Here is a 141,438-nt window from a genome sequence, read left to right on the forward strand (position 1 = left end):
AACCCATTTTATTGGTTTGATTAATTTAAATTTGAAGAATTCCTTCAGTAAAAAACAACAATACCTTTCTATTAATTATTCTATGCACTTTCTTTTGCTTTTAATCAATTCATTTAAAGATATTGAATCTAATTCAGTAGTAAACGTATAATATTCCCCTTTGAAATGTAGTGAATAGTTCATAAAATAAAACGATGATCAGCAGGAACTACAAGCAGAAGGTTTTTCCTCTATTTTTTTTAATTTTGATTTATTTTGTCTAAAATCGATCATTTCGAAGATATTGAATCTAATATAGTAGTTAAAGTATAATATTCATCTCTGAAATGTTGTGAAGGGCAAAATGTGTCAAAAAATGGCAAAATATTAATTAAACAAATGAAGTCTGAATAAAGTGTAAACATGTTTTAATGTGTGTATTTGTGTGTTCAGCTCTGCTTGTAGTTCCTGCTGATCTCCACCTGATGGCGCCATGACACCAGACACCAGCCGCTGACAGCTGGAACTCACTCACTGAACCTTCAAAGGGTTTTAACCTTTTATTTTGTGAATTATTTAAATATTTTGTCCTTAACAACATTTCAGAGAGGAATATTATACTTTTACTACTTTATTAGAGTCAACATTTTTAAATTGATCGATTATATCGATATATTAACATAATTAAACTGTCATCAGCAGGAACTACAAGCAGAGCTGCAGACATCTTTCCAGTTTTTTTCTCTAATTTTATTATTTATTTTGCCTATAATTGATCTAATTTAAATTTCATTTCGATAGATTTAAAGATATTAAAAATAATTTAGTAGTAAAAGTATAACATTCCTCTCTGAGATGTAGTGAAGGACAAAATGTAATAATTTATAAAATAAAATGTTAAAATTATGTAAAGCTTTTTCAATGAACAGTCCAATAGAAAATGACTATCAGTCAGTTGAGATGGTCTGTGGTGAGATCTGTGGAATAATATCCAGAGTTACTAGCTGTTGAGTTCATCTCCAGTTTTATTAGTGAGATGTATAAAGTTATTGAAGTGAACTGAAGCTTTAAGACATTAAGGTGGAGCTCATAAAAACAAAAACAGCACAGATTAACATGTAACTATGAGACTAAGAACACAGACACCAGCAGAGCTTTTAGATCACACGTGTCAAACTCGAGGCCCGCGGACCAAATCCGGCCCCTCACACATTCTGATCCGGCCCGCATATCAATTTAGGTTCACAATAAATGTTTGGCCCACCTAGTTGTGCGCCAAACCAAAAACATGGGAAACTGTTTTTCAACTTGCAATTACTCGACACTCAAAGTAGAATTTGGCAAATTTGACGACTTTGAGAGTCAGAAATTCCCCCAGAAGCAGAAGCAGAGAGTTTAATATTCAGGCTGTGAATGAGGTTGTTGTGAGTCAGCTGTGTGGTAGCATACTTAGAAATCATGTAATCATAGTTTTGCTCCATTTGCTAAACTCTAGGATGACTTTGGAACATTTTTGCTGACTTTTTCAGAGCTTTATAAACTGTAAGTGAGAAGACTATATGGGACATGCAATAATTGAGTTAAAGATATTTAACTTTTTCGATGAAATAAAAGCATGTTAATAAACTCTACATGTCTGGCCCTTGGTGTGATTCTCTTTTTCCAGTGTGGCCCTTAGTGAAATTGTACCCTGTTTTTGACGGTTTATTTTATTTCCCCAAAATAAAGACCTGGAGTTTGTTCCCCTTACAGTAAGCTGAGCTCGTGTTAAACTCTCCACCTGCTGGTTTCAGTGGTCCAACAGAACCATCAGGGCTTTAAACTGCTTTGGAAATGTTTGTCTTTACAGAAGTTGGCCTCAAATCATCCTACTCTTGTATTACTCATGAGTCAGCAGTGCTGAGGGGGCTGCTGCTGCAGGACATCCTGGCAGGCTGATCTCTGAAGGGTTCAGCAGCATTTCATTCACACTTTACCATCTCCGCCCTCCAAGGTCCTGGTCCAAAAACTGTGGAGGAACTAAAGTGTGCTCCTCCATGTTCCCAGAGGAACCGGTCCTAAACAGAGCTCCGTACGTTTGCTTACAGGTCAGATGTGGACAAGAAGAGTAAAGACACATTTTATTTAAGTTCAAACTCAGTTTTTATCACTTTAAACGTTTCATTCTCAACAGATACAGACTTCTAAATGTGCCATAAATCAGATTATTTCCAAACACAACTTTACTGAAATGCTTCAAATATAAACCAGTAGGTTATAAAAGATGAATACTCTCTAACATGATTGTAATAACTGTAAATCAAACACATATTACAAAATACAGCATTATATTTAATGTTAAAGATGTTTGGTTGGTCTGTAAATGTGAGAGAAGTGAACGCTACAAAAAGAAAAAGCAACAACAAAACAATAAAATAACAATAGGAAAACAGTGAGAATGAAATGAAATAAAAGAAACTGTAGCACCAAGAGGACTTCATGCTTCTGTACAAGCTTATTTTTTGTAGCATTTAAACATTTAGATTAAGGATTCCGTATACATGCAAAAATTACATAATATGTCATATCAAATCCTAAAAAAAGAGATTTGGATATTTCTTCCAATCATTTCGGGAATAAAGTCTCAATATTTTGAGAAAAACGAGAAGAAGCCATAATATCAATACGACATATTATCTTGTAAAATTATAACTTTATCCATAAACAGGATGTCTTTTCTTGTAAATTTAACGTTAAATATTAAAAATGTACAAATATTTCCTGTAATTCTCAAAAAGACTTTTAAATTTTGTTTTTAATTAATTTATTCTATTTTTTTCCTCTAAAATCAATTTAACAATTAACCAACACAAATATTAAAAGTCAATGTGCACCTGACGGCTAATCTACCCAATCCAAAACAACTTTTTTCTCTTAATACTACGAGTTAAATCATGATATCTTATTTTAAAATGTTTCTTTTCCACATAACCTTCTCCTTGAAATCAAGGACCAACGTGGCCCTCCGGGGGCCGAGAGGAGAGCTGAACGTGAAGCTGTTTTCACAGTTTTTTCTCAGCAAACAGCTTCTTCCAGGCGGGCATGATGTGTTCATAAATCCTCTCAATCTGTAACACACAAACACACAAACATCAGTTCTACGTAACGGCACGAGGTGCTCCCACACTCTGACACACACGTTACAGACTGGAGATCCCTCCACAGACACGCTGAGGCTTCAGCAGCTTCCTTATTCATTCATCGATATTTCAATTGAATTAAACGATTAAGAAAACAACATATTTACTTTCTTAAGAAGATGACAGCGATAGCATCTAATCAACTTCCTAATCATAACTTTTATTACACTATTAAAGATCATTTTAAGAGGCTTTTGTTGACAATAACTGAATAATTGTAACTTCAAACTGTCTGCAGCATGGAAAGATAGACAGGCTTTGATGAGACTAATTGTAGCTCATTTAGCTTTTGGTCCCTCCTTAAAGCAGAGATGGAAATAATACACAGTAGAGAGATATTTACATCTGATATCTGTTCAATTCACTATTCGTTCCCCTTTAAATTAAACTTCTGATGAGTTTGTTATGTTGCTGCTGTAGACTGAAAGTACGTTCTTCGTGTTCATTTTTTCCGACTCTTTGCTTGCCGCTCGGTTTGCAGCATGAAAGCAAACGTTGTTACATGCCGTACATCAGAGAGCTAGCTGCTGACCCATTAAAAACATGCAACATGTTTGGAGAAAAATCTAAGTTAACTGAATGATTTGGCTCATAAAAGTGTTAAACTCTAAATGTGCCTACCTGACTTACCCCCTGGTGGAAACATCTTTACACACACACACATCAGATGTGACAACTGGAGTTATTCTATTAAAGATTGTTGTCCATATTTCACGGTGAAAGACCCTAAACTGTGTCTTGTAGCTCAGACCACATAGTAGACGTTATGAGTAAATGAATAAAAGCCGATAAAAGAGATCGTCGGGCGTCCACTGACCTGTTCAGACTTCTTGACTCCGTATCTGAAGAGCGTCGCCTGGTGCTCGCTGTTGTGAAACAGGATGTCAAACGTCACCTCGCGCCCCATCAGGTCGTCGATGGCCGGCTTCACCACGTTGTGGAAGTCTCTGGCCGGGAACGAGTCGTCCAACATGTTGTTGACCTGCCAAATACACAACAACCTTGTCATTATTATTGTCTGTTACGATGATTCACGGTATATTAGATTATTGTGTTTTCTATGAGAGCTACCTTGTATTTTTTCCCCAGCAGCTCCACTGGATCCAGTTTGACCTCTGACCTCAGAGCTCGGCCAAAGAGCGGCAGCTTGGAGTCTGAATCTGACAAATAATCACATTACAAGGGTTTTAGAAATCTGGTATTTTAATAATAAAAAGTCTTGGAGAGTCTAACATTTTTACCAAACCACCCTGAGGGGGATCAGATGTGGAGAACAAGACTAAAATGTCCATCTGCATATCAGCGCGTATTTTCTAGAAATGAGTGTCTCTGTATCTGGAAACAGGCAAGATTAGAGCAGGTTGCTGCATTACTATAAAGAAAATAAACCTGAGTGGAAAAGATATTAACCTTAAAAATATGAAATATTTTACTGTAATGGCAGATTTTGTCACTTTGTTACAGGAAATTAGACTTAGAAATTAGAAAGATGTATTGCTTTGTAGGCTCATACCTGATCAACAATACAATCATTATTATAAACCATAATCATTACTTCCTTCCTGTCACAATTAAATTAAATAAAAACCTACATCTTTACAAAAGTTTCCTGTTTCTAATTTTTTATCCCAGAGGATGCTATATCTTTATTTTACAGATCAAAACCCTTCCAACAAACTTCATATCTTAAATCTCATTATTAAACAGGGGCGATTCCAGCATGTTTTAGTCCCTGATTGTTAAGTAAATTCACTTCATTGTTGGGTCTTATTTTCTTCACAACATAAAAATACTTTACACATTTATTACACATGAGACAGGAACATACGAGAGGGATGATTAGGTCAAAAGTTGCAGAAGAAACTCTGTCCAACTTGCAAAGATACATTTCATTACAACAAGGTTTTAGCTGGATAAAGGTCTATAAGGTACTTTGCAGGTTAGACCGTGTTGGAGGTTCTCTGCAAACTTTTGACTCTTATTTTCTTAAGTCAAGAAATGGACCACTGCATTGAGATCAAACTTAATTTGTTTTCCAATATACTGAATTACCAGGAAATAAGTTCCATTCTCTTGATTATAGAGCAGCATCCTGCCTTATTTCCACATCATCTTTATTGACAAAAGTTAGAAAAGTTCTACTTGGGTTAACTTCATCTCCTTCTCCTGACCAATTATAACATTAATGAATACATGAGTCAAGAGAAATATACATCAAAACAAAGAAGAAACTTTTAAAGAGAACATATATATATATATATATATATATATATATATATATATATATATATACACTTCAGGACACATGTAATGTGTGTTTTAAAGGAAATCCGACTCTAATACAAAGTAAGTACAGCAGGGAAACACCGACCTCGACATGTCAGGTGAGCAACATAGGGAACTCCGTCTCTCTCTCCGTAGTACACCGCGAAATGAGAGAAGTATTTGTTCCTGGGATACTCCACGATGTCCCCCGGGAACAACTGGGGGTGGGAATGTTTCTGCAGAGAAACATCTGGTCAACTACAGCACAGACTGATGTGAAACCTTTTGATGAGAGTCTCTGATTACAGGAGATCTGACATACTGGATGTTTTCCCACCAGGGGGAACCAGGCTGCTGAAACCTCTAAAACATCAAGTTCACGACCTCAATGTCAATATTTGATGTTTTTTTTTATTTATTTAACCACAAGAAAAACAGAAGTCAGCTGAGCCGGAAGCCACCAAATGAGAAGCATTTTCATAAACTCCATCTGCGTTATGCATTATATCATTATGTATATTTTCTTCTGTTTAAAATGTATATCTGTCATGATTTCTGTCATAATGCTGCAAAACATGATGCAACTTTCTAATAAAGCAACTTTAATAGAGAGAGGGTTGCCATTGTGTAAAATAAAAACTTTTATTAATGAAGTGAATATCTGTGAAGGGTACAAGAGAATCCCAACAGTGTGATGTAAAAGCTCCTAAATGTCTTTGATTTTAGTGAAATTGAACAGATTTTGTGAGATTTGTGAGATTTGTTCTTTTAAATGTCTCCTTCGAGTTCAGCACCCAAAGATTTTAGAATTTGCACATAATGTATTTAGACTTCATAATGTGAACTTCTGCACAAAACTTCTCATAAAGCTGTTCAGCTTTCATTTCATTTCATTTTACCGATACAATTTACAGTTTCTTAGAGCATTTTTTTATTCTATATTTATGTTTCTTGACTTTTGCGGTCATTGATTTTATTTTTTATCAACACCAAAGCAAATCCCTTGTATGTGAAAACCTACTTAGCAATAAACCAGATTCGGAAATCTTGTTTCTGAGCGTTAAAATTGATAAAGTCATTGTAACTACAAAGTGGTACAAAAACATGGACATTTAAAATTCAAAGAAAGATTTCTGCACTAATGTCGGTGACAAAAATGCAGATTAACATTCAAATAAAAGATGAAATAACTTAAAAACTGTAAGCTGTACTCACCAGGCCCATGGGTTTAGGTATTTACTGTCGCCTTCTTTAGTCCCTTCTGAAATTAAATCCACAACACACACACACACACAGGAACCCCATCTGCTTTACATACAGGCTGTACTGATAACAGTGTGTCACAGTAGACTGACCTCGCTCTGATCTCTATTAATCACACCTACACATTATCAACTCATTTGTTTGTGGTATATGTGTCATATTGTGTCTTAGCTTCACTTCAGGTGTCTTTTTGTGGGTCTGGGTGATTTTTGGGGGGCATTTGTGCGTTGTATTTGTACTTTTACATGAGATGTTTCATCGGTGAGCCCCACGAGTCCCTCAGCGTCCTCGTTCTGCCACTCCTGGGCGTGTGAAGCAGGTGTTTCCTAAACAGAGAGCACGAAAAGAGGAAGCAGCTCCAATCACACTTGTTTTATTAAGAGATATGAAGGCACTGTGAACAACAAACCTGGCAACCCCACGGTGAAGACAAGACATTTTCATACCTGTTTGTGTGCAGGTGGAACAAGCAAACAGAAAGTGTTCATTAGAGAGCTTCAGAGGTGTTGGCAGTGCTGCGTTTCATTTAAACTTCGGACAGTCAGGCCAGCCGATTCTACTTGCTAAACTAGGCTAATCTCAGGATTTCAGACTCTCTTCTAACTTTTGGGAAAGAAAGCAAATTAGCCCATTTCCATAAGTGTTTCTGTTCATGCGGGTTCTTTAGCTTTCATATTTTGTGCTGAAATCTTTTGCACTGAAGTGCCATAATTCATTATTTTCAAGGCAACTACTTTTTGAACACCAACCATCATTAATAAAAGCCAAAGGCCAACTAGTTAAGTAACTGTAAGCATTTAAACGTTCACATATTCACCAGCCAGCTTTGTTTCTTCCATTATATTTATGATAAATTCAGTTTTAACATTGTGATTTGATTTTAACTCAAATTTACAGATCGACTGAAATAAATACCAGGTTTTTTAATGTTTGATGAAGTTGAAAGCCCTTTCATGACAAAATTCTTTCTATTCTTCCCTGAATTGTTGATGTCCGAGAGGCTGATTTGAACTAAACCTGGGCCGAAACGACTAATAATATCCTCTGAGTTACTAAAGAGAACGTCGAGGATATTTCAGGATCTAGATTTAAAAAAACAGCAGCACCTGTTGGTTCAAACTCTCCTCATTCAGTACTCCTTATACTGTGATTTTCCATTTTAAAATCGCTCATCTTCCACACTGAAATGTCTTTAAATAATATGATTTAATGGCATTTTCACCAAGTTTTGTTTCACTTTGAAAACGTTAATTCTGGTTTGAATTACGAGGACTTGTTGAGTAATGTCAGAGTGTTGAATACACAGTATTAAGGCCACTGGTAATAAACAAAATGAGATTTTGCAAATAAAATTAATACTTAGAGAAAAAAATGCCATGATGTTATGAGAATAAAGTCATAATTTCTAAGACAAAGTATTGTGACTTTTTTTCTCTCAATATAACAGACTTGTGGCCCTAAAAAAACATTTCACTTCCAGCAGGAGTTAGCAACTCAAAAGTACATTTTCCAACAAGAAACATGAGTTTTTTTTTGCAATTTTCAAACAGACAACCCCTAAATTAACCTTTTCAATCCCTTTTTTTTTTTTTTTAAAACTTCCAAAGCAGGACTAGCTTGATAATCAGACTGAATTCCCATGTTTTCATTCTGTTACTCAGTCTGTCATGTTTAGGTTTGATTTATTGTTGGCAAGGGGTGATTATTTAGTTTTTTTTGGTATAGAACATCTTTAATGAGTGACGTTTCCATCCGGTCAACATCGTTTTTAGTTGACACAGAAGTTGTGGTAGCGGTTGCTAGAAGTCGTCATGAAATGTGTTGATTTTAGATTCTCTCTTCTTTCTTGCTGTCCTTTTTGAGTCATACTCTTTCATAAATAAAGCTAGGTAGCTAGTTAGCTATGTAGTAAAACAATCACAATGATTCAGAGGTCTGGAAACAAGCTAAAGCTGCGCAGGAACCCCACTGAAAGTCCAATCTTTCCTGGATTTAAAAAAATAAAAAAAAAACACACCCAGATTTACTCAAGCTTGTAAGATACCCTGCTATTATGAAAAAAACAATTCACCCACATTTACAAAATATAGATTATCTGTAGAGGAAAAAAATAAACATTTAAATTCAGCAGATTCAGAGTGGCTTCATGACACACGTTAGAAAAAGTCACATTCTGATGGATCAGAAGTCTGTGGACTGCATTTACCGTATTTAACTGTGTCTGTGACTATATGCAGCACACACACACACGAATGCCCCTTTATAAAGTCAGTGCAGCTACATAGTCTGTCAAAAGGCACCTGAGTTAAGCTCCAACCTGAGCTGGAGGTTCACCAGTGTATCACTCACTCAGACACACAGACACACAGACACACAGACACACAAACACACACACACACACACTAACATTGTTCCTGTCCCTGACTCTGGCTCTCCTGAGTGTCTTTGCCCCAGCTGAGGCCGTTGATGGGTGCGTGTTTGTCCCAGCTGTCCGTGTTGTGCCCGTGTTTCCTCTGGTGGCGTTTGTAGTTGTCCCAGTGGCCCGTGGTGTAGTCGCACTCGGCGCAGGCGTACGGCTTCTCTCCCGTGTGCCGCAGCATGTGCCTCTTCAGGTTCATGCTCTGGTTGCAGGAGTAGCCGCAGACGCTGCAGTGGAACGGCTTGGCGCCCGAGTGGATGCGCTCGTGTCGCCGCAGGTTGGCAAGGTTTCCGCAGGCGTAGCTGCACGACGGGCACTGGTAGGGCTTCTCCCCCGTGTGCACGCGCAGGTGGCGTTTGAGGTTGTCGAGGTGCGAGGAGGTGTAGGGGCAGTGCGGGCAGCGGTGTGGTTTCTCCTCTGAGTGGGTGTGGGCGTGGCGGGCCAGGTGGTTTGGGTAGTGGGACAGGAAGGGGCAGTGAGGGCAGCGGTACAGCTTGGTACCATGCTGACCCCGCCGGGGTCCCCGAGACACGGCCGGGCTGCAGGGAGACCCCGACCGATCTTTGGACAGCAGGTCCAACGAGCAACGACGACACACCTAGAAAATAAATACAGAGCACACGGTCAAATGGGTCATTTCTGCTGAGGATCGTCAAAACTGGCCCATAATGATGGTCGAATAATCCTAAACAAAAGGTTTGTTTTATATAAGTAACAGGGCCGAGGGGCAGGGCGACGGAGGGCAGGTATTTAAATTATGTCCCCTGTAGGGCTGTCAAAGAATTTTATAAATATTCGTATTGTAAAAAAAACAAAAAACAATCTAACATTCAATTATGAAAATTCATATTGTGAGAGAGAGTAGAGAGTGTCATAAACACGAGTCTCTTGCAGTTTCTTGAATTTGTCTGATGACAGAAGTTCCCGAATCTAGTCGCCTACACGCGAGGTGAGAACCAGGAGGTGGACAGCCGCTGTAGTGCAGCTACTCTCTCTCACAATATACATTTTTATAATTGAATGTTTGTTTGATTTTTTTTTTTTTACAATACGAATATTTATTTTAATATATAAAATTCTTTGACAGCCCTACTGGGGACATATTTTAAATCCTGTTACTGCTCCCCCACTTTCAGAGCAGAGAGAAGAGTTGGTTTCTTACTGTGCGTTCAGAGCAAGAAGCTTCCCACTCTGAGGGCAGACGGCAGTTTTCACACAACAAAATCAGTCAAATAGAAGTTGAAAAACTTTATTATTATATTATATTATCGTATTATAAAAAGGGGGGGGCAACCATGACTTGCTACTAAAAAAAGACGCGAGGTATATTGGATATTCACTTTGCAGACGCTATCGCCAAAAGGCCTTAATGATGAATTTAATCTCAACATTATGTTGTGCTAATTTGATATTTTTTTCCTTACTAGTTTTTTGTTTATAATAACTGTTATTGTACATGTGAATATGGACTGCTACAATGTAAGTTAACCAATGTGATGATCCACTTTTGAATGGACTGTGTCCTCTTTGACTAAGTGTGGAATAATATCGGGCTAATGACAATGCACTAATTATCCATTGTTTTTAAATGTATTGAGTGGCCTTTTCCTGTTCACAGTCCGTGATGGGAGCGCCACTTTTGTGAATGAATGACGTCATTCAAGAGCTGGACCTGATTGGTCCTGATTAGTCAACCAAACTATTTAAGGCTGTGGTTGAGGTGAATGTGTGAATTTACCTGATGAAGGTCTGAGACCGAAACGTTGTATTTTTCTAAATAAATTATTGCTTGTGTAATGGTCAGTGTGCAGGATTTTCTCTAAAAAACTGGGATTATCATAAATTGGAAATGCAACGGCTGTAATGTGGAAGTTTGTGGTGGTCAGAGTTTCGGTTTGCTTGTCGCTATGGAAACAAACAAACACATTGCACAACCTATTTTTTTCAGCATTAACTTCACATGAAGAAATCCTTTTTCTACAAGCGATGAGAAAAAAAAACACAGAACCAAATCCAAGTTTTAGCAATCGTACCTGCCCTCCGTCGCCCTCCACCTCCCCCTCGGCCTTGTCCCCCTCCAGGTCGGCCTCCTCCAGCGTGAGGCCACACACCCGGCAGCACAGGGGGAAGAGGAGGACAGGGAGCGGGGCGGAGGGAGAGCCGAGGCCCCCCAACGTCTGGAGGTACCCTGAGTCCTGGGACACTCGCAGGGTCAGGTCTGACACTACTGCATGGGGAAGAGAGAAAATAAAAAATAAAAATATCAATGGAGTCTGGTCTGGTCTTACTCTCAAATTCTACTTTGCATATTCTTTCATTTAACCATAAAGAACATTAGAAAACCTCACTAAGAATAACCCTAAGGGACACCTGGATAGCTCAGTTGGTAGAGCGGGCACACACAGAGGTTTACTCCTCGACGCAGCGGCCATTGGTTCAACTCCAACCTGCAGCCCTTTGCTGCATGTTATTTCCCCCCCCCCTCCCCCCCTCTCTCTCTCTCCCCTTTCATGTCTTCTGCTGTCCTGTCAATAAAGGCCTACAAATGCCCAAGAAAATAATCTTAAAAAAAAAGGAATAACCCTAAGGTTTTTACTGATAATAACTAACTAATCTTCCATCTAAAGCTTCCTCATTTTACTTCATATACTCATCTTTAAATATAAAAAAGAAATTCCCTTCTGGTTCTCATTTCCTGGAATGGTTTGACTTCCTTACTGACACCCTCTTTGAAGTACTGTTTCTCCGGATAATTATCAGCTAAACTTTAAATATTAAATGTAAGAAATGGTCTCTGATGCAGCTCAAGTCAGCAGAGGCCGATGAGCACTCAACCAGGGAGAACTTCTCTTCCTCATTTTTTAAACTCTTTCAGTTTTGACTAGTTGGTTCCTCTTTTATGCTCAGTGCTTCCAAAATTAAAATGTCCCCATGTAGGCGCAAAGAACCTAAAGTGTTGAGTGCAGGGACACCCAACATTTACATACCACAGTTCAGGACAGTTTCTGTCCCCTTATGAGTCTTCAAATCTTTATCATCTGCCCAAACTTGCCTGAAAGAAATTCTTTTCTGGCAAACATTTTTAAAATAAAACAAACCTGTAAATAGCTCTTGGTGAGCAAAAGTAAATAACTTTACCACTGTTAATCAGTGAAATCATCCATAGCTTCACACAACCAACAAGACATTTTAATTTATTTTCTACTGTGGTAATTACTTAATTAACAATTTGATGCCTAATTAATTGTTTAGGTCATTTATGAAGCAAAAATGTGAAACATTCTCTGGTTGCAGCTTCTCTACTGTTGAGAATGTGCTGCTTTTCTCTGTCTTGTATCATTATAAATAGAGCTGCAAAGATTAATCTGCCAACTATTTAATTAATCTGCAACTATTTTGATAACCAATTAAATCGATTTGAGTAATTTTTTATATAAACAACAAGTAAAACTGTGATTTGTAATGTGAACAGTTTTGTGTTTGTTACCTTCTTCAGTTTCAGCGTTTGCCTTTTTCCTCCTCCCTCGTCGTTTCTCCTTCTCCCTCCTCTGTGGTCTCTCCTGCGTGTGCATGCGCTGGTGCCTCCGCAGGTTGCCGAGGGAGCTGCAGGCGTAGCTGCAGTGGTGGCAGCGGTACGGCTTCTCCCCGGTGTGGGTGCGGGCGTGGCGCTGCAGGTTGACCAGCTGGGCCGAGGCGTAGGGGCAGACGGGGCAGCGGTATGGCTTCTCTCCGTCGTGGGTCCTCATGTGGCGCTTCAGGTGGTTGGAGTAGCGCGATGTGAAGGGGCACAGCGAGCACGAGAACAGCTTAGAAGGGATGTCACCTGCCCCGTCTGTCTTACCTGCGCTTCTCCTCTTCCTGTCGGAGTCGCCGCTGATGGTTCGGTCGGCCTCCTCCACCTGAGACGAGTCGACTGACGCTTCATGCTGGAGGCCTTCCTCACAGGTCAGACAATACAGCTCCGCCCCCAGGTCCAGGCCCACACCTGCAACAAACACACATCACAGAGACAAAGACAGATTTATCTCCTACATTGTTCAATTGCAGAGAATGTTAAATCTTTGTAGAGATCTCAAAATTAACATTGAATACAACTAATTAACTGACAGAGGCCGAGATGTCTGAGGACATTTTGACAAAACTTCCCCCTCTACATTTTTGTCTTGGTGGTTTTCTTTTATACATTTTCTAAAGAAAAACAAAGTGAGTTACCTAGATCTAAACCTGCTCCCAGAGGAGAGTCTCCCAGAAGTTGACCACATCCTTTACAGGAGAGGAAAGCTGGGAAGGTGGAGTCTGTTGGTGCTGAAGGGTCGTCCTCCACACTCAGAGAGAAGACCGTCATACCTGAAGAACACAAGAAATAAAAAACATTGTTCATATATGGAAAAGGAGCTTTGCTGACGCAAATTCAGCAATTTTTCTCATCCAAACTGACATAACATATTGCTAATGTAGACGTATGAAAATTGAAGACAAACATGGTTAACATTTCGAATAAAACACTTACAGAGCAGGTGTGACAGAAGCCTGGGAGGGATATGAACAGTTTGCTCTTCTTTATTTGTTTAACAAGACATGTCAGCTTTGGCAAGACTCTACTGTTTGCTCACACCTACAGCTTGAATTCACAATGACTTGGAGGAATATTGTTATCAAACTATTCTTTTAAAGTCAGGTGTTTTTAGTTGTAAGTCTTAAAACCGTACAGAAAGGTATCTTTCAACCCCTACACCAAGCTTTTGTATTGACATTTCCAGCAGGCAAACACTGCCAAAATGTCTCACAACGTTCCAGTATTTGTTATCTGCTACCTTGGCATTTTAAACTCTGGTCGATAAATGAGGACTATGGTTAACTGCTCCTCAGATCTCTGCAGGGTAAATCCAGACAGCTAGCTAGACTATCTATCCAATCGGAGTTTTCTGTTGCACGACTAAAACTACTTTTGAACGTACACATGTTCCACCAAAACAAGTTCCTTCCGAGCCTATTTTGCAGCGGCACCGTGGCTTTTCTCCGGTGCTTAGCACTGCCCACGACGATTATTATTGGTTTAAAGAAATGCCAATAAACCAGAGCACATTTTCCTCCCATCCCTGAATGCTGTGTGGGGTAGCCAGACCCACAGCACCTCCAGCGATCTTTGGAGGAGGATCTGGCAAAGCGAGACTATCTGCTACCTAATGTACGATCCAATGTGTGTGTGACTGACCGGACTCTCTATCCAGCCCCATGATCTCGGAGTCTCCAAACTCCAGCTCTCCGCTCAGCAGGAAGTCGCTCTCCAGAACCAGGCAGCCCGGCTCACACACCACCGCCCCATCCTCCGACTCCACTGAACACAAATCACAAATATTTCTCATGATTACTCGTTTAAAAACATACTTCCAAACACTAACTAAGCAGTAAATACAAATATCGAGCACGTTGAGAGGTTTTGGTGTCTGCTTTACTATTTAACGCCCTAAAACATATTTAATCACAGTTTCTGTTCAAATTGTTTATATTAGCACCAGATACATTTTTATTTCACCTTTATTTTTACAGGCAAGTCATTAAATTAAGGTTCTTATTTACAATGATGGCCTGACAAGTGGCATAGCCACTTAGGGAAAGGGAAGGAGGGCTAGATAATAAAGACACTGAACATGCCGCCTACTTTAAATGCACATGCAACTGCTTTACAAAACACATTTTTATTTCCTGTAAACTGAAAGGAGCTTTATATATACACTGCATGTATTGCACAGCAAGATGTTCAGATTCCCTACAAATGTTTTAACCAAAGCAAAAATGTATGTTATTTTAATATTTCATGCCCTCTTTGTAACCAAGTAAAACAACCCGGACAGAAGGCAGACTGATAATTAAATTTGTGCTCAGAAAGAAAATGTGAAAAGAAGAAGATGGACAAGAGTAAAAGATAGAGACAAAGCGAGAGAGTAAAGTGGGTGAGAAAACAGACAAGTAGAGGAAATCAGTGAGGATGAGATAAATGCAGAGGAGGAAGAGTTGGAGGGTGAGGAATGAGGCAGAGGGAGCCAGGAAAAGGAAGAGGAAGAAGGGATAAGATACCGAACAAAGTTTATGGTTTAGACACTTTTTGCCCATTAGTTTTGTTGATACTAGTGATATTGTAGTAATGAATTAGTTAAAATAATGAAAACATCAACAACAAACATGGCTAAAGCAGGAGTCTAAAAAACCTTCAACCTTGGGGCTGCATCTGACAAAGTTTGTAACTTTCTGAAGCCCATCATGCCCACTTTATGGAGTGATTGGTCAGGTGTTTAGAGACAAACGTCTCTCTCAAGCGCTTGTTTTCTATTATGCGCACAACTACTTCGGTCACTTTTTGCATGTATAAACTTTTGCAACACCATGACTTAGTTTGAAAAAAAGACTGCATCGTTATCCCCATTTATAGGATTCATCATGTCTCCCTCCTCTCCATGATGGCAGTGAAAAATAATACTTTGTTTTGTTTGTTTCAAGGCCAACATTTACTCATTTCAACTGAGGGTTACAAGATGCTGCTTCTTGAATTATTTTGTGTCCAAACTATTGATATAGTCCAGTGTTTAACTGTGAAAACTTTACGTATTCTGACAACGCTACTTAGTATTACTTTTAGTCAGACTTTGAATAAAACTACTCACGATCACTGTCTGAAGTCTTTTTTATTTAGAAGCCTGGTTAGACGTATACATGGTCAAGAAATTGCCATTCAGGAAAAATAAATAAATGGGGAAAGCAAGTTTCTCTAATCCTCATCTCCGATTTTCATACACCTGATGTTTTAAAACTTCTTACTGAAGAAAGCTGCCTGAGCTGGTTAGTTAAGTGTTATGTTAACACACAGGTGATTTATGGGAAAGGCGTTGCTGAGACACCATGACATGAAACCCTGAGCTCAGACAATGGAGCCCAAATTCAAAGAGAAAAACTAGATTATCCAGCCAGAGTAGCATTTTTCTAGACAAACCAGGTGATGTGGGGGTGCACATGTAAAAAATGAAGGGAATGATAGAGAGAAGTCAAACAGGAAGTGATGAAAGAAAGGAAGGAAGAGGAAAGGAGGGAGAACAGAGAGGTCAGGTACGGGCCTGCAAAGAGGAAGTGGAGACAGGAAGCAGAGAAGAGGAAGCCCAACTGAGCCAAAACATTCAGGATGAGATAACACACACAAACATATCTACTTAAAAAAAACTTTTAACAACATTTTATGCAAAAGCATTTAGAGCAATGGGAGCCGGACCCTCTTGTGGGCATCAGGAGTCCACCACCGACACTGCTCTGAACTCTCGTAGTGACAAACGGCGTGCGTATCTGGGTACCGTGCTGGCTAAAACTCTTGGGCTGTGCAGGATCCTCCATCTGGAGAAGCTTTGAGTCAAGAATGCAGGATTGTATTTTGATCGCGATTTCGGCTCCAAACGATCACAAAAACAATGTAAATTGAAAAAAGAAAATTATAAATTATTCTTAACATTTAAAGTAAACTCTTATTTTGTCTTGTGTTCTGAAAGACACGCACACTTTCACCCCTCACGAACGCTAAACTCACTCAGCCAACATTTGAATATATATATATATATATATTTTGTGTTATTGATTTTAAGGGGAAAAGTATTAAAGGGGATTTTCACGGTTCAAGGTGTTTTCACTGTTGATTTGTTTAACTTAACTGCTTTGTGCTCTTGTTTCCAACACTGATCCTTGCTTTGCAGCTACCTCACCATAGATGTGTATAGAATATGCCAATTATAAATGCATGTTCTTTCTGCACTCTCTTTTATGCCACTTTAATGATGTTGAAAGAAAAGGGAATAGATCAAAATATATAGAATAAAAGGACAACATATTTGTCATATAGTCTTCTTCTCTGTCAATGTTTATATGTTCGACCAGTTAGGCAAGGCTTACTCTTTCCTGGGCTACACTTTGAAGAACAAAAAGCATAGGAATATAAAAGTTGATTTTACATGGACAAAGAACACCAAAGAGCCACTTCCTTAAAATGTGGTTGGTTATAAAGAGAAAGGCAGCTCATTAGACAGGAGACTCAAACAGCTGGAGGACAGCAGTTAAAACTCACACTTCACCGGCTGGGGGTTGGATTGTTTCCTCCGCGGCATCTTCGCCTCTTGTTGTCCCGGATCCTGCTCTGGTTGTGGGGCGACACCACACACACAGTGGGCTCAAGTCCGTCCGTCCGTCAGCCAGCCAAGCAGCCAGCTAACTGCATATCATCATCATCATCATCACCTCCTTCCTCTTCCTCCAACGGACAGTAACGTTAGCAGCGGCGGTGTCATCACTACCAACTAACGTTACTGCCTGAAACGACACCAGCACCGATTAGAAAACGGCTTCTTAAATCCAAAACATTTCAAAATACATGTATTTCCTGCTGCAATGTAATGCTAAAGTAACATTAAACACACGCCTGCCACTTCAAACCTAACATTGTGACCCAGTATTTGTTATTGTTGTGCAGTAAATAGACGGAGCCATTTTGTTAGCCAACTAGCTAGCTATTCAAAATAAAACCGTTTAAACTACAAACTTAGAATAAAAAGTACACTTGTAAATACCACTGCGCTGATAAACACACCTGTGATAAAGTCCACAAATATACTGTCGTCGACAAAATGTCGCTAACTGGTTAAAAAAAATTGTCTTTTGTTGCCAAACAAACGCACACGCCACTGCTGACATACGCCGGGTGCGAGCTCCAGATGACGTCAGTGAAAGGAGCAGAGGATTGTGGGTTTTGTAGTCCTTATATTGAGTCGCTTGTCTTAAACAAGACATGTCAAACACTGCTTCTGGAGCGATTTGAGTAAAATACCTTTTACAATTTATTTAATGTAAAATGCGTATAATGAATATGTTTATAAACTGTTGGGATTTTAATTTATAAAAAAATATTACATTTGATAAACTCTTCATATGTTTTGTGTGCACAAATCTTAATTTGTAAAGTAACTAAAGCTGTCAGATAAACGTGGAGTAGAGAAAGTGACATGTAAAGAAAATACTACCTCTTTCTCCACTTCCCCCTTTCTCTCTCTCTTTGCTTCATCCTTTTCCTCCACATTTTCTTTTTCTATCTTTGCCTCTTCTTGCTTTTTCTCTACCTCTTCTTCTAACACCTGCTCTTCCCCTCTTCTATCATCTTTTCTCTTAACTTCTCTATATTTCCCCTCACTTTCTCGTCCTTTACCTCCTTTCCTTTCTCCATCATTTCTGCCCTAATCCTCCTAATTAATTACAGCCTTAATCTTCGTTTTCTCTCTCACAAACCTCTTCTTCTTCTTCTTTTCAATTTTAATATCTTTCTCTATATCTCAAAATGAACACAGACCAACGTGTTTTAGCTCATATTAGTGTGCAAAATAACATACACAAAACCAAAATCTGTATATGGCTTAAATTCATTTAATATCATTAAATTCCATAATAAATATAATACAATAGTGATTATTAGACTGTGAAGTTTACATTAACTATAAAACATATCAGTCAACTATATTTATCAGTTGTATCAGTTTCTTCCCCAAAATATGTTCCTAAGAGTATCACTTTGTTAATTTTCTAGGACTTAACAGATTTAATTATATTATTCCTCTTTAATCAAATGATCTCTGTTATGATTTTTTTCTAAATATATAAAGACTCATCATCTACATATCATCAGATGTGTCTGGTTCTATGTCTGTTAATGAAAATACCACCAGTGAAGAAAAATAAAATATAAAATTGATTTGAGACCAGTTTTAAACATTTTTATTGTCCGGTATCACATCCTCAAATAGGGTCTGCCTGGTAGACTTAACTCTGTAAAAATGCCACTTAACTTATAGGCTCTGGAAAATGGTGTACCCAAAATATGGTGTGCTGTGAACAAACAGCTACAAAAATAGAAGTGATTTGATTCTGCTGGACGACACTTTGATGACAAACATTTTCATTAACTGAGAGCTCAAACCTGTGGCCTTTAGGTGCTATACAAACAAATAATATATATATATATATATATGTATTTAGCGCCTTTCATTCACAAAATCGGAAAAGTTCCATTTCAATATTGCGTGCCACACGGCTCTATCCTGACCCACTACTTTTCTCTTTGTGTTACCACAAGTTGTTCTCATAAACCATTCGTACATATCACTACGAAAAAGTAATGCACTGTAATTCTTATGTTTTCCACATATGTTGTCAGCACCATAGTGACTTGTGAGTGAGTGAGGATGTTGGGGAGGATGGGTGGGTCCTAAAACCTGAGGGTTCAACCCCCATGTCCTGCACGAGTACTACTAAACACAATCTTTTTCCTAAACTTAACTAGTCATTTTGGTGCCTAGAGACTTAACTGTCGTCGCTGCATAACGCTCACTTTTTGTCGGCTAAACTCAACTGCCACGGTCCCTGTAATGACCGACAGCTTGTGGTGCTCTCTACCCGACTTAAAGTCACTTTTTGTCAACTAAACTCAACTGCATCGGGTCCTGAAACGACACCGGGCTCCCTGTAACCTTTTCTTGGCTAAATGTAACTGTGAAGACCGCCTACTGAACTTAACTTTCCTGTGATTGGTTGTCACGTGACCAGCCGGCATGGAGGCGCCTATTTTGTAAGATGTCATAGGAATTATTGTAGGCCTACGTAACTTTTTGTTCGATATCAACGAACCCGTTCATGAGAATGCGTTGGTTACCACTAGGTGTCGTCATCCTCAAGCACAAGAACACAAAAAGCCATCAGAACTAAACCCTTTGACAATATTTAGGGTTGGTTTGATCACGAGTCCATCATGGCCTCAAACTCATCAATCCTCTGCCGGGTGTTTCCTCTACGGATCCTTCTGTAGGACACAGTTTTGTACAATGACGTCTGGCCGCTGCCTTTCTTCTTGTCCTCCGCTGCGTCCGCCTCGCCGTTCACATTGTTTTTACCTTCTTCCTCTTTGTCTCCTTTGTCCTCCTTCACGTCCATCGCAGGGCTTCCTGTGCTGGATGAGTTTGGGGACGGACTGAGCTTTTTGCTTTCTCGTCAGCCGTTAACGATGACTCAGCAGCTGCATCCATCAACGACACTTGTTTCTGCTCCAGCCTGCAACCTGATACAGTGGAAAATATTATCTGTCTATTTTGTTTAATTAAAATACTCTTTAAAGGTTAAAGCATGATTTAATTGGCTCGGTGGAGCTTTTTTCATTATCATTTGCTTTTGGCAATAGAGTGAGTGTCATCTTTGTGGAATTTTAATTGGATTTTAATGAATGAATTAACTCTCTGACCTGAATCTCCACTGTGAATAATTGTGTTTCCAGCCAATCATAGCTGCAGTTATGTAAGACCCTTTGTATACTGCAAACTGTATTTCAAAATGAACAATTTTCAGCTAGATATTTAAACACTTACAGCCACTAATAACTTAAAGTTTAGGAGTTAAAAAGAAGTGAAAGCAGAGGGGGAAATAGTGTTATTGCTCTTTTAAATTACTTTTGTTGGCTATTCTGCCTATTTGCATCGCCTTTTATACACTTAATTTGGTTTCATCTTGTACTTTTCAACCAAAGAAAACTGATCTAATATATTTTTCACAGATAATTTCAATGTAATTGAATCAACTCATCTTTCTCATTAACTCAATCTAAATAGTTTGTCAGTTTCAAGTCAGATCAACTCAAGTTTATCACGTTTATATTCATTAAATTTGTGGTAAAAACATTTCATCCTAACTTTCATTTGGCTTAAATGTGTTTAACTTGTTGATTTAATTCTAAATTGACTTTATTTACATTAGAAAGAACTATTAAGGACAAGTTAAGCTGAGGCCTATACTCAAAATATTAAGGCAGCCTGTTGAATTTAATTTAATTTAAAGTTAAAACCCTATGCTAAGATTATTATAAAACCAAACCCCATCCAGAGACCACTTTAAGAGTCTAGATTACCTGTCCGTAGTTCAGGTGTAATATCTCGGATGTCGTCAGCTGCTGTTTCCGCTCGATGTCCTCCAGAAGAGGAAGTCAGCGATGGCGTTTCAAGTCGCTCTGGCTCCTCCGACCTCGGTGTTTCCTCCTCGCTCAGACTCAGACTCGAGTCGGTCACGGAGGCGGTTTGTGTGAGAGAAGCTCCCTCCGTCTGCGGCTCTTTGTCGTGGCTCGGCCATGTGGGATAAATGTCCCCGTTTGGTTGGCTGGCAGCGGCCGAGCCTTTCTCTTCTTCTGTCAGGTCTCTGGGAGCTTCATTTCCTGTTTCTGCACCAGCATGACTCAGCGTTTCAGCACATTGTAGAGCTGATGAAGCTGATGGAGCTGATGGAGGAAATGGTTGATAGGCATCTGATCCATCGAGCTGGTTGGCTGGCTCATTCTCTCCTTCTTCTTCCATCTCTTCTTCTTTTCCACCAACCTTTTCTTGTTTCTCTGCCTCTCCTTCTCCCTCCATCTCTTTTTCTTTTCCAACAATCTGTTGTTCTTCTTTTTCTTTCTCTGCCTCTCTTTCTCCCTCCATCTCTTTTCCAACAGTCTGTTGTTCTTCTTTTTCTTTCTCTGCCTCTCTTTCTCCCTCCATCTCTTTTCCAACAATCTGTTGTTCTTCTTCTTTCTCTGCCTCTCTTTCTCCCTCCATCTCTTTTTCTTTTTCAACAATCTGTTGTTCTTGTTCTTCTTTCTCTGTCTCTCTTTCTCCCTCCATCTCTTTTTCTTTTCCAAGAATCAGTTGTTCTTTTTCTACTTTCCCTACTTCTCTTTCTCCGTTTTCCTCTATCTTGTTTTCTTTTCCAACAATCTGTTGTTCTCGTTTTTCTTTCTCCATTTCTTCTTTTCCATCAACCTGTTCTTTTTTTTTTCTCTATCTTGTTTTCTCCTTTTCCTCCAATCTTCTTCTTTCTCTACCTCCTTTTTCCTTATCCTTCCATTTCTTCTTTTCCATCAACCTGTTCTTTTTCTTTCTCTACCTCCTTTTCTCCTGTATCCTCCATCTCTTCTTCTTTCTCTACCTCCTTTTCTCCTTTATCCTCCATCTCTTCTTCTTTCTCTATCTCCTTTTCTCCTGTATCCTCCATCTCTTTTTCTTCCTCTATCTCCTTTTCTCCTGTATCCTCCATCTCTTCTTCTTTCTCTACCTCCTTTTCTCCTGTATCCTCCATCTCTTCTTCTTTCTCTACCTCCTTTTCTCCTGTATCCTCCATCTTCTTTTCTTCCCTCCTGTATCTCCATTTTCTTTCCTGTATCCCTCCATCCTCCACCTCTTCTTCTTTCTCTACCTCCTTTTCTCCTGTATCCTCCATCTCTTCTTCTTTCTCTACCTCCTTTTCTCCTGTATCCTCCATCTCTTCTTTCTCTACATCCTTTTCTCCTGTATCCTCCATCTCTTCTTTCTCTACCTCCTTTTCTCCTGTATCCTCCACCTCTTCTTCTTTCTCTACCTCCTTTTCTCCTGTATCCTCCATCTCTTCTTCTTTCTCTACCTCCTTTTCTCCTGTATCCTCCATCTCTTCTTCTTTTCCAACATCTTGTCCTTCATGTCCTTTTATCTCTGTCATGCTGTCTTGTTCTTTTCTTTCATCCTCTACCTCTTCTTTCTCCTTCTCTTTCTCTGCTCTGTCATCCTCTCTTCCCTCCTCCGTAACCTCCTTTACTTCTTTTTCCTCCATCTCTTCCTCCCTCTGTTCTTCAACCTTGTCTTCATCATGACTCTCCCTCTCCTTTTCTGCTCTTCCATCCTCCATAACCAACTTTTCTTCTTCCTTCATCCTTAACTTTTTCTCTCCATCTTTTGCTTCCTCATACTCCTCTCCTTTCTTTATCTCCCTTTGTTCTTTTCTTTTATCCTTTACCTCTTCTTTCTCTGTTCGGTAATCCTCTCTTCCCTCCTCTGTAACCTTCTTATCTTCTTTTTCTTTTGCTTGCTCCTCTTCTTCGTCTACCTTTTCTTCCTCCTTTTCTTTCTCTTCTCCGTCTTTTATAAGTTCATTTTCTTCTTCTCCCACTACGTTTCTGTGTTCTCTATCCTCTTCTTCATCCAGTCTTTCTGTCTCTTCATCTACCTCCTTCTCCCTTTGTTCTTCCTCTTGCTCTCTTTGAGTCTTTGCTTCATCCTTTTCCTCCACATTTTCTTTTTCTATTTTTGCCTCTTTGTGCTCGTCCTCTACCTCTTTTTCTAACACCTGCTCTTCCCCTCTTCCATCTATCTTTTCTTCTTGCTTCTCTACATTGTCCTCCCCTTTCTCGTCCTCTACCTCCTTTACTTTCTCCGTCATTTCTGCCGTTTCATCTTTGTTTTCTCTCTCACAAACCTCTCCTTCCTTCTTCTTTTCAGTCTTAATATCTTGCTCTACACCTCCTCCACGTACCTCTTTTTCTTCCCCCTCTTCCTCCCCCACCTTTTCTGTCCCTTCATCCTCCTCTTCTCTTACTTCTACCTGCTTTTCTTTCTCTACTTCAACATTTCCATCATCTTTGGCACCTTTATCGTCTTCTTTCTCTTTTTCTCCTCGTTGAAAATATTCTTCCTCTTTGCTCTCATTTGTATCTTTCCGGTCTTCAACCTGTTGCTCTCCTCCATCCTTCTGCTTCTCCTCTCTGTCTTCCTCCATCGTCACTTCATCCTCTACCGTTCTGTCTCCTGCTTGTCGAGCACCCTCCTCCTCCCCTGAAGCAGTCCCGTCAGTGTTGTCCTCCTCTCTGTTGTCTTCAGACAGCATCGTGTCCTCTAAAGACAGAATATCTCCAAACAGGCCGACTGCCTGAATGAGCCGAGACACTATGGAGTTTTCCTCCAGCTCCAGGCTGTCTGCAGACGTCCACCAGCTCGCCATGATGCAGGACAGCAGGGGAAACCAGCTGCTCAGTTTGAGGAAACAGAGTGAGAGAAATAAACCTGCATTTGTCCCACAGCACTTGTTATGAAAGCATTCACACTCACAAAGGATTTCATTAACGCTGAATGGCAGAAACACATCATTTCTCAATCTGGTGACGTGAAGGCCACGTATTAGGCCCCGGGTTTGTAATACTTTAATCTTTAAGGTATGATCTCTCTTTCTCTTGCTGCTTTACTTCTTAAAATAACTACCATGCAAACATTTCATATTGTACTGGTGGAAGAAATACTTATTTAAAGTAAAAGCACCAACATCACAATGTTAAGTACTCAGTTGCAACTGAAAGTCCTGCATTTCAATTTTAGCAAAAGTACAGATATATAAAAAGAAAAGAATAAAAGATCAACATTCCCAGTGATTTATCCGACTGTGGCATGTAAAGCTTCGCAATAATCTGTAATGAGTGTTACAGTCTCATGTGTGTTTGCATTATGTCACCATTTCTTCCCATCTTTACTGCAGCACACAGCTAAACTCTTCTCAAATAATCCCATTTTCCAGAAAGAAATACAAAAGGAAAAAGGTTTACAAAAATCCTTAATCATTTGAATATTCCTCTAAATGACAAAGAGTTATTAGAGTGTTGTTTAGTCAATAAATATCAGTCAATCACCTGAAATCTCTCCAAATATATCAAAAGCACTTCCCCCAAAGTCCCGTAGATGGTGGTCTAATGTTTATTACAGCTCGTAGACTTGATTTCAGCATCATGCAGAGTCACGAGCATGTTCAGCAGGCCACAAATCTTTCATAATAACCAACAGTTAGTAGAATTAGGAGTCATCTTTCCAGGTAATGATCCATCTGTTTTCTTAAGAAAGAAGGCAAGAAAGAAAGAAAAAAGGCAAGAAAGAATGAAAGAAAGAAATAAGGCAAGAAAGAAAGAAAGAAAGAAAAAGAAACCGAAATTGGAGTCAAATTGTCCAAAAAGGACACAAATATAAAAGGGTCTTCCCTACAGAGCTGTTTGTTGAATGTAGAAATATTTTACAGTTTGTTAAAAAGTAAGAATACCACTAGTGCATTTGCTGCAGAAAACAATGAAAAATATATAAACGTTAAGCGTAAGCAGCATAAGCAGCATTTCCTGCTCATCTACGTCCTTATTCCATAATCTAATATGGATATCATCCTAAATTGTTGTAAAACTGTTATTTTTTTTATTATTTTGTGTGTTTTTGTCCGCTGTGATTTAGTGTTATCACGGTGAGTTGTTTGGTAATGTGGAGCCTAATAAATTAAATGTATAAAAATCACGAGTCATCATTTGTCGAAACATTTATTTCAATAATAAAATAACATGACAGTACAAACAGGATTTGATTTGTTTTTCAAGAGGTTCACATCATCGTCAATGAAAATATCAGTTTTACATTCAGCGGTGGTGCAAACAAAACCTTAATTTTGGAGTTAAATAGTTTTATTAGTAACAAGGCTCTAAATATTCATCCTTATAAAGTTGTGATGCATAAAAGTGCTCATTTTCTCTAGAACAGTATACTGCACTTGTTTTCAATAGATTTTTAGGTGTTTTGCAAGATAAATGTTTTAACCTAAATTCTTCAGATTTAAAGTCCACGATGAGTTTGAACTAGCAGCACACTTTACTCTTATTTCCTAAAACTGCATCAGTAGTTTCCTCTAAGGTTCACCTCTGCTCTGTGATTTGGCTTCTTGCTGCACCCTCCAAGCGGCGAGCACCTCGTCGTCGTCGTCGTCTTTGGCCTCGGCGGCGGCCCGAGCTCTGGCCCTCTGCCTGGTCTGGGCGATGAAGGTAGCGATGTCGTCCTCCTCCTCCTCCTCGTTGTTGGCTTCCTCCCTCCTGCTCCTCGTCACTTCCGTCTCGCTGCCTTCGTGTCGCGAGCGGTGAGCGAACTTCCTCTTAGTGTTGAGGTCGTGGTAGCTCTCCGTGCCCTCGGCGGCCTCGCCGTACGCCCGGCTGTAGCTGTGCGACTGCGGGAAGCCGTTGCTCGAGTCCTCGCTGGACACATCCTCGTGTAACCTCGACCTGTATCTGGAGGCGACGCCGTACGTTTCCTCCTCTTCGTCCTCGACAGCGTAGGACGCCCTGCGGCTCGAGAAGTCAAATTCGGAGGCGGAGGCATCGAGGTCGTCGTAGGGATCCTCCGGCGGCCCGGCGACGGTTGCCGAGGCCTGCTTCCTCGGGGGAGGCCGGACGCTCGTCAGCCAGTCGTCGATGCTGGTGTTCTTATCCTTCTCCAGCGCAGGGTTGAGATTCAGGCACCCAGAGAGGCCGAAAGTCCTCGCAGGTTTCGACTTTTTCTTTGTTTCCTCAAGAAACTCCTCCTCCTTCTTCCTCCTCTCCTCCTCCTCGTCTTCGTCCTCCTTTGGTTTCTTTTTCTTGTAGAGCGTGCTGCGCTTGTTGTCCTCCAGGATCTTCTTCTTTTCGTAGGAGGCCATCTTGCCCCTCATCTCGGATTTCATCTCCTTGTCCATGGCGTCCAGTTTTCCCATGTCCACCTGGTCCTGGAAGAGGCTGAACAGAGGAACGCTGGTGGTGGTGATCTTGTTTTTCTTGGAGCCCAGAGTGGAGCCGAGCGTGGATCCCAGAGCGGAGCTTCTTCCAGTGAGACCAGAGAGGACTGAGGCGGCCCTGCCTCGCCCCTGTGACAGAGCGCTGGAATAGGAAGCACCGCTCAACAAGGACGCTTTGTCATCGTCCAGGCCTCGGCCCGACACCAGGCTCGTCGCACCGCCATAGCTGAGCTCCGATCCAGCGCGTGACGGAAGAGGCAGGCTCATCTCGCTTTGCTTCTGCTTGATGGTTTCAGAGACGACATTAGCGATCCAGTTTTGAATGCTGGCCAGGTTGACCATGGGTTCCCCCCCGGGGCCCTGCACAGGGGCAGCTGGGAGGATCGGAGGAGCCGGAGTCACGGGGTTCACACGCTGCGCTGATCTCAAGCTGCGAGCCTGAGAAACTGAGGATATAACAGACGACCTGCCGCTCAGCACGGACATGTTGTCGTCGCTGGCGACGCTTGGCGGGCCCGTGACGCCGGCGCCGGCCCAGAAGGCGGAGAGAGGGATCGTACCGCCACTGACGCAGCTCTCGTTCTCCCAGCCACATATGGACTGACTCTCTTCTAAGTTCTTCTTCGAGCGCTCCAGGATCTCCTCGCGTCTTTGCCTCCGCTTGACCGTGGCAGAGTCCTCGCCCCGACTCATCTCCAAGATCTCGTCCGTGTTCTCCTCGCCGAGGCGCTTCTGCTGCCTCAGCTTCCACGCCTGGTAGGCCGTCAGGTTGACATCTTGGAAGGAGGGCGTCTTGGCTTCTCCCTCTCCGTCCCCTTTGTCTCCATCTCCTACGGAGCTCTTCTCGCCGTCCTCTCGATCTTTCTTGTTCCAGCCAAAGTGGATCCTCTTGACGCGCCAGCGCTCCAGGGCCGTCATCTTCTCCTTGTTCTTCTGGCAGAAGTTGTACATGGAGCTGGTGTCGGAGAGGATGCTCTCCACCTCCTCATCGATCTTCTTCTTCCCGCCTTCGGTGGCGGTGCTCTCGCTGCTTTCGTCGTCCTCCTTCTTGCGGTAGCGAGCGGCGGCTTGTTCCTCGATTTCCCTCAGCCGCTGCTTCCAGAGGTCGGAGTAACTTGTGCAGCTGGAGGTGGACATGGCGTCTGACTGTGGACGTCTGACGCGACGCTTCAACCGCTCTTTCACAGCTCGTACGTCCTCGCTGGTCACGCTCTCCACGTCGGCGTCTACGCCTTCCTTCGTCTGCTTTGCTCGGCCCTCCGCGAGAGGCTCCTCATCCTCGGCGTCGCTGTTCAGCTGCGCCTCCCACCAGTCGTCGTTCTTGTATTTCTCGTTCCTCCTCTGCCACTCGCGGATCATGCTGTCGAGGCCGTCCTCGTCGTCGCTGTCCTCTCCGGCCGCCTGCTCGGGGAGTACGATCTCCTCCTGAACGCGGCTCGGGCCCGGGCCGTCCTGCCCGTGCTGCTGCACTCCCGTCACTCCGCTCCGGAGCGCCGCAGCCGCCGCAGAGGAGGCGACGCTGCTCATCACGCTTTCTCCATCCTCCTCCTCCTCCATCATGATGGAGTGCGCTTTCACCCCGATCATGCTCTGCTCTTCCTCTTTGTCGGTATCCTCATCCTCGTCGCACGCGTCCTCGCCGAAGATGCGAGCGCGTGCGTGTGCATCGATGACGGAGCACTGGCTGAGCGTTTCGTCGTCATCGTCGCGCTCCTCCATCAGGTTCTCGTTGAGATTTCTCAGCTGCTTCAGGAAGCCCTCGTTGGGGTTGATGGCGCGCTTCTTCCTCATGGACGTGAGCGCCTCCATTATGCTCATGTGCTGGAAGATCATCAGGTAGGACGCCACCAGGACAGCGGCGCGGCTGACGCCCATCATGGAAACCACCAGAACCTTTCCTGCAAGAACACAAAACTGTTGATTACAACCTGACCAATTTATATTAGATTTTTAAATGAACACATGTGCAGGTATTTAGCACGAAGAAGTCAGAGCACACAGTTATTAATACAGTTTTTTTTAAAACAACAAAAGTGTGCTTATTACATAAAACTTTAGCATAACATGTATTAAATGTTTAAACATAACTTATACATGCTAAATATGGGGGTTTAAATGAAGTCTTACCCTTTTTGTAGCTGTGTGAGATTTATTGTCCTCATTTTGTAATGCCAAAGAAACTAAACTAAAATAGAAACTACACTAAAATAAGTTTAAATACGGATTTATTCAGACTCTTATTGTGAAAAGCAAAACTCTCAACATAAGTTGAAAATCATCATATCATCAGTGCATCCATGTAGGATGAATTAAATATGAACATCTTCTGTAAAAGTCAAGATTGTGGCATTACAGTTGAAAGCGTTCAAAGAATTTGATTCCACAGGGAAGCAACGTCTTCAGGCAGCGGCCATGAATAAGAGACAATCAACACTGTGACTGTTACATGATCGTCTTCACAGAGTCACAGATGTTCTCTGTGTGCTCCTAAAAAAACTCTTCTCAGAAACACTGATGCTGGCAAGTCGTTCGGGGTTATCTTTTAAGAAATTAGCTTTCAGCCCTATCTGCTGAAAGGAATGTGTTGTGTTTTGTCCCTGTTGAGATACCATCAAATAAATCCAGGAATAAAAACCCATGTGAACTGCAGCTCCACAGCAATGATGACGAAAGTCAACAGAGTCTCCTTTATTCTGCACCCTAATCTGAAGTCAACAACTACCTAGAATCTGGAGACGAACGCATTTCTTAGTAGGAATAATATGTGTTCAAAACCTCCTTTTTTGTCACACGTCTCACCCTTGTGTGTCAGCAGGGCATCGTCCAGGAACTCGGCGGTGGGCCTGAAGTGCAGCGAGATGTCGGCGTCGGGGAAGTCGTCCACCTCGATGCCCATGTACTGGATGTTCATGCCGGCGTAGAAAGTCTCGCCCGTGTAGACCCCCGTGCCGTGGGCCGCGTTGAGGATGTGGGTGATGCCCATTCGCTTCAGACGAGCCTTGTTGACCGCAACGGATCTGAAAAAAACAATCCAGTCCTGTCTTATTAGATGTGATTTACACATCAAAACATAATAGGCCTAATGAATGAATAAAAAACTACTTCACAGAATTAAATTACAATCAAACAAAAATGTTAAGACCATGGTGCTCTGGCTCTTGTTGATGTTTTTCCTGCATAAAAAGGAAATGTGAAAACCAAGCATAGACATTCATTTTTGAGCATGCACACAGTAGTCAAGGTCCACTTAACTAGCTTGTTCTGAAGCTTTCGACCCAAAAACACGGTCTTCATCAGCTACTAGAGTTTGATGCATTGTGTGGAAGTGTAGACGTCCAAACTTTCCATTTCACGTCTTTCAAGAGAGCAAAACAAGTGAGCAAACTCCATCCACTGATGGCTGAAAGCTGCAGAACAAGCCAGTAAGTGGACATTTAGTTGTTATAAGGCAAGATGCTGTTTGCCTCCTCTGAACATCTGTTGGACTCACTTCTCGGCTATGAAGATGTTGGGCCACACCTCGTCCACGGGGTTGCTGGCAGCTTCCAGGCGGTCCTGCACCATGGCCCTCTGGATGTCCAGCACACATGGGGTGTTGTAGGGGCTGCGGTCGTCTATCATGTCTTTTACCCGGTTGTAGAGGTCTTCCACCATCAGCTGCTCGGCGGATTCCAGCATGGACTCTGAGACGGACTCGGCCCGCACGCTGCGAGGCGGCAGCTCTGAGGAGGAAAGACAAGAGCAACGGGGAAGGATGTATGTGTTGCTATGGCATCGAATAAATAAAGGGTTAAAACTCAGGAATAAAAGCACATTAAGAATCAGGTGCTCAACTGATTGCTGAGCCCGTAGAAGACTTAATATTCACTTGCAAATTCTTAAACATGAAAACAGTTGATTGACAAGAAAAATATAATAACTAAAGGTCCAATAAGTAGCTCTGAGATCAGCAGCAGATCTCACCACTTTTCTGAGCAGCTGTAGAACTTCACGACAAAACCCTCTTAAACCTGCTCAGAGCAACCATGCACCGAGCTATTTGAAACATGTTTCTCTGTTCCTATGCATGAATACTTCATAAAGATGTGGAGGTTCAGCTCCCTGTGGCCGGGGAATGAACCCCATCATGTGCTGCACTCTCACTGTCGTCCTACAGGACAAACTGCATGATGGTATGAATAGATACAGGGTGCATTTTAAAACGCACATGTTCCTGATCTCTCTGAATGCTGTAAAGCTACACAAAAACAAAATCCTGATTAAAGCATCAGCATCCTCCCTGCAGATGAAACATGCATCGTCCATTAAAGCTGCCACTAGAGTAACGCAGCTGCTCTGAGATGTGTCATATGAGCTAATTTCCTCAATCAGCGCGACTCCCGCTCCGTCAAGAACGCTTCCACTCGGTAATGAGCGGAGGGGATGTAAAGTGGATTCACTGTAATTGAAGAGTGCTTGACCAAATTAGAGTCGTTGAATGTGGACTCAGAAATCATGAATGCTTCCCCTCTCCTGCACATTTTCTCACACAAAGACCTGCATATTGTGATTTAAACCACTTCATGTAGAAAGATAAAAACACATGAGCACAAAACAAACTGAAATAAAAAATCTTTGAATTAGATTTTGAGACAGTGAAGCTCTATAAAACAAGGCCATAACATAAAGTTATATTGCAGGACAGTAAACTGAATATCTTTGAGTTCTGGCCCAAACCAGACATTTGAGGACATCATCTTGGGCTTTTGGGAAACACTGATCCACATTTTACCCCATTTACGGACTTTTTAGAGAATGCAGAAAATAATTAAACAACTATTTGGACGGAGCAACAAGGCAGGCCTGCTTGGTTGTTTCAGGGAATGACTGTAAAGATTTACAGAGAATATGTTTAGGGCATTTCCTCTCTAACTGGGACGTTTTGGGACTGAAGTAAACATATGCAAACAACCCAGAACGTTTCTTTCCTCCTATCCCAGAATGCATCTGTGGTGAGATTAAAACTCTGCAGGCTGTGGGTCTCACCCTCATTGATGATCTTCTTGGCGGCGATGGCGGAGGAGAGGTGGATGGGCTCCATGAAGATGCTGGCAGCGTCGGAGCCCGAGATCATGGAGAACCTGGACTCTGATGCCAATGAGAAGCTTTCAACAGAAAAAAAGGAACTTTATATAACAGTTATATCACAAATTAAACCTCACAGGGAACAAACAGGCTGAATGAAGACTTTCATTTGAAAAATCTTCTAATCTGCCTTTTTTTACATTAACAATAACATGTATTTATTACCTGACGATGTCATACATGTGTTGTGTTTAAAGGTTCAGGTCTCGTACCTGGGCGACGGGCAGCGCAGGTAATGAGACTGCACTCCTCGGACGCTCCTCTCCTCTTCCTCCTCCTCCTCCTCTCCATCAGGAACCTTCTGATCACTCTGCTCCCCGGTCGGACTGGGCGACGCCATGGCAAACAAGAGCCCTCCTTCCATTAATAAGAAAACACTTTCATTTATTAAGTTACAATTACCAGTATTTATTTAATTAAAAGAACAAAAGGGCACTTTAGGCACTGAGATAGGACAGCCAAAGACAGGAAAGGGGGAGAGAGAGAGAGAGTGAGAGAGAGAGAGAGAGAGAGAGAGAGAGAGAGAGAGAGAGAGAGAGAGAGAGAGATGGGGAATTACATGCAGCAAAGGGTCGCAGGTCAGAATCAAACTTGCAGCCGTTGCAGCAGGGACCAAGCCTCTGTAGATGGGGCGCACTCCCCACCAGGTGAGCCATCCAGGCACCCCATCATCAAATGTTTTTACATGAAGAATAACTTCAACATGAAATTAAAGGAATATTTAGTTGACTAAAACTAAGATTTTGAGTTATATTGAGAATAGTTAATCGACAGATCTGTAAAACTGAGTTTCTCCACAAAGAATCATGCAAAAGCACCACTTTAAATCTTGTGTTTCCCAAAGATGTGCTCAGACAAACAAATCATTCAGCATTAAAAATGACTAATGGACTAAAGGCATTTCAGGGTGCGTTCACACCTGTAGTTTGGTAGACTCGGTGCAACCTTAGTCGACTAGGACCAAATATCTGATTAGTTGACTAATCCACTAAGTGGAAGCAGCCCTACTAAACACTTTCACATTTATCTTCTGTCAATCGGTTAATTGATTAGTTTACTAAAAAAGAGAAAGAGGAAGGAGAGAGGAGGAAAAGAAGAAAAATGAGAAAAGCTAAAAGTACGAGGAGAGAAAGAAAAGGATGAAATATTAAAAGAAGGGAAAAAAGGAAAAGGAGGGAGTTAAGAAACAGAAATACAAAGTCAGAAGTGTGTGTGTGTGTGTGTGTGTGTGTGTGTGTGTGTGAGATATGAGGCAGGTCTATTTTGAGCAGCAGAGCGACAGCTGCCTGAGAGCCTGTCAGGCCTCAGAGCTCTGAAAGGCCACACAGCTCCGAGCTTTAAACGAAATAACAACACAAACATCACAAGTGAGAAAACTCCCCGACACAGAAAATCTCCTGATATCAAACACCACGCCCCTCTCTGTGTGTGTGTGTGTGTGTGTGTGTGTGTGTGTCAGTGAGAGTGTGTGTGTGTGTGTGTGTGTGTTCCTCCTACCTTGGCTGGTCACAGTGGTGGTCGGCAGCCAGCGGCCGTCAGACTGACACGAGAGAGAGAGAGAGAGAGAGAGAGAGAGAGAGAGAGAGAGAGAGAGAGAGAGAGAGAGCAGGGGCGGATCTACCGGGGTGGCATAGGGTGGCAAATGCCACCCTAAAAGAAAGCCTTGCCACCCCTGCTGCCACCCCAGTTGGCAGCAACAAATTAAAAGTTGTGGCCAGTTTGACCATTTACAAGCTTGAATCTCCAAAGTCCGACAACAGTCAGTCAAAACCTGTTTGCTTCCCTCTCACACATCTGCCACTCCTCACCTGGGTCTCACCTTAATGCCTGTCCTGTGATAAAGCCCCTTACTTCTATCTTACTTCTATCTCCTGGTAAGTGAGATCACATATGGTCGCCTCAAATGCAGGACACTGATTGCCTGAGATGAAGTGTGTCTGTATGAGTTTGTGAATGGCAGCCTGTGCCCTCTTGCAGTCTCTACATACTATTTCTCAAAATTAATTAAATCAATTACATTCAGTAAATACACATCTGCCATATGTTGCCAACCCTCAAAAATTCCTGCCCCCCTCTCGCCACCCCATAAATATTTTCTAGATCTGCCCCTGAGAGAGAGAAAGAGAGAGAGAGAGAGAGAGAGAGAGAGAGAGAGAGAGAGAGAGAGAGAGAGAGAGAGAGAGAGAGACCCCCCTCCACCAAGCCTGTACAGACACCCGACTTTACTTCCTTCTTTCCCACTGTCCTGTCTCCATCCTCCAATCTTTTCTTCTTTCTGACTTCCTTTTGCTTTTTTCTGTCCTTCAAGTTACTTTTATCCTTCTCTTCCTTCCTCCAATCTGTCACTTTCTTCATTTCCTTATACGTTTTCTTTCCTTCTTTGGTTTTTCTTCTGTCCTTTCCTACTTTCTTTTTTACTTTCTTCCTCTATTTCCTTTGTCCTACATTTTTCCTTTCTTCTGTTTTTCTTTCCATCCTCCATTCTGTCTTTTTCTAAGTTACTTCTCTTCTTTCTTCTTCTGTCATTAATTCCGTCCTTCATCTATCTTTCCTTTTCTAACTTGTTCTTCTGTACTTCTTTCATTCCTCCAACCTGTCCATGTCAAACTTTCCTTTCTTTCTTCTCTTCTTCCATCCTACAATCTATCCTTTTCTAACTTTCTTTCTTGTTTTTGTTGGTCCTTTTTTATATCTTCATCTTTTTCCTTCTTTCTCACACTTGTTTTTTCTTTTAATTTCTTTTTTGTCTTTCTTGGTGTTCAGTAGCAGAATGTTTTATTTGATTTATTTCATTTGGTATGCAGCGCACAGGTTTAGGTCTTTGTACTACAGCGTTGATCTCTTCTTCTGTCTGTATATTTGACTTGTGGTGTTTGTGATTTGGTGGACTGACACTTTCAGGGAATGATTAGAGTTTCATTTACTGTAAAATAAAGTGCTAAACATTGTATTTATTATTTAAAGTTGGCTTCACTTGTTGCTTTGTGTCTGTCCTCTGCAGAGCTGTTGCTCTCGACAGGAAGAACTTTATCTCATGAGTTTGAACACTGCTCTGTTTATCTCAAGTCATCTGACAATCGGCTCTATTTATAACCTCAGAACACACACACACACACACACACACAATTGAGCAATTAACCACATGAAACCCTGCCTCAGTGCATGTTTTTCTTTTTTTCTTCATTGGAGCAGATAATTACACTATTTACAATAATGGAAAAGAGCTTTTAGCTGCAACACATCTTCTGAATCAAACAGAGAAAAAATAAATATCCAGTTGAAAGTTAATTGTCCGAATAGGAGCGTAATAAGGCGTTAAGTGATTTCGGTTTGTGATCGCCTGACAAATGTAATGCAGTTAAAGTTCAATATTTCCCTCTGAGATGTAGAAGAGTACGAGTAAAAATGAGCAGAGTGTTTCCCTCTCTAAGATAAAAGGTCTAACTTCTCCTACCTGCCAACCTTACTGTGCTTCTCAGTATTTTAATCTGACGTTATAAAACCTGTTGGTTAGGGTGAGAGAAAAACGCAAAACAATCATTTCTTTAAGCAGTTATGAAAGATGAGCCGTGCACACGTTTGAGCTGCGTTTTCATTTTTTATTGCATGGTTATTATAGTGGTTCTGTCACAATAAAAGGTGAAAAAACGGACACTGAGCAGGTTTTTAATACATGCTCAACACAGCACACGTTTATATATTAGGGCTGCTTCCTCTCAGACAATTAGTCGACCAATCGGTCGCTTTAGTCCATGAAGATTTTTGTCTTTTTATGCCGTTTCATGCTGAATGATTTATTTCCAAGAAACCTCTGAGCACATCTCTGGTAAACATAAGATTTAAAGTGGTGCTTTAACATGATTCTTTGTGGAGATCAGTGGATTAAATCAATTAATCCATTAGTCAACACAAAATCGTTTTGTTTGTTAGTCGACTAAGAAGATCTTTAGTCGAGGACAGCCCTTATATATATGTATATGTGTACGTATATATACAAAGAGTTATATAACCATTTTCCTCACATGAAAGCATTTCCAGGCGGTGAGGAGTGAAACAAATACTGCTCTGTGAAAAAAAAGGCACATACAGGCACAAGAAGATACAGCACGACATCTAACGGCAACAGCAGTGAGAGAAATACAGTGAGCGACTCTCTTTCTTTCTTTCTGGACCATCTGGGTCAATATAATTTACCACTGATCCCAGATTAGCACCTCAATCTGCCTCAGAGCAACTCCTTCAACACGGTACCTATAGAATGAATACTTTGAGAATGAATACACACACTGACGGTACCACTGTGGTTAAAGTATCCAGCTGCTGACGTTTAAAACTACATCACGTTTTGGACTTTTTAAGCTGGAAAGGTTCATGTTTGTTTTACTCTCTAACATCCTTCTTATCCTGCCTCCACCTCCTCCTCTTCTCCTACCCTTCATTGGGTAAATTTAATCTAAAATAGAAAACACTACCTGAGGTTGGTTATTCAGCATCTCTATGATATAATATAAAAAATACATTTTGTAATAGTGTAAATTTAAATGTGCTCACAAAGAAACAATTTGCACATCCAACAAGTCGATGCACTTGCGTTGGATTATATCTCAGACTTGAAGGAGGAAAGAAGAAGAAGAAAGGAAAATACTCTTGACAAAGGTGCAGAGGAACTGAACTTGTATAATACAACAGAAAAAGATTTTCCTTCTTCAAGTCAAAAGTGTTAAAATGACCCATTATAAAAAATAAATGTTGCTTTTTTTAATCAGAGAGGCTGCTACTTCCAAACTCGTCCAGTTTGAAGAGTTCAGAAAAAACAGTGACCGACTTATGGAATATATTTATATGAAAACCTACGGTGGCCGAGAAGGGTCAGAACACATACAAAAGCTACAACACAAATACAAAAGCTACAACACAAATACAAAAGCTACAACACAAATACAAAAGCTACAACACAAATACAAAAGCTACAACACAAATACAAAAGCCACAACACAAATACAAAAGCTACAACACAAATACAAAAGCCACAACACAAATACAAAAGCCACAACACAAACGCAAAAGCGACAACACAAACGCAAAAGCCACAACACAAATACATAAGCCACAACACAAATACATAAGCGACAACGGAAGTAGCTAGCTATGTGACAACGGAAGTAGCTAAGTGACAACGGAAGTGAACGTGTTGTTGATAAACGGAGCCGGAGGATGAGCAGAAGGAGAAGTTCTTGTATGAGAAGTAAGTGAAACTTACTTCCCTTGCTAATTATGATTACTGTTGCTATGTGATTGTCACAAATAAGCAATGTTGTTCGATATATTTGTATTTTCACATGTATGTACTCTGCCATTTAGGCTACGAAGCTTCGTAGTGTCTTTTAACGCGCAAATGCTATGTTTAAAGTCTATAGTTTGTCACGTTTAGTGAAGCTGTTAAGCTAAATCACACAAATACTATATTATTGTAACTTGTTAAGCGTATCTCGGCCATTTAGGCTACGAAGCTACAGCTAGCATTTAACTAACGTTAACTAAATGGCGCCCCGCGTCTTTTAACGCGCGAGTCCTACGTTTAACTATCAACTAGCATTACTTGTTAATATATCCATCCTGCGTGTGTGTGCGCACACTCACTTCACTTGGAAGGTTAACATTGTTCAATGTTCTGCACTTGCTTATGGTTATGTGGTACATGAAGCATAGCACTTAAACAAATACAATATAACGTTAATGTTTAGTAAATTGTTTATTTATTTAATGTTTACATTCCTAATGCTCACCTAATGACACTATTTGTTTTATTACAGATAACTACAGTATGTATTGTCCTTTTGTGGGTTCAACCTACATGTAGAAACAGCATTCTGCAGTTCATGTGGCAAGAACATCACATTTCTGCATGATGCTGCTAAGCCTGGCACAAGTGAAGGTAACTATTCAAAGATTCCATCATTTTTATTAATCTTCTATACTCAATGAGTGAAAGGCTGCCACTAACAGTTTTTTTCATTATTGATTAATGTGTGAGTTATTGTCTGGATTAATGGATTAGTAGTTTGGTTTGTAAAATGTGGATCAGTGTTTCCCAAAGCCAAAGAGAATGTTCTCAAATGTCTTTTGTCCCCAACTCAAAGCTATTCAGTTTACTGTCACATAGGAGAGAAGAAACTAGAACTTTTATAAAAATAAAAAATTACTCCAACTGATTGGATTCGGTTTGAAGCAGGAACTGGAAGCACAGGAAATAGTGCACTGGCTACATTCCTGAATTTTCGAAGTTTGAAAGAGAAAGAGAGACAATCATGTCAAAAAAAAAAAAAAGAACCACTGAAAGACAGCAGTGTGAAGGTAACTTCAGTTCAGCTGGTAGTCCATTATGTCATATATTTGCTATGTGTCAATGAACCTACTTCTATGTTTCTCTGTAGATTTCAGTTGGTATTATGCGCATAAAGGATGGAGTGCTGAAACCTGTCAGAGGAATGGTACTACCCTTGTAGTGCAACCAGGGTCGGATGCAGAGCAATTGCGCAAAGCAGCCGTACAGAAAATGAAAGATTTTAACAAAAATTTAGAGGCTGGTCCCTACCTTCTGCTCTACCCTGATGGTACAAAGGTAATAAATATTCCCGGGACAGAAACAGCCTTCTCTCTGAAACTCTACAAGGATGCTGTTGGGAAGGCTTGGCAACGCCTCACATTGTACATTTGTACGGTGGAAGATTTCCTTACTAATTGTAAGTAATTCTGATATCAATAACCAAAGAAAAAAGCTCTCTTAAATTGATTAGTATAAGTAAATTGTCCCATTGTTCATTGTCTAATCTTGTATTTCACAGCTGAGCAATTCAACTCAGACTCGTCTGATTCAGAGGTGATCATTACAAGCAGAAGTGCTGCTGAATTCAATTCAGCTGATACAGTAGTAAGTGTAACATTTGCCATGTTGTACCTGCTTTCATGACTCACGTGCAGGTCAAAGATGGTATGCCCTTTAACAATGTGGTGTGGGTCAGGATGTTCATCAAATGAGAGATACTCTTATTGCTTATATTTCAGGCTATTTCCGTCAAATCTGAAGTGCAGCTGTGATTTGTTTTTACTTTCAGCTATTTAAACCAATCTTGACCAGTACCAGTATTGGTGTTGAAGAAACTCCACACCGTGATCCAGAAACTATGGTAATATGTGGCTCCTATATGTGTAGAGATATTAAAAACTAGAAACTACTATTTAGTTCCCTTAGTGTTTTTATTAAAGTGGCAGAGATGTATGTGTTTGTAGCTTTGTCTTTTAAATATTCTGTAGCTAACTAAATTACATAAAGTAATATGTGACACTGACTTAGAGACCCAAAGTGATAATTGAAAGAGTAGTGCCTTTCTTTATAAATAGGACATCTGATACCCCTATCTTTTATATTCAAGCCCTTCTACTCACAAGTCCAATAACTTGTTTGTCATGCAGATCTTACTTTCCCAAGCAGAAGACTGCCCAGGAACATCAGGAAGTGCATTGGAAACTACATGTTATAGGTATGATGCTTTCCTCTCTAAATTTGGAGATTGATTGATTCATTTGGAGACAAGAACAATGTAAATGTTTCTTAATTTTTCAGAAAATACACAGAACTGTATGCACCCATTATAGTAGAGGATTCAGAGACCTCCGGAGACAGTGATGCTGTCACTCATGATATTTCAGAGGATCCAGAGTAAGAAATCAAGTCACCCTTACTACAACTGTTGTTTTTTCTGGTTAAATGTGTCTTCCACCAAGTATCATCATCATCATCATTACATTCATCATCATCTATTTGTTGGTAGGATAGAACAGAGACCCATTTCAGAAGTGATTGCAAACCTGGCACTCCAGATTGATCGCCACGCAGTCAGCAGATTTCACATTTGCCGCTCTGACATCTGGGATGGTGCCGTCAGAGGATTCAAAAGAGGAACATTCTCTGAAAAGAAGGACCTCCTAGTAAAGTTTTCTGATGATGCAGGCATGTTTGAGGAAGGTATTGATACAGGTGGCCCAAAAAGAGAATTCCTCTCACTCCTGATGAAAAGCCTGAACAAACGACCCATATTTGATGGACCTGCAGAGAGCCGCTACCTTGTCTACAACTCAACAGGTACTGTTTTGTGTGGAGTGTTTTAAAGGAACTACATCATTAACCATGCAATTCTTGTTTAACATAAAAACTGATTTAATATGATTACTATGTATTTTCATAAGCAGCAATCAGAGAGGATGAATATAGTTTGGCAGGAAAGATGATTGCTGTATCCATAGTACATGGAGGACCTGGTCCAAATTTCCTCTCAAAGGATCTGGTCAGCTACATCTCAGGGCAGTCCAGTTTCAACTCATCTATAGGAGACATTACAGATGAGGAAATAGGGAAAGTGTTACGAAAGGTATGAGGGTGTAAAATTCTAGCAAAGGTTGTTGGTTAGTGAAGGGTGCAGTTTTGTCAACTTATTAAAGGTTAAAGGTAGTTTTCTGATATGACTATTATATTGTTTATATATATCAAATGAGTTAAGTTCATCATATATTTTTTAGATACACAATGCATCCTCATTGGAGACCCTGCGAGACCTAATGGTACAGAACAGCACTATGTTGCAGACAGCAGGGTGCTTCAAACATGTAAGGTCAGTTGAGGAAAGGAAGTCGATTGTAAAGGAGTACCTCAGGTGGTACATCATTGACAGAAACCACAGTGCAATTGAAAGGTATTTTTTTGTTACTGTTTTAAAAAATATATTGTTTGCGTTAAAACCTGGTGTTGCTGTCTTGCTGCTATGTAGTGCACATTCCAATTTTCTGGTAACCTGTTGTTGTATTTCAGATTCAAGGATGGGCTTTCCAGCTTGCAGGTGTTAACAGTGCTGCAGCAGCATCCTGAAGTCCTGACACCTGTTCTCTGCCTGTCAGATAAAAAAGTTATCTGCTACGGACATTGAGAATATCTTCCGACCAGAGCTAAGTCTGCGTGGAAGCAACAAGAGGCTACAGGAGAAAAAAAACACTATCTTTCTGGGCAGACTACCTTCTTGATTGTGAAGGTTGGTGAATTTTCTTTTAATTGTGTTATTTTATCCACAGAAATTATAATAAACAGTTCCAGAGTTGTTGTGGATGTTGTTTAATTGCTTTCTACTTTTAGAAAGTCAAAGTGAAGTAACCCTGGAGGAGGTCTTCATGTTTGCCACAGGTGTGCCATGCATACCTCCTGCTGGTATGGAACCTCAGCCACGCCTTCACTTCCTGGCCAGTTCAACGCTCCCTATGGCAAATACATGTGCCAATACTTTAATGTTGCCACTCCTGGAAAACTACAACACCTTTAAGGCAAAAATGAGCTTTGGGATTAAGAATTCCCCTGGCTTTGGATGCATTTAGACAGTTATCAACTGTCAGCCCCTTGAACCATTGTCATTGAATTACCTATGTGGTAAAAGTTGCAGATAAATTAAAAGCTTTTTGTTTGCATTAATAGTAGTGGCCAAATGTTTGTGCCAGTTTTTCAAATTGTTATGTTTGTTGTGTAGTTTGGTTAAATAACACATCACCACTTAAATGTCAGAAGTAGTGTCATTTATGAAACATGGCTGTTAGGGCTGGAAAATATATCAATATTATATTGACATACTTTAGATATACAAGACTAGATATTGTCTTAAATTTTGGGTGTTTATCGCGATATGACACAAGTTTAGTCTTTTCCTTGTTTTTAAAGGCTGCATTATTTGCATTTGCCCACATTACTGTTGATTATTTATCAAAACTGTCATGGTCTTATTTGTGAAAGCACCAATTGTCAACCCTAGAATATTGCTGAAAAATAGACATCGATGTATTAGGTCACAAACATTGTGATAATTGATTTTTTCTCTGTGTAACTAAGCTGTATTTCTTGCATGTTATGTACATTTAGCCGCTTTGATGATAAACATTGTTTCTATTAAAAATAAAATAAGTAAATAAATAGAAATTAGATTGTGGACTCTTGTTTACACTGTATTTAAAGCCATTTAAAAAGGGTTTGTTTATAGACTGTATATTGCCATTTGTATATTACCATTTGTACAAATAAAAAAATAATTTTTGTGAATCAACTAATGCCATTTATTCCCAGATACTTCATGAACGCATCATTTCCCAGATCCACTTTAGCCAATCTGACAGACTGCAGGCCAGATAGCATATGTTGGAGAGAAGCATGAAGAACGGATTGCAATATGTAAAACTTAATTTTAAAATTACAGAAGTAGAGGCAATTTAATTTAGTCTTTTTATTTTGAAAATCTGTACAGTGTTAAGGTTAGTAGCACGAGGTAAAACTTTTTTTAAAAGACATTCATGATTTGTGCAAATTCAATTTATTATGTATTGATATGTTTTCTACATTTGAAGATTTCAATATTAATGACTCAAAATACAAAAGTATGATTTTGGATTTGCCTGTCTGGACAAGGGACTTAACGGCAAAGACTTAAGACTTACTTGCATTTTACAAAACTGACTTGGTCCCACCTTTGGAAATAAGCTACAGTTGTGCTTACACATTTATGAAACCATGCTGAAGTTGAATATATATATATGAATAAATACGAATAAAAAATCTTGTAAATTTCTTTATTTCTTAATTTAAAAAAAAAAAATGGGAAAAATCCAACCTTTAAGGACACCAATTTTCTTTCTGCATGAATAATGTATTACAAATAAATTAAAGTTCTTCCTTAAAATACAGTAGTATACACACCCTGTACTTTACCCCAGTGTACTTATGACCCCTGCATTTTAAGGAAGAACATTTCTTTACAATACATATCCATTCACAAAGAAAATTGGTGTCCTTAAAGGTTGGATTTTTCCCAATTTTTTTTAATTAAGATAAATTTCAAAAGATTATTTTTTATTCCTCTTTTTAGTCAACTTTAGCATGGGTTCATAAACGTTTACCGCAACTGTACATTAAAGATCAGCCATGTTCTTCAGGGTGATGTAGTTCTCTACAGCAGATTCCCATTGTAGAGGAGATGTCAAACCACTTTGTCTCTGCAGTTCTTCAAAGCGAGTTTGCTGTTCATCCTCTCCACCAGGAGTTGCTGGCGCTGGCATGAGGCTGTCAAACTGGCTCAGGGTTTGTGTAGATGCTGGGAATCCACAATTCCTTCCGTTAAATCTAGGAGCATGTAAAAAAAAAAAAAAAATCCAGAATCACTCACTAACAGTTTTCTTTCAAATTTATTTGAGTTATGTTCATTATTTTAGTCACGTACTTCTCATAGGACAATGATGCAGAGACACAAAAAGATACTAAGTCAACATGATCATGAGTTAAAATAAGTCACAACTACATATTTGACCAAAATGCTTGAAGCATGTGTGTATTTTTGTGACAGCTAGATGTTTGATGTGCAATGTTATTGTACTATCTATCCATGAATCCACCATGAACTATAGTTCAAATAAAGTGTTACCTGATTAGGTTTATTTTTTAACATGGTGATGCAATACTCACCTGTGAGGCACATTGTACATAGCCTCTGGTTTACCAGATGGGCATTGAGATTGGCGAACTGGACGAATAGTGTGAGTGTTCCACAATTGCTTGTATTCATCCAGTTCATTCTGCAGGACACCCAAGAAGCAGTATCGCACCAAACTTATGTGTTGATAGCTGCCATTGAAGAGATGCCTCTCCCTCAAGTCACTGAACAGATCCATCCAAAATTGACTCCTAGTTAAGAATACACACATTAACACACTATAATGTCGTAGATATTAGAAAAATGTAGAAAGAAAATAGTCTCAAGCTGACACTAAGGAAATACAACAGCCAACATGAGGCACCCACCAAGCAGGAGTGAGTATTGCCTAGATCAGTAAAACATACAGTAAATACACAAATGTAGTAGAGCATAAATCAATGAAGAATTTAATGTATGAGACAAAAACCTTTGTTTCGAAAGTAGGACCACCAGCTTTCAATGCGCTGGTTGGATGTTGAAGTGCCGTACATGTGGCTTTTGGCTCCTGCAAACTCATCTGCATGCTCTGATCTCAGGGAACAGTGAAGTGATGCCATCAGTCCATTTTCTGTGCCGCAGTCTGTGCGGAGACGCATTGGAATAATTCCAAACTCAGCTACACACTGCATGTAATTTTGAGCAATTATGCCAGGGTCATTGTTAGACTTTCCACATTTCAGCCACATGATTTTTCTAGAAAATCCATCGATACAGCCACTAATTGCAATCCCAAAAGGTTTCATTTTATCATAGCCATCAACATGCCAGACGTCATTGGGTCCCATTGAGTGGTATGCTCTCCGGACGAATCTGCGTCTAGAGCGATTTTCTTTTCCGGACGGATCCAGTTCTCCCATTAGGCGCATCACATCATCTCTTCTGACTATAAGAGAGTACTTCTGTCTCAGAGTCTGACACATTGCTCGGTATCCTAAGAGCTGGCCTGATCCCTTAAGTTCCTCAGATATAGCTGCCTGCACAGTTGCAAACGGAGTGTAGTTTGTCCTCGGGTCAGGCGTGCATCCTGTAGTCTTCTTTTTAAAGTGCTAAGACTCAATGAAATGTTGTGCTTGGTTGCCAGTAAGTCCATTATTACTTCATAACTATGGCCTTCTGTGAAATACTTCTGAATAAGTTCATCTGCCATTGTAGCTTCAGGACCTGATGGGTAGGAATGAGGACATTATATTTAAGATTATTAGATGCACTGCATTAATGTACCGTGTTTTAACTTTTACTTAGCATTGAAGAAACAGTACAGAGTAAAAGATACTCAAAGTCAATTACATTAATTACAATTTGAATTACATTTAATTACAAAAAGTGGTTAACTTCATGTTCATTTGTCAAATAACAAAGCAATCCAGTATCTAATTACACTACATGTCAGAACTAAACATAGCATACCTTCATCTTGAAGACTCCATAAAAACTGAACGTTTCTGCCACATTTCCCACAATATGACAGAACATGTTGAAGGTTCACTCCACAAAATGGACAAAACATAACCTGTTAAAAGACCAAGGAAAGCAAAGTTTTAGACTACAACCAAGGCACATGTTCTCAAACTTGTGGGATGGTAATCTAAATACTCTTCTACACAAAGTTGATCCCTTAATACATTTGTACTGGTGCATACACGGACTCATATAGTTAGTGATTCATTATCTCCCTCCAGGAGTAAACACGAAGCAAGGTCATGGTGAAAATTCTGGGTTTATTTCATTCACACCAACCGTGTATGTATGACAGATTACGCTACTAATACTGTAATAGGCAGCATATTAAAAGGTAACACAATTAGCATTCACTTTAAACATCTGTTTACCGCAACCATTACCACATATGTTATGTATATGTGTTTAAACAGCTTCACTAAACGTGACAAACTATAGCTAGACTTTAAACATAGCGTTAAAAGACGTTACGAAGTTATAGCTATCTAGCTAAATGTTAGCTAGCTAACGTTAGATAGCTGTAGCTTCGTAGCCTAAAATGGCAGAGTACATACATGTGAAAATACAAATATATCGAACAACATTGCTTATTTGTGACAATCACATAGCAACAGTAATCATAATTAGCAAGGGAAGTAAGTTTCACTTACTTCTCAAACATACAAGAACTTCTCCTTCTGCTCATCCTCCGGCTCCGTTTATCAACAACACGTTCACTTCCGTTGTCACTTAGCTACTTCCGTTGTCACATAGCTAGCTACTTCCGTTGTCGCTTATGTATTTGTGTTGTGGCTTATGTATTTGTGTTGTGGCTTATGTATTTGTGTTGTGGCTTTTGCGTTTGTGTTGTCGCTTTTGCGTTTGTGTTGTGGCTTTTGTATTTGTGTTGTAGCTTATGTATTTGTGTTGTGGCTTTTGCGTTTGTGTTGTCGCTTTTGTATTTGTGTTGTCGCTTTTGTATTTGTGTTGTAGCTTTTGTATTTGTGTTGTAGCTTTTGTATTTGTTCTGACCCTTCTCGGCCACCGTAAAAACCAGCGTGATGAACAGAAATCCAGCTTAAATTCACAGCTTGCGTTTTCCTGAGGATGTGTAACTTTTTCGGTGTTCCTGACCTGACTGAGTTGTGTTTTTTTGGATTGAACATGTGCAGGACTCTAAAGCTCCCAAAGAGAGAACATGAGGCAGAGTGAGACATTCATATTCCTTTCATGTTCAGGATAATCAAACTAATGAGTTGGCACATGGACGTGCCTTCGTGTGCATATTAACGAAACAAGCCCATATGTCCTGAACGTGAAAATGGTGTGGAAGCTAGCTGGAATATGATATTTGAGTTAGTTGAACACAGCAGGGAAAGTAAAGAATGTGCAAAGACGCTGATACAGAACTATATGATGAGGTAAGGCTAATATCTGGAATATTAAAGCATGTAAACACAAACGGAGACAAAAGACAGCTGAATAAAATACTAATGTAATCTCGGTCTTCCTGACCTTCCAAATGCTGAATGTGACGGTTTGGAATTGAATGTATGTCACTCTTTCTTCTTTTTTAAAGTGTACAAACTTCATTACCCATAAATCATTTCATGTGAAGGTGTTAAACTCGCTTCTAATCCTATTATTCTTATCCTGCAGGACCACTTCCTGTTTTTAAAGACCCCCGGGTGCTCTTCTCTCTCTGCGACCACGGCAACAGGTTTCACAGTATTAGCGGTTTTGTGGCTCAGCTTTTGTTATCGACGGCGACGGGCAGCAGAGGGACCGCGGCCTCGGCCCTCTCAGCCTCGCCTCCGTCTTTCATCACGTCTGTCCTGGCTTGGCTGTCGGCCAGCTGCTTCTTCTTCTTGGCCTCCTTCTCCCGTGCGTCTGATTTGGACCTGGGGAGAGGCGGGAACTCGCGGCAGTACACCGGCGGCGTCAGGCAGGGCACCAGGTGCACCTCGCCGCTTTCATTCATCAGCTGCACGCAGGTGTAGAAGCTCTGCGGCGAGCGGCTGGTGGCGTCGGGAGCAGCGTCGGGAGCAGCGTCGGGAGCAGGGAGGCGTGGGTGTCCCATCACGCTGTACTCCGTCCCCGGAGACACGATCTCCGGCCGCGGCGAGGAGCAGTAGGGCGGCAGGCTATGAACGTAAAACTTCAGCTGTTGGGCTGTGAGCTGGCAATGGGCCGCCACGGGCGTGACGCTGCCGCGCAGCGCCAACCGGGCGTCCCTCTGTCGGTCCGTGGCCGGGACGCCACAGTCCTTCGGCACGGCCAGATAGACGTCGCTGGCGCTGACGTGTTCCCAGACCTCCTCCGAGTAGCTCGGGGGTCTGTAGCTGTGGAAGTTACTGAAGTGACGGTTCACTTCATCCAAGTTCCCCTTCTGGCGGCGGAAGAGAGGGAGAGAGGAGAAAAGATAAATGAAGGACAGAGCAATAAAAAGGCAAAGGAAGGAAAGACAGATGAAAAAGGGGGAGAAAGAAGGACCGAAAGAGGGAGGAAAAAGACAACAGTAAAAGATATTGAGAGAAAGAAGGCAAAGGAAGTAAATAAAGGTGGAGAAAAGGAAAGATTGAAGAAGGAAAGCGTTATCAAACAGGGAGAGAAGTGAGGGAGAGAGAAGAACAAAGCAAATAAAAAGGCAAAGAAAGGAAAGAGTTGAAAAAGGAGGCGAAAGAAGGACCGAAGGACGGAACAGACTGAAAACAGTGAAAGGTATGGAGAGAAATGAAGAGATGGGAAAGGAAGTAAAAAAAACATGAACAAAAGCAGGATACAAAGAAGGGAAAATACAAAATATAAGAAAAAAAGTGTAAGCAAAAAGGGAGAGAAAAGAGCAATCACACAGTAAACAAAGTAGGAATAAAAGGCGAGAAAGAGAAAGCAGAAGGGGGTGATAGCTACGAGGAGAAAGGAGGGGAAAGGAGAGGAGTTGAAGAAAATAAAACAAAAGAAAATGAAGAAAATGTAGGAGAAGAAAGAGGGAAGAGGAGGAGGGAAAGAAGAAAAGAGAGAAAGCTAAATGTATGGGGGAGAAGAGAAAGAAAAGGATGTATTATACAAGAAAAGATGGAGAGAAATTAAAGGGAGTGAAGAATGGAAATGAGACAAAGGAATAAAATAAGTGTGTGTGTGTGTGTGTGTGTCTGTGTGTGTGTGACCTTCAGGAGCAGTGGGTCGATGCCGAGGATCCGAGGCTTTGGAATGGGCGGCAGGAAGTAGTCTTTTATTCTGAAGAGACAAAGTATCCTCAGATTAGATAATTGTAGTAGTAGTTGTAGTAGTATAGATAGTATTAGTAGTATAGATAGTATTAGTAGTAGAGATAGTATTAGTAGTAGAGATAGTATTAGTAGTATTATTACTCAAGCGGGAGCTCATTTTTAGTGACATGCTTCGACTTTCACACCTTCTCAGGAAGGTGGAAAAACTTTATAGCCACATTTGAAGTTTTTTTTGGTGTTTATTTAATTTGTATATTTATATTAGAAATATAAAATGTCTGAATTTTCCAATCCATAGATGGAAGGTTTTGTCTCTCTGAGCCAAAAATCTCCACTTCAGTACTACTACTACACACACCCAACTTTCCTTTTTCATTCCTCTCTATAGTCTGAAACCTTCAACACAGGGCTGTGTTCACATATGGGTGGTGATGGAGCAGTGGCTATGACTCATACCTTTGGTGTGGGAGACCCTGGTTTGATTCCCACTGCGATACATCAACCAATGTGTCCCTGAGCAAGACACTTAACCCCTAGTTGCTCCAGAGGCGTGCAACCTCTGACATATATAGCAATTGTAAGTCGCTTTGGATAAAAGTGTCAGCTAACTGACATGTAATGTAATGTAATATCATTCACAGCCTGATTTATACAACTTGTCAGTCATAAAAACATGTAGAGAGAATTATTTTTATTTCCTGATGTATGGAGTGATAAAAAGAGATATCCAAAACCCCCGCTGTAAAAACCTTTGACTCTAATATTTTAACAAAATGAATCAAGATGTATGCAATGTATGACATATTTATAAAGAGAAAGCTTCATTTTCTTCACAAAGGAGAGGTGTGTGTCGCCTTCTACTCTTTATTTGTACATTTAAACAAGACATTTTAGAAAACTTAATAACAAATAAAATGTGTCTTAATGTAAGTAATCAACTTATGAAGTTTCATGGTGAGGTTAGTTAAAATATGTCCCCCATTCACCTTTTAAACCGTCTTAAATATAAAAAGCATGTAAAGTCTTCCTCACCTCTTGCTTTGTGGAACGATACCAAAGGTGACAATCAGCAGAGCCACGACCCCGACTCCTGTCACCAGGATCAGCACCAGGAGTTTCCCTGCAGGTTTTAACCACACACACACACACACACACACACACACACACACACACACACACACACACACACACACACACACACACACACATCAGCACCAGGAGTTGTGACAGCCCCATAACAAACTCCACAGAATCTGCCGATTACTTCAACATAAACGTTACCATTACGTTTCATTGTAAAAACTTTCATAACAACAACAACAAAAAAACTGCATTAATCGTTATCATGGTGCCATCTTTGGTGTCATGGAAACAGGCGGCGTACCTGCAGGCGGCCTGGTGGGGATGCTCATCAGCAGCGTGGAGCTCCAGTCGCTCCACAGGCCGTAGTTGTGTGAGCGGCAGCGAACCCGCACCACGTAGTCTCCGACGGGGAGGCCCAGCAGCTCCACGTGGGGCTCCCGCACGGGATACTTCACCTCACACACACACACACACACACACACACACACACACACACCTATCACATACTGTGTATATCACTGATCAATCTGTCTGATCACAAGTGGAATTAGTATCAGATTTATAATTTATCGGACTCTTTAGTCTTTACATTTCTGAGGACACAAAACACTCAACAAACAGCAATTATGTACTAGGAAATCAAATTCCTTCATTTCTTTGGCATAAAGCGGCATTGATAGTGATGTAATAAAGGCATTTTTAAGGATTTTAAAACCAGTTTGGGAGGTTTTAAATGGTAAAGTCTAGTTAGAATTAACCAAATAACATCAATAAAAATTACAATCTAGTGTAACCTTGTGACAAAGCAACAAAACCTTTCCTTAGTACATTTTGAGTGTTTTTACTCATAATAACACCTTAAATGCGGAAAGTTAAGCCAGATTCAACTTTTGGAGAAACGCAACCCGACGTCCCGCTGCGGTGGCCAGTCATGTGACCGGTGGTCAGACTTGTCAGAGTGTTTTGAGGCGGTGTGAGAGTCCCGTACAGGAAACAGGAAACATCACTGCCTCTACCTCTGCCACAAGACAAGTTTTTAAAACCCCAAACACAAGCTGTGAACTGCCCGGGAGTTTGTGGAACAGCTGACTGTTTCCTCGGTCCGTCCGTCTCTTTTCTTTCTCCGGGAAATGAAGCTGCCTTCAAGTGCGGTCGAAAACAGAGATCTATAAACCACCTGACGGAAAACAGTAACTGTGACATATAAAGTGGGGGTAAGAACACAACAGGATGTCACAAATGGGGGATTTAAGTGACACTCCCACAGCTGAACAACCCTGTGGTGAATCGCCGGATCACTTTTCTGGTCTCAACGTACCCGTCTATGAAATTTGTCTTAAATTCAATATATCTTTTGTTATCAGCTCAACGACAGACCAACTTTTAGCCATTATCAGTTCATCTTTCTTCCTATTGCCTTCTTTATCAGACAAATGAAATCATTACTGGGGTCAGTACCTTCCAGTTGTCGCTGTCGGTGACCCGCCTGTACTGCAGCTCGTACACCAGCGTGATCCAGCCGTACTGCAGGTGCGAGGGCACCGGGTACGTCCAGGACAGCAGCGCGTTGTGGCCCATTTCATCCCCGCCGGCATCCGTCAGCACGTAGGTCAGATTCACCGGAGCTTCGGTCTGAACTGTGGACCACACAGACACACACAGAGACCTGTCGGCAAACGCTGAAAAGATGTTTTTGAATGCTTCTGCACGCTTACAAACTCCTCATATGCTCGCAGAAATCCTCTCTGGTGCAGGCCCTGAAGATGATTTATGTATAATGTATTTGTGTATTATGTTTACCATTACTTATTCATACATGAAGTGAATGAATTGCTTCACAAGGCATGTTGTTGTAAATCTTTTAAATCTTTAAAACTGAGCAGGATGCGTTGTTAAAATTAGATGATGTCCTCTATAATTCATGCAGCAGGGAAAAACCTTGTTTACTTCACTTGTTTAACCTTCTGGGGTTCATTTATTATTCATGTTATGTATGTTTATATTTACAGATATGCTTCTTTTTACTTTAAACTGCTGCATGCTCATGCTATCATGCCATATAATGCTCTCTTTTGTCAAGTTGTTCTTACTCCTCAAACCATCACGTTTAAATTGGTCTAAGTTGGTAACTTATGGTTTATTTTACCTTTGCATTACCCTCAATAAATACAATATAACTGTGTTTTCCTTTATGTCTTACTTCAGGGCTACTCTTACTTTTCAATTTTAATGTTTTATTCCAATTTAAATATTTGAATCCTGTATAAAGATGAGGCTTGAATAATCATTGTGGTGTCAAACACACACATTCAAAGTGAGTACCAGGCTGCGTTTTAGACTTAGATAACCAATCATTTAGTCTATCTTGGGAAAACAAATCAACAACTATTGACAGTTAATTCGTTATCTGCTCTTTTCTCAGTTTTACATGATTATAGTTTCAAAATGTTTGTTTTTGAGCATTTAAACATTTCAAGAAAACCTTTTTTTGGACATTTCTCACTATTTTCTAAAATTTTTATAGACTTAAGTATTGACTGATAATGAAAAAAACAATCATCCAATGCGGTTATTTTCTATCAACACGTGAGGAATGACTTTTCAGTCTTACAGCAGCCTGTGGAACGGCGAGGCCGCCCATCTCTCTATCTGCAGCCGCGCGGGGGAAGGACTGAACCACGTCCCTGACCTCCTCTCAACAACTGATTTCTACAGCACATGGATGCACACACGAGGCTGCATGCATATATATATATATATATATACACATACATACATACATACATATATATGACACACAGCAGACCTCCAACTCTGTTGCAACTCAAAGCAGCTCAGGAAGCGGATCTGAGCGGAAGTGTAAATCTGCAGCGTCTGGATAACAACACACACTCAGTCTCTAATAAATGAGATTAAGCTCTGGCAGAGGATTCGTGCTGTTTTCATACAGAATCTCCTCCCAAGTGAGAGCAGGATTAAAGTGCTTTTCAACGCATGCATTCACACCATGAACGTCACTAAATGAAGTAATGACACTCAACTTAAATGTTGAATTTAAGAATAAAGAAGTGTATAAACACTGCTAAAAAAAACAATGTTTCCCAGTTCCACACAATATGACAGCTGGCTATAATGTATTGAGATAAAGTGGAAGCATACAGTATGATGTATAATGAATTATGAGCTAGAACAGCACCTCCTCACCGTGCCTGATGCAACATTTATACATGTGTATTACTGTTATGTACATGTTTGTGTGTACATGAAGAGAAGAGAGAATCAGATGGAGCCTGTCGACATCCCCACCTGTCCTTACCTATCTCGGCCACGTCCAGGCAGTGCTCCTGGGAAGTGTAGTTCCTGTGGGCGGTGACGGCGGTCACGCTCAAGCAGTAGATCTTCCAAATGGACGTGTAGCTGCTGTCGAAGTGGCAGCTGTTGGCACCGGCGCTCACGTAGTCCGGACACTCGTGTTTGGGCCCCTTACTGTGAACATCAGAGGAGAGTTTATGTATGACGTCACCTCGGCTCAGGGCTGTTTCCTGTTTGGACAGCAGATCTCTGTCCCCCCATTTTCAATTTCTTTTGTTGATAAAAAAATAAAAAATAAATCACTTTATTTGCCTCTTTCAATTTCCATTTTTCTTTTATATTCTACCTTAAAATAAACCGTCTTAAAGGATTGTTTTTGTTGTCAAAAGCTTGTTTTAAAACTCAGCTTTGCATTGCACATAAGACTGGAGCGATACGTCGACTCAGATATCCATTTTGGGACGAACGTGCCGCGCCTCCTGATGCACGTGTGTCTTGTTTTGAGTCAGCAGGTTTATAGGCGTTCTATGGGAAAGGAAAATGCTTTTCAGACATGTTTGATTTTTTGAATTGCAGGCAAGTTCTCCCAGATACATTCAACAAATCTTTTATGTTTTCTTCAGCTATTCATTAGCATTCACCCAAGGCAAAACAATTATCTCCATTTGTCTATTTGTTGTACATTAAGACATCAATCTTTTAAATCCCATATACACGTAGAGGTGGAATTCATTGAATGAAACACTAAAAACATGAGCTTCCTTGCCAGCCTTTAGGTCACAGCTAAAGAAGTTTCTCATTTCATCTTAAAGCTTTTAGCAGGACTTTGACTTTGACTTTGAAAGGCCTTTAAAAATTTATTTTATGTACTTTGTGCAGATACACACAGCAGATCTGGGACCAGAGGATCGGAGGCTAATTTAACTGTATACTGTGTGTGTGTGTGTGTGTCTCTGTCTGTCTGTCTGAGATATATATATATATGTATATATATATATATGTATATATATATATATATGCAGTTATATCTTTTGAATCTCAGTACTCCATTATGGTCTAAATACTGTGACAAATACTAAATTCTCTATTATTTATTAATCTAATCTGTTGAATGTAATCTCACAAATTCCCAGAAACAACACCGAGGCCATTAATTTATTTTTTAATTTAATTTATTAAGTTATTTATTGCTATTTATTCCAGTTGATTTTGGCCTTTTCTTATCACATCATCACAGATTTACACGCGTGGCTGCAGCACAACGAGATGACAATCGATGGAGCTGCGAGCCTCGTCGGGTCAGATGCACAATCCAATTTGTCCTGATTACTGGGAGCAGCTTCTTCGCTGTGTGTGCCATCTGGCACTGTGCTGAGTCCATGTGAGGCTGCGTTCACCAGTTCAGAGCAGTGCGTTAAAAGCTTCTCGCCGAGGGCGAGCGCGACGAATCAAACTGGATTTATATGACCCAGAAACTTTAGATCTGAGTTCTTAATTCAAATGAATTGCAATATTGCTGCAGCAAAGAAACATATTCTAAACTTAATAAACTTTGTGTTAACAGTTTGTGGTTGCTCCTTCCTGCTTCAACAACTTTCCATAATGTTGCCAGACACTTAGAATAATAATCTGAGCCTGTCAGCAGCAAAAACAGAACTTTTAGTGGTCACACACTGACGGTGAACAATTACCTCGAGTGGTTACATTGCAGCTTGGTTCCAGGTTGAAAAATGCCGAAGTTACCCTTTATAGTCCTCAGGAAATCATATATTTAAACACATGCAGTGAGCAAACTCCATGCGCGATACAATCAAAAGCTCCAGAACAAATACAAAATGGACCTTATGGCAGATTGTGCAGACATTCTTTGAAGGTTTTTACTTATAGGAAAGATATTTTTTTCAGGGTTGAATCATCTGTTTTTGTTGTTGTCACTGACATCAAATACTTAAAGTCACTGCACAATCTCGAGCATCCCTGTTTCCTTATCTTTTTAGAGAACAGCAGGCAACAAAAGTTCTTACAGAGCTGATTGTTTCTATTTTAGACAAACTGAATTATGAACTGGAAGCGATTAATAACAGCTACACCCTAAATCAATTTCTCCAGGGACGCTTGAATCAGCGGCAATTTATTTTTGAAAGGTCTGTGTTGATTAAATCTGAGCTCTCAGGCTTCCTTATCAAACATGTTGCCTGGGAACCAAAAACAAACACTTTTAGTGGATGGAAACTGATGGTAAACATCTGTCCTATAGGGTTACACTGCAGCTTGTTTCGTGGCTGCCGGTTACAGCGTTCTTGCTCAAACCTGGAGCAACATCAAAGATTTTTATTCACATTAATCATGAGTACATGTAGCCTGGTTTGTGTGTGTGTTGTGTACGTACTCTTTGGAGTATGTAAGGACGTAGGTGACCGGCTCTCCCTCTGTCAGGTTGTCCAGTGGATGCCACCAGCAGGAGAAGTCCTCCATGTTGGGCGAGCGGCAGTGGTAGATGTGAGGCCTCGTTGTCATGACAACCTCCTCTGCCAAAAGAAAGAAAAAATAAATCACGAAGTCGAGTCAGTCGGCACACAAACATTTTATTTCTCAGTTTAAAACGTATAAGCTTCAAGAAATAAAAGCAAAACGCAACATAAATGTCCGTCTCTTTGGTGTACAGTTGATGTAATTCAGGTTCTCTGTGGCTCTATACTGGGGATAGAACAAAAGGAGTCTGGTGACTCTGAAGAGAGCAGATATAACAGCTTCAGTTCCCCGTCGTAAAGGGCCGTCTGGCAGCAAAGTAAAGCGCTGAAGATATTCTAAATATAGCGTACGCTCAAAGTGATCTAGATGTTTTTGGGTGTCTAAAACCCGTTTAGCTGCGGCCCCGTCCACAGCAGGGCGTTGCTTAGCTTCCGTGTCGGTTCTCCTGCCTGCTTCTCCAAACTGGGGGCGTGCCGACCTCCGTCTACTGGAGCTAACACAGTGACTATGGAGAAGGAGCTCATACAACCCCACTTCACAACATCTTGTAATCGCAACTAGTAGCTCGAGTGTGACGTCACATCCGTGTCGAAAAACAAATAACCGCAGGGTTGTTTTGTTCTTTTTGTCACACAATACTACGAGTCGGAGAAAAGATGGATTTTTGTAACATTTAGGATTCTATTCACCCAGTTATTGACATATTACACAAATATATTTCACAGTTTGATACATGAAAATTAGGTTTTGATTAACGTTAACGTTAGGCTACTGCTCTGCTTTCTGCTCAAGACTCGGCTTAAAGCCATTGTTGTCATATAGCAACCGAGCATCTCTAGCCAATTTCAGCTGCACAAGCTCCAAAATAACTAATCAGGCGGTATTTAACTCCTAATAAGACTGTAGAGACATGTCTATAGGTAGCAGTATACAGCACTATGTTTAACTCCTAATAAGACTGTAGAGACATGTCTATAGGTAGCAGTATACAGCACTATGTTTAACTCCTAATAAGACTGTAGAGACATGTCTATAGGTAGTAGTATACAGCACTATGTTTAACTCCTAATAAGACTGTAGAGACATGTTTAAGCAGTATACAGCACTATGTTTAACTCCTAATAAGACTGTAGAGACATGTCTATAGGTAGCAGTATACAGCACTATGTTTAACTCCTAATAAGACTGTAGAGACATGTCTATAGGTAGCAGTATACAGCACTATGTTTAACTCCTAATAAGACTGTAGAGACATGTCTATAGGTAGCAGTATACAGCACTATGTTTAACTCCTAATAAGACTGTAGAGACATGTCTATAGGTAGCAGTATACAGCACTATGTTTAACTCCTAATAAGACTGTAGAGACATGTCTATAGGTAGCAGTATACAGCACTATGTTTAACTCCTAATAAGACTGGAGAGACATACCTATAGGTAGCAGTATACAGTGCTGTGTGTACCACTTCTTCATTTGGTTACAACAAAGACAAAAGTGCTTAAAATTGTTGAAAACCACAATGTTTACTACGTGTGATGCAAGACGTAGCCATCTTTGAAAGTGACCTCGGGGTCCTCTGAGTTCAGACGACTTGACGAGTCATATATATACGACCTCGGGGGCGCTCTTTTTGCAACTTCCAGTTCGTAAAAAAAAAAAATGCACCATTAACCGCACGCTGGCTAACGCAGCTTCAGTGTTGACGACATCGGTGATTTGTTGGAGGGAGAATTAAAAACGACAAATGGAAATAAATAAACAGGAAAGAAAAATCCATCGTCCAACAGTCCTCTCTCCTCTCACTCACTTCTACAAACTCGATCTTCTAATTCTGTTACACACACACACACACACACACACACACACACACACACACACACACACACACACACACACACACACACACACACACACACACACACACACACACACACACACACACACACACACACACACACACACACACACACACACACACACACCTAATCATCTGTGCCGGTCCCATGACGGTGATTTAGACCAGCAGTGGAAAATTGATCGGCGTCTGAAAGCCGCAGGAAGTCCCAACAGTCCTGCCTGCTGTTGACTAACACACTCATCAAGTGGAAGTGTGACTGACCTCGCAACATTTCATGTCTCAACTGAGACATTTTGTAGTCGTATGAAATTAAACTGAAACATTTATGATTTTATTTGTTTTTCATCTTTTTTTGAACGTCTGAATTGTCCTGAATTAATTTTTTCTGGTTTGTCCCATTTCATTTCATTCCTGAACACATTTTTGCAAATTCCAAATGGAAAATTATGATAAAATAAACAAATTTAAAGTTAATTAACAATTTAGTAAACAACATTTGAGAAAATAATCTCAACAATAACGATCCTCACAAGCTCGTTACGGAGCTCTGAACTGTATCATGTGGTTAGGGAGTTTGCTCGGTTGTCATGAGAATGTGGAAGTTAATTTTTATCACTTCTGGACTTGAGCGAGTGAACTCCATCCTCTGACGAAGACTGTGTGATACAGGTGAAAGGTCCAGAACGAGCTGTACTCGAGTGGACCTGGAAGTTAAGAGTGTTTTGTCAAAACGTCCGCTTCTATATGAGTTGTGTATTTGTGAGTTTTTCCCTCAGATGGAAATACAAAGACTTTGTGTCCTCACCATCCTGTGAAAGAAAAGTCCTTGAGAGTACATTAAAGCAGCGAGACATCATGTGCCCTCTACGGGTCGGAGCAGCGGGAGGCGAACAGTAATCCATGAGAGAATGCATGGATCTGCAGTCTGACGGCAGCAGGGAAACAAAGACCTGTTGTGTGTGCTGTAAGGAGCTCAGCGAGGGACTTTCTAATCAACAACCTGCACTTCTCAGAATTAAAGAAAATAAAAAAAGGACGCATGCTGGGCTCCAGTAAAGCTGGGCAAATTCAAACCTGCAGCAAATCTGATTGGCCCGATTCACAGTGATGCTGAACGCCGTCTGTAACATCTGGGTTATTTTTAAAGTCTGGGTTTAAAAGCATTGAGGCGCCATGTGGACATAATGTGACAGGGGGCAACTTTTCTTCACTATGAACATTTTTCTTAATATTTTAAGACTAACTTTCGTCATTTATTCTGTTTCATGTCATGAAAATCTAATTGTAAAGACAAACTCACTTTAAACAGATAATCCATCATGAATATTTTGTCATTTTTGTGTTCAAGGTTACTTTGAGGCGCCAAATGTGGATAGTTTTCCAGGGGTCCGAGGGGTTATGGGGCCGCAAGGAAACACAAAACGACCACAAAGTAGTTGCGGCAGTTTAGAGGATGAACATTTATGAAACAAGCTAATGGCTGTAGACAGACAGACAGACAGACAGACAGACAGACAGACAGACAGACAGACAGACAGGCGTGGATATGAAACTGTGACTGAACAGAAACAGGCTGAGGTAATCAAACTTTTCATGTGGAACAACATCAGACAAATCTCAGTGAGACCCAGTCGAAACATGACGTGTGACAGATGGATACAGTGTGTGCTGACAGATAAAATGCTTATTTACAACAACTGATGTTGGGTTCAGACTCAACACTGTGCAGCTCTAAACTGGTTGTAAATGAAGAGAAAGTCTAAAAGGTCATGAGTGATGCTGTGAGCTCATCGATATCTCCCCGCTGACACGTCCAGCTGAGCGGAAACTAAATATATACATACACATATACATGAAGTCTGGTTTGACTACAATAAAAGGAAAATACACCAACATTTTGGTCTTTGACTCACCGTGGCTCTGTTGCTCTCTGTAAGAGGCGTTCTGGGCGACGATTCTGCTGCTGCCCAACGGAGGAAGCAGAGAGAGCAGCAGCCACAGCATCCTGCCGCCTTCTGTCCACCTGTCAACACAGACAACAACTTAAACACACCAGCTTAGGCCCAGGAAGATCCCACAGCTACTATGGTAGGAACATGACCCAACTGCAGGTTTGGATTTTAAAGGGCAGCAGAAGCTCTTTGAGTCCAAACACTGAGCAGCAGCGACACTTCCTTCGTCATGAGACCCATCCCGCTTCATCAAATCAGTCCAACAACAAACTTCCCCTTAAAAGTGCATACATTCCTAAAAATTACACCCCATTTTCTATGAAACAGAGAAGAGAATAGAAAGACTGATTAAAGTTAACTTGTGGGACTTCCTCCCGCTTGATTCCCACAGTTGTAGCAGAAGAAAACTGTCCTAAAATCTGTGATACCACAAAGGCTGCCAATATTAACATGAAATCAGATTTTCAATTTGCGTGCACATGATGTGTGACTTAATTAAAACAAGCAGATTCGATGCTTATTTTTTTTGTTCAGGGTATATTAGATTATCCACTTTAAATTTTCCTGATTGAATTTAACGGATGACACACGGACAAAGCTGCCATACTGATAAAGAAATTCACTTTGCATTCTCAAATCGTTAGACAACCTAAACTTGAAAATTAAATTACAAACTTGACTTTTGCACTTACATTCAAAGTATGCCATGATTTAAGCTTTAGTATAAATGTCCTTTTTGTCATGCTCCTATTTGAAACCTTTGATAAAGGCTTTGACTTCAACAGATTTTCTAAAAAGATGCATAGAATAAGTCTGTTATCATGGCAATTCAAAAGCTATTTAGATATTATAAGTAAATGTACTCAAGTATGCAATGTAAAAGTACTTGAATCTCTAGATTGGGAGATTTTCATGCAGAACGTAAAGAAAGAAACAAAAGTGATATACAGCTCAATGTTTCCCTGGCAGATTGGTTAAGAATTGGGGGCTCAATTTAAACTTTAAACTTTCTTTAAATATTTATCAGTCACTTTTCAAAATCCACATGAACCACTCTTCACATCGGCATAAATTGAATCCACCTCACAGTAGTTCTTTAGGAAGAAAATAATCAGTTTTAAAGCTGGTTCAACACAAAACCACTGCAGCTGATTTGTTAGAATTGTTCATCTGCAAAGTAACTCCAGCCGCCAGATGAATGCAGAGGAGAACAAGTCCAATATCTCCCTCTAACAGTACTTAAAGTACTTAATATGTAACTTTCAGTCTGTGTTGATTCTGGCGGCCACTTTGGACCACTCTTTTCTTTACGGTGCTGTATTGCCCACTGTATTACTGAGTTAGCGTTACCAGGAGGTCATGTAGTCGTGATGAATGTTTTGCTCAGACAGAAAATCATTTACAATAAGAGAATATGTTACTGATGCTTCATTGCATTTCAAGTGTTGCATAAAGAGATTGTTGTAGCAACCAACCTAATAACTTAGAAACCCACGGACGGTTTACATAGGTACAGGGGGACAAGTGAAAAGAAAATAGTAGGCCAACAGTAAAAGGAATAACACGGGCGCGCTAAATGGAAGGGGGGCGTAATGTAATGTCGGCTACTGGCGTACAACCACATTGTAAAGTTATAAATTAAATATATATATTTCATACCTGAGGGCCAATTCGGGTACAGTACAGTTTAACGTTGCTGAGGAAACGGGGACGAGGAACAACTGGATATACTCTCATCTCCATCTAAAATGCACGTTTGATGCTTTCAAATGTCAACGTCGTATGTTTTGCTAACGTTAGTTGGAGAGCTAATTCACCTGAATGAACACGTTTTTCATAAAGAACATCTTATTCAGTCTGATATTGTTTGTGACTTCCTGTCTAGATGTTTGTATTGATTCCTTGTACAAAAATAGTACACCGTGACAGAGACCTTTGGGGTTTAAGGTTCTGCTGAAAGCTTATTACTCTAATCAGCTTAGTCCAGTGAACCGAGAGACCACTGAACACGTGTGGCATGTTAAGGTCATGGTGACAATGTGAATACTCGCTGATAAAGGATCATAAAACTGGTTCTATACAGTAACTATTTGTTTTAGTAATCTCATATCTCAAGTTTCCCCGTCTGGTTTAACACCAGGAATTCCTCCTTGGAAGAAACAATTTGCTGTTTTAAGTTTTCTAATATCAGATTCCTGTCGACTGTCATCCAGAAGAAAATAATGTCACCTTACAAGCTTTTCTAGAACATCCAAGTTTGTGGTCTGAAATCAATGACAAAAACTAAATCAGACTGGAGGAAACGTCAGTTCAATTCAATCAAAACAGCATGATTATTTAATTGTTTCATAACTTCACCAAAACAGCTTTTCTAGGAAAAACCCAGGAACCCTTTCTAGTAAGCGGAAAGTTATAAAACTTCATTGTGACTAAAGCGGTGACTAAATTTACTTCCCGCCTTCCAAGAAGTCTCTGTCTCCGGGCCACTATCAGGGCCAGCTCACCTGCCAGAAACCTACCTGCCAGGAGTCTGCTAAAGCAACTATAAATATCTCTTTTCCACCACAGGAATTAAGACCTGGCGAGGCAGTGTCTAAATGTAGTTTCCAGCTGTGAAAAAGTACCGGGAAGAACTTTGTCATGGTCAAACAAATTTTACTCTGCTTTTACTTTAGATACTTTACTTGTAAGCGAGTATATTTTGCCGTTTTAACGGAGAAACAAAAAAGATTTAGGTCAGGAACGCCAGACATAAAACAATAAAATATCCTCCTTATGTAAACGACCGACATCAAGATTGAAGCGACAGTAATGAAGTCATAAGGGAGCTTAGAGGTTTAAAGTCTGCTCTTATGACGGTACAGGACAGCAGCACTGACATGCAAACAGCAGCCGATCCTCGAGCACTAACAACAGTCACAGCGAATAATCCCTGCCTTGATCTTGCCGGAGAGGAGGATTAAAAAAAAAACGCCTTGTTGGGTTTTCTATCTGGAGTTCTCAGCTGATCCTGACGCCGCAGGCCTCAGGGCACGATAACATCAATGAAAAGTGCAATAATAATAAAAAAAAAAACTTTAGCTCATTGTTTCTAATCCTTCAACATCTGCCCTCCTTCCATCTGTCATACAGAAGCAAAGTATTCATTACTTTAGATTTTACATCAACAAAAATGCATGCCATTAAAGGATTTAACAGCCACAGAGCTGAGGCTGGGTTTATTATCACTCCATGTTTCAGTAGAAGTCCAGCATAATGGTTCTGTTGTATAAAAGGTCCATCATTATTAAAAAAAACTGGGTGCATGGGCACAAGCCTCATTCCTAGGGGTGGAGCCAGACGTTGTAAACATTTAGGGCTTAGTTCAAACCTACGGGGAGGTCTGGGGACATGCTCCATTCACAGCAGCTATGTGCTCTCTCTTTCTTTTTTATAACAGAATGCCTAAACATCCGGACATCACACCAATTGCACTGCATTATGTTTCATAGCTATATGTACGAATGGTTCATAACAGCCTGTGCTGTTGCTTTACGAGAAGAAAAACATAATCCAACCCATCCTGCTGTCCTGTTCCCCCAACTCCTTATACCCAATCTCTCAGCCATTAAAACCTCAGAGGCATCACACCTCTAGCACTCCTCAATCAATACTTCACACCACTACCATCTGGTCCAAGATACAGGACACTAAAAAGGAAAGCAGGGGTTTAGTCCTTTATGCAAAAGCAGAACTGAACAATATCCCTCTGGGGCAATAAATCTAAATCTGTAAATACTTTCTGGGGCTTCTCTCAAACAGACTCTGCAAAGAGCTTCTCAACAAAAGATTAAAAAAAGGGACATCAAATAAGGCCGCCAATGTAAATCAAAAGTCAGATAAAAGACGAAGATGTGTTGGTCCTGAACTGCCCCAAACAGAGAGCTTAACTGACCTTAGCATCAGTCGTTCACAGTTCACACTCCTGTGATGACGCACCGTAGGATCAGAGCTGAAAGAGCCACCCTGGATGCACTCCGGTGATAAACAGACCTGCAGGTAGAATTAAAGGACCATATCAGACCTGATGAGACTCATAATACTTTAGATTTCTAATACGTTTTGTTTCATTCCTCATGTCAGCTATGAGCGCATCATCAAACAGTCACGCGTCGATTTGATTCCCTTCTCACTTCACCTCCGGGGTTTTAGCCAGTTCACAACTTCCTGTCTCACAGAAATAGAGCCAAGCAGAGGGTAAAGCCTCGAGCTGTCCGGGCCTCACGCATGTGAATCCTCAGAACAGGGGAAAGCCTCTCTGAATGTCCCGACTGGTCTTTAGTTCTGGTCCCACTGCACGGCCTGAAACCCCCCACAGGGACTACGGAAAGTGAAGAATGTCCACTGCTGTTAATTCATGCTGCACAGACACAAAGAAAGCCCTATGATGCTGTAAATAAAGAGCATGATTTACACTTTTAAAGTTGACTTTAATGTGCCAGTGGAGCTCATTATCTGAAGCATAACTTCCATAACATCCAGATTGATTAGAACGATGTATGCCAGCGAGACATGGACACTCAAGGCTCCCCAGGAAAGGAGACTTCATGCCTTTCATATCTGCTGCCAACGCCCAATACTAGGGTTGGATATTGTTTGGGTTTTTTGGATACCTAAAACGATGCTAAAACGATTAACGACACCGGCTGCCATGTGTAATGTTAACGTCACGCAGCGATGTTTCTGTTGACTGTAACGTCCGTTACGGAGAACCAGAGGCTAGCGCAGCCATTTAGGGGCCCTGGAATGAGGCCGAAATACAATACAGGCCAAAAGTTTGGACACACCTTCTCATTCATTGCGTTTCCTTTATTTTCATGACTATTTACATTGTAGATTCTCACTGAAGGCATCAAAACTATGAATGAACACATATGGAATTATGTACTTAACAAAAAAGTGTGAAATAACTAAAAACATGTCTTATATTTTAGATTCTTAATTCCTAGGTACCGGTTGTTTAGGAACTGGTGTCATATTGGCACCGGGTTTTGGTACCCAACCCTACCGAATACTCTGCATCTCCTGGAAAGACGAGGTGCCCAACAGGGGTGCTCTGTCCCGAGCAAAGATCCCATCCATGTCCATACTCCTCAAGGATGGAAGAAACCCCAAATACCTTTTTATGGAAAGCTCGCTTTAGGGAAAAAGGCCATCAGGGTGGCCACTTCTACACTACAAAGATGTACTGTATGTCAACGTGACCTGAAAACAACCAACACTGACACAAATAGCTGGGAAGCCTCAGCAAAAGACAAACCAGAGATTTAAAGAACAACAGCTGCTTCAGTGGAACGAGAAGAGCAAGGATGCCTACTACGACTCTTATGATTACAGAGATTGTGTTATTGTCCTGTAAACACACAGTGCATGTGGGAAAACTAATTTCTGATGGCTCTCAAAGATACGCCGATGACTGTGTGCGTTTTCGGATCGCAGATTTATTTTAGGTTAAAGCTATCAAAGCAACTTCTTTATCACGTCTCAAAGTCCTTGAGCTGCAATAATATCAACGATTAGTCCAAGAACATTGTGTAACAAAGAGTACACACAAATGGTTACAGACTGAAGGAAAGACAAAACTCCAGGGCACAACCTCGTCTACATTATCAGAAATATGAGCCTGTTACAAGACTTAAGGGTTTTACGGTTTATAAAGGTCAAGGAAAACAGCCGGTATAATTCAATCCTGACTTGAGACTTAGTGTGTTAGCATGTTGCTTATTATCAGAAAACACAAAGTCCAGCTGAGGCTCATGGGAAAAGTCATAAACCAGTTAAAAAAAAATCCTTCAGATAGACATGTTTCAGTCTCGATGTTGCAGCTGGTAGTAACGATGCAAAATGATAGACGTCTATTATACAGGGAATAATGGATGAGTAAATGCTCACTACACTCTACAAACGGCAGTAACAAAAGCACAGCTGATGGTGCTAGATTAAAAAAAGATAAAAGTTTTTAAGAATTTCTACCCAATTAAATCCTAAAGTATGAGCATTATTAGTCCTGATGTCACTTCATGAAGTAATATTACTTTTTAAGGAGTAACAAGTAAAGAATTGCATATTACACTTCCTGAGTAACTTGCCCAACACTTTGTAACGTAGAAATAAAATGGATTATGGATTATTTTGTTTCTATAGTTTGTAGCTGATCTGAGCAGCTGACTTCTCTATTGGCTGTTGAAACCGATGACGTCCCATTTGTTTTAAAACATCTGGAGACTCGACCAGCTGAGTCACAGTCAATGCCATCAGCTGGTGTTCCCTGCAACGGTTTCTTCTTGTCGCAAATCTTTGGTCTGAACTGGGCTTAAGTGACTCTATTTAATTTAAAGAACACAACATAAGAAGAATATACCAGGTTGGAGTTTTAAGTTTTAAGACTTTCCCGGACATGTTGATACTTAAGTAACAGCTTAATTTCCAAATTTGATAAACCTCCCTCATGGAGTCATGAAAAAAGGACCTAATTCATCATTCCAGCAGCAGTCACAGTTAATCTAATCCAGTTTTGCCTCATCCAACCCTGCCCAGCTGCATGATCGCTGTAAATCCATAAACAATAATCAAATCAAGCTGTGACGCATAAGGGTTCATTAAATCAAAATTCTCTACACTTAGGATTAAAAATACCTCTAGTCATTAATTGGATGCGTACAGGCTCAGTGTGAATCATTTAACGATAAAATTTCATTTTATTTTTTGACTTCAACGCCATTTAGTTAGAAAAATATTCAATAATTATTTCCTTTCTCAAAGATTATTCTGTACAAGTAGCAGCTGTAAAAAAAACAAACACTGCAAACTAGAGTTGTCAACTATTAATCACAGACTATTTTCATAATCAATTAATCGATTTGACAGTTGCAAGCCCTACACCCAGCTACATTTTCTTTTTATTCCTTCCAGTGTTAGTGAAATATGTGCACATTTTCTGTTACAGAAGGAGCAAGTTAAAACCCAACAAAGGAGACAACAACCTGTAGAGCATGATAATAAGGCAGGAACCAAATGCCATCACAAACACAGCAGCTCCAATAAACACCTGTCACACTGATTTCCCTACACATTTCTCAAAAGGTTCATCTGATACATGAAAGCAGCATGCCTCGCTATCTGTTCCTCACCCTCAATCCCAACACAGCGCTTCACCCGTTGCTGAGACGACCAGCTGCTCCCCCGTTACAGCGGCTGATCAATTCCCATCCCGCTGTTTGAGTCCTGACAGGTAAATCTATACGGTGGGAGTGAAGCGATGCTGCAGGCCGACACGCTGGCCCACAACAGGACGTCCACACAAAATCTATCCAATCCTTCAAACAGGACACAATTAACCATCGAGCAACCGCTTTATCGACCCGCAGGAGAAAGGCCAGCTAATTGGCACCGCTTTTAACAGATTACGTCGTTATTTTCCAGATGTTGAGGATAATTAAAGCCATTATGAGAGTATTTAACACATTTCTTCCCTCAACTGAGCTCCAGACCTGCTGAAAGCAGTAGGTAGGTAGTAGGTCTTCTGAGGGATTAGAAAAACCTAAAGGTGACCGTGTCTCTCCGACACCGGGGAACATACGATCTGTGGTCTCTGTTCACGCTTTCTAAAAAGCAGCTGAAGGATAAACCAACTTTTGTCTGACGTTTGTAATTTTGTTTATTATTTTTTTTCCATTGACATTTTATTCTTCTTTTTGCTTCTTCATTTGACTGTTTTTGGGTCTATTTTTTTTACTTGTTTTTCTCTTGTGAAGCATTTTGTGACTTTGTAAAAGGTGCTGTATTAAATAAACGTATTACTATGTCTGAAGAACATTTAAGATCAATTCTTTCTACTCAGGCCAGACTTATGAACTATGCAAACACCTTTGCATACACCATGTTATATAAACCTTTGTTTATTCATTTGTGAATGAAGCATGGACTTTTATTTTGAAGGGCACTTGATACCATTATATTCCTTTTTTTTTCGGAGGCTTCTTTAAAAAGATGCAAACTCCGTACACATTTTTTAACGACAATTGAAAACCTATTCATAATTGTCAATCTTTGTTCGTTTTATTATGATAGTATGTTTTATTCTTCCTTTTCTTTCCCTTCGTTTTATTTTGATCTTTCACATATTCTGCTGTTCTTGGAATAGCCGTTTAAATATTTGCTGCCTCTTATTGCTCATTTCATTGCTCAGTTTAATCACACAAGTGTGTGCACTTGTTTTAATTTGCATGGTTTTGTAGGTTTTGTGGTTTCCCACTTTGCTGTAAAGCCAAGTCCAATACTTTAGTTTATGAACAAATACATGCAGAGCTAATGCCATTCCTGCTATCAGCTGGACTTTGGTTAGGTTATGTGAGTAATGGGAATAATACAGAAACCTATATTGTTGTATGGTTTGGAGGACTGGTTGCTCTGATTGAGCAGGCATTAAAAAAGCAATTTAAATTAAGAGATAAGGTTTAATTAAAGAGAGCGGAGCTGTTGTTGCTCTGTCACTCTGCTGTCCCCACAGGCGCAGCTCTGACCTTTAACAAAGACTCTAAGTCCCGACGAAGGAGAGGCTTAAGTGAAACACACTCAATTATAAAGGGAGACCGAGTTTATGGATCTCGATGACATTCAGTTGAATTAATTGCTGCATTCACCGTCGGACTGACAGCTACACAAAAAACATTTCAGACAAGACTAAAACTTTGAAATGTGATGAAAAAAAAAGATTAGGCAACTGAACGGTACATTTCCTGCCTTATCAGAAACTCTGTCAATGCTGGAGTGCTTTTTATTTCTCTCGACGATGGAAATAAACGTTATTAGTTGCAGCACTACACTCAACATCTGCATTGTAAAGCTTGTCTACTAAAACTTCAGCGTCCTTTAATGAGCTACGTAAGTCAAGTCTAACTTGAAGTTGTGGAAAAGAGTTGTAAAGAGTTATTCTTCATGAAAGTCAGGATTAATTCTATTTGAGTTTGTTTCTCTGAAACGTTGTGATTGTTACTGTGTTACAGTGACGTTTCTGTCGGACACACCGTTGGACTTTGTGGCCACGACTTCAACTGTTATGTGCAGATCCAGCTTGATACGTCTTATCTGAAGAATTCATACCAGTCCGTGGTGAACACACACACACACACACACACACACACACACACACACACACACACACACACACACACACACACACACACACACACACACACAACACTCAGACAGGAAACACAGATCTGAACAGACAGCAGCATTCGATCCACAGGGAGTCACATGCACCTAATCACATGCATGCTGACGCCAGCCGAGCTTTGTGTTTGGCATAAACACTGCAGCGTTATATAATCCTGACTGTTAGTAATTAACAGACAGCTACTATATCACAAACACTCTGACACAGACAAACATCAGCACAGGGACGACAGGGTTCATTTAACTGAGATTGATATTTTGAAGTTATAATCCTAAAGATGTTTATTATTAAACTACAGTTGTTCCAATACAGATACCAGAAAACCTCCGATACTGCGTCTATGCACCCATACGATATCCTATGATGAGCCATAAGAACTAAATGTATAATTTCCCGATTTCATAAGTTTGTCATCACAAACATCTGCAGCCAGTTAAAAATAATCACAGCTGATCATGTCAATGCTTTTAGATAAGCTGCGACTAACAATTTTCTGTAGGTCATCTAATCACTCCGACACAACTTCTACTTCAGCAGACAAGTAAACTCATAGGTGAGTACCCTCTCTTTGTGCCCGTCTGTCCAGCAACTTGGAAGCGAGCGGTTTCCGGGTCAATGTGGGTCCAATTTCACGTGCCTTTATTTTATTTTTAAAACGCCTCGTTATTCAGTCCAGTGACTGCAAAAAAAACATCATTTATCTTTCTAAAAACAGCCAGTGTTCATGTAACTAGCAACAGACTGGTGCCAATTAGTAAGATTTATATTGAATTTAAGGTTTGTATCAGCCTGAATGGTCAAAGTTGACCTTAATAACTTAAGTTTAAACTTTCACAAGATAATAGCACACTGCTTATGATGTGTAGTCTTTGATTCATGATTAGATCTGCAACACAATCTCAGGTAATGGCAGTCATACTTCTTGTTAGTCAGATTAAAGAAATGCTTCTTTCATTTAGTTTTATTTTTACAATTTGATGCTTTTTCAAGCGCTGCAGTTTTAACTATGAAGGCTGAAGGTTCGGAAAGGTTTTGATCTTGAACGTGTTGGTTTTGAAGACGACAGAAAAAAGAAAACTGCCCACTGGGCTTTATCTGCATGGCCTGACTTTAAATGTCCAACTGTGCTTTGAAACTGAGCATCAGTGCTGCACAAGGGAGGCTGAACATCTTCAAAGTCCAGCATGATGTGATTAAACATGCAAGCCTACAAAACGCAGTACAGAAATCAAAGTCATGCTCACTTTTCTACAACAACCCCCAACTCACATTCATGATTCTCATTTACATTTTACAGATATTAACCACACAGAGAGAGAGCAGCCACATCTTGCTTGTCCCTATAGCTATATCTACGAAAAAGCACGATAAAGCACTGTAATTTATATGTATTCCATGTTTGCAGCACATTGACTACTGCTGTACTAGAGGGCGAAGATCTTCATAGGGAGGAGGTCAGGTGGATGTGTGGGTCCTAAAATAGAGCACTTTCAAGCCGGGGATCGGAGGAAAACAAAAGACTTTCACCCAGAAAAACACTTGTTTGTTCTCGGTCAGTGTTTTAATCCAAACCACGATCTTTTTCTTAAACTTAACTAGTTGTTTTAGTGCCTAAATTTAACTGTCTTCGCTGCAGGACGCTTCATTTTTGTCGGCTAAACCCCTGAAAGGACCGACAGCTCACAGAGCGCTGTAGCCGGTGCCACGTGTCCGGGCCGGCGCTCGCCTAATTTCGTGGGATGTCATACGAACTGGTACGCACAAGATTTTGTACGAAATCATACGAACCCGTTCATGAGCAACATGAGAATGCGTTGTCCTCATGCACACCCTAGGTGTGGTCTGATGTACTTGTCTTGCCATGCTTATCTGTTTTAACACATGTTTGGACACTGAGATGTGTAGTTTCCACTGAAAGGGGACCAGGGGGTTACTTTGAGACTGATCCACTCTTTACAAACTAAAATCACCCAAAACACCAGGGTGGAATAGTTTATAACACCTTACATTAATGTACGTGTTCCTGGGTGATCTCCACAACGTGTGTAGTAGTTAGACTACTATCTGGCTGGTGTTCTAACAAATGGAGTCAGCTGCTACACAAATTCACCGTTTGCAGCAGCAATTTACAATATAGCTGAAATTAACACAGCACAGCATGGTGTGAGGGGTTTAGATCATTTGCAGGTGAAAAGATGTTTAGCCATCTACTTAAGCTAGACTACATTAATTGAAAGGGTTCATCACAGACTGCTGTTACCCTCGTTTTATGGGACCACTTGTTAGAGGTAAGAGCAATTCACGATCTAATGAGTCTATGGACATGTATGGATGTCACTATGTTTAGTTTATTTTTAACATGTTAAAAAAAAGTCAATAACATGTTCATCTGAGTACAGACAACAACAAAAAACACAAACAAAACCCTCAGCAAACTTATCTTTCAAAATTCCAGTAACTGATTCAAATAAGGGTTCCCATGTCATTAGGAGGCAAACAACTAAGCTAAGCTACATCTTTGAAATTGTCAAAACTAGCAAATATGTTTTGAAAACCCAGTAAATGGGTCTGTAATTCAGGTGTGAAGTAAAGTATTTAAAACATACTGAGCATGTGGAATAATGTCCAACTTTGGTCTCACTAAACTGAAGTAGAAGAAACAGAGGGGAAAACATGGTTTATCTTCTTTAAACTATCCTTTTTCCCTCCCTTTAACCACCCTCTTCTACAGGTGAGCCTGTCCAGACGGCAGGTACACATGACTCCGCGTGTCCACTTAGTTTTCTTAGTTTCCATTGTCCATTTAAGTCATTTATTGAGTTAAAAACTCCAGTTATTTAAAGTTCCCAGTCTCTCAAATGTGAAGATTTGCTTTCATTCACCCTTAACCCCCGTATTGTCATCCTGTCGACCATGCACCTGTTTTACAGCTCTGTTGCCTGTTTACAAAGCATAAAGTATAAATTATCATGTTATACCTTCTCAGGCAACTTTATGCCAAATTATTACCACTAGTTACACACTTCTTTTTGGAAATCATGAGCAATAAACTATAAATTATACATATTTGAGTAAAGAAAAATACAGAAATTATGAAGTATTATGACTAATAGTTAAGAACAGAAGAACATATGTTGATGGATAATCCCAGACTGGTATATCTCAAAGTTTATTAGGTCAGGATACTGTTTTGAAACCATTTCAATTTATGTAATGGCAGCACATAATCACACCTGTTGTCTTCCTTGGTTTGCCTGTTTGTAAAGAATAAATATAAATTATCAACCAATTATGTGATAAACCTAGGCTTCTAGCCAACTTCATTCAGTTATTTTTGGGGATATTTGGTTAAAAGAAACTAAGATTTCTAATAAAGACATTTTGAAAACAGGTCAGATTAGACCCCAGGACAAAAGGAGGGTTATACTCAAAACAAAATGAGCAGATTCAAGATTTATTTTGGGGCTCTGATGCTCATTTGTGATTCTTTTTTTCAGATGTTTTAAACAAATAATTAACGGATTAATAAAAAATAAAAACTCCAGACCTAAACAAACTGAATAAACATAGTTTCATTTTGCTATATCCATAATACGTTCTTAATTAACTGCCATGTTCTTAATTAAGGAGGCAATCTTCTCAACTTTTAGGCTACTTAATGAAGGCGCACCTGCACAAGTGTTGCCTCCCGATAAGAAAGCATGAATCCGCCTTACCTCTCAAGTTAATACACCGCTTGGAGACCCGCCTGCAGCCGTTATGAAGCCTCCAGGAGAGAGATTCCTCGAGCACAGAACCACACCGGGAGCAGGACCGGCCGGTAGCCGGTTGGTGCGGCCGTTCGTCCGGATGAACTCCGTGTAAAGGAGCCGGAGCTGGCGGTGAAGCTGATCTCTGCCGGTGAGCTGTCAGCGCAGTGTTGCGTTCACTGTCGTCGAAGTACTTTTTTTTCCCAGCGCCCCCTCCTTCCCCCACCTGGTCCCGCGTCATCAGCCGGAGAGCAGCTGGAGCTCCAGCCTCTCCTCTCGGGGCGGGACCATAGGAACCAGCCTCCTGTGCGCTGCTCTCCGCCTGGAGGAAGGATGTATGGAAGATTATTGCTGCCAGGAAAATAAATACATGAAATATAAATATAATCATTCTGCCTTAAAATTATGGTTGCTTGTTTATGGACAAAATTATATTCACAACTATTTTGGTCAATATATCGAAATCACAATTATTTAACACTCATTACTAATTGACTTTTAGAAAGATGTTGCATTTTTTAACTTTAAAAACAGTGAAACAGTTAAACAAATCAACACTGAAAACGTTTTCTAAACTCTTCAAAGTATTTTACTTTCATTCTTAGTTTGCTGATATGATCAAAAGCTCCAGAACAGCTACTACATAGACTACTAGATTGTTTATTTCAGCTGCTGTTTCTGAGGTCAAGAATGAGCTTCATATAATAACTATGGCTTCCAAATGCATTTTTTCCCAAATGATTTAATCATTTATTTATAACAGAATCTTTCAGGCAATCATATGACCCCATAAACTGGTAAATGACTATCACACATGTCATACTCGGATATAAAAAGATCTGAAACCAATACAGAGGACTGTCGTACTGTACAGTACTGTTTCAGGATGAATTCCTACATGCTGTGACCCTGCAGCAGCAGCAGCACCGTCAGCCTCATGACATGTGTGAAAGAGCAGTCACATCTCATCAGTATTAGCTTTGTCCCACAGAGACAAAAATAATCAGATTATTCTCCAGAGCAGCTTGTTGGTTGGGAGGCCTCGAGTGTATGTTGCCGTGTTAACTTACTGTCTCTTCGCGGATGTTTAACCAATGAGAAGAGCATGATGCTCAGTGCCCCGGGGGTAAGAGGCATGACTCATATTAGCTTGAGTGCATCGTCCTCAGACTGATTCATCACACAGATCCAGATCCCAGGATGCAAAGGGTCCACATGGCAGATAAATGCAAGCTGATGTGAAAGAGGGAGGAAGAAGTGGTGTGCATTTAAAAAATGTTTTCCTACCAGCAGAAACGTGACTATGTTGGTAATGGAAGAGCTACATATTTAAACTATAAACCTGTGTTTCATTAACCATAAGGACAGAGATGGAAGATGCTTTGGCCAACATTAATGTTTCCACTCACATGAAATGCTTAAAATACAAAAAGAAAAGAAATTCCATGGAGGACCTTGCCGTAAATACCAAGTTGCTCAATTAAACAAAATGGGGCTTTAAACCAACGTAACTGTGCCGATGTTCATGTCTGGGCACATCCGGTCTGACACGGTTTCCGGTCTTTTCGCAGTGCTATTCTTTTGCACATCTAAGAATCTATGTGCGAATTTTCATACCTGCACTTGGACATTTACATGTTTATTTAGTACACCAAAGTGCCTTTATAATGAGAGAAAGCAGTAAGAATGCTTGTGCGATGCTCAGGTAGCAGTATAACTTGACATTCAACGTGAAAATTTACTCCATTGCAGATACTATGGTTTCTAATATAGAAAAGTAACGCATACCAAGGGCTGTCGTGAGGATGTAGTCTCGTAAGTAGGAAAAAAGTGTCACACACTCTGGCATATGTATTTCGCTTTTTATTCTGAGAACGTTTCAAAATCAGTGTTGTTTTTGATGAGGGCCAGTGGGCTGAAAACATCAGAACAAATAGAGAAATGCATATGTACTGTAGCCAGTGGGTGACACCTTTTTTACTTGTTGTTTAGCTTGTTGTTTAGCTGGTTTCTAGAATATGTATTACATAGCAGATGTGGTTAAAAAAAACCTGCTTAAATGAAATTAACTTTGCAGCTCTAAAACTTTTTCAAAAACCGCCAGGTATTAACCCTTTTTTAATGCTTTGCACCGTAATTTAGTACAGCTTTTTTTGACTTTGTTTTGGGTGTAAGTTTTTATTAAGATGTTATTAATGAAATTCTTATCAACTCCGCCATGGCCGGTCCCAAAACGTTACAGAAACATTGACAACAGAAAGACAGACTTCAGCTCTGGCAGAGGAAGGTTCTTCACAAAGAAGAAGTTTGATGCTCACAGTTGAAAGCTGCCATGTCGGGGAAGCCACAGAGCTAATTCTTCCTCCTGGCCTTCCTGTCGCTCCCTTCTCTCACCCTGCACTGGGGCTCCCTGACCCTCTCGGCCCAGACTCGCTCCTTATTCTGCAGGGCTTTCCTTGCCTCTTCACGTTGGATCTTCAGCAGCTTCTCCATCCTCTTCACTTCAGTCTCAAGCTGGGCAATCTTCACTCTCTGGCTCTTCAGCGTAGCCTCTACCTGATGGACTGTGTCGTCCACGATCCGCTGTAGCCGACTGATCTTGAGGCATCGCACTTCCTCTTCTCCCTTCCCGATAAGCTCATCTTCTTCCCCTGGATCTTTGAGCTCATCTGAAACGGTCGTGTGACTGCTCGGGCTCTCGCGCTCGCTGCGATTTCTGCAGCAGGTGCGTACGGCTCCGTGTTGCAGAGTACAAACTCGTCATCATCGGGAGCCCTTGTGTTCATCTGACTGAGAGCCCGATGCAGCTGATTGGACGCCTCCTCCAGCTGGGAACGGAGATCAATGTTTATCGCAGACTCTGGACTCAGTCTGGAGACCTGGTTCACCTGAACCTCCTTGTCCTCGCTGGTCTCCTTGGCAGTCTGGGCATGAGTGCGATAACCCTTCGCAGGCTGGCGTCTTAAGTCCCTGTTTATTTGCTTCTGAGCAAGGAGGCTTTCAGCAGCCTTCTTCTGCTTGGCTTCGGCCTCGTTCAGCTTTAATTTCAGGGCTGCAATTTCCTCTCTCTGATCATAGCCCCAAGTGTCTCTGGTGTTTTTACACTGGAGCAGATCAAGGACTGCCCCCAAGGTCTCAATCTTGGTTTTCAGATTGGCTCTTTCATGAGGGGTGCACAACAGGAGCTTCACCTTGGTGGACTGCAGACCTTTACTGACTTCCATCTCCCAGTTTTTGATAAAGGACTTCACACGACAGTCCAGGCTGGTGGTGTTGGCTGTTGCCATTTTTTTTGTCTCGATGCCGTTTCCTGACTGAGTGTGAACTAGGTTTCTCTGGACTGACGGGAATGACTAACCTCTTGCCTGTGCAAACCTTTTCTGTACCTTTCGCTAATCAATCAGAGTTCTTTCATTCAGTCTAAGAACATCGCAGGTGAATATACAAAAGGGAACGATTGTGGTGTTCCATTCTTAAATCCATTTTGTTACCGTGGTAACAGCAAGTGCAGTGTAAACGAACACATAGAAAAGTCCTTCCCTTTTCGGTGGACCATCATGGGACCTTATTATGGAAAAAAACAGATATGATAGTGAACAGGGAGAGACATAATCTTTTGATCCCGTTGGAATTGAACCATGAATTACACACATGATGTTCGTCACTTGCAAGGTAATTTTGAAGTTAAGAAAGTCTCACAAAGTGTGCACTGTTAATGGTATAATGTAGAAAGAATATGAATAAATAAATAGAGTAGACATGCATAAGTCAAAGTCATATACTGATAAGATGACACCTTGGTACAGAAAAGGTACTCAAAGACATTAATCAATCAAAAACCTTTTGAAGAATCACACATGGATTTGAATATCCAGATTCAACGCATTCTCATGAACTGGTTCGTATGAGATCGTAGGGAAATGTAAGCACACCGATTCGATATCTTTCGAAATCAGGCAACCGCCAGCTGGTCAAAATATGTTAATTTTCGTAGCTGTATGTAAGAATGTTTCATGAGAACAGCCTGCCAGGTTACACGTTATAGAAACTTTTATAGACGTTTAGGACGAGTCCTCGTGGTGAACGTACATTCCAAACAGCCCAGAAACTTCCTAGCCTGGTTGTGTTTGGGAGGCACATCATGCTGTAGGCCTCGGCTGCGGCGCAAGGAATGTCACAGTCGCTATGCAACAGATTTAATATAATCACCTTCCCCCAGATTAGGAGGGAATATCACCAGAAGGCCTTTCGTTTAAATTACACACCATGCAAGTGTTGCTTTAACCTCTCTCTCCCCCGAGCACCGGGCTTTATCATTTTCCATATGCTGCAATGCTTTGCTGCATTACCTTTGACATGTTACATAAGGTTCTTGGAGCGGATGAAACGGATTAAAAAAATATACAGTTTTCCATTAAAACCAAGAGCACTTTACTTTGAAAAACCTAACTCCGTCTCGTTTGGTAGTGCCCCAGCATTTTCTCTGTCTCCTATGTTCTCTAGATATTGTGATTTTTGCTACACATACTTTTTCACAGTACTTGCTACCTTTTCCCCAGTTTTAACTGTGTTTTTTCCAGCGTGTGCCCAGCTGTTCTCCAGTCTGTTTCACCGACCTGCTGGATTTCTTCATCAATAAACTGTTAGAACTTGCTCAATAAAAACACAACCATGAGATAGACGTCCCTGACACCGATGACTGAGCGTGGATGTGAATATCAATCAGGCTCATACTACTACTGGAAATTCACATAATTCATACCTGAAGACTTTCCAGAGAGTTTGCTTTAGGTGCAGACTTCACCAAACTTTTGATAAACAGTTATGCAATGTATTTAAATTGCTTCTACGAACAAGGTTCAAGTTTAATTGCAGAGTGACAAACACCATATGTGACAGAATGAGTTCAAAACTGCACCCACTGTACTGTTGAATTTCAAAAAGGTAAATAAGAACATGTCCTTCTCACCCGTTATGTGTATCTTTCTAATCAGGTTATAAAACGATGACGGCACTGTTAGTTTAAGTAAAAGACGGTTGAAGACAAATAGCCTGCAGCTCTCAGCAGCGATCCAAAGACACGCATGACGGTTGGGAAGTACATGTTCTAATTTACCTTTTTGAAATTCAACAGTACAGTGTATTCAGAATTGGACTCATTCTGTCACAACTCGTGTTTGTCACACTGCAACTAAACTTCAACCTTGTTCAGTCTGAATAATGTATTTTCTCCTCTCTCTTCCACAACCATCTGTCCGCTCGTTCAATACCGTAAACTGACACACAGAAAAAACACATTATTTCCTACATCGTGCACACACAAATGTGTTCACATTTGCCTCCAAAATGTATTTCATTTATTTTAAATGCATTGTTTTGCATTACTAATTGGATTTTGCAGACATGTTTCTTTATGATTATGAGTATTACTGTGCTATAAAATAATAGCAAAGATTTGGCTTCTTTTCCAAAGATTTAACTTTACAACAGACCTTAAACAAGACTGATCACTCCATATGTTAGCCTTCATGTTTTAAAATGAAGCTGGAACATTTACACTGGGTTTTCCTGCTAGGTGGCAGTAACACACCAACATTGTTTCTCTTACATTCTGTAGCTCACGTCATGTGTTGATGACTGCACAACCTTTTTAGTGAAGCAAATCTTTAGACTTTGCAGCCGTGATGAGAAACGGTAAACAAAACAAACTATCAGTTATTGATTGTGGAAATCACTGAGTTACAGACTCTAATCTAACACCGTAACGGATGTCTTGCTCAAAGGCAGCCTGGCAGTTACTTCCAGTGGAAAACGAGAGCTTTTCTAGTTTACTAGTCCAGGATTTTGTAGCGTAATGCTCACCATTTTAACCTCAATTGGTGTGATGTAATCAGTGGCGTTACAGTAAATCCCTCTGGACAATCAGCAGTGATCTGATTGACAATAATCCAGAGTGAAGCAATTGTGCTGAAAGCATCAGCGCTACAGTGCTATAAATTCTTCATCACACTCTTCCACAAGATGACATTAAACAAGCATAATACGCTCATACAGGTGAAAATACAATGTCAACTAATTGATGTTAAACTGATGCTTTCATCCACCAGAGCAGCTGATTTTAGTTGCACCAGAAGGGATGAAAACCACGCCCTTAGTGCCGGTTCAGGCACATTAGGGATTTCCAAAGAAGTACACGTAACTTTTGGAGGATTTGAATTCATGCAGGGTTGAGGTGTGTAACTGCCAACAAGTAAACTCAGATTATTAAATGTTAATAAATGATCAACTTCTTTATTTTAAGCCATTTAATGACTCCTGGAACAAAAAGGCCCATTGAACCTGCCTTTTAAACTAAGATCTTAGTGTTGCGAGTGCTTTTCTCTTGTGCTGCTGATTGAACCTAATTTAGATGTCGGTTCAGGTGTTTCTCTTTCTGCAGTTTAGCTTGAAACAGGAAGCATGTGGCAATTCATCTTCTGTTTTACTTCACGTTTAGAAATCTGCCACTTCCTCTAGATAAAACTCACAATGTCCCCATCACGGATCAAGTTCCTCCTAAACCGTCACCTGGTTTTGAGTGTTAACACATCCAGGACTCAACGGTTCTTACGCTTCATGTTTGTAGGTGGTATTTGGTTATTTTCTCATCCGTGTTAAACTGCATGCAGGGCATTTAGTAAGTGAATTACTAAAAATGCAGACAGATAAGCACCTTTAGTCCACCTTTGCTGTAGTTATGTGATTTAAATCTTCTCTGACTCTTTAAGTTTTTTACGTTTTGCTTTTTAAAGGCTCTGAAGAGATTTATTCTCAGTCAAGAATCAGCTTTAAGATTCTCCTTCAAGACAACTATTTTCTCTCTCACTTTTGTCATTTCACATGGCTAGTTTTAAGCCAACATTAGTAAAAGTACAAAAGTATTAGCGTCCAATACACTTCAAGTACCAAAGGTAAAAGTACTCATTATGCAGCCCATTTGTGCATCCAATTTAAATTCCTTTTAACACTGCTGGGGAGTGAATTTCCCCCCAGGAATCAATAAAGACTTATCTCAAGCATTAATACTACGTCATCATTATTCACTATATTTTTGTATTATTAATCTGCACAGTAACTACAGTTATCAGATAAATGTAGTGGAGTGGAAGTATAAAGTAGCAACACCTTTAAGTCTTTCATATTGAGTCAGGCGTCTCCGGCTTGTGAATAACTTTTGATTAAACTAACAGAAGCCCAATAATAGACTTAATCTGGAACTTTTCCAGCGGCTGGCAAGACGACCGACCTCCTTTCTGAAAAACTGACTTGCCACTTCCTTATTTGCTCCTAACAGAGGTTATAAAAGGAATAATCAGTCCACGGCACTCTTTACTCTCCTCCATCACCGTTTCCTGCTTCCTTCTCTATTATCAGAGCAACACACAGAAGCTCTTCTCACCATGGGGAACTTTGCTGCAAATGAGGGACTCTCCATCTTTGTTATTGTGAGTATATTTAAAATCGCTACACTTATGAGTGTTTCTCCTGTCAGCTGCATTTATAGTCTCGTCAATCTGCTTAAAAAGCACATTTTCTTTAAAGGTGCACGACTTGATGTTGACTTAGGATAGTTACAGAGCACCAAGTACCAAAACCTGGCATCAACTGATCTGATTCATAACCTTGTTTACTTATTCTTTGATCAGATAGTTCCTTATTCAATTCAAAATACTTTCATGCTGTATTTTATTAGGATAAATTTTAATGTTAGGGATGGCCAGATAATGAAAGTTAAAAACTCATGTTCCAGCTACAGATTGTTCTCTACTCTTTGCTTATTATTAAACCATTTTAGGAGTTTTAAACGATGCAACCAGTAACACTGGATGTCTCAAGTAGAAAACACTTTGATTTAAACCCACAACCCAAAAAGGTTGAGAACCACTGCTCAACATTATATATATTCTAAAAGCTTATTTCTTCGGCGGTAATCTGATGGAAACATTTGTTATGAACAGTACTTAGTAGTAGTATTTTTCTAGGCCTGAACATTGTCATATTTCAGGACACTGTAAATACTGCCAAGTTTAAATTTTAAAATGCAAACTGCACTTTAGCTTCTCAATTTCCTGGAAAAAAAATACATGCCATGACTTCTTTGTGCTTGTGTTTGGACATTTTACTTTAGTTTTGCTTCTTTTGTCATATGAAAAACATAAAAAACATGTTAATTTCCTCTAAATTAAGTAAAAGATCTTGGTATTAGTTCAGTAACATTTTTGAATGATACCTGTGAACATTAAACTATAAAACTGAACACAAATTTTTATTATACATTTTCATGATGTTTCCTCTGTGAATTATTTTGCATGATTTGAACGTATTGGAGTGAAAGCTTTCTGATGAAGCTGTACATGTGATTTGTGTTCCAGCTGGTGTGGCTCGGGATCAATGCCTTCCTGTTTGTCCATTTCTACATGGCCTTCCTGGTGGAGAGATGGTTTTACACCAGGGTCCTGCTCGGGGTGAGTCCGACCTGCTGCATCACATACTCACTGAGAGATGAGCCAAGACAACGTCCCCATCTTTTAGACATTTATTTTACAAATTACTTTAAAAAACAAAACAAACTTTGATTGATTTAGAGTGAAAATGGAGCATGCATCTAGTGTACCTATATTTTCAAGCTTCAGAAAGAACAAAAAGCTCTCAACAAACTAATCAAACTCGTGAAAGTTGAAGGAGGTGAATCATTTGTAGGAGGGAAAAAAACAAAACAGGACCCGGCCCTTTTCAGTTCCTCAATCTGCAGCGGGTGCTGTCCTCGAAATGTCCAAGATTAACATCATCAAGCTGCTTTAACAACAGACACTGCATCGCTCCCCTTCCCTTTAACATGGCCAAATTATCCCTTAAGTCACTTTTTAAGGCAACAATACCAGCAGTTCTCTGGTTCCAACCCTGTATAATGTGAATAGTTGGTGGTTTTCTTAGTCTTCTATGTTATAAAACAGAAGATATTTCAGTTTTGAAGAGCTCTAGCTATATTCTGACATTTTAAAGACCTGAGTCACAAAAGGATGATGTAATCATTTGTTGCAGCCTGAATTAGCTCATGGTAACAGTTTAACAAGATAAACACACAGTGTTAGCTTAGCTACATCATTTCATTTTGACACCTGCATCACTTACTGTATCTTAGTGTACATACTGGATTTTATTGACTCTGAACTGCTGCCAGGGGCGGCTTTGCTGACTCTTTGGCTTCAGTTTGTTGGAACTAATTATTTTCATGTGCTGGGAGCTATCTAATCCATCAGAAATCCCCCAGATCTTCAACTTATAAACACCACCTGTAGACTTAATGTGTTTTTTTTCCCACTCGACTGCTCGTGTTCAAGCTCGATATCAGGCTGGTTTCAATTTAATTTGTTCTTCTACACTTTTCAGGGTTAATGCTGAGGAGATTTTTTATTTTTCTTACATACAGTATATTACTTAAAAGTGCATAATATAGACTACACTCACTGCAAACAAGGGAAATAATATAGCACATTTTCTAACAGTGGTGGAATGGAATTATGTACTCCAGTACGGTACTTAAGTACAAATTTGAGGTGCTTTCCTTGAGTCTTTTCAAGCTACTTTCTACTCTGCTACATTTCAGAGAGAAATATTGTACTTTTTACTCCAATACATTCATCTGACAGCTTTAGCTACTTTACAGATTGAGAATTTTGAACACAAAACACATAAAATCACTTATAAAATCTGATGTTTGATTCTAAAGTAAACTAGCCAACAATATGACGGCCTATAAGTCCAGCTGAGATGATGAGACCAATAAACACACAACTGGTTGGATCCTTTCCACACACTACAATGGGAGGATGTTTCTACATAGAGTACTTTTACTTTTAATACTTTAAGTACATTTTCTTGATGATACTTACAGACTTTTACTCGAGTAACATTTTCAATGCAGGACTTTTGCTCGTAATAGAGTATTTTTACAGTGTGGTATTAGTACTTTTCCTAAAGTAAAGGATCTGAATACTTCTTCCACCACTGGCGTTGGGTAGAGTTTAAAATAAGTGTGTTTGAATATCCAGCAGGTTTAAAATCAATCCATCTTAGATATGACAGACACACAGATTGAGTTTCAGCAGCTGATTTATTTATCATCTTCCGGTAACAAAATGCCACAGTTTAAAGCAGCCCAACACCGCACCATATCTACTCCACCTTGTATCTACACTTCCAGTGCTTGGCAGTGAAAGGAAGCAGGTGTGACGTGAGCGTCAGTTTCTTCTGTGGTCACCGCTGGCTTCATGAAACACTGAGCCCTTACTGCACAGCTGCATCCAAGTGAGCAGAAGTGAAACAATCTGTTGCACTTTCTACTATCTGGTTTTTCTATATTTAAAGTGATCAGCCATCATCAATGTTAAGAGACATGAGGAACAATACTCACAAAGTTACAACTAGTATACTTATTCACAGATCTTTTAGGGATAAAAGAAAAAGTATCCATTTCCAAACGAGCGCTGTAAAGTGATCTGAAGTAACCCGGCTCTCTCTAACCCGTCAGCATGCTCTGTCCTGGGCCAGAGCTCCGGCCGCCTGCCTCAACTTTAACTGTTTGCTCATCCTGCTGCCAGTGTGCCGAAACCTCCTGTCCTTCCTCCGTGGAACCATCCAGGTATCACTCCAAAACACCAAACTCCATTCAAAAGAATCATGATAAAAAGATGCTTATGAGGGATCCACTTTGTATTTCTAACTATCAGAGGACTGGACTGATCTGCTAACACTGTTTTGCAACGTTTGTCTGTCTGTTTGTATTCAGTGCTGCAGCCGCACAGCCGCTCGCCAGCTCGATCGAAACCTCACCTTTCACAAACTGGTGGCGTACATGATCGCCTTCCACACAGGTATTATTGTTGAGGATCTTAGCGTGTGTTACAATGATCAATTCCGGAAAAATACGCACAAATAACTTTTTCCAAGTTGTAAAATGATGCCAAGTTATTAAAATAAACAATGAAAGATTATGATAAAAAAAAACACGATATCAGGTTTTTCTTCATTGATTGGGAGGAAGTTATATGACAGTTGTCCAACGAAACACAACTTGAAATATGTTAATTGAATTAAGTAACTAATATCAAATATACATAAAATTGTAATCTATAAAACATTCATATATGCCATTATATCTGTAACAATCCAGTGTTTCTGATTTATGTGGTCAAAACATACACTAAAATATATAACTTCACATCACTTAGTCGTATTTATGAGTATTAAGAAGAATTCTGCAGCTTCACAGAGCGTTTGGACTATTTAAAATCACTTTATTCATAATAAATCTCTCTTCTCGCCCTCTCGTAGCGGTGCACATCGGTGCCCATTTGTTTAACTTTGAGTTTTTCATGGACGCCCAGCTGGATCGCAACAGCAGCCTTCTGCCCTTCATCCTGTCTGAAATCGGCACCGGGGACAACGCCTCCTTCCTGAACCCCATCAGGACCAACGAGACGGTGAGTTGTGGTTACGGAAGCTTCTTGTGTTGCTCAAATCTGTGAAATCCCCTTTGCTTAACTGCCAAATTTGGTGTCAATGAGAAAAAAATAAAGTATTACTTCATCTGACAAACTTCCTCTTTGGAGGTATTTTGTCATTTAAAAAACTTCTTTTACAGTATTTAGCTTTATAATGCATTTCTTTAAAAGCTTTGACACAAATAAAGAAGAGTTGCATCTTCTGTGGCATAAAAACCAAATACGCAGCATCTCGTCGGCCTCGTGGGTGAAATCTAACAATAAATGAGTTATGGTGAGGATGAAATATTGTGAGTCCAAGGCCACCAACATGCTAAAAATCTCCTCCCACTCTCTGTCCTTTTAAGTGTAAACGTCCGTGTATTTTAATATTTGTTGCTTCCTCTAATAAAAGTCCTCTCTCAGACTTTGAACTGCATTTCTTGTACAACTGGTTTCTCAGTTATTATTTATTATTATATTGTCAGTTTGATTTATTCATGTCTTACTCGGACCAGTTCAGTTGCTCTGGTCTCTTACTCTAACTAACTAAAAATGACAATTCAACTTCTTTCAGTAAACATTTTTCAACTGCCACTTTAACTTCAAACGTTTCAGCTGCAGATTTTCAGCTCTTTCACTTCTACGGACACTTCACTCAGCACTTACTCTTCAACTTTTTTCATCCATTCCTCTGTAAAATGACAATCCAACTGCTTTCATCCCTCATTCCTAAACTGAGACTTTATCTGCGTGTAGTGATGTTCTCCTCCTTTTGACATCCGTTTACTTCAACTGGCATTCCTTGTGAAAACCCCACCCCAAAACTTGAACTCTTCTACCCGCTCCAACGATCACACACAATCAACTTCAACTTCAGACGGCACTTTGTCTTTCCGTTTAGACACCTCAATGGACATTCAACTTTAGTCACAGCTCACACTTTTACAGGACTTCCACTTTAACTGTTTCAACTTCTTGCACTAATTGTATTACAACTGTCACTTTGATTACTTTTAGTATTTCAAATATTTGAAATGCAAAATTTCAGTTGCAAGTTTACTTAAATAAAAAATAAAAAAGTATACTGAAGAAATTACCAAATCAGTTTATTTTCTATAATATAACAACTCCACAACCCCGTGACGTTCACTTGAACAGTCACTCTTTAGCCTCCAAACTAGCTTCGCACTTCATAAGGAAGCAGCAGAGAGTACGTGCTCACAGTCAGTGGGAGCATGGAGAGGAACTATGACAAAACAGACATTGGTACATGAGGGAAGTTAGCCAACTAACCTGACCTGCAGGGCGCTGGAGGCGCCGACCCTGTGACCTGGACCCACGCCGTGACTAACCCCCGTGCTGTGTGTTTGTACGCAGAACCCTACCATCGTCATGTTCACCACCATCGCCGGTCTGACGGGCGTGGTCATCACGCTGGCCCTCATCCTCATCATCACTTCATCCATGGAGGTGATCCGCAGGTCCTACTTCGAGGTCTTCTGGTACACACACCACCTCTTCGTCATCTTCTTCATCGGACTGGTGTTCCACGGCTATGGGTAAGAAGGCACAAAAACTACATGTAATATTCAGTTAGACCAGGATAAACACGTTTGAGTTTAAGTAGCACCAAGCTAAAGTGTTTAGGTACAGGTACTAGCAGCCAGGGCCTGACATTAAAACCAGACCACGTGCCAAATGCGGGTCAAACTGCCAATCTACTTGCCAGTAGGCGGGTAGCCAATGAGAATTAAGTGATTCATTAGTTGTTTTTTACCGCTGTTCTTTCACATTTCAACCAAGTGCACCATTTCCTTGGATTTGAGATAAAATATTAGGAAATGAATACATTAAAAAGATAAATATATATTCACATATCTATTGGCAGAATATCGTATTGACCGATATTCACCTCGTTGACTATCGGCAAATAAGACCGCATTCACCGATGGCTGTGGCCGACTGGGATAACAGTCAGGTAGCATATGCAGGTTGTTTCATACATTTGTAGGATTGATATTTGTGCTCATTCAACGATAGTGTAATGACAAGATAAATGGCTTTAAAACAGTTTAGGTCCTTGATCGATCCATCGGCCTGAAATTTCATAGTCTGTGCACCCCAAATATATTCTAAGAGTCGTTAGTAATAGTGATTTCGTTAACTTGACAGCACTTAAAGGTGTATTCTTAACAAGTTCAAGAACGATGCTCGTGCATTTCCTCCATTTCACCTTGATGAGGCAAACAATTGGCTGGTAACAAGCCTGCGTGGCTCAAGGATTTTAAAAGTGGCTGGTGGCCAAAAACGTTTATGCTACGAGCTTAAAATAATGAAATAATTATAATTCCTGTGTGTGTTCCTCCCTGACTGCAGGCGGATCGTGCGAGGACAGACAGCCGCTAGCCTGAAGACAAACAGGCCCGAGGTTTGTGCCGACCAGTTTGAAGACTGGGGAAACAACGGCACCGACTGCGCCGTACCAGAGTTTGCTGGAAACCCGCCGATGGTGAGCTGTTGAAGACTGCAGGGTGCTCATGGGAAACACTGTTTCATTGCAGTACATTCTGAAAACTTTCTAGCAACCAAAATACTTTCAGCATGTCACATCTTTTAAGCTGTTGACGTACCTTTTCTGCAGACGTGGAAGTGGGTGGTGGGTCCCATGATCCTCTATGTGTGTGAGAGGCTCGTCCGACTCTATCGCTCCCACCAGAAAGTGGTCATCACCAAGGTGTGTGTGTGTGTGCTGAAATAAAAAGATGTACACAGTCGTGGTCTGAACAGGAAAAGCAGCAGTTTGTAGAAATTGTATAAAACTCAAAAAGTGCTTCAACTGCAGGATATTTCATAGACTTGTTATTATTTCCTATTTTGTGCACAGAGGAGGTTCTTTATCCTCTACGTTTGTTTAACTGTTGGTTGAATATCTCAAAAAAGTATTTGGCAGATTTAAATTAACTTTGGTAGACAGTTCAGCCATGCACCAAGTCAAATTTGACTGTTTTTCCCTTTGGAAATACAACAATATGGCATTTTGTTCTGGCATTACTTGTTGAAAGACACATATCTTTGTAGCTCCTTAAAAAAAAATAAAAAATCTGGATGACCATAAATATCAAATCATTCATCTGTTTTTTACAATATCAAACCATCTGATACGACTACAATAACTTGGATTTGAACTGCTGCACGGACAAAAACAAAGACATTTGTAGACGTCACTTTGGGCTCTGGGAAGTTGTCATTTTTCAAGTAATTGCAGAAAGAAATGCACTACAATTAAAGTAATTATACCTCTAAATACTCCTGTACCTGTCCCTCAGGTGGTGATGCACCCGTCTAAGACTCTGGAGTTGCAGATGAAGAGGAAAGGTTTCCATATGGAGGTGGGTCAGTACGTCTTCATCCAGTGTCCGTCCGTCTCCAGGCTGGAGTGGCACCCCTTCACCCTGACGTCCGCCCCCGAGGAGGACTACTTCAGCGCCCACATCCGTATTGTCGGAGACTGGACCCAGGCGCTGTACGAGGCCTGCGGAGGAGACAAAACGGAGCCCCAGGAGGCCTGGAAATTGCCTAAGTACGACAGCAGGGGGAAGAGGGTGATGAGAGGAAAATTGGGCCTAAAATGGCTCGTAATTACGTTTGATTGCGCCCTCCGCCTCCCTGATGCAACACTCCTTTCAAAAGCTGCTATTGAGGGTCTTTACAGTGCTTTATTGTGTGTAATTCTTGGTGGAGTCGAGAGGCAGAGAAACCATAGAAATCATTCAATACTAACAATATAAACTTTCCCCACTGTGGTCCTGCTGAGCAAGCTGTGGCAACTTCCGGTTCTCTGTTCTCTGCCTTTATTCAGAGCTGCTGCTGCCTCTAATGGCATCAACTGCAGATTTACACTGACTGCTGGGCTGAACAACGATCAGGCTTTTTAGCTTGTGACCTCTTTGAAAGAAAGCCTCTACTTGGAGCCTCTTGTCACGTTTCAGATGATTATGTGTTCCACAAATTATTCACAACAAAGAGACAATACAGCACTGTAAACAGAACTTTCTGCAATTTTTTGAATAAAAATGACTAAAATAGTAGACTAAAATGAAGCACAGAGATGTTGAGGACACTTCGAATATTACATATTTATAAAATGGTTGTGCTTTAGATCCCTCTGCCTCCCATCATGACCAGTCTCCCTCTGTGTTCCTCAGGCTGGCTATAGATGGGCCGTTTGGGACGGCCAGCGAAGACGTGTTTCGTTATGAGGTGGTGATGCTGGTCGGCGCGGGGATTGGCGTCACTCCTTTCGCCTCCATCCTCAAGTCTGTGTGGTACAAACGCATCCAGAACAATCAGGACGTCTTCACCAAGAAGGTGAGCGAGACATTAACACACTAGCTTTTCACGTTCTTCGTTCGCTCAGGGAGAATGACAGACGATTAGCAAGCATCAAAGCTCATTCTCAAGCTTGGAAATCGTCCTGACTTAAGATTCAGCTGTACAACATCTTCAGCAGATGGATTGTCACTTTAAGACCTCTCATTGAGCAAGTTATGGAAAAGTATTCTAAGCAAACTCCATCCGCAGATGAAGAAAGTGTGCCAAGTTTGAAAGCTCCAGAAAGTGGAGCACTGTTAAACTACAATTTCCAAGTTCAAGAATGAACTCTCACAGCGATGCGACAATTTAGGGCAAATAAACACGGTCTGCAAAAAGAAAGATTTGTGTGAATAACCAAAGTGAAAATGTGCTTTGAATTCAGTCTGAACACACGGTAGATTTTGGGTGGTTAGTGATACTTTCTAAAAGGGCGTTGAGTTATTATTCGAGACTGTAAAATTCTTCAAAAGTGCACCACTGCTTAACGTACCATTTTTTACTGTGATAAATCTGAGCTCCCGTGTGTCCCTGTCCTCCCCAGATCTACTTCTACTGGCTGTGCCCGGAGACGCAGGCCTTCGAGTGGTTCGCTGACCTGCTGCAGTCTCTGGAGGGTCAGATGGCCGAGAAGGGTGTGACCGACTTCCTCAGCTACAACATCTACCTCACCCGCTGGAAGGAGACCGAGGTATGAACAGTGCTAGGGCTGACACTAACGATTATATTCATTGTCCATTAATCTGTGGATTATTTTCTGGATTATTGGATTAGTTGTTTGGTCTCTAAAATGTCTGAAAATGGTGAAAAATGTCGATCAGTGTTTCCCAAAGCCCAAGAAGACGTCCTCAAATGTCTTGTTTTGTCCACAACTCAAAGATATTCAGTTTACTGTCACAGAGGAGAGAAGGAACTAGAACAATATTCACATTTAACAAGTTGACATCAGAGAAGTTGTCCTGTACAGCTCATGAAAACTTTAGAGCCAATTGGATGAATTAAAAAAAGACGTGGTCATTAAACTGCGCTGTTGTTTGTCCTGCCATGTTCAGACATCTGTACATGATCAAAAACTGCGGTGCATCCTTTAAACTCTCTTTTTCTCCATCAGGCGGCTCACTTCCGTGTCCACCATGAGGCGGAGAACGATCCGATCACAGGGCTCAAACAGAAAACTCTTTATGGAAAACCCAACTGGGACAATGAGTTCACCAATATTGCGTCAAAGCACCCAGGGTGAGGCCCTTTGTTATGCTATCACAGTGTAAACAAACACACGTTACTGGTGACATGTTGCCACTTCAATCTCTACAACTACTGGGCTGGGAAACCAACTTCAATACTTTTAGGCACAGACTGAATTGCCTGCATAGTATCAAAAAATGGCTCATCATTTAATACTAAGCATAAATAAGCAGTACATCTAATCTGTGTCAGTGAGCCAATAAGTATGTAGCATGCTTCTACCAAGATCTAATAATGTTTGAGATTAGCTATCTAATGTTACATGTTGAGGAGGCATGCAGGAAAAACTCTACGGGTAAGTCTCAGGTCCTTAAATTGCATCGAAGTTTCCTTCACTTGCTTCCCTTCCTCGCGTCTTAAGCTGCAACTCATGGCCCTTATGTGATAGCTCCTTGACTCCTCGGTCCTCGGCTGAACGGGAAGTTGTTCTGTCCCTCCTCAGTGAAGGCCTCAAAGCTCTTTATTTCTGCCTCAAAGAGCGAGGAGGGATCATCCAGGAGGGATCATCGAGGAGGGATCATCGAGGAGCTATAGGCGAGGATACACGAGAGCAGCCTTCCCCGGAAGCCGTGCAGCTGAAGGAGTTACTAACTCCGCCCAAACAGCTGACGAATTCACGCAACGCTTCAGAGGAAAGGACGTCTCATCTCTCTAAAACACATTTGCTTGTTTCCTCTCTCCTCCGATGATTTCCTCGCTTCTATCCCGTGCCTCCTCGGTGGGAGGGACTAAGACGTGAGGAAGGGAGGCAAATGGAGGAGTTGAGGAGGCAATTTAAGCGACATGAAAAGCACCTTTAGTCTGTCCCACTGAGGAGGCGCGGGGAGATGCGAGGAAATCATGCGAGGAGAGAGGAAACGAGGAAATGTGTTTTTAGAGGGATGAATTCGTCAGCTGTATGGGCGGAGTTAGCTTCTTCTTCCCATTTACGGCAGCTATTTTTCAAGCCATTTGATAAGGGACTGCCTAAAAAATCTGTACATGACAGTTGCCACACAAAAAATAAATCATCCTCTGGAGCCTTCATCCTATTTTGTATGCAATTGTTCTGTAACTTTAGTCCACTACAGCCTCTGAAAGACAGTAAAGTCGGCCTAAAAGATGCGGGGCTTTTGAGAAAACAGCCCCAGAAGCTCCTGTTCACAAACAACAGTATTTATTTTACGACGGCTCACACACTTCCAACATAAACTTACACATTCGGACCGTGTGCCTATGGTTCCCCTTCCTTCTGTCTGTGCTGCGTGGCCACCAGTCATCTGAAGGTCCAGCCCACTCCTGCATAGAAAGGGAGAGTGGAATTAGACAACAAGCACCAGCTGTGTCTAAAGTCTCACCTGGCACTGCTCTTGGCTCAGCTGGATGCAAACCACACCCACCTCCAGATGTTCCTACCACCGACACTAAACCAACTGAAGGACTTTCTCTCCAGTGGACTTCTTTAGCAAGTTTTGTCTTTAAGCATTTTGAGTGTTATTTATGTATTATCTGCTCTAGCTTTTCCAAAGTTTTAGACACAGATATGGTAACAATAATGGTCCAAAATGATGTGAAATTGCATTTTTTTTTTATTGAAATGACGTCCCATTTTCCTGAGGGAGGGCCCCTAAATCCCCTGTCAAATTCATGCACCTAAGTCTTCCACTAACCTAGGGAAAACACTGCCTGTGCAAAGAATTTTATTTAATTTAAATTAACTAGGGGCTTAAGCAAAAAGACTTTTTTAAAGACCTGGTTAAGTTCGTTCTTCACATGGGGAAATATCCTAACTCGAGTTACACCTTTATAGTCTGACACCAGAGCTTTTTTCAAGAGATTTCAGGACAGTTTTCCAACGTTGGAATAAAATCATGGGAGTTTTGCTGGCGTTGATATTGAACATTTGGTGTAAGGTGGTCTCTTTCTTGTCTTGATCAAACATATTGTATGTTTTTAGTCTGGGCTCATGCAAATAGTGAAGCTCAGTGACGTGAACATTGTCGACAACTGACAGATGAGCTGTGCTCTCTGAGCACCAAACAGGAAGCAGCAAACCTAAACTTGAGGAAAACACTAAGTGATTTTGTTCTTGATTTTCTTTTGCATCAATTTAAAATGAGCATTAAAACACACAAAGCCAAACATTTAAACAAGGTTTTCTGCTGAGATGGAGACCAGCAGCATTATAAGCATTCCTACTGCCAGTAGTACTTGTAGTCATCCTGAATGACCGTGTGTTTTCGTGTCCTCAGAACCAAAGTGGGAGTGTTCCTGTGCGGTCCGCCTCAGCTGGGGAAATCTCTGGAGAAACAGAGTCTGTCTCACACAGAGGGCGACGTCAAGTTCATCTTCAACAAAGAGAACTTCTAACAACAACCAGGAGAGAGAGGGGAAACGGTCAAGTACTGAAAGTATCACAGCAGGGTTTGATGTTTTTAAAACGTATTCTTTACAACTGTTACCGCTGGCGGCTCATCAGGGGTCTCTGCTTCTCGCCACAGACGTTCAGCAAAGACGTCGTTGTTGCTCAAAAACTTAGGAAATAGCCGTGCAGTATTTTCCACATTACCTTGTTCTCCTTTTGTGTTACATCAATAAGTGAAGCTACTTTCAAAACCGTTCTTCCTATTTTCATTTAGTTTTTTATTCTTTTTTCTTACACAAGATGTGGACAAAGTCACGTATTTCTGAAAAGAAGGTTTGATACCTCATGGTTCAAAAAATTGAGCAAGGCCAAAACTTTGAGCAGGATTTGCCAAAAATAAAAAGTAAAATGTTAAACTGTACAGGATTTGAAAACTGTTAGATGTCTTTTTATTATCTATAAATGGATTTTCTTTGGTCTGGTTTTGTTATAAAAATGAGTAACCAGCAGCCCTCTGGTTACAGTGTGTGATCATGTCTGAAAAAATGACTAAATGTTATTTTTTTATTTAAATTGTAGTAAAAAAACAATGCAAAGTAGATGTGAAGAAAGCATGTGTATAGGCTGACGTTTTGCCAGTGATGTTAATTTAATTAAGTGATGCTTTGTTAATGGATTTTCTTTAGCACCCAAGTCCAACGGGGATTCCTTTTTTGGATAATAAACTTGAACTTTCAGAGAGGTTTTGTGGCAATTTTACAACACAATTAGTGCATCTGAAGAATGGAGAAAAACAGCAAAACAATAAAAACGGAGTCATGGATATATAAAACATAAATCCAAGATAAATTATTTATTCATTCAAGATAAACGACTGAATACTTCTGTTTGCTCATAAATGTGTTCATGTTTATTTTCCTGCAGCAAAACACCTCAGAGTACAAAAATCCTCTCTCTCTCTCGTTGGCATGATACACATAATGATCATCACAAAAACACAAAGAGAAGAATGCTTCCAGCTGCTGTCAGGCATCAGGGAGAGATAAATGGGACACTACTAAAGCACTGCAGTGACATGAGAAGATAAATACATTAAGATGATGATGTTGTCATGCATCTGAAGGCTGAAAATACTGTTTTTATTTTCTGCAACTTTTCCTTTAGAGGTTAAAAGGTCAAGCTTCCAGGTGTCCACACAGCTGTATGGCACTTGGTGGCCCCCTGCTGTTCACAGAAACACTGCACTTCCCCTCTGTTGGCAGCTGTGTGTGTGTGTGTGTGTGTGTGTGTGTGTGTGTGTGTGTGTGTGTGTGTGTGTGTGTGTGTGTGTGTGTGTGTGTGTGTGTGTGTGTGTGTGTGTGTGTGTGTGTGTGTGTGTGTGTGTGTGTGTGTGTGTGTGTGTGTGTGTGTCTCTCTCTCTTATGGGATAGCCACAGCAAACACACTGACCACACAGTACATGGTGCGGTTTTCCCATCTCACAGTGCAGCTTCCTGCAGAGACAAAACAACAAACAAGGAGGTGAAAGTTTAGAGAGATCATTAAAACATGAGAGAATGAGAACAGACTACACAAGCAGATATAAAGAAAGCAGAATCCAAGAAAAGAAAACTGAACTAGTGTTTCCCCTAACACAGACTGAAAGTTACATATAGCCACTTTAAGTACTTTGAGGGAAATACTGGACTTCTTCTCCTCTGCAGTCATCTGGTGGCTGGAGTTACTTTGCAGATGAAGAATTCTAACAAATCAGCTCCAGTGTTTTGTGTTGAACCAGCTTTAAAAATGACGCGTTTGTCTTAAATAGTATAATATAAATTAGTGCTGTGCAGTGGATTCATTTCATGCTGATGTGAAGAGTGGTTCCTGTAGATTTTGAAAAGTAACTGATAAATAGGGAAACACTGCTAACTGAAAGCATCATTGACAATAGATATACAGTATAAGAGAACAACAGAAGACATGGCCCTATGTGATGAGGCTGGACCTCTCCACTAAAAGAGAGGTGCTCTCAGAGTGAATCAGCGGAGGAAACTCAGCTTACCGTCCACGGCAGTGTCCCAGTAGCAGGAGTTAGCGGTGTGGAGGCCGGCTCCTGTTTTCTGCATCACAGCACACGTCACTGTACGGACACAAACAGTCACAATAAGCACTTTGTTCCATTTTGTATTCCAGTTTTAATGTTTTATTTGAAAGCAGTCACACGCACAACTTGTTTTCTTCCGTCTTAAATCAGGGTCCCCCCATGGTTCTCCAAGTTACATTTAAGACTTTTTTAATACCACCTAGTATGAAATTTAATGCCAACTTCACAGCCATGTAATGGAAAATCAGTGTGGATTTTAAGCCAGAGAAAAGACGTTACCTGAACTTAATAAAACATTTTTGTAAAGTGTGTTTGTACTCTAATAACATAAAATCAATTAAATATTTGTTGCATTTAAAGTGCTTTATAATTTAAATGTTACCCACGACGTTACAGCATTTATTTAATCCTACAAAAAGGACAAGAAAAAAACACCTTTGTAAAGGAAATGCAATTCTTTTAAGACCTTACTTTTAGAAAATTAAATGTAAAACTTTTAAACCCCCGGGGACCCTGTTAAATATAATTTAAAAAACATACTTTAGAAAGTAATGTTACGTCCAAAGTCAAAGTGAAATCTGCAGCGAGACACAAACACACCGATGTACTTGTACGGTTTCCCCTGTTTGACCAGCTGCGTGAGGCAGCGCTCCACGATGCTGGCGGTCCATTTGTTCACCTGATTCACGCTGTAGTCGTCACCGCCTACGACCGCCTCGATACACTGAGGTAAAAACACAAAGACACACACGTTCATGAGATAACTTCTCCATGTTTACAGTCATGTGGAAGTCACTGGGTGCCGTTTCACCCCGAGGAGACAGAAATAAAGAGCTGACACTGTTACAAACCTGAGTACAGAAGAAACATTATCATTTTCTTTAATGGGGATTTTCTGAAGAGTTCCTTAATGCACTAGTTTCCACTATTAGTACAGACTCAGATGTGTAACAGTGAAATAGCACTTAAGATTAAAAGAATTATGTTATTTCAAAAATGTGTAACTCTGACGACCCTCTCTGATGTCTCCTGTGTATTTAGTACTACTATGAAACAGATTTTTTTATGAATCCTATAAACATTTGAATCAATAGTGAACATTTACAGCAAAACACAATGAATACTCTGCTACTGTCCCACTCAGTACACTGTGGAGGGATAATATAGTAATACCTAACATTTGGAGAGAATTAGATTAACTTGGGTTTGAATAATTTACTCCACAGTTAAGATACAGTCTGATAGTGTGCAGGTAACACTAATGATTTTAACAACCTTAAAGCTACTAAAAGAAAAGAAAACGTGATGCTTTTTAAAGCTACTAAAAAAGAAGAAAAAGTGATGCTAAAGGGTTAACATGTGTTAATATTACCTCTTTGACAACGCCATCAGCTTCTTCAGAGTTGAAGGAGCCCTGAAAATGGGAAACAGACAAATACGAGTCAATGCAAGTAATACATATATATTAGTCCCCCTTTTTTTATACATACATATTCATTCCCCACTTTAACATTAACTACATTTTACAGTCACATAGTATTTATACAGAACTAGTATATCAGTCCCATTGTCACTTTAAACAACTTGCTAACCACCAGGAACAGGTTATTAGCCAATTGTAGCTATAATACGCCATACTATATAACGATTTGACACCAAAATACAGCGTTAGCATCAGAAATCACCTGGGAGATAACGTTAGGAGTGGCTAGCCAGGGCAACTAGCCAGCTACTATCTACCGTAATTAATCACTAAATACGTAAATTACGGTACAAACCTCGTTGCCGTTAGGATATTCCTCCATTTCTGTCAACTATCGCTGTTCCAAAGTGGTAACAGTCTCTGTTTTTCAGCTAAAAATAGAAGAAAAGGCTATTTTTTCTTGAAGAGAAACAGGGAGCTGTTCAGGACTTCCTGTGAGCTGTCAACAACAGAACGAGAATAAAGAGCGACGAAGAAGAGAATGCGGTTAGCTACCAACGGCTGCCACCTGCTGGTAGCAACCATAGCAACACATATTAAAGTGTTTACTTTTAGGCTCAAAAACTGGTTAAAAACAAACCAAAAGTGTACTCATTTTTAATTATTGTAAGTAGGTAAGAATTGTATATGATATGCATGTTTTTATATCATGTTCATATTATTTGTATTAGGACTGGAGTTGTTTATTTATTTTGAATTGAGATAGTTAAGTATGTACATTTTATTGTGTATAAAAGCCCAACCAGGGACTGGAGTTGAAAATTAGCATCTGCTATAAACGTTTTATGCAGCACTTCAGCGACAAGCTTTGTTTTGACACTATGTCTGTCTGCATTGTCCCTGTCAAATAAATAAATAAATGAAATGAAAAAAATACCACAGTAAAAATGTCCCTAGACCTAACATAAGGTGCAATGAGAGCAGTGTAACTTGCTATCATAGCCATTAAAATTTACACACTTCATCAGGCTAAGGTAATTAATAGAATATAAGCCAACATTAGCTATGATCATTTCTTAGAGCTAGCTAGCTAATGTTGCAAGCTAGCTTACTTACATTAGTTATCTAGCTAGTTAAATAACATAATAGGTTGGTAGAAAAACAAAGCTTTACTTTAATACAAATACTTTAATATCTTGACATTTTCTAATGTAGTTCAACATAAAACATACAATTACCTTGACTGTAACGATCTCCTTTTGATCTACAAAATTCTAATAATCCATGTCACGCTTCCTCCTCCTGGCACTGATTGGATGGCTGAGAGAACCAATAAGATGCAATGCTGCCCTGAGAACATATTTCATTGACTAAAAGTCCTACCTGCGCCGGTGCAGGTAGAAGAGACAGCAGGACGCGACGGGAGAAAGACGCCGCTGAGCCGGCCTGGCCCTGGGTAAGCCAGCCTTCTTTGAGAATTCTTCATCGATCTTTTTCCCTCCCTTTGTAGAATTTCTTTTTTTTCTTTAAAGATAGGCTACCTAAGTAATAATTATAAGGTAAAATAAATTCCTGTATTTAATTTGTGATTATTTGGCAAAAGAGTTCTATTTCTTTCTTCTACTTTGCTGACACAACCACTAAGCTTTATGCAAATGATTGCGTAATGTCGTCACATATATGCAAATGAGCGTATGACATAATCTAGCGACTTTTAGCGACTTTTGGAGCTGGTGCTGGCGACTTTCATTGGAAAAGAGTTGGCAATGTCAGTACACGATCCGTGCTGCCTGCACGATCCGTTCTGCATTGTATTTTAAATGAATGAGCACAAGTAAAGCAGAACTGACGTTACAGCTGTTATATATTTCAACGGTTATTTTCAGATTTTATTTTGAAGGTCTTTATAAATTATTACATGCTGTCTCAGCTAGCGGTTAGCTGAATTAGCTGTTAGCTAGCTAGCTAAACTAACGTTTAAACCAACGACCGGAAGCGTGGAACAGATCGTGCAGTGTAATCCTGTTTTACACGTGGTTTTACCGAGGCTAGTGGACACTGCACGATTTGTTCCCTGCTTCCGGTCATAGTTGTAGCGGTCTGCCGCTAGCCTCCACTGGGAAGCTAACATTAGTTTATATAGCTAACAGCTAATTCGGCTAACCGCTAGTGCAATGTCGTAAATCCACGTAAAACAGGATTTTCATCTGCGCATGCGCTTAACGTCTTGCACATGCACAGAACGGATCGTGCAGGTAGCACGGATTATGTACCAACAAGGGGGTAAGCTTCGCTTCAGAACTCGAACCTCCCGTTAGCATCCCATTGACTCCCATTCATTTTGACGTCACTTTGACAGCGAATAATTTTACATCTGAAGCGTTTTTGTTGTGTTTCTACAGAAACACAACAATGTATAAAAGGCTCCATTACCTTGTATCTCACGTTATGGCTCCGTAGCAGACATTTTTGAAAAAATAGGCTAACGATTGGGTCATAACCACGAGACTTACCGTCACACAGTAGAGGAATTACCGTATAGTACAGGAGAAACTCACAGGCAGTTTGGACTTACATTAATTACTGATGTTAACTAGCATGTTAGTGATCAGTAATTAGCCTGTGCCTATGTTATCTCCTTACATATACCTACACTCTCCGTCTCTGTAAGATTGGGAATGATTGAGATTTCTCTTGGCACAGCTACCAGAAGACTTCACACTTTCAGACAGGTTGCTCACGTCACATTTACGTTGTCTCTCTCAGTTGGAGGCTGCGCAGTAAAGAGCTAAGAGCTTCTAATATCCTTCACTGGTCTCCGTCCAGAGCAACAGGATCTGTTGGTCCATTCTTATGTACTGTCTATGGGGTTCACGGCTAGCTTAGAATATGCAAAACCCAGGTTGCTGAGCTGAAAACTGGAAAATATAAGCATGAGCAACATAAGCATGTACAATAGATGAAAATAATTGGGGGGTGGCAGTAGCTCAGTCCGTAGGGAGTTGGTTCAAGTACAGAGTGTCGATTGGTAGCTGGAGAGATGCCAGTTAACCCCCTGGGCACTGCCAGGTGCTCTTGAGCAAGGCACCGTACCCGCTCAGGGCGCTGGTCAGAGTGTAAACAGAGTGTAAATTGTAATTTCCCCACTGGGGATCAATAAACAGTATAAATGATTAAATTATTATTAATCTGGAAAACATAACTAATGCAATAACTCTGGTACTATGGAATACTATGGGTTTTACCATTAGTCGGCCATGGCATCAGGTAGAGCAGAGACCAGTGATGACATCAGGTAGGAGTTAGTTAGACCACGCAAAACTAAATGTCCAGTATGGTTTGAAGTTCTGTTGACCAACCTATTCACTGTACACACTGAACTGCCATTCCTTTAACCTTTGTCTTTGAAGAGAGAGGGCGCCATCTAGTGAACTCAGAAATAAAGAAAATAGTTCACAGAGCTTCATTTGGCCATCACTACCTTCACCCAGGAGACTGGGGTTCGTATCCCGCGCGTCACGGAAAAGCACTTTCCAAAACCAAACTGTCTGAGTTTCCATAAAAATGCAGAGGACAGTTGAGATTAGAAAAGTACTTAACCATGATACGTGGGACACGACCCCCGGTCTCCTGGGTGAAAGTCCTGTGTTGTCCTTATGACAGTTAGGGAAGATCATGGTTGCAGTCGGAAAAAGGTAAGGTACGTGTACATGTATTGGCTCAGGTAGCTCAGCGTGATGGAACGCTGGTTGGAAGAACACAATGTTGGTGAGTTCAAATACTCATGAGGTGCACACTTTACTGTGAGGTTTAACACCCAGAAGCATCCTTTGCTGTTAAATTAATCTTGAGTGTGTCAGTGAATTTTGAGGTCCAGCACTCAAAGCTGGGGTTGCTCAATGTGTTTACCTATTTGAAAAGAGCGTGTGAATTCAACATTAAGTTTGTACGGTATTTTATTGTGTAATCTCTCAGTTGAAGGTTAAGACGAAGTTAAAACTGGAAGGGAAAAGTTAAATACTCAATGCAGTAGATCAGATAGCTCAGTGTGATGGAACGCTGGTTTAAGGACACGCAGGTCATGGGTTCAATCATCCTGACAGACAATTTATTTAGAGGTTTATAATACAAAGTGTGAACAACAAATAATAGAACAAAAGTTAGCAATGTCAGCTTCAAGAATAGCTCACTGAGATAAGCTACTGGATCAGCCATCTCAGGTTGAGGGATCAAAATCCCACGTTAGCCTTCACAACTTTTTAACGTCGCTCCTCTGAAATCTGAACGATAAATACAACTTCCAACCACTGTGATTCATCAACTCAGATAGCTCAGTGTGGTAGGCCACTAGTGCACAAGGGTTGGGAGTTCAATACTCATGAGGTTTAACACCCAAAAACACAAGGTTCTTTACCTAGTGATGGCCAAATTAAGCTTCATGAACCATGTTCTCTGTTTTTTTCTGAGCCCACTAGATGGGGGTCTCTCTTCAAAAAAAGGGTTGAAAACACACTGAACTGCCATTCCTTTAACCTTTTTCTTTGAAGAGAGAGGGCGCCATCTAGTGAGCTCAGAAAATAAAGAAAATACATAAAAAAATTCAATACATATTTGTTTACATTTTTTATTTTAGGTCCTGTATTAATATTTTTTGTGTTCTACTAATCTTCTCTGCACTCTGCATATGGCAGCTTCAGAAAAAGCTCACTGAGCTAATCTAATGACTACACAATCAGCTAGCCAGCTCAGCGTGGTTGGAAGGACACAATGGTTGGGAGTTCAAATCCTCATGAGACTCGCACATCTTGAGTGTGTTAGTGAATTTTGAGGTCCAGCACCCGAAGCTGGGGTTGCTCAATGTGTTTACCTTATATATGTGATTTGAAAGAAACTCGTGGGATATTTGTAGCCTAATTGTTTATCAAAAACATATTTTCAAACTATAGCGTAGCCTACTAGACTTATGATACGCGCTACGCTGGTCGACGTATTGTAGGTGGACTGTTCAAGAAGGCTGTGAGAAAGTGAAAATGGAAAAAGCGGTGCCCGGCAGCACCCCCAGCCCAAAGGAAAGCGACCCAAGCCGAGCCACACGCCCAGCCCGCAATGCCGACCTGTCCCGCGGCGGCCAGGACCCCCAAACAGCACACTACATCGCCGCTGCCAGAACACCTGCGCATGAAACATCCCAAAGAACACGAGCCGCGCATGAAGGAATCCACAGACAGCAGCCAAAACGCAGCAACACTAGGTAGGACCATTGCCATATATATTAAAGGTTAGGACCTACAGCAAAGGAAGGACAGTCACGGCTAAAAACTGGTGTTAACCAGCCAGCCTCTCCAGGGCTGTCAGCCGTTCTCTCGGAGTCTCCCTACAGTGGGAGCGGAGCGACTGCTGCTCGTTAGCTAACGTTAGCTTTCTAATTTCACCCACTCAATTACACGCCTTCATCATACACTGGTTAGCGGAAATTTGCCAAACTAAATTGTCACTCATCTGGCGATAGCGATGTGCTTTCCTACGATGCGAAAAGAGCGTGTGAATTCAACATTAAGTTTGTAAGGTATTTTATTGTGTAACTTCTCAGTTGAAGGTTAACAGGAAGTTACAGTAAACATAGAGCTTTTATTGTGACGGGAAAAACGGAAGTGAATAAAGTGTGGTATTTTCTTACCTGTTTAACTCACCTGTTGCACCAAATTCTGTGACAGTCGAATTGTGTGACTCTAAAGGGCGCTGTTGTATTGGAGTCTATAACTGTACTGAGCTGTACTGACACACTGACGAGGCACTTAAGCAAATATAAGCTCATAGAGGACTAAAGATCGGTCACATAGTTTACACACATAAAACCATCTCAGGTGACTCCTCTTACTTTCCCATGTTTAACCAAACAGCTTTCATCACTCCTGTGAACAACAATAGAGAATATAGAATTGTGTAGAATTGATTGATTCATTTAAAAAAAAAATGGATGAAATTGAAATTGAGCAGCTGGTTTTTACTGTGCGTTAGAATTTCAGTGAGTAGGCGTAGTTCATTTATTTAGTAGCCTAGCCTATCCCGTTCATATGTCTTTAGTGCTCTATGAGCTTACTTTATTTGCGTAAGTGCCTCGTCAGTGTGTCAGTCTTCTTATATACTGTCTATGGTGTCAGCACAGCTCAGTACAGCCATAGACTCCAATACAACAGCGCCCTCTAGAGTCACACAATTCCACAGGACACAGAATTTGGGGCTGCAGCGAGATGAACTTGGAATTTGGTGCAACACCGACAATGGAAGCCCCTGTCTTTATTTTAAGGCCAAACCTGAGTCTAGACGATATAAGAAACCCTTGGTTGCACATTTAACTATTTTAGAGGCTGTGGACGTTGTTTACTTCATTAATGTGTTTACTGTGTTAATGGACTGAGGATGGGAGTAGGATTCGGTTCGGTTTCGTGTTCGGCTGAATCTTAACCAGTGGATTCGATATTCGGCCAAACCCCAAAAAAATCTGGATTCGGTGCATCCCTAGAAAAAATGTACATAAAATATAAGAAATAGAAAAAAAAATAGAATTAGTTAAAATAATAATAGTAATAAAAAACATATTTACACAATAAACACCCTTTATATAAACACAGCTATACAGATGAATAAGGTGCGGATGAATAGAAAGGACATATTGCACATCTGGAGGTAACAAAGTGTGATAAATAGATGTATATGCATAGTGCAGAATTTTGTCCAGTTATGCTCATGTTGCAGAAACAGCTAGTAGCAGTGCTACATTATGATGTTGCATTAAAGAGTCTGACTGCTGCTGGAATGAAGGAGCTGGGGTAGCGCTCCTTCTTGCACTGAGGCTGCAGCAGTCTGCTTGAAAGAGCTGCTCAGGGAACTCCCAGTCTCATGTAGGGGGGGACCTCCTCTATGGTGTCCAGAGGGCAGACCAGAACAGAGCTGTAGTCCTCTTCACCAGTCTGTTTAGCCTTTTCATGTCCCTCTCTGTGCTCCCAGCTCCTCAGCAGGCTACTGCAGAAAAGATTGCAGACGCATCCACAGAGTCATACATGTTTTTAACAGAGTCATAGCCTACATGTTTTTATTAACAGAGTCCTGCTCATAGGCGGAGTTTGACATTCGAGCCAGGGGGGGGGCAACAAAAAAAAACCTCATTGTAGCAGCTGAGACCTGGGGACACAGCACGAGCACAAATGGACAAAACAAACATGCTAAATAAACATATGTTTATTTTTTAAAGCAGATTTGAAATTACATTGTACGGCTGTGTTGGATCGCAATAGACAGACGGTGGCGGAATGCCCCGACACTTAAATTCAACTAAAATGTAACATTGAAAAATCAGTGTTGGACCTCCAGTCTGTTGAGATGCCTCTCCAAACGCAGAAACCAAGCGCAATCACACCATAAAACGTTAAGACACGTTAAGAAAAAAGATCAGTAGGTTATTTTGCCGTAATCCAATGACATGAAAAAAAGTAATCTACAGCGATCAGTAGATCCTCAAACAGAGTCACGGTGCATCCAGCAAGGCCTATAGCCTACTATGCGCGTCATATTCACCAGACGGCTCCAAACAGGTGAACGAGGTGAACTTCGCCGTTTAAACAAAGTGGAATTAAACGTATAAAAGTCCAAATCTACACAAAACGCGCAATCAATTAGTAAGCTGACAGCAAATGTATATACATGACATTTAGGTAACCTTTATTGCAACATGGGCACGCTAAGATGTCCAGACTAGTGCAATATCGTTTTTTTGCGTCCTGCATATGCGTCGACAATGGTCTCAGGTGAAATATTATTTTTACTAAAGCAGTAGGCCTATATGAAATGAAAATGGAATAAGGAAGAAGATTTTTTATTTATTTTCCATTTCGATGGATAGCCTACGGGCAATAGGTAGGCTACAGAGAGATATGTTGTATAACAAGACACAATAAGACAATTGATCAAATTGTTTGATCCTGAAGGAGTGGGGCTCAGATGAGCGCTGCACTCCAAGCCAGTGAGGACTGGCCATCTGGAATTTGGGCAAATGCCAGAAGGGCCGCCCCCGTATTGACCCCTATGGGCCACTACTGATAATGTGTCTTTGGTATTTTATGCATGCAGCTACAAAGACTCAAGATTGTAGTCTACTGCAGCGAAGTGCGTGGAAAGAAAGATACACTAGGAAGGCAGAGTTCCTGATTTCCAAGCTAGGTCATTGACAAAAATAGGGCCGATGTGTAGCAAATGCCTGGGCCGTTTTTTGATCCCAGTCCGTCACTGCCCATGTAGCCTATATTTATGATGTTGCCTACATGGCAGCTGGCATATGATAAAGGAGTTGGATTTATTCTCATCATTTCAACTTTCATCTCGAAATGTCGACTTTATTCTCGAAATGGTAGTTCAACTTTATTCTCGTCGTGTTGACTTTATTCTCGACATTTCGACTTTATTTTCGAAATGTTATTTCGACTTTATTCTCGCCATTTCGACTTTATTCTCGAAATGCAAAATAATTATAAAAAATCTAACTCCTTATTTTTTTTCTCACTTTCCCTTCTTTTGGTATACCTCTGTAAATAATCATGATGATGATGATGATAAAGGAGAGGTATCTGATGATGACCCTCATGTGGCACTGACACTCCAGACCCCCGGCCGACTTCAGACTGACCCAAAGACGACTCGGCGACCTCTGAACATGTAGCAACTTGAGCGGATGGATTTATGGATTATCAATCAGCTTCATAAAGACGAATGGAGGACGTTATGAGGTCAGCCAGAGACTGGACTGCATGCCACACAGCAGCCTCCCTCCGTCATTAGGCAATAATCATCCGCGGCACTATCCACTGCCTTGGGCCGGATAGACAACAAACACACCGTTCCTGTGTCCCGTTGCTAACTTACAGCTAGCTTATGCTAACGTCTGTACTGTTGCTACTTTGGCTGTTCGGGGCGAACAAACAAACGACCCCGCGGTCACATTCACCGGAATGACGCTAGGAGAAAAGTAGGCATCGCTGTGAGAAGGAATATGGCGTTTGATATCGGTTTTGTTTGTGTTTCTGCTAATAGACGGTTGCAGGTGGACTGGTGTTTACATGGTCCGTGGGAGCTGGAAGTCGGCAGGTTGGTCTTTGCCCATTGTATTCATGAACATTTCCACATTCCAGTGCTAATGCGAACTATAAATATAACTATACATTACATGACAGTTGGTTATCGTTGTATGCTTTTTACTTTGACAGTCAGCTGTGTCGCGACTGCAGTGCTTTGATTTGTCTCATACCTGCAGAAATGGAGCCTCAGTGGATGTCATCTGGGAAGAAGAAGAGGAGGAACCTTCTAGATACAGACCAGCTGGAGGGACCTCTTCTCTGAGTCCCAGGGAGACGGCCACCAGCTGCATCCCGCTGGTGGCCGTCTCCCTGCACATCCCGCCCCCTCAGCTGTCACCTAGCTGCCCTGCAAAAGTGGCATAGTGCCGGGGAGGTGTTCCACTTCAGAGGCAGGGAGATCTTCTCCAGAGGTAAGAGAGAGACTCAATGCACAGTAGTACTGTTAAATACCCCCATGGGTTGGCAACAGTGTTGTAATGGTATCCAACTGTGACTATGGCTGACAATAGTTATTGTTTTTTTAATTATGATTAATCGTTTAACTTAATAAATAATATATATATAGCCTAGTGTCAAAAAGTTTATAATTTGCGAGTCATCTTAGCTTCAAATGTGACTTTTTTGAGGCATAAATCACACATGTGCATGTGCCAGTGTATTTATGTAAATTGTCCAAAATAGAGTAAAATTATGAATTGCTGACTGCCCTTCCCGATCTGTTGTTATTTATTTTTGTACTCATCATGCACCCAAACCAGGACTGACCAAAACTGCACAGGACACCGCATCATTGACAGCCTGTCTTTCTAATGGAGGTACAGTGCAGTCTGTTGTCTTTGGTCATGTGGTAGATAGCCAGTTTTCAGCACCAACAGCAGGGATTTCACATTCACTGTAATCAGTGAGGTAGCAAAAGAATACATCTTTCATAACAAGACCTTCTAAATTGTGAGGATTTTCTGCTTTTATAACATTGTAAATTCATCCCAAAGTCACGGTCAGTGCTGACTCTTTCATTTCCAACAGGATTATTCCCAGAAACACATTACCCACGTTTGCTGCAGAAGGTGAGTCACCTTTGTTTTCTTCATCCTACTCTTCAGCTCATGTGGAATCATGTAATGAAGACTTTAAAAAACAGAATTTGGTGTAGCTGTTTAGCTGTCAGAGTTGTCCCCGAGACATTTCTATTTTGCCTCCAGAAGCTTCTGAAGGACTCTAGTTTTCTGATTTGCTGCAGGGTTGTGCGGCAGTGTGGGAGCGTCACTAAAACGTCCCGTTTGCGTGATGTCCTGTTGTGTTCTGTTAACCCCCAATTCAGCACAAGTAGACTTCATATTTCACAGTTAGTGTTTTCCGTCAGATCGTTTATTGATCTTGGTGTTTCAGCTTCATGTCACGGAGAAAGAGAGAAGGAAAAGAGACGAGTGAGACAGATCGACTGCGCTTTGTTGTTTGGCAAACATGTAGCTGTTAGACAAACTCCTGAGCAGTTCAGTGCTTGTGTTTCATGTTTTAAAACCTTCTTGTGGCAGCGATAGAAGCAGTACAGTTTCCTGTTTCCTGTACGGGACCCTCACGCCACCTCCAAACCGACTGACAAGTCTGATTGCCGGTTACACGATTGGCCACCGCAGCGTGACAGGGTTGCGTTTCTCCAAAACTTGATTCAGTCTCAACTTTTAGCCGCAGCTTTTGCACGTTCCCCCTGCAGCAATTCAAAATGAACAGAAAGACCTGCAGTTTTGCCGCGCCGTCTGACGGCCGATGCAGGCTGTGTGAATGCCCACTTAGCCGTGGTTTCTGGGCGGGTTCTTCAGAAGGAAATAATGTGGCATCCTGCAAGATATAAGTGCTTAAATCAAAAACTGGTCAGTTCACCAGTTAAATATATGAAATGTAGACCTCATATCCACAACTTGTATTTTACTATTATCCTCCAATTTTAAACCAAGCCACCTCCTTAAAGACTTCTCTTTTGTAACACTCCTCTATTTCTCAGTGCTCCATGATCCATGTTTTCCTCTATATGACTCTCTCTTATCCCTCCTTGTCTTTCAGTGCACATGATCTACGGTTCCCTGGACCCAGTCAACCCTCATCCTCAGTCTTTACCAGTGAGTGCCCCCGCCTCTGCTACTTAACCCTGGTTCAGATTATCTGTAGTACGCTCATCTCCTGCCGGCAGATCTTTGTTCAGATCATTTGCTGGATGTAAATTAGGAAGAATTGCAGTTTTACAGATAATCTGAACTCTTTTCTCATTTTCTGCTGTTTTCCGTGATTTGAGCTGAACAACATGAACATTTATTTATGGAGATAAAGCATGTTGTTTGGCTATGAAATGTGGAAATCATTTTAAAATAATGTCTGCTGCAATTACAAAACATTATTCTGTATTTTTTTTAATTATTATTTCAGATTTTTTTCTTATTTTTTTTTTTGTTACTTGTCCTGCTGCCTCGCTGTCAAATAGATGTTGAGCCACTATCTTAGTGTAAGTGAGATGGTGTAATGGTGAAGGAATGGGCTGGAGCTTGGTAGGTTGATGGTTCCAGTCCTGCTCAAGGCTGAGACTGAAATTTACAAAAAAAAGGCATTTTTTGCCTAAAAAAGGAAAAAAAAAAAGATTTTTTTTCCCCTTTCTCTCATTTTGCCCTGCTCCTCTGTCTCCATCTTGGCCACATGCTCCCTGTCTCCATCACTTGCTCGCTTCCTGTCTCCGTCACCATCTCCATCTCGGCCACACTTCTCCTACTTTTGGGAATCTCGTTCGTTTAGTGGGTCTGTTCAACTTGTTTTACACCATCTTTCGGGATTTTTACTTCTGGGAATCTCGTTCGTGTTTCTCTCTTGCTCCTCTGACTTAGCTCACTTTCCACCAACTTTCACCTGTTTGGATCTCGTTCGATTCTGAGTCCTTCCTCGGAGACCCAGTTCAGTCTTGAACTTGCAACTTTGCCGTTCCAAGGCCCTCGCCTTTCCGCTGCACCATCTTTCGCATACGTGATAACTGGTTTATGTCCACTTTGATGGTGCAGTAGTAAGCATTCATGAGGACAAACTGAAAAAAGGAGAATTCTTGCTGGATTTGAACTAACAACCTGCAGCACAACACATCATTGACAACACCACTACACCACAGTGACCATAGCTCTACAGGTTCAGTTTGTTCACATGAATGCAGCAGCAGGTGTTCAAGAGGACAGATATAAAAAAAAGGAAATCAGAGCTGGATTTGAACCAGGAACCTTTGGAATCATGTACCATTTATAATGCCACTACACCGCAGTAGAGATACCCATGCAGCTTTAGTTTGTTGTTATGAATGCAGCAGTAGGTGTACAAGAGGATAGATTTAAAAGAACAGGTTATAGCTGGATTCAAACCAACAACCTTTGGAGCCATGTACCATTGAAATTGCCACTACACCACAATAGAGATACCTGGAGAGGTTTAGTTTGTTGTTATGAATACAGCAGTAAACATTCAAGAGGACAAACTGAAAAAATAATCCACAGGGGGATTCAAACCAACAACCTTTGCAACCATGTACCAATAGCATTACCTCTACACCACCATTGAAACACTGCAAATAGAGTCCATTTTTGCTCCAAAGAATAATCACTAGTCAGAAATGTGGAATATTTGGTTTAAATTGGGTTTTCTACTTATTGTTTGAGTGAAAATAATGGCACATTACGCAACTGTGTGCCAAAGAAAGTTTTTCTCCAATTTATAAAAAAAAATAGAGTTCATAACTGGATTCAAACCAACAACCTTTGTGATGATACATCCATAACTTTACCACTACACTACCATTGATTCACTGCAGTGGTCTGTCATCTTTGTCCCAAAGTATAATCACTAGTCAGAAATGTTGAATATTTGGTTTAAATCGGGGTTTCTACTTATTATTTGAGTGATAATAATGCCACATTACACAAGAGCGTGCCAAAGAAAGCTTTCCTTCAGTTTAGAAGAAAAAACTAAAACAAAACGATCATAGCTGGGGGACTCAAACCCAGAACATTTGCCATCATGCACCAATGACATTACCTCCACACCAGTGGTTCCCAACCTTTTTTCCTTGGCGCCCCCCCTACTCATGTCTAAGAAAAGCTGAGCCCCCCCCCCGCCCGAAACCAAAGTTGAGGTAACTCTCGAGATAGAGCCTTACTTTCTTTTTTGATACAGAGCAGTTATCAGCACTGTTACGTTTCTCCTCCATGTTTCATTCATAAAATAGTGATGCCGTGGCGGCAGGAAAAATGAAGATACAACAAAATATATAGTTTTCATACAGACTTTTGTATACATTAGATATTCTAGTGTATTATCATTTGTTTAACATGCAAAAAAATTTTTTTTTACCTCAACCTCAAACCAGATAAAGACTCGCGCCCCCCCTGTGATCTTTGCCGCCCCCCCTGGGGGTGCCCGGACCCCAGGTTGGGAACCACTGCTCTACACCACCATCGAAAGACTGCAGACCAAGTTCATCTTTGTCCCAAAGAATAATCACTTGTCAGAAATGTTGACCATTTGGTTTAAATCAGGGTTTCTACTTGTTTGAGTGAAACTAAGGATACATCACATTAGTTTGTGTCAAAGAAAGTTTTCTTTCAGTTAGTTAGAGGTCCATGGCATGGGGGTTAGTGGGTACTTTCCTTTCACACCATCCACACCAACCTACTTAACCGGGGCACGTGGGGCGTGAACGCCAGTCTCCTGGGTGAAGGGCTGATGCTTATTTGACTCTGCCACCTCCTCCATTAGGGACTGTTGGGTTTAGGCAAGAAAGACATTTTCCGTGAAATGCAGGACACTGGGTGTAAAGCCTCTTAATGAAGTGGACCTCATGAGTATTGAACTCACAAGCATTGTGGTCTTCTAACGAGCGTTCCATCACTCGCGTCAAATACTTGACACAGTAGTGTACACTACTGTATACTTGACACAGTAGTGTACACTACACTGTCAAGTATTTGACGTGAGTGATGGAACACTTGTTAGAAGACTACACTACTGTGTCCAGTATTTGACTTTTGCCCTTCAGTTTTAGACTTTGAAAATGAAGTGCACCTTGGAAGGACTGAACCCTCAACCCTCCAGTCTTCATGTGATTTTTAACCTTCACCTTATCTTGCTGCCCTATATGCAAAGCTTGTCAAGGCTTTGGTTGGAAGTTGTATTTATCGTTCACATTTCAGAGGCGAGAAGTTAAAAGATTGTCAATACAAACGTGGGATTAGATCCTTCAACCTCAGATGGTTGAGCCAGTAGCTTATCTCAGTGAGCTATTTCTAAGGCTGGAGTTTCAAATTTTCGTTCTATTATTTGTTATTCACACTTTGTCCTTGTAGACTAATTGATGTCATGTGACAAATACGATTGATTGATTGAATGGTTGATTGATTGATCCGTTAATTGATCTGTTAATTGGTTGAGTAATGCAGTCATTGATTGGTTAATTAGTTGATTACTTAATTGATTAATTAGGATTAGCTCACTGTTACTGACTCAACATAACGAGCTCCATGCTAAGATGTGTTGTAAGTGAGGGGGACAGAGGGCACTGACATGGAACACAACCCAACTTGTGTCAACTTGTGCTTGGCCAATGGTAGTGTGTGAATGCTTTAGAAGGGCGGGCCTTGCCTCGTTTTGCATGGGTTCCATAGTAACGCATCACTGAGCGGTTTCACACAAAACTAAATGTCACTACGATAAATCTACAAAAAACTGAGTCTTTAGTGACTTGCTAAATGTTTTTTTTAAACTGACGAACATCATATGTGTATTTCATGGCTAAATTCAAACAGGATCAACAAATTATTTGCCTCTCCCCGTTCACTACCATACATATTTTTCTCCCTGTGCTTCTCTTAGGCATGCATATTAACTCAAATATGTATTTTCAATGTGAAAAGTGTCAAAATTGCAGAAAAACAATGACTCATGTTTAGCTTCATATCAAAATGTTTACTGATGTCACAAAAATACAAATGATAACAAAAAGAAAAGTCAGTTTGAATGAGATAATCATGTCAGAATATAAAACTGATGCATCTCCTTGAAATGCAAACAGATCACATTTAAAAAAGTGCAAATGTGCTCAAGGACCATGTCATAAATAATAATATCTACATCCTCAGTTTAACACACACACACACACACACACACACACACACACACACACACACACACACACACACACACCTCGAGGCTCAGGAAGGAAAAATGTGCCACACGATAAAAACTACAAAGTTAAAAAGGACCCATGATGCAACACCACCGGTGGAGGCCGAGGCTCAGCTGTAGGTCTCTTGTGACGGATAGTGGTTGACTCAAAGCTGCACTCGCTGAAAATAAAATCTAATACCGTCAGTCCAGCTTTCTTTGTACATAAGACAGTTATTGAATATGACATTAAAAGGAATAGTCCACATAAAATCTTTTTTACAGCAGGCACAGTGGCGTTGGGAAAAGATTACATTATAACGTCCCAAGAGCTGAAACCAATAGTTGATTAAAAGATAAGTCAATCGACGGAGAATTAATCTCCAACTATTTTGGTAGTCCATCAATTGTTTGAGTAATGTTTAACGTTAAAATGACCAAATTCCCTGGTTTCAACTCCTCATATGTGAATATTTGCGGCTTCTCTTTGTCTTCTGTGATTGTAGATGAAATATCTTTGGGACAAAACTAACATTTGAAGACACCTCTTTGGGCTCTGGCAACTTGTGATGAAGAGTTTTCTGATATTTCATAGACCAAACAATCGATCAAATTAATCAATTAATCAACAAATCGAGAATCTGATCTGAAAAATGTGTTTGCATTTGGGTACATCTCTCTACTGAACACATGAATCAATGGCAGAGTGGTTTTCAGATGTTTCTATGCAGGTTTGTACGCATTTTTCTGCTGTAAAAAATTATAGATTAGATGATAGAAGAAGAGGAATTTCCCACCAGGCTGGAACCGCCCTCTGCTCCAACCGTAAACCATGGCCAACAGTGATGTCACGGCGTACGGACACAGCCTGGAGTACACCTGCACGTCACCGTCGCAGGCCGAGAAGTAAAACTATTGCAGGGCAACAAAAACAAGATTTTTAGGAGATGTTATGTTGTTTTTTTAGTTCACAGTCTTCACAGTCTATGGAAAAAGGCTGTCTGCTGTGGCTTCACTTCGTGATTCAGGTGGACATGAAGTTAACCGAAGCCGAGGACAAGCTGTGGTCCACAGAGGAGCTGGATGATAACAGTGCAGCACGCAGCTAAATCCATCAGTGAAAGGTTCCCTGTGGAGTTTTAGACCTCTGTAGTCAAGATCAGCTGCAGTGTGCCAGCAAACGCAGAGAAGACAAAGACTGCTAGCTATAAGCATGGATGTCAACTCCACAGGGCTTCTTTACCTCTGCCTTTGGTCTGACTTGCATTGGATATTGATATGGATTAATGTCTGTACGGGACTGGATGTGTATATACAGTGCTGAGCATAAGTGAATACACCCATGCTAAAGTTGACTAAAAAGAGGAATAAAAAATCATCTTTTGGAAATTGACCTTAATGCCTTAACTAAAAAAAATTAGGAAAAATCCAACCTTTAAGGACACAGATTTTCTTAAAATAGCCCCACATCATCACATACCCTTCACCATACCTAGAGATTGGCATGGTTTTATTTCAGTTAGCCTAATAGCTGGTTTGATTTGCATTGAGAGATGATTTTATGGAAAGTATCCCATGTCAATCTCTAGGTATGGTGAAGGGTATGTGATGATGGGGGATTTGAATTTCAAAGGCCAAGGGAACTTTATCAGGATGCATAGTATCCTGGATCCATGAAATAGCCTTTAAAATAAACATCTGCCTGCCTCTATGGGAATTTAACATAGGGGTGGACTGACTTATGCCCCCTGTATTTTAAGGAAGAACATTTATTTATTTACGATACATTATTCATTCACAAAGAAAATTGGTGTCCTTAAAGGTTGGATTTTTCTTAATTCTTTTAATTAAGGCACTAAGATCAATTTCCAAAAGATGATTTTTCATTCCTCTTTTTAGTCAATTTTAGCATGGGTGTATTCACTTATGCTGAGCACTCTATGTTGGTATTGTATGCATTTATGTACTTTAGAGCTGCAAAGATTAATCGCTTATTTGATTAGTTGTCAACTATTCAATTTTACTGCCAACTATTTTGATAATCGGTTTGACTTATTCAAAAATCATTAACTGTAGCCCGAATTTATTTTGTCTCATGATTTTTACTTTTGCTCAATGATGTTGTTGTAAAGCACTTTGGCACAAACTTTGGTTTGTTCTTTAAAGCGCTCTTTAAATTAAATGTGGCCTTTTTCTAGATACCCGAGGCCACCTGAGGGTTAAGTTGCTGGGATCAGAGCATGGTGCAGGCTCCAGAGCGAGGGCCCCTGGCTCCGGACAGCGCTCCGCCTCTGTTTGTCTCTGACTCGCTGCTCCCGGCAGCAGCAGCAGCAGCAGCGGAGGAGGAGGAGGAGAGAGGCTCTCCCCGGACGGCTGCGTCCCCGCTGATGGCTCCCTGCGCTGGGGGTTGGTCCCTGTCGCTGGTCTGCTTGGACCTGGAGAAGGACAGCCGCCTGAAGAGAGACAGCTGATCGGAGGACAGACAGTTCATTTAATCACCTCCCTGTGATGTCACACAGCACACAGGTAACATGTTGTATAATATATTAAGATCTGTGGTTTCAGAAAGACTAATAGAATAAATCATCAGCGTAGGTTTTCTTTGGACTGAAATAAAAAGTGGCTCTTAAACGTGTAAATGTAGAGAAACAACCGGTCTGTCGTCGTTACCTTGCTAAAGGAGATATGTATGTTATAGTCTACAAAGCTCTTGTACCTTTTTGCTGGAGCCTGATTGGCTTTTGGAGTTGCTGTCTGCCGTCCCACTGGTCGGTTTGGTGCCATCGACTGTCTTGTCTCCACCTGTGGTGTCGGCCTGCTCGCTGATTGCAGCTGCTGTTGATGTCAGACATTTGTTTGATTTAAAATCCCCGTTACGATCAGCTGGTTAGGAGAAAGTTATGCTTTCTGGATGCAGGTTTTACAGACGTTAAATGAAATGGAGCTTTTCTGCAGACATGCAGCAGTCACCTTTCTGCTCTCCGTCGGGGACAGATTCTTCTTTCAGCTCTTCGGGCTTCTGGAAAGTTGAGATGTTGGTGTCAACAGGAGGAATAAAGGAATGAAGGAATGAATGTCAGACATTAAATCGGTCTCTGTAGACTTACAGCGGTTTGAGTCTCCTCCGTCTGCTTCTCTGTCCAGTCGTCCAAACTCGAGGACCGTCCCTCCGTCTCGGCTGACGTATCATTATCCTCTTCTTCGTCAACACTGTCCTCCTCTTCCTCTTCCTCTCCTTCTTCTTTCTCTTCACCTTTGCTCCACGTCTGAGCAAATCCTTTTGTCAAATCCTGCAAACAAAAAGAGTGAATTTGTATCGGTCTATTCCAACAAGACACGAGAACTTCAGATTCAAGCTCAAGCTACTATCATGCATACCGATGAAGGAAGAAGAGTTTTTTCTAGAGAAATTTAAAATAAAGAGGGAACGGAAAGACACAAAATAGGACAGGAAAAGAGAAGAAAAACTGGGAGGGTTTGGTAGAACTCAACTACACAGCTACACAAATGGAAACTCGTCAGTGTTAAAGAAATGAAGTAAACTGACAAGCAGCACTGGGTTCCTGCAGACTGCAGCAGGGCATGATGGGAAGGGATTACAGGAGGGATTATAACCACAAAGACGTGACTGGAAGAAGAAAACAAGCCCCACCTGATCCTGAAACCGGCCAATCAGACACTCAACAGTTTATGGACATTTGCTGAAAAGATTTGTCCCTTAGTCAATCGCAATCTGCCTTTCTCGGTTTTATATCTGAACTATCGACTACTGTAAACACAACAAACAGAGGGATCCATTCAAAATGAAAATAATTATTGTTGCCGCTTGAGAGATGTGAATTTTTTCTATCTTTGATAGTTTGAGTTTTTTTTCTTCAGTTTTTGGGACTGGGTCATTTAAAACGTAATAAATATACAGTACAAACTTAGAGAAAATATCCAAAATGATTCCCTGTAAGCTCATTTCTTAGTAACGCCCTCCAACCCAATGATACTTAAATTATACTTAAAAACAACATCAAATAAAACACAATATTTATTACAAACACAGAAATAAAGTAGGTAGAATAGTTCCACATAAAAATGTTAATCTTTTAATTAAAGCAGCCAGTCAGAAGAAAATGAAAATGTAACAGAACACAATATAAAACGTCCTGTACAGCATCATCAGGATCCAAACTATTCTTCAACCCAAATATACTTATTAGTGTAAGCTGCCACAAAAAGAAGTAAACAAAGCCTTTAAAAGCAAAAAACTTCAGACGAATCTTATCATAAGCAGTTCTGAATAAAACATTATGAGAGAAACAGCTCAGAAAAAGATGAATTAACAGGAGAAATGAACGAGATGATGAAATCAAACGAAGGAATAGCAGAAAGGCACAGTGTGATGAGTGTATAAACAGGTTGTTACTGCAACCTCAGGTTAATCAAGCCTCAGATGCTTTCACAACATTACCGTAAAGATGTGTGTAAAGGCTCAAGACACAACTGTAGTTTAACCTGCAGTAAATGGAGGGCCATTATCACCGGTGCCTGGTATGGTAGTAATGGAGTACTGGCACTTCCTCATGAGCACCCCTAACTTCAAATTGTTATTAACAGAATGAATTAAAGGCTTTACATCAGGATCCTTTGTTTGTTTCATAAGCACATGTTCAGAGACACGGTGACGAGAGGCCTGTGAGAGTGGCAGTGATGGGAGTGGGAGTGGGGCTAATCTCTCCTCAGACAGCCATGGATGTCTCTTTAATTTCCTGCTGCTACACAGACTGAATCATGATTGGCTCATTTCAGGTTGAGGTACCGCGGCAACACGTCGTCCCAAAACTCCTCTGATTCGTCCGCTGCCTGACCTTTGACCCCGGAGTTCCCTTTACTGCCAGACACAACTCTCTGGACAACAGCTGACTCTGGCTTTTTCACAACCTCTTCCTCCTCTTCTTCACCCTCCTCTTCTTTGTTATCAACCTCTCCCTCCTCCTCCTCTTCTTCTCCCTCCTCCTCTTCTTCTTCTCCCTCCTCCTCCTCTTCTTCTTCACCCTCCTCTTCTTTGTTATCAACCTCTCCCTCCTCTTCTTCTTCTCCCTCCTCCTCCTCCTCCTCTTCTTCACTCTCTTCTTCCTCAACACTCTCTTCCTTTGCTTCTCCTTCCTCTTCTTCCTCCTCTTCTTCTTCTTCTTCTTCCTGCTTTTCATTTTCACTCCCCTCCTCCTCTTCTCCTTCCTCTTCTTCCTCCTCCTCTTCTCCTTCTTCCTCTTGTTCTCTTTCCTCCTTTTCGCTCTTTTCTTCCTCACTACTCTCCTCTTCCTCCTCTGCACCACTCTCTTCTTCTTCCTCCTCTGGTCCTTCCTCCTCCGCTTCACTTTCATCCTTTTTGCTCTCTTCTTCCTCACTACTCTCCTCCTCAGCACCACTATCTTCTTCCTCCTCTTCTCCTCCCTCTGTCTCGCTCTCTGACTCACTCTTTTCTGTCTCTTCCTCACTCTTTAAGGACTCACTTTCACCCTCCTCTTCCTCACCCTCCTCTTCCACATCCCCCTCTTCTTCTTCCTCACCTTCCTCCTCCTCTTCAGACTCTCCTCTGCTCTCTGTCTCGTGACTCCACCCTTCCTCTACCTCGCTTTCCTCCTCCTCCTCTTCTGCATCGCCTCCTCTGCTCGCTTTTGATTCAGTCTCGACTGCACTTTCACTTCCTGCCGTCCCACTCGCTTCCTCTTCCTCCTCCTCTTCCTCGGCACTTCTCTCCTCTTCGACATCTGTTTCCAACTCATCCTCTGGTTGCAGAGTGTCGCTGTCTTCGTCTTCTTCTTCTTCTGTTACTTTCTCAATACTGCGACTGACGTCCTCCTCTTCCTCCTCGCTGACTCCTGCGCTCGTTCTCTGCCCTTCCTCATCTTCAGCTTCATCCTCCTCTTCTTCTTCACTGACTCCTGCACTCGTTCTCTGCCCTTCCTCATCTTCAGCTTCATCCTCCTCTTCTTCTTCACTGACTCCTGCACTCGTTCTCTTCCCTTCCTCATCTTCATCCGCTTCTTCCTGTCTAACCGTCGCAGAGTCCTTACTCTCCTCCTCACTTATATCCTGACTTGTTCCCTCCTCTCCCTGACTCGTTCCCTCCTCTCCCTGCCTTGTTCCCTCCTCTCTCTGACTCGTTCCCTTCTTTCTCTGACTCGTTCCCTCCTCTCTCTGACTCGTTCCCTTCTTTCTCTGACTCGTTCCCTCCTCTCTCTGACTCGTTTCCTTCTTGCCCTGACTCGTCCCGGCCTCAGGACTCTCCCGTATGATGTTGATGCTGACAGACGATTTGTTGCTGAAATCAGCAGCGTAGGATCCAGACTCCTGGCTCCGTGATTGGTCCGTGCCGTCTTTCCTGACGCCGTGGCTGCTCTCGGATGGCGACGGCGAGCTTAAACAGCTTCTGGACGCCACCTCGTGCATTAGCACCGCCCCCGCCGCCATAGCGGCCGCTCCAGCCAGCAGATCGAGCTTTGACGCCTTTTTCGGTGTTTCTATTTTTGACTGAGCCTCTTTTTTTTCTTTCTTAGACTTTTTAGACAAAGCTGTGCTCTCTCTAGATTTAGATTTGTGTTTAACCAGTGCGAGCGGTCGCGGGCTACCGGCGCTCTCTCCATCCAGAGCATCGGCCAGCCGAGACGCAGGTGAGTGTGTGCGGTTACCTGGCGAGCTAACTCCTGCACGCTGACTCTGCACGGCGATGGGTTTGCTCTGAGCGCGGACAGGTTTAGACGGCTTAACTTTCCCTGCAGGTTCAGAGGCGACGCCTGAAAGTGTCTGTCTGGCGTCAGGACTTTGTTTCCAGTCTGGTTCCAGCTTCCTGCCGACCTCCATCAGCCGGCTTTTCCCCTGAGCTGGCCTGAGCCGCGGCTTGGACGCCGCCTTCCTTATGTCCCCGACACTTGGTTTGTCTCTACTGGGTTTCCTCTGCAGCTCCTCCATGGCCATGATCAGATTCTCTTTGTTCTGGTTGGTTGTTTTGTGTCTCTGTGGGCTCCGAGAGGCCCGAGAGCGAGCGCTGTGGCTCCTCAGGCCCTCAGGAGGGAGCGCCCGGCGGGGAGAGGCAGCCTTGCTCTCCTGAGACTTCCTCTCCTTTATTGGGCTCTCTTTCTGCACTTTAGTGGTCTTACCGTGCTTACCCTTCCTCTATCGCCGGCACCAGAGAGCAAAAAGAGGGTGAAAAAGAGGCATGCATTAGAGAGGAAAAGAGACAAAACAAAAGAGACAGAAGCAGAAATGTATGAAGGTATAATAGAAAAACAAAGTTTCAAAACTCTTCCCCAAATCTTTTTGTTTTTCATTCTTTCATCGAGCTGGTATATGAGGTTGGATCTACAGTATGGTCAGGCTCTTCCTTTAAATAAATAAGAACTGAGAAGGTTTCTTTATCAACAAATGGGACATTTAGAGGGTTACATGAAAAACGTTAAGCTGCTGTTGTAGAGCTCAGTGTGTTACATGTGTTTTTGTTTTTGAGGATTTCTATTGATTAACGAGGGATGTGATGAGCTCACATGCAGATTTACTAAATCTACCGTGTTAACAAAAAATCTGAATTTACCATTTTGTTCCGAGAGATGAAAATTCAAACCTTTGCATGCACGCAAGAAGCCAGGTTAGGGAGAAACTGAGTTCTGCAATGCAATGACCTGGGGATTGTGTATCTGCATATCCACGCCGCAGGTCAGTAATCTGATTACTCCCCTAAATTTTGGAAGCTGATTTTAACATTTAATCAGTGATACAAAAAGCCACTTCCTGCTTTTTTTTGTTTGTGTGTGTGTGTGTGCACTCATTTAGCTATAGAAACCAACTGATTTAAGACTTGGAGATGCTTCTTTGAGTCATTAATTTATTGTTAATGATTTTTGGGCATATTTTCCTTAAATCAGGGAGCTTTCTGTGCATCTTAACCACCAGGATGCTCCGATTCATATTTCTCTTGTAAAGTCACGACTTAAAACAATCTCCGATATCAACCAGATGAAGGAGAAACTAGCCGAGGAGAAGAAGAGTTGGGTGACGTGTTTGAGCGAACTGGAGTTGTTGAATGACGGCGAAGATAGGAATCCAAACGAGTGCGGTTAATTAAAAGCTGTAGCTTTAATAAAGGAGTGCGAGTTACCTTGTGAACCGGAGCCAGAGTGAGAGTTTTATCCCCCGGGTCCATCTTTATCACATGTGTCTGTCAGGAGGGGAAAAGAAAAGGAAAATGAGCAACACATGTGGCGTGATCTGGTTCAGGATGGAGTGTCTGATCTCTCACCATGTTGAGGAAGTCGGAGGTTTCTCCCAGGCCTTTAACGCTGGCGCTGTCGGTCAGGCTCTCCACAGCGCTGTCAGCCTCGCCTCCTGTCCGCTCTGACGACGTAGAAAACAGGACGCCGCGTTATTCCTCACTCGGCCCGTTTTCTCTTTACCAAAACAACTAATCTGATCTCCATGTGTCAAATAAACCTTCTTATGCCGCAGAAAGTAGGCTTTTTTTGGTCTTGTTTTTTGTTATGTTCCCAAATCAAATAGTTTTGGGGGAGAGGGCAGCCTGTGCAAAGATTTGAAGTTGTTGAAATATTTAAATCTCAACAAAAAAAAAACAGCTGCTTTGGCAAGCTTCACATGCTTTATGAACAAGAATTCATTTTGATCTTTTATGGTTTTCATTTGAAATGCTATTATTATCATTTTGTATTTCAACTTTTCATTTTTAATGACATTGTATTCTTTAATCTTTCATTAAATTATTTATTTTGCTTTGTGTGAATTACTCAATTTTGGTTTACCATTTACATTTGTACTGTCTTATCATTACCATCTGTAAATCCCTTCAAATGGCACTAACCTGTGTGAAAGGTGCTTTACAAAAACATCTTTTTATTTGACTCGACTAGTAAGGCTTTACGTCCTTCCGGTTCGTTCAAATAGGGTGTCTGACAGAAATAATTATTAATAGTTATATAGTTAATATATAGTTAATTATCACTATCAGATTAGAATAAAATGTGAGTTCCTGAAGAGATTGTTGCATTTATGAAATATTTTGAGAGGGAAGTAGAGAAAACAGAGGTAAGATCAGATCAAAAGCAAAACTATGCTGAAAGATCAGGTGACATTTTATAGATTTAACTGGATTTTTGCTTTAAACTCTGTTCTGCTCCTGGTGAGAATGGGAGAAAGAGGAGGTGAGCTAGGTACCCTGGTGCTTTGCCCCTGTGCTCCTGTGTTGGTGAGAGCCGTTGAGCAGCTTCCTGTGGCTCAGCTCGGGCGGGGGCAGTCTGGGTGGGATGGTCTGGCTGGAGACGAGCAGCGGCGGGGGGAGGCAGCCGGGCAGCACGGTGGGCAGCGTGCGGAACATGGCGCCGAACTGGTCCGGAGATCTCTCCTGGGGGGGGAGGGGTTGGGAGCAGGGATGTAATGATGCATCAGGAATAAAAAATTACAACCACTTTAAATTTTTTTAAAAGAACCGCGATGCAGGTAACAACCTAGGCCGTAATCTACTTTACATTTCACCGGTTTGACTTCAGACCTCATTATGTCTTCTTAGTTAATTTATTTGAAGAGTTTTTTTTCTATTTATTTATTTAGTTATTTAGATGTGGGATTTGTTTTTGTTTTTATTCAGTGTCACTTTTGATAACACATCTGTTGTTTTGCAGTTTATATAAATAAAGGAATATTTTTCTTATTTGTCTGCAGATCATTCTGTTAAAAAACAACTTAAAATCATATTGAATGGTGAGTTGAGTGTATCGTTACATCCCTAGTTAGGAGAGTTTTTTTTAATCTGTGGGTGGATCCGGCCTCCGTGCTCCGTACCCACCCTCTCCCTCCTGCGGACCCGGGCAGAGATGCTCCTCTGCAGGGCGGAGGAGTTGGCCGTGTCCCCCAGCAGCTCCACATACGGCTTCTCCAGGTAATCCTCAGTCACGTCGCCTTCCTCCAGAGACACACCGGAGCAGCTCGGACCCCTGGGCCGGGCCAGCACCACCATGTGGCAGCCGCCGCACGTTGCCTGTACAAAGACAGTGTTTATCTCTCAACTGGAATATACATTAAAGCACTTTCAACAGAGAATGTACATGTGAACCATCATTTTAATTATTCAACATTCAACTATCAGCATCATTTCAAACACGTACTGCCTGAACGGTGTACTTGAGGAAGCGCGGACACAGAGTTGGTTTGAACTGGTTGGTGAAGTTCTCTTCTCCCAGGCCCAGTTTACCGTGTCTGCCGTCTCCAAACGTGTATAGCAAACCGCTGTCTACAGATAGAAAACACAACAGCAACATTTAAATACGTTAAATCAAACCAGTGAGGCTTTGTGAGAACGTGTGGATGTTAAGCAGAGGCGGTGTGTACCTGTGATGACAGCAGTGTTGTTTTCTCCGCAGGCCACCTGGCGCACTCGTCCCTTCTTGAAGTGTTGGACCGGCTGCGGCAGCGGCGACTGGAAGACGAACGTCCCGTGACCGAGCTGTCCGAACTGGCCGAGGCCGAACGTGAACACGTTGTCCTCTGAGAGACAAGAAACACATTAACTAAACCTGTACTCTATGAAAGGATTCATTCAGAATGCCTGATCGCCTCTGATCTTACTGACATTTTCTTTAAAATAAAAAAGATAAATGTGAAATAGTAAATATTGAATACATTTTGTTTCTTCTTTTTAACCCTGTTTTGTGAGGTGGTTCGGGCTGCATCTCTGCAAGATTGTATACATTATAATATTGTAATTGTAGAAACCTGGCAGTCAGCAGGGTTCCAAATACTTAAATGCACATTAGATTGATTTTAATAAATGTACATTAAACACAGACTTGAAAAATATTTAATAAACTTTAACTGTTTGTTACCAGTAAATATAATCTGATGTCTTTAAACTTTGCAGAAACAGACCCCAGGTGGAGTTGATTTGCCAATAAGTACATAGAGTAGAATACTTTAGATAAGATAAGATAAGCCTTTATTGTCTCCTGTAGGAGAAGTTCGAGAGAAACGAATGGCGACACACTGTGCAAAACACACAATAAACATACAGTTAACCTACATAGAAACATAATCATTATCTTATCTCATCCATTGCTTCAGTGAACATCTAATAACCACACACAGTACCCCCCCCCCCCCCTACCTTCCCTCACAATCACAGAAGAACAGAAGAGAACCCACAACACATCCTTCCCCTCGTACTGCACTTCATTTTGATAATGATTGCCCATTTAGCCATGTTTGTAGTTCTTGAAGACATATTTGGCTCCCCAGATTCCCTACCTGTGAGTGCCACCGTGTGTCCCCCTCCGCAGGCCACCTGAGTCACCGGCTCCTTGACGCCCTTCACGCGCTGCGGGACTCGGTGCCGCGGCAGCTGGTCGGTGCCCAGGCCCAGCTTCCCGCTGTCGCTCTCCCCAAACGTGTACAGAGCTCCGTCAACTGAGACACACAGAGAAGGACACAACCAATACAACTCCACGTCTCATCTTATGCTGGAAATGCATCTAGTACAACGGAGACAGACGCTGGTCAGTTTGAGGCTTTGCTGGTGACTAAAAGCACATCGTTTCAGTCTTGGTTTCCAAACATAATTATATTTCAGCTTTAATTAGGTTAATCCACACGCTCTGTTCTCACCTGCACCACCAGAAGCAGAAAAAACGAGAAACAAAAGTCCCAAAAGTTGGGCTTAAAAGTTCGTTTCTGACGTTTAATAAAAAAAGTCTTAAATCCAGACCCACTTTCTAGAGTCTCTCCAGAGCTTCTGCCTCACCGTGTGGTCCTAATCAGTGGATATACTTTGTTTCATTCATCTGTATTTGTTAGAATTATCACATTTTATAAGTAATCATTTTCTCAAGTAAATTAAGTACACTTTTTAATGGGCCATTCTTTCATACAGCGGTCTGAAGCTGTAACGTAGCGTTCTCCGTGCTCACCTGTGACTAAGGCAGAGTGGTAGTATCCACAGGACACCCAGCTGATTGGTTGGCCCACGCTGACTTCCTGTGGCGACGCGGCGTGGCTCTCCTTCCCCAAACCGATCTGACCCTCCGTGTTGTCGCCCCACATGAACAGCTGACCGCTCTCTGTGACGGCCAGCAGACAAAGAGCTCATTTAGAGTTGACTTTTTAAATGGGTTATGTGCAGTGCATTCCCATGAACATTTTTATTTTTACTCAAATTTGCTGACGAAATCTAAAGACTGCAACATTTTAAATAAGAAATATTAATACAAAAGGTAATTTAAATAAAGTTTTTCAATTAAAACTAGAGGAAATCTAAAAACAAACAATTTAAATTTGAAAAATCTAAATTCCAATGACATTTTAATTAACTGACAAAATCTAAAAAAAAAAAAAAAAAAAAAAAAAGGTTACATTTTATTTAGGAAATACACATTTAAATACATGTTCAAACAATAATTTAAAATTTGAAATCTAAGTGGAAAATGAGCATGGAAGCTCACCAGCTGCTTGGAGCCAAACCAAGATAATAAAAGAGTGTGTGAGAGTGACCTGTGAGCGCGGCGGAGGTGTTTGAGCCGGCAGCGAGCATTTTGATTGGCCCGCGTGAATCGAAGAAGCCGATCCTGTGGAAGACCGTTCTCTCCTCACAGTCCCCGAGCCCCAGCTGGCCCTCGCTGTTCCCCCCCGACGCCAACACCTTCCCCTGGGCTACAGACGGCGAAACAAAACAGACTTTTAATCATTCAAACGTGTTTCAAATGTGAAAAACTCATCAGAGTGGGATTCTCACCTGTGGAGATGAGAGTGTGGTTTCTCCCACAGGCCACAAACTCAACTTTCTCAGACTTAAGAGCTGAAAATATACAAAAGTAATAATTATTATTAAAGCACAAATATACATTTTATTGTACAAAACCATAACTTTGTGAAATAGTCTCGAGCTGGAACGTTTATACTAAGAAGTTTTAGGTTCAAACACAGGCTTTTTTTCTGGAGCTTTCAGTCGTACCACACAGTCTTCATCAGAGGGTGGAGCTTGCTAAATCGTAATGGAGACAGATGTGTTAACGTGTGAGCCCAGCAGCTGTTCACAGCAGTGTTAGGACGTCTCAGTTTGAAGCTAGGAGCATAAAACATCTCAGCAAACAGCATGATGAAGACCTTACCACACAGCTGAAAGCCCCGGAAAAAGCCTTGAGTTTGAAATAATTTGGGATTGTTTTGTTTTCTGTTATACGACAATTTCCAGGGTTAAGAATCATCTTTAAAGCTAAAGTTTAAAAGTGTGAGGTCCTTGTCTCAAATTATCTCTCGACTAAATTCATACTTTGATATATTTTTCAAAGTACCAACAAAAAAACACATCTGGGATTGTTTTGTTGTATTTGTGTCTGTTAAACTAAAATGTCCAAGGTTAAGAATTAACTTTAATACTTCATTTTAAATGTTCTCAAATCCTCTCTTGACTAAATTAATACTTTGTTATATTTTCACAAAATACCAACAATTTCCAGCCAGGGTTAGAAATAAACTTTAATGCTAAAGTTAAAAAATGTGAGGTCATTTTTTTCTAATCATTTCTCGACTCTAATGAATATACGGCGAATAAAGTACCAACTAAATAAAACTAAATAAAAACAAACAAACATGAGAACAAATATAAATGTTAGTGTAACGGCTGTAAAGAGTACGCTGTTGGAAATGTGATTGAATGAATTGAGCTTTCTATTGTCTTATATTACCGGTAGTGAACGGAAATCAGATTAGCAACCTATTGTCTCTCCGTCTCGCTCCGTCTCTGTAGATTAGTCCAGATTATGGACCCTCCAGACTGGGATTAGAATGGCAACAGATCTCTGGGTTTCCCCTACAGCAGAGCTCTATGTAAACATGTTTCCACAGCCATAAAAAAAGTCTCAACATTTTCAATTTAGGATTTAAAACCATCCATGAAATAGTTTCCTGTGTAGGAGGCGTCTCCCTCTTCACGTCTCTGTGTGAGGAGGCAGCTGTCAGCGGCAGCACTTACACCTATTACTCTCCCTTCTTTATGGGGCTAAACGAGGGAACAGAGAGCTGTTTAAAGACCAACCTTTGACACAAGTAGGCTTGTTCACCGTCAGTTTGGATCCCAGGCCGAGCTGGCCCCAGTTGTTGCTGCCAAACATGAAGAGTTTCCCATTTTCTGTGGACACAAAGGTTGATTTTCTAAGTGCTTGACCTGAATGATTTAGTTTAAAGTGATGCAATACAGGGTTGGGTATTGTGCAAAAAACTATTTCTTTATTTGTATTTGTTTCATGGTAAGCACAATAACATTTCATTGCAGGGAAAAGCCACTTATTTTTTAACAGAATCAGTAAAAGTTCAATATTGTTAAAGTTTACAACGCTTTCAATACAGTTAGACACCTTAATTAAACATGTCTCCTACCTGTTATTAAGGCGGTGTGCTCGTCCCCACAGGCTATCTTTAAGGGGACGTCATTTTTAAGCCAGAATTTACTGGGGGCGTTGTCGGCAAATTTGCTCTTTCCAAAAGTGAAAACCGCTCCTGATTCTGACAAAAAAAAGGAAAGGAAACAAACATAACTGGTTAGTGATGAAAGACTGAGTCCAACAGAAAAGGAATCCATCACAATTTTGATTATCAATTGATCACTTTAAGGTATATATACTGTATGAAGAGAACATACCAGATATTTGAGAACTTCACATTGAGCTTCACCACGACAAACAGCTTGTTACATTCTAGAGACTAAAGCTATAAAATGATGATAATCATAATGTTGATGACATGAGCTTGTCTAGGATAAATACCACCGAGGGTCTTTGTTGGTTTAGGTTCTGTGGTGTCATGGAAGCATTTTATTTATGATTATTTTGATGTTTATTGTATTGGTTTGTTATTTGTTGGTGGTATGTCACCTTAACGGCAGAATCTTTACCGTCTAGGAGCACCGTCTTATTGTGTCATGCTTGAGATGTGATTGTTTAGTGTGTAGTGTCCTTCATCCCATTGTGTCAAATAATCTAAAACCCAAATGATTAATGTTTAAATAAAAGAGTAAATATTCCAATCAGTCCTTAAACTTTGATGATATCTGGAGAAGTGGAAAAAGTGTTGAGACTTTATACTTGAGTAAAACTAGCAGTAGATCTTATATAATGCCAAACATTGTATCTATATTTTATTTGTGAAATATGAATCCCTAAACTAATCCCTAACTATAACCAGTGGTGGAATCTAACTACTTGCATTTACTCAAGTACAATTTGAGGAATTTGCACTTTACTTGAGTAGTTCCATTTTATGCTTCTTCACTGCATTTATGTTAAAGCTTTAGTTACTTTGCAGATTCAGATGATTTATATATGAATAATTTGAATGCAGGACTTTTACATGTAACAGAGTATTTCACCCACCACCGACTAAAACTGTCACATAAATATACTGCAGTAAAAATACACAACAGTTCCCTCTAAAATGTGAAGTTTAATATAAAGCAGCATCAAATGGAAGAAAGTACCTTCAAAATAACAATGTAGTTGGTGCGTAAATAATGTTGTGACTAAATGAATAAAGCCAAACCAAACATTAGCTTCTAATACAATCATAGTAATATTTCAATATGCACTATATAGATAGATAGAGACACTACAGGCAAAAACATACGTTTTTAAGATAGTGCCTCATTTTCATAATTAAACATCATATTTCAGAAAACTTGTAAAACAAAAATGTCTTCCAACTGGGGACGTTTCATGATGATATGTGCTAGTTACATGTTGATCTTGTTCATCTGTAGTCTCTTCAACATGTCTGAATGTTACATTCCATATCTTTAAAGCTTTTCTTCTCTCTGAGCCAGAAATCTCCACTTCAGCAGCACTTACACACACCCAACTTTCCTCTTTCATTCCTCTCTATATTCTGAAACCTTTTACACAGGGCTTTGGTCACATATCATTCACAGCCTGATTTATGCACATTTTATTCATAAAAACATGGAAAATTGATTTGATAAGGCTGTTTTACAGTATCAAAACCTTTGACCTTAATATGTCAAACAATTCTGAACTTGACTTTATCTAATGTTCCATTTCAGTACTTTTCTGTTCTGGTCATGTATGCAAATTAGCGCATATTTAATAAGATAATGCCTGATTTACATATTTCAACATACAATTTCAGTAATCCCTATGGTGCTATGTATCAGTAAATATGTTGCCTGTTCACTTGTAGTGGATCCTTTTAGTTACAGACATAGACTGTTATGGTTACAGAGCACGTTTTCAAAACGAACTTTTCAAGTATTTCAAGCTGAGAAAAGGGGAACGAAATATATAAACAGCAAATAACGTGCAATACTAGACCCAGTCATGAGTATTACACATATATAATACATACATAAATGGCAGGTATAAGCGGTGAAAGTGGTTTATTTACCGTTAGCCAGCGAGCTAAAGCAGAAGCTAAACTGAACTGAAGCATGCTAACTTAATATTTTAGATACTTAGCTAGTTATAAGAATTAAAATGTGTAAAATGATGAAATACGTATCGTTATTTACCTGGTATCTCGTCCTCTGGCTCCCCTGCCATCTCTGCGGGACTTTAATCCGCTTTGCTCGGCGTCGTGGGCGTGTTGGTGTCCCTCTTGTTTTCGACTCTGACAACCCGGAAGTAAACAAAACTTCTCCTAGGTTACGACGCTGACGACGTGACCCTTAAAGGGACAGGACGTTAGTTTTAATGTTGAATACCGAAACGTATTTATATATATTTTTTTTAATATTTTAAATTTGTGGACATTGCAAATGTTCTTACTTTTTATGATGAGCAGAAATAAATTATTTTGTTCTCCAGTTTCTTTTTTTATATTTGATATTCTATTCCCTTTTATCCTATGCTATATCGATGTTCAATACCATATGTTAAATCATATTACTATCTTTTACCTTACAACTCACATAGAATATTATGCCTACATCATTTACAATATTATACTATATTATGTTAATGTGTGTATATATGAGTAAAAGAAATGAGACCTAATGCACTCAGCTCCGATTGAAACTTAGACTTTGAAGACTGGGTGCTGGTTTCTTAATGTGGATAATAATATATATGAAAAGGTATTTAGGACAGCACTCCAATTAATACATTTCATTGCCACACAGACGTTTCGGGCAGGACGCCCTTCTTCTGCATGTTTCTCAGGCAATCTGAGCATTTGAAGTAAGTAACTACAAGTGCTGAGTACACTGACATTTATACAGAGTAAAACCTTGGATAATCAGAGGATGCACACAGAGCTTCTATTCATATTTAAGTATCAGATCAAGACACAGAAACAACAAATTCTCCAGTATACTCATTTATAATAATTACTTTTCCAGGTTGAGGATAGTGCATCTGCAGACAGACATCATTTAAAGAGGCCAAAGTCAGGAGACCGAGATATGTCTTTAGTTTCCAGCAGAATAAATTCCCAGTCCATCCCTGCCTACATCAGACATTAAGATATAAATCAAACGACACACAACTCATTTCAATATAATTTAATTTAAAAAATAAATCTTTTTTTATATCTCTTCACCCATAATAACTTCATAATCATTAAACAAATAACACTTAAATACACTCTTTCATTCCTTCTAAAATCTCTGTATTTAAGCAGTAATGTTACATTAACACGACCACATCCCTGTGGACTTTACTATGAAACTAAAATCTCCTCAAATTTTACCTTAAAATTCCACCTTTTCACCCAAGGCAATATAATATTTCATAACTTATTATCTGCATGTTTTAAGGGCTTCGTAAGCGGTACAACACTTTTAACATTGCCCTCAATTTACACATTACATTTTACATATTTGATAAATCAATTAGGGATTAATTGAAGGTGTTATTAAGGTTCAGGTGAGAATTATGGCTATTTAAAAGGGATTCTTTCACAGTATTACCCCAGATTAAAGGGTAAATGAATTGATGAATGAATGGAACGGATTGTATTATATTAAGGGATATTTATGGGTTTTCTGCACGTATTAAGCATTGTTTGAGGGGTAAAATTCACCAAAACATCCCTGAATTTACAGTGTACCTTAAAAGTGCTTTAATTTTCATTTAAGTTGAACATGCAGGGAGGGCTTTCACGCCGCGTGTAAAGGTGTTTCAACCACTTAAATCCACTTGAATCAATTAAGAAAACATTCAAATACCCTTAATATATAACAATCCATTGATGTGTCCAATAAATCCCCCAAATAACCCATTAAATCACAAAATACTGAATAAGAATCCCTTAAAACAGCTGTACTTTGCACTTGAAAATGTTTCAGACCTCTAAATCCCAATATGATGATGATTGATGTGTGAAATCGGTTGCTGGGTGTGTTGTCAAGCGTAGATTAAGGGACTGTTGTTTCATAGTGTCACTAAAAGTTGTTTTGGAGCTCGTTGGGACTCGGAGTGCGCTTATATTTGCTATCTGTGTTTGTGGTTTGGAGAGAGTTCATCTGTGTCAATTCACAGGTCCTTCTTCCCTCTTTGTCCCGCCTAAAGAACTCCCATCATGCCTCAGCAGGAACACAAACGTCTCCCGTCTCGGCAGGTGGTCCATCGTGGTCCTGTACGGCTCTACAGGCTTGGGTCTGGGGTCATCCCAGTTTAAAAAGTGAGGGGTTCAGGTTCCTTTCCGATAAAAGTGTCCTCCTATATGACCTGTCCCCTCCCTCACCTGTCGTCCTGAGCCACGCCCAGCGGGTGGAGGCGCCCTGAGTCCAGCAGCACCCTGCCCAGCCAGTGTAAAAGCTGCGAGTACCAGTGGATCCCGTCACCGTGGCTCCCAGTGGATCCAGTCCAGCTGTGGATCAGCCGGAGCGGCGAGAAGGCCCAGTGAGCCAGGGCGTGCTGGTCCACCACGGCGTAGCAGGATGCCACCACCCCGTCCACCACCAGCGTCCCCTGCTGGGTCAGCGGAGCAAACGCCCCCCGGCTCGCCCTCGTGCTGATGCGGGTGATCCGAGACAGACGCCCCGGTCCCACTTCACCCCGCGACACCAGCACGCACTGTCCCGGCCGGGCGCCACTGGCGTACGCAGTCCTGAGGGCGCCGCGGGCCGGCAGCGCCCCCTCCGAGCAGTTCCCCTGGGACACGAAGATCAGGTGTGCGGCGGTGAGCGAGAGGCGGGCCCCGGCCTCTGTGTGCAGGGTGTAGAAGAGCGTCCAGGTGGCGGGGGCGCGGTCCAGGAAGACCAGGACCTGGCTGTAAAGCAGCTCCCCGCTGCCGTCGCTGCTCGCCGACGCCAGGACTCGCTCGCCGGGCCGCAGGTCAATAATGGACTTCTGAGCGCCGCTCGCCAACGTCACCAAGGCCTCGCCGGGGAAACATCCTCCAGATTTAGCCGCCACGGAGTGATCTGACAGACAGACAGACAGACAGACAGACAGACAGACAGACAGAGGCAACGAGGTGAAACAGGATGTCACATAAGTCGGAATGATTATTTCAAAAAAATTTTGACTTTTTAATTCAAACCTAACTTAATGAGACACTATGAGACACCATAACATACCATGTCAAAGGGTTGATTCAAAAAGTCAGCATTTTGACCCTTCCAGCCAATACTTTTGAATAAGACACTTTCCAACTCATAATTATGACTTGATTGAAAATAATCTTTGTATCTCATCATTTTAATTATATTACCTTCTATTTTTTTTTAAACCATCTTATCCTTTTGACTTTCTATTTAACATGTTTGACTTTTTGACTTAGGATCTCATAATTTTATGGCTTTAAAAAGTCAAACCTTTGACTAATTATATATTTTTTTTATTAAAAAGTCATATCTCATAGTTTTAACTTTACAAATTAAAACTCATTATCTCACATTTCTGACTTGCCATTTCATAGTTTCGACTCAAGAACACATTTCCAGTTAGTATCTCATAATTTCTGACTATAACATATTTATATTTTTTTCTACTTTTCCTAAAAAAATCAATACATTTAATTTAGTATTTCATAATTTGAATGTACCGTGAGTGTCTACTTTTATTGTCCTGGCAGACATGCGCTTCTACTCAAAAAGAACTCAAGCACACAATCCATCTTTCCAACTCCCTTTAGCTCAATATTGACTTTATTCTTTCCTCCTCTGGACTTTAAGAACAACACGCAGATAAAAGCTCCTGTTGGAATAAATACCGAGACTATGTGTGTATGTGTGTGTGTGTGTGTGTGTGTGTGTGTGTGTACTTGGGAGATCAGGCAGGATTGTGTTGGAGACAATGCTTGTGGCAACTTGAAAGTGAGACTCGAGGACCGTCTCAGGTCTATCTGAGGGAAATATTTGGGGAAGGTAGAGAGCCGAGGCCCGGTGATAAGATAAGTCATCTTGAGAGGAAGGAGCAGCGCGGGTTAATCATCTGACAACATGGCTGCAGTTCAACCGTTAAAAAGGTCTCTTCCTGGTTTAGATACACAGACAGGATGTTAGTTTGGATTGACCATAAATAAGCAACAAAAATCTAAAATGTGACTCCTTCAGAGTCAGGAATCTATTTTTTATTTAGATATGATTTATTTTACCTTGTAATAGAGCTAAAAGTTCCATAAATAGTTTATTTAGTAGTTATATATAGTTTATATGTAAGAAAAAATTCAAAGTAGGCCTGCAACTTATGCTTATTTTCATAGTTCATTAATCTGTCAATCATTTTTTTCATTAATGGATTAGTTGTTTGGTCTATGAAATGGTGAAACATGTGGATCAGATGACGTCCTCAAATGTCTTGTTTTGTCCACAACTCAAAGATATTCAGTTTATTGTCACACAGGAGAGAAGAAACTAAAACATATTCACATTTAACAAGCTGGAATCAGAGAAGTTTGACTTTTCTTTCATGAATAAATGAGTCAAACTGATTAATTGATTATCAAAACAGTTAGTATTACCTTCCTGAAGGTAAAGTCTCTTTCCGGTTTGAGCGCAGAAACATTTGTCATGTTGTAAAGCAGCAGCAGTGGGAGATGAAACGTGGTGGTCAGTGTTAACCTCTGTGTCCTGGTGCTTTGCTGCCCCCTAGTGCTTCCGACTACCCCCCTCCTCTCTATGTGCCTTTAACAACAAGGATTTTGGTTGGCTTTTCCTTAGCTGGCTGGATTTGTCTTCCCAACAATGATTTCTTTTCTTTGAGAATTTTTTAGAAAAAAAACAGGAGAATAATTAAAAAAAAAAAAAAAAAAAAAAAAAAAAAGGAGAAATTAAAAACATGAAAAAAATACCAACTTGATTGGTTGCCCTTCTGATCAAGTCAAGGACTGGGCCCTCGCAACCCGATCTGGGAGGGAAGGAGAGACAAAGGGACAAGGAGAGATAAAGTAGGAAAAAGGAGAAGGAAAGAGGGGAAAAGAAAAGGAAAATCTCAGTTACCACTCAGTGTAAAATGTGTAAAGGGGATGTTTAAACTCTGAATACTGTGTGACTTTCAGCACATCTGTGTCTTTACTTCTGGATGCCACGTGTTTGTTACTTTTCATTTGCGGAGATTAATAGACACTGTGTTAGATATGTGGAACCTTAATGTAAAGGAGACAATTTCCACTTTGTATTAACATGCAATCTATACGTGGTTATCTTTCTCAGGGTACAAAAAGTCTTTTAATCTACGTTTGAATGCATTCTGTGCAGTTCAGCCAAAACATGTTGAAAAGTAAGCTAATGAAAAAGAAGAAGTAGAGCTTAGAATTATGTAAAGATACTATACATTTCTGTTGTGGCAACTGTTTAATTATTACAACTAAAAGCTAGTTAATACATTAGTTAGCGGCACACGTACCAGCGTTTTTAAGCTCTGTGATTAGATGTTTCGTACTGAAATGCACCCTGGGAATCCTCGTTAACTTCTCTTCTTTTTATCTGTAAGAAATCAGACTTTTTCTAATGCAGTTGTTCATCTTTTTATGATTCAACAAGGACAGTTTTGTCCATCCAAAGCTGAAAAAGAGCTCCAACTGTCAGTCGTCAACACTCTGGTCTAGGCAGAAAACTAACCAGCCTTTTATTTCCTGAACACTGGAAGAATGAAATAGCTTCTTACAGTTTGTAACTCTGTTACGATTTTCTAGCTTTTGCGACACTAAACTGTCAAACTCCAGGTTTCAAAACACCCTTTCAGCCACGCTCGCCTAGTCTATCTACAGCCTGTAGATATTTTTATATTTTGCTAAATAGTTTTACGGAGAATACATGAAGAACTTTCTGATTTATGCAGTTTCCTCCTCTGAAATCCCCTGATTTGTGGTTGTTAAAAGTGCAGATGAAAAAAAAAAAAAAAAGCATAAAAAAGCCACAAAAATCTCACAGAAGCACAAATATTGACGTGTACAACCTGAGGACACGTGGGGCGAGTGGCAGATGAGACAGAGGGGAATAGAAAGAGCCGCCCAGATAGTTAAGATGCAAGCAAGAAAAAAAGTTAGTGATCAGGGATGGAGAAGGAAAATAAGAAATGTTAGAAAGAAAAGGCAGCGAAAAGTAGTCTTCGGCCGTTTGCACAAGGTTAATGTCTCTCTGACTGTTGTGCATTTAGAGTGGAAGTTTCTGTGTCTCTGAGCCACACAGTTCATCTCATCACGTTACTTGTCGGGCTACGGTAAGACACAGGTGTGTGTGCACTGCTATAAGCAAAGTGTAGACACACTGCTGCAAAGCCTCTACTCAAATTGCCGACAGTTGGATTAGTGATACAAAGTGTGAGTCCTGGAATGAGTATGCACCAGTTCAGTCCCAGTACACAATGAACTTCAGCAGAAAAGATGTGTTTGTTTACTTTGCCAGTGTCAGGCTGGGAGTTTCAAGTCCCTGTTGACTTGGTGAAGATCTTTTTCTAACCCTAACAAATGCTTTGAGTTACCTAAACACAGCACGTTAATCTGTTTGAGTTGCATCGAATGGAAGAAAAATGAAAAGTGAATGAAGGTTTTGCAGATACTGTAAGTTCAGTATTAGTCTGGATCAACAGAAGTACATTTCCGGGATAAAGCCCGACATGTCAGGCTTTGTCCCTCACCTTCTGCTCTCTGTGTGTCGCCGTTCTTAAACTTCGTTCTCTTCGGGGAAACAACAACTTTCGAGCAAGCGAGCTACACGCTGAAAATGGCGAGTTTTGAAGAACATTTGGACAACGCAACAAGGCAGACATGCTTGGTTCTTTCAGGGAATGATTGTAAAGATTTACAAAGAATATGTTTAGGTAATTTCCTCTCTAACTGGGACGTTTTGGGACTGATTGGTGGGGTTGCTATGGACGAAGTACACACGGAGATACACTGGTAAGAGCCAATGAGGTTTAACCATGAATCAGCTCATTTAAACAGCTCACGTTACTGTATTGTGTCAACAGTTAACTTCATGTAATATTGCATGTGGCGTTTTCTTTTGCAAATGTTCCACCAAAACAAGTTCTTTCCTTTAGCAGAGCCACCGTGGCTGGGTCCGGAGCTTAGCGCCGCCCAAGACGATTGTGATTGGTTTAAAGAAATGCAAACAACCCAGAGTTTTTTTTCTCCTATCCCAGAATGCATCTGTGGTGTAGCCAGACCTTTACTCCACAGTGCTGTGGAGATAGAGCTGGCAGTGCCAGAGTAGTTCACTATGAACATGTTGTATACTTTCACTTGCGTTTCTTTTTAAAGGGGCGTATGCTATTTCAGATCTGTAGTATATAAATGGGACTTTTAGGAGACAGAAAGTGTAGAGTGTTTAACTGCTATGTGAGATAGATCAGATTTCTTCAATCTGAATGTAATAAACACTTAAAAGGCCAGCAGCGAGTTGCCTTTACACCTGGTCTGACAACAGGGCATAGTGTCTGCCCGCTCTCTGAAACACTTTTCCCTTTCTAAACACATCTGGATTCCAGCTCCAACACGTGTCCTCCCTCACCTGACTTGACGCTGCAGTGGATGTGGGCCTTGGACTCGTAGTAGACCCAGTCAAAGCCGGCCTCCACCGCCAGCCGCGCCAGCATAGCGTACTTGTTCCTGTCCCGGTCCGAGGTGGTGATGTCCACGGCCCGGCCCTCGTAGTGCAGCGACTCCTCCGAGTGGTGGCCGTCCTCGTCCCAGCCCTCGGTGACCCGCAGCCGGACCCCGGGCCACAGGTTCATCACCGAGATGGCCAGGGAGTTCAGCTTGTCTTTGCAGCGCTGAACAAAAGAGACACTAAATCTGTTGTTGTGCACTTTACATTCGACACATGTTGGATCATTGTGATAGAGAAACAAACTGTTGGCACACAGTTGGAAGAACATTATTACTAATATCATCGGATTCTGTGGCATTATAATTTCCCTTCACTGGGAATAATCCAGGAAAAACAGAGCAAAACTACACCAACTAAAAGTGAACAAATACTTTTGGCAATACAGTGTACATCTAAATATGTAAACATATATATATTTAAACTATACAGGTTCATAAACTGGGGGAAAACTCTATAGATCAACATCAGACTACTAAATTCATGTCTGACATTTTTGTAGGAAATTAAACATATTTAAATCACATTTAACAACCAACAACCTCTTTTAAAAGGTGTTCTGCTTGTTTTGCATGTGTATATTTAAAGTGGATCACTTCCTGTCACATTATTCTCCTGTATCAAACAACTCCGGTTTAGAGATCTTGATTCCAACTGGCACATTTATGTGAAATAAAACATGTTTAAAGAGGTTTTATGCTTGTTTTTTATGTATTTATGTATAGTTTATCACCTCCTGTCCCATTATTCTCCGGCACACTTGACCTTTGAACTTCTTCCTGCTGGTTGTTTGAATTCTCTGGAGGAGTTTTACACTGCTGCTGCACTCTAAGCCTCAACTTTAAAACCAATCAGACGGCGGCAGAAAAGCCCACTTCACCAAATCCCCGTCACACCCCATCACCCCCCACTTGTCTGTGGCTCAGCCTTCCCACAATGCACCCCTGCTGTCCCCGGCTCGGCCTGATGTTTGCTCTCTGTGGTGAGCGAAGGGAGGCTAAGTTAAGGATGGATGGATGGAGGGGTGGAGGTGGGACTGTGAGGTTTTAGGGTGGTGCGGGGGGGGGCGTCTGCTCCATGAACAAGAGGTCCTCAGCGTCCCTCTAAACCCAGAGTCTGGTCGGGGTGAGCAAACAGAAGTGAAGGACTCATTCAACTCCTCCACCTCTCCCAAATAAATCCTCCAGTCAGCTCCGTTAATCTAATCCACAGCCGGGCCGCTTTGTCTGGGGGAGGGGGGGGATTTATCCCACGTGATATCTCAGGTGACGCCTCAGATACACCTGGTATTATATTAACACATTAAAGGGGGAGAATGTGTTTTTAAAAAGGGTCAGATTGGCCTGAACAGGGTGCTGCTTTAAAACTTAAACCTTTCGCAAGACAATTTGGGGTGATTTCTGGGGCTCCAGCCCTGAATGTTTTCTCAAAAGCCCTGGATCTTTTAAGCCGAATTTACTGTCTTTCAGAGGCTGTAGCGGGCTCAGGTTAAACAGTTAAAGAACAGTTGGATGAAGGCTCTAGAGGAGGATTTATTTCCTCGGCAACTATCATCTTATTCCCCAATGATCTACACATTTTTAGGCATCCCCTTATAAGAAATAGTGCAAATAGCTGCCATAAAGGATGGGGAGCTCCTCAAGGGAGCACGCCCCCCTAGGTTTGGGCTTAGCCCTGAATGTGTACATCTGTCTGTATGAATTAAGTTCAAAAACTGGTTATGTCAGCCACGACTTAATGGATTGTAATAATGGTTCAGATCGGCATGTTACGGGCAGTCTAATTAAAAGTTTTTACTAAAAGATTAATCTAAATACACCTTTTGTTTGATTTAGGTTACTGTAACTGCAGGGTAAACTTGGATGGTATATGATTCATTTGTTTGGGTCATTTTTTTTTACTTTAACACTCGACTTATTTGATTTTGAAATGTTCATTTAAACTGTTTAATTTGGTAATAAAAGGTAAACAAAAATTAAACTTTTGAAGGCCTTAAATGCCTCAATTTGGATAAAATCCGGGCAAAATAGTTGTATCTGTTGGTTTTACTTTAATTAGATCAAATGAAATAAAGCTACATTTCCTAACGTCTTAATAAATCAAGGCTGCATGACTACAGGACGTCTTGTATTTCCCTGCAGCCTCTGAAAGCGTCTCGTTTCATGAATCTCAGCCTATTTAGGAGTGAAAAGTGGGATTAAACCCCATAAATGTCTCTTTCCATGTCGGCTGTGATAAGAATAGCTCGTGTCTCGGTGGCCACAGATGCCTTTTCACGGTGTTCTCTGTGGATTTTAACATCGTGTGTTTTCTCTGCGGTCACAGCAACGAGCTGGACTTCATAAATCAGACGATACATTTTGTTGGTTTTCCTTTCAAGGTATACAGATCGACGGGGGTTTCTGTAGGAGCGGGGTGAGCACTAAACCGCTGGCTGCACAAACATTGGACGCGCAGGCTGACAACATGCGCCTATGCTCACCTTTACGCTGCAAGAAATGTCCCTCTGAACAGGTCACTTAGTCTCATGTGGCGCCTGAACAAAGTATTGGAGATGAGGGGACACAATCTGCAAAAAGTGTCTTCTCTTGATTCCAATGCAATTAGATTGGTTTAAAGATGCTTTTAAAACAAACAAAAGCGGGGTGATCTGAATGTTTGGGGCAACTTTTACGCAAGAGACTGTTTGGAAATAAGTGAAATAAACTTGCACTCCTTGCATTTCTTTACATGTGAACTGAAAAGAGAACCCAGCCTCATTAAAAAAGAAATTTGACTAAATGACACTTTTTGCAGCGTGGTTTCGCCCTGAACAGTCGCGTCTGTATGCAGCACGGAGCGCCCAGGAAAAAGCGAATAAAAAATAAAGAGACGAGAGAAAAAAAAAATTCGTATAATTAAGGCTTCAACACAAGTGAAGTGGACTATATTTGCACATGTGCGCTGCGAAAACAAACAAAAAGTAACACGGAATAGTAAAAGACAAACAGGAGGCTGTCTCCTGCGGCTTGGAGCCCATAAATTGTGTGCAGGTCTGCGCCGATGACGCGCAGCGCGGCTCGGGGTGCGCGCTGCAAAAAATATCCAATTTAGAGACGTTGCACAGAAAAAGTTGTCTGAATTTTTTTTTATTTCTTTAACAAAGTTCATGTGTGCTGATTAGACCTTTTTTCACCATCATGTGTTCCACGATCAGGAGTCATTTTTTGTGAACAGTGGCAAAATCTTGGGAAAAAGCAAACCGAAAAGAATCCAATAAAGTCTGTTGATTTGGGAAATTAAAGCTTTTGAATCAGGGTGTTTGGCGCTTGAGATAAATCGAATCAACTCCTCCATACATGCAGATTTGTCCTCTTGCATTTAAAGACTTTATCATGCACATTCCTTCACTTAAACCCAGCCGAAGTGACTCGCTCCGGCGGATATTTCTTGCAGTGCGCGCAGCGAGGTGACAGCTCCAGACGGGAGTGCGCGCTTTCATTCCCCACGTGGGTCTGTGGACATAAGCGCTGCAGCTCGGAGAGGAAGCCCGCGGTCACAAGAGCCAGATATAAATACTTTATTCCTGGGGAAATTGGGAGTCAAATAAATTCCACCCGGGGCCACATCAATGGCGGTCTCGTAAAAAATTCTGACAGTCCAAAAGGCGACTGTTAACTCTGGCCAGTCGGGCTAAAAACGAAAACGGTAAACATCAGTACACGCTTGACCCGGGCTCTAACCAAATACGACTTTTTGGCTGTTTTTCCACCAAAAAACATGATGTTAAACAGAGGACATAGTGTTTTAATTAAGAGCGACCGCTTTTCCATACATTTTTAGACGGGGTTGCCCTCTTTTACGCACGAGCTGCCCACAGTGAACCTCTGAAACTCCATGTGGAGCCGGAGAGAAGAGCTCTGATTCAAACCGCTCACCTACACAATCCAGAAACAAACTGCACTGTGTCAACAGCTGCAGAGAATTGACTGGAGAACGAGCTGTGCAAACACACATATTTTGTAATCAGTTTCCCAACAGGCAGCACTGCAGAAAAAAATCCACCTTAAAACCATCAAATAATTTAAGGAAAAGTGTGAACATTGTAGTTTTATTAAAAAGAAGGTAAATTAATCTTCCTCTAAGTGTGCTGCTGTGATAATCAAGTGACATTTGGAAGACTTGTGGTAACAAATGACACTTTTTCCTTTCAAAAGCCTTAAAACAATATATATTATTGGTAGATGTGATCCAAATAATTAAGAAAATGTGTCTGTGAAGTATTTTGCTGTGACGAGCCTTGAGTCAACAAGAAATGCGGAAAGAGATAACAGTGTCCACGCGCTTAAAGACTGGCCAAAGTGCACTTAATAATGCACTGAAAATCCTCTCAATGAGAGGTTATAATGCTGAAAAGCCCTGGTTAAAAAGGCACTACGGTGTCCGGGATGTTACCTGGGTCATCATGCGGTCTGCACCTGTGTTCTCCTCATCCTTGAAGATGATGTCGGGGTTGTAGTTCGGGGTGAGCTCCTTGAAGCGCTCAGAGTTCCGGGTTATTTTCCCTTCGTATCTCCCGCTGGCCCCTAAAGTCTTCTCGGCCACGTTGGGGCTGAACTGCTTGTAGGCGAGCGGCGCGAGCTTCCGCGGTGACCGCCTCTTGCCGAAGCCTCTACCTGGCCCGCAGCCCTCGCTGACCGGCGAGAGGAGAAAGGCGCACCCGGCGAGGCACGTCACCAGCGTCGGGAGCAGCATTCTGCCCCGGAGCCGGTATGGAACCCCCCCGGCGGGTGGCCAAATGTCACCGCTGGATTTCGTGTGATGCCTGTGTCCCCACCCCGCGTGGGTCACCCTCTATAATTTTAGAGTGGAAGTAACGGAGCAGGACTCATTCCCGAGTCCCAAAAAGTGGCCATTCCCGGTGCGTAAAAGTGGCCAGAGCGCCGCTGGAGACGAGCTGCAAAAAGCCTGAACCTGTCCTCTGAGCTGCTGACACTCTGCTGTCCCGAGTGCGCGCGGAGGCACGGGCATAAATAGGCGAGGTGAGTTTATTTTGGCAGGCAGGTTCAAAGCTGTGTCTCTGTGTCGAAGCTGTGAGAAAAGCGCTGCAGACAGACACGGAGGCTGGCTGCGCCTGCTGGGCACGGCGGTCAAAGGGTGTCCCCGCAGCGGTTTCTGCCTCCCGGGTTTGTTCTCAATGCGTCCCTGTGGCTGTTGGCAGAAATGGAAATGGAAGAGATCCTACTACAGAACAGATGAGGTGCCGCGGGAGAAGAAGGAGACCGCGCCCTGCTGGACCTGCCCTCTGCTCCGTCCTCTCCTCCCATCGGGGTGGCACAGGCCCCGCGGCCGCCGCCGCAATCTGTTTATTGTCAGCCAAGAGGACAGACAAACACCGGGACACGAGACCGTCTGGGCTGGCGCGCGCTCCCCCTGTCCTTTGGACCCTCATCTTTAAAGTTAAGACGCATGAGCAGGAGCGCAGGTGCGCGCGTTAAAACGTTCTCACCCGTCCTCTGGAAGATCTTAGACCCGTTACAGAATGACATAACTGTCTGTGCTGTAGGGAGGAGGTAATACACCTCTGACCACCGTTTTCTCACCGTGCAGACGTCTTATAGTCACATTAAACCGACACCCAGTTTGATCAGGGCCTCCTGGAAAACCCTCAAGGACCCAGGACCCCACTTGAAAAAAATCTTAACATTTCAGTGATTATTTGGTGTTGAAAAATCACAGCTTTTCCTAAACTTTTATTTTCAATCTCACTGATTCTAGAGATAACATTTCCCAGAACTCCCAGTGCCAACCCACCAGACATAAACGTTAAAAACTCTAAATGTTGTACTGCCCGAGATCGGCATCATCATCTTAAAATGCAAACAAATGCTTCTTATTTGAACTACTAGAAAGTGTACGATATCACACAGGGGGAATGCTGTGAATATGAGGGTACCCAGCATAACAAATGCAAATTCACAGCAGGACCTTTCGCAGGTGAGCAGGAGCCTTTTTAGGAACTTTACCTGCATTTCCACCAAAAGGAACCAGAGTCTAAAAGGTCCCTGTTCTTTGGGTTAACCTTCCAACGGTTCAGGGTCTACCATTAAAAGGCTTTTCATGTTTTATTTTTCAGCCACCTGTAGATTAATATCACAATACAAAAGTGCAGACTGCTTCCTGTGGTGTTCCAACTGTGGGAGGTTGAGTGCGAGTGTGCACGGAGCCAGGCGGGCGCTCTGAGATCAGCTGTGGATAACGGAGCAGCTCGCTGCAGTGGAAGGTCCGGTTTCACCAACAGAGACACGACACCCAACACCGGGCTGCTGAGCCCTCTGTTGATTTCATGATCTCCATCACTGGGGGCCAAACTGGGGTCTGAGGACCTACAGGGGCCTTTAGTCGGGCTTTCAGGGCCCCAACGTGAAATAAGACATACTTTGAATGTTATTTTATGTATGGGATTTTAGGACAAATAGTTGAAAGAGAAGAGTCCTCTTTGATAAAACCAGAATCCAATGAGGAAGTGTAATCTTCTGGGCTTTCTTAGGACCTCTAACGTGGCACTTAGGGCTGCAACTAGCACAAGGGAACGCCATCAAATGTCTCGTTTGGTGCAACAAACGATCCAAAACGGAGAAAGGGAAGTTTGGGTTCCCCTACTGGAGCTGCTGGATGGATGGACGATCCAAACCCCCAAAAATATTGATGAAATATTGTTGCAGGTTTGGGTGTTGAACTGCATGTTAGGGTACTGCTGTATCTTGTATATCTTAAAAACAGAAATAATAAGCGAGTCCTTGTCAGGTTCCACCTTCATAATTCTACAACCTAAATCAGGGATGGTTTCAGAGGGAATGTGCTCAGATTTAGCAGTTACATTCCAGCGTCTTTCCTGGAAATGATCAGGAACATTACCAGGGAATCATTTTAAAAGTAAGGGACTCAAATCTGCATTTCCAGTTAACAAGCCGCCACTTTTCAGTAGCGTTTGTCACACAGAAACTCTTGAATTCTTGCAGGCAAACAGTGACTTTTCATCGAAAACTTCAATAGCATTCCCGAGATGCTGCAACACCTTGAGTCAACATCTCACTGTGCTCTGAAAAAAGGAGAGCGGCTGCTCTATTGACCGCTGGCAGAAACTAAACCTTTAGACACAAACACGCAGGATTTGGTGGTTTTAAACCAAAGACACTGAAATAAAAAGATCTGAATGCTTCAAAACAAAAGAGAAAACATTATTTTATTGACTAAATTTAATAAAAGTTAAATGACATGTTCAGTTTATAGCTGTTAAGAGTTTTAGAGTTCAAATCTAAAAAGCCTTTTGTATTAACAAATCTAAATCCTAATTAAAACCAGCCTAAGTGTCTCAAAATTTAAAAGTGTCCTTTTTCAAAATAAGTTTAAAAATAAGAAACGTTTTTTAAGAAAAGCACTATCTTCCTTTTCTCATCAAAAGGAAAAAAAGCACTTTTTCTAATGGAGATCTTAGTAGTGGTCTGAGTGTGCGTCCCTACTGCTCGGCTCATCTGAACAGTCCCACGACTTTCTTCTTCTTTGGTTTGGAGGACGGTCGCTCTGCAGTTTTGGACGTGAGCGGTGGAGACTGT

General features: G+C 41.0%; 10 protein-coding genes, 2 long non-coding RNA genes and 1 pseudogene across 18 annotated transcripts in view; 4 read left to right on the plus strand and 9 right to left on the minus strand.

The window, feature by feature from the left end:
• Window positions 1-8,536: 8,536 nt before the first annotated feature.
• Window positions 8,537-17,859, minus strand: LOC114550995 (zinc finger protein 513). 2 transcript variants are annotated; one of them, XM_028572063.1, is made up of 7 exons: window positions 17,814-17,859; window positions 17,207-17,448; window positions 14,321-14,443; window positions 13,318-13,452; window positions 12,593-13,090; window positions 11,139-11,332; window positions 8,537-9,703 (listed from the first exon to the last, which is right to left on the minus strand). In XM_028572063.1, the coding sequence occupies exons 2-7, from the start codon at window positions 17,244-17,246 to the stop codon at window positions 9,089-9,091; spliced, it is 1,605 nt and encodes a 534-aa protein (XP_028427864.1). In that variant the 5' UTR covers window positions 17,247-17,448; window positions 17,814-17,859; the 3' UTR covers window positions 8,537-9,088. The 2 variants fall into 2 exon arrangements, with proteins under 2 accessions (XP_028427864.1, XP_028427862.1); XM_028572061.1 differs by having other exon boundaries at window positions 17,726-17,853.
• Window positions 17,860-18,828: 969 nt separating this feature from the next.
• Window positions 18,829-21,572, minus strand: LOC114551260 (males-absent on the first protein-like). The gene is made up of 2 exons (XM_028572430.1): window positions 21,077-21,572; window positions 18,829-20,236 (listed from the first exon to the last, which is right to left on the minus strand). Exons 1-2 carry the CDS (start codon window positions 21,570-21,572, stop codon window positions 20,103-20,105), a joined length of 630 nt encoding a protein of 209 aa, XP_028428231.1. The 3' UTR covers window positions 18,829-20,102.
• A 460-nt stretch (window positions 21,573-22,032) lies between these two features.
• LOC114551261 (golgin subfamily A member 6-like protein 22) lies at window positions 22,033-23,946 on the minus strand. The gene is made up of 2 exons (XM_028572431.1): window positions 22,759-23,946; window positions 22,033-22,662 (listed from the first exon to the last, which is right to left on the minus strand). The coding sequence occupies exons 1-2, from the start codon at window positions 23,944-23,946 to the stop codon at window positions 22,033-22,035; spliced, it is 1,818 nt and encodes a 605-aa protein (XP_028428232.1).
• Window positions 23,947-25,275: 1,329 nt separating this feature from the next.
• On the minus strand, window positions 25,276-31,985 carry dusp27 (dual specificity phosphatase 27). The gene is made up of 5 exons (XM_028572006.1): window positions 31,845-31,985; window positions 31,534-31,652; window positions 29,999-30,230; window positions 29,308-29,525; window positions 25,276-28,406 (listed from the first exon to the last, which is right to left on the minus strand). Exons 1-5 carry the CDS (start codon window positions 31,970-31,972, stop codon window positions 25,654-25,656), a joined length of 3,450 nt encoding a protein of 1,149 aa, XP_028427807.1. The 5' UTR covers window positions 31,973-31,985; the 3' UTR covers window positions 25,276-25,653.
• A 3,258-nt stretch (window positions 31,986-35,243) lies between these two features.
• crfa4 (cytokine receptor family, class I receptor 4) lies at window positions 35,244-84,697 on the minus strand. 4 transcript variants are annotated; one of them, XM_028572066.1, is made up of 13 exons: window positions 73,817-75,221; window positions 72,569-72,731; window positions 71,466-71,820; window positions 62,467-62,564; window positions 58,494-58,603; window positions 54,639-54,777; window positions 52,254-52,423; window positions 50,396-50,574; window positions 49,239-49,392; window positions 48,887-48,974; window positions 47,792-47,861; window positions 45,679-47,013; window positions 35,244-36,482 (listed from the first exon to the last, which is right to left on the minus strand). In XM_028572066.1, the coding sequence occupies exons 4-12, from the start codon at window positions 62,472-62,474 to the stop codon at window positions 46,372-46,374; spliced, it is 1,560 nt and encodes a 519-aa protein (XP_028427867.1). In that variant the 5' UTR covers window positions 62,475-62,564; window positions 71,466-71,820; window positions 72,569-72,731; window positions 73,817-75,221; the 3' UTR covers window positions 35,244-36,482; window positions 45,679-46,371. The 4 variants fall into 4 exon arrangements, with proteins under 4 accessions (XP_028427867.1, XP_028427868.1, XP_028427869.1 ...); XM_028572067.1 differs by lacking the exons at window positions 72,569-72,731; window positions 73,817-75,221 and adding an exon at window positions 84,317-84,697; XM_028572068.1 differs by lacking the exon at window positions 62,467-62,564.
• On the plus strand, window positions 38,142-41,536 carry LOC114550994 (G2/M phase-specific E3 ubiquitin-protein ligase-like; annotated as a pseudogene).
• On the plus strand, window positions 78,850-91,332 carry cybb (cytochrome b-245, beta polypeptide (chronic granulomatous disease)). Its single transcript, XM_028572056.1, has 13 exons — window positions 78,850-78,982; window positions 79,910-80,002; window positions 82,069-82,179; window positions 82,327-82,411; window positions 82,872-83,020; window positions 84,401-84,582; window positions 85,400-85,532; window positions 85,665-85,757; window positions 86,350-86,603; window positions 87,229-87,391; window positions 87,939-88,085; window positions 88,506-88,630; window positions 90,871-91,332. The coding sequence occupies exons 1-13, from the start codon at window positions 78,938-78,940 to the stop codon at window positions 90,986-90,988; spliced, it is 1,698 nt and encodes a 565-aa protein (XP_028427857.1). The 5' UTR covers window positions 78,850-78,937; the 3' UTR covers window positions 90,989-91,332.
• A 1,003-nt stretch (window positions 91,333-92,335) lies between these two features.
• Window positions 92,336-95,021, minus strand: LOC114551031 (dynein light chain Tctex-type 3). The gene is made up of 5 exons (XM_028572122.1): window positions 94,848-95,021; window positions 94,442-94,483; window positions 93,670-93,793; window positions 93,028-93,105; window positions 92,336-92,476 (listed from the first exon to the last, which is right to left on the minus strand). Exons 1-5 carry the CDS (start codon window positions 94,872-94,874, stop codon window positions 92,403-92,405), a joined length of 345 nt encoding a protein of 114 aa, XP_028427923.1. The 5' UTR covers window positions 94,875-95,021; the 3' UTR covers window positions 92,336-92,402.
• Window positions 95,022-103,279: 8,258 nt separating this feature from the next.
• Window positions 103,280-120,618, plus strand: LOC114551046 (uncharacterized). The gene is made up of 7 exons (XR_003691811.1): window positions 103,280-103,630; window positions 103,797-104,030; window positions 104,379-104,435; window positions 104,647-104,687; window positions 105,682-105,737; window positions 112,002-112,329; window positions 120,216-120,618. It is a non-coding gene; the product is annotated as an uncharacterized LOC114551046 (long non-coding RNA).
• Window positions 111,732-126,448, minus strand: rpgrb (retinitis pigmentosa GTPase regulator b). The gene is made up of 17 exons (XM_028572043.1): window positions 126,359-126,448; window positions 124,219-124,344; window positions 123,878-123,970; window positions 122,576-122,638; window positions 122,335-122,493; window positions 121,755-121,904; window positions 121,096-121,254; window positions 120,184-120,339; window positions 119,961-120,085; window positions 119,642-119,833; window positions 119,014-119,200; window positions 118,088-118,182; window positions 117,947-118,006; window positions 112,911-113,093; window positions 112,774-112,822; window positions 112,520-112,638; window positions 111,732-112,270 (listed from the first exon to the last, which is right to left on the minus strand). The coding sequence occupies exons 1-17, from the start codon at window positions 126,387-126,389 to the stop codon at window positions 112,037-112,039; spliced, it is 2,181 nt and encodes a 726-aa protein (XP_028427844.1). The 5' UTR covers window positions 126,390-126,448; the 3' UTR covers window positions 111,732-112,036.
• LOC114551056 (uncharacterized) lies at window positions 115,982-116,897 on the plus strand. Its single transcript, XR_003691826.1, has 2 exons — window positions 115,982-116,465; window positions 116,574-116,897. It is a non-coding gene; the product is annotated as an uncharacterized LOC114551056 (long non-coding RNA).
• Window positions 126,449-127,194: 746 nt separating the features above from the next.
• Window positions 127,195-134,185, minus strand: LOC114551012 (indian hedgehog B protein). Its single transcript, XM_028572091.1, has 2 exons — window positions 133,748-134,185; window positions 127,195-129,214 (listed from the first exon to the last, which is right to left on the minus strand). Exons 1-2 carry the CDS (start codon window positions 134,142-134,144, stop codon window positions 128,529-128,531), a joined length of 1,083 nt encoding a protein of 360 aa, XP_028427892.1. The 5' UTR covers window positions 134,145-134,185; the 3' UTR covers window positions 127,195-128,528.
• A 6,857-nt stretch (window positions 134,186-141,042) lies between these two features.
• Window positions 141,043-141,438, minus strand: part of nhej1 (nonhomologous end-joining factor 1) — a 17,410-nt gene continuing 17,014 nt past the window's right edge. For all 3 annotated transcript variants that reach the window (XM_028572097.1, XM_028572099.1, XM_028572098.1), the window contains exon 9: window positions 141,043-141,434. In XM_028572097.1, the coding sequence (XP_028427898.1) occupies window positions 141,354-141,434 (81 nt within the window). In that variant the 3' untranslated portion in view covers window positions 141,043-141,353. The remainder of the gene's footprint in view (window positions 141,435-141,438) is intronic.

Source organism: Perca flavescens, chromosome 24 (genome assembly GCF_004354835.1).
Source record: "Perca flavescens isolate YP-PL-M2 chromosome 24, PFLA_1.0, whole genome shotgun sequence".
Classification (NCBI taxonomy): domain Eukaryota; kingdom Metazoa; phylum Chordata; class Actinopteri; order Perciformes; family Percidae; genus Perca; species Perca flavescens.

Excerpts from the sequence above, each read along its gene's own strand:
- LOC114550995 (XM_028572063.1), bottom strand. The coding sequence starts at position 17,246 with ATGCCGCGGAGGAAACAATCCAACCCCCAGCCGGTGAAGT. Across the intron at positions 13,453-14,320 it reads GGGGCTGGATAGAGAGTCCG|GTATGACGGTCTTCTCTCTG; the intron begins GTCAGTCACACA and ends TGTGTTCTTCAG. Across the intron at positions 11,333-12,592 it reads AAACGCTGAAACTGAAGAAG|TAGTGTCAGACCTGACCCTG; the intron begins GTAACAAACACA and ends TTCCCCATGCAG.
- LOC114551260 (XM_028572430.1), bottom strand. The coding sequence starts at position 21,572 with ATGGAGGGAGAAGGAGAGGCAGAGAAACAAGAAAAGGTTGGTGGAAAA. Across the intron at positions 20,237-21,076 it reads TACACCTGAACTACGGACAG|GTTGCAGGCTGGAGCAGAAA; the intron begins GTAATCTAGACT and ends CCACTGTATCAG.
- LOC114551261 (XM_028572431.1), bottom strand. The coding sequence starts at position 23,946 with ATGGCGAGCTGGTGGACGTCTGCAGACAGCCTGGAGCTGGAGGAAAAC. Across the intron at positions 22,663-22,758 it reads AGGAAAAAGAAGTAAAGGAG|ATAAAAGGACATGAAGGACA; the intron begins GTTACGGAGGAG and ends AGCATGACAGAG.
- dusp27 (XM_028572006.1), bottom strand. The coding sequence starts at position 31,972 with ATGGCGTCGCCCAGTCCGACCGGGGAGCAGAGTGATCAGAAGGTTCCT. Across the intron at positions 31,653-31,844 it reads CTGCGCTGCCCGTCGCCCAG|CTTCTCATTGGCATCAGAGT; the intron begins GTACGAGACCTG and ends TTCTGTTGAAAG. Across the intron at positions 29,526-29,998 it reads AACATCTTCATAGCCGAGAA|ATCCGTTGCGGTCAACAAGG; the intron begins GTGAGTCCAACA and ends TGTTTTTTTCAG.
- crfa4 (XM_028572067.1), bottom strand. Across the intron at positions 54,778-58,493 it reads CAGAGAGCAACAGAGCCACG|AGGAGGTTGTCATGACAACG; the intron begins GTGAGTCAAAGA and ends TTCTTTTGGCAG. Across the intron at positions 47,014-47,791 it reads TCGACCCACTGCTCCTGAAG|AAGGGGAACTTGGATGAAGT; the intron begins GTCACACACACA and ends TTCCGCCGCCAG.
- cybb (XM_028572056.1), top strand. The coding sequence starts at position 78,938 with ATGGGGAACTTTGCTGCAAATGAGGGACTCTCCATCTTTGTTATT. Across the intron at positions 78,983-79,909 it reads GACTCTCCATCTTTGTTATT|CTGGTGTGGCTCGGGATCAA; the intron begins GTGAGTATATTT and ends TTTGTGTTCCAG. Across the intron at positions 86,604-87,228 it reads GAGGCCTGGAAATTGCCTAA|GCTGGCTATAGATGGGCCGT; the intron begins GTACGACAGCAG and ends TGTGTTCCTCAG.
- LOC114551031 (XM_028572122.1), bottom strand. The coding sequence starts at position 94,874 with ATGGAGGAATATCCTAACGGCAACGAG. Across the intron at positions 93,794-94,441 it reads CTGATGGCGTTGTCAAAGAG|TGTATCGAGGCGGTCGTAGG; the intron begins GTAATATTAACA and ends TTTTTACCTCAG. Across the intron at positions 93,106-93,669 it reads GAAACCGTACAAGTACATCG|TGACGTGTGCTGTGATGCAG; the intron begins GTGTGTTTGTGT and ends GTGTCCGTACAG.
- rpgrb (XM_028572043.1), bottom strand. The coding sequence starts at position 126,389 with ATGGCAGGGGAGCCAGAGGACGAGATACCAG. Across the intron at positions 122,494-122,575 it reads CCACACTCTCATCTCCACAG|CCCAGGGGAAGGTGTTGGCG; the intron begins GTGAGAATCCCA and ends CGCCGTCTGTAG. Across the intron at positions 120,340-121,095 it reads ACACACGGTGGCACTCACAG|AGGACAACGTGTTCACGTTC; the intron begins GTAGGGAATCTG and ends CTTGTCTCTCAG.
- LOC114551012 (XM_028572091.1), bottom strand. The coding sequence starts at position 134,144 with ATGCCACAGAATCCGATGATATTAGTAATAATGTTCTTCCAACTGTGT. Across the intron at positions 129,215-133,747 it reads CCACTGCAGCGTCAAGTCAG|ATCACTCCGTGGCGGCTAAA; the intron begins GTGAGGGAGGAC and ends TCTGTCTGTCAG.